This window comes from Rhopalosiphum padi, chromosome 3 (assembly GCF_020882245.1).
Source record: "Rhopalosiphum padi isolate XX-2018 chromosome 3, ASM2088224v1, whole genome shotgun sequence".
NCBI classification, from domain to species: domain Eukaryota; kingdom Metazoa; phylum Arthropoda; class Insecta; order Hemiptera; family Aphididae; genus Rhopalosiphum; species Rhopalosiphum padi.
The window spans coordinates 40,209,609-40,353,787 of NC_083599.1; the positions used below are offsets into that span (position 1 = coordinate 40,209,609).

Consider the following 144,179-nt stretch of genomic DNA (forward strand, 5'->3'; position numbering starts at 1 on the left):
CTGGTAAATATTGGCGTTCGCGTGTAGCATATTGCATAATATACCAGTTTTAATTAAATTAACTATCGAGGAACACATAAAGTTTATTTACGTATTGTGCGCATTTAATATTTTCTAGCCTTCTAAAAGGGTCATTGGCAGTTTGGCACGGTTATTTTAACTATATAGTAGATAACCCGTGATTCCACCGACCACACATGCACCACAGTCCCAAATAAACAATAATATTTGTGCAAACATTAAGAAGACGCCATACCCGCGTGTGTTCAGTGTTGTCTCTGTCTTACTAACGTAGTACATCATAACAAATTTTCGTTCAGCAAAATACATTTTGTGAGGTTAGCTTTAATATTAGAGTAAATATACCTATCATCAAATTTAAAGGTAAGAATATTATCTAGACAATGACATATGATTTTATTGATATATTATCATTTTAAAGTTGTTATATTTTACATAGCTGTAACTTACTTTAAAATAATAATATCATTAAACGCATATGTCATTGTCTAGATAATATTCTTACCTTTAAATTTGGTAATAGGTAAATTTACTCAAATAATAAAGCTAACATCACAAAATGTATTCTGCTGAACGAAAACTTGTTATGATGTACTACGTTAATAAGACAGAGACAACACATATATAGGTATGGCGATGGCGTCCTCTTAATATTTGACGTAATTATTTTTTCATCAATTTCAATCGATACGAATGATGAGATAATAAGACATACTATGCAGCAATTAACTACACCACAATGGGTATATCATCAAAATATCATAAGATTACACTATTAATGGGTTCGTAACTGCGTACCTACATACATTTTACTTCTATGGTATTGGAATATTAAAAATTATCTTATCAGCTTATCATCTATTATTGTAGTCGATTAAAAATATCTACAAACAATGTTTTTAAAATGTCGATTTTAAATTGTGTTTGACCGACGATCGAGTAATTATCACAGTGAACTAAACATTAATGTATGTAACTTAACTTGTGTGATATGAGTAATTACAAAAAAAAGAATACAAATTATTTAGATGTGATAAATATGTATTTTGTTAACACAATAAGTAGTTATGAATGTTCAATTAACTAAACTGATTCTAGTAATTTTACCATACCTATTTGATAATATAGTCTTATAAGACTATAAGTCTATAACTATAGTAACTACATAGGAAGTATACTACTTAATACTTATACATTATAATATAATACTTTTATTTTTCTTGTGGTATCATCTCATAAGGGTGAACCGTTTGTACAATACTTACCCCACATTATAATACTATAGTCTATAATAACATACTAAGTATATAGGTATCAAATTTATCTTATCAATTTATTCACTATAATTAATATAATAAATTTGAATTCAAGTCATTGAATAAGAAAAAATATCAACAAAATACCTAACTAAATTTATGAATATTTGTTTAAATATATATTGTGTTCGAATTTAAAGTTCAAATGTTTATAAAAATTATGATGATATAATTTTTACATTTTTAAGGCTAAACATTAAAATTATTTGCAAATTGTTTCGATTCTGTCAAGTTTTGAAATTTAATTAATTATTGATGAAAATAAATGGTGTCTTTGTATATTTAATATTTTTAAATCGTATTAAGAATAACTTATGTGCGATCTTGTAGGTAAGTTTATAAGATTTAAAACACTAAATATTTATTACAATTTACAACGAAAAAAAATAATTTAATTTAAAATCCCTGCAGTAAATAGGTTAAACTGATTAAATTTAGACTAAATATTTAAAAAAAATGTTTTGAGTACCTATAGGTAAAGTTGGGCATTATTCGAATAAAATTTTATTTAGACGATTATTTAATTAATAATATTTCATTCGAATAAAAAATTAATCGATTTTTCAGTAATTTTATACTCGAAACACAATTAAACTATGATAAAACACACACACACACACATACACACACACATATATTATATATATATAATTTATTTTTTCATCTACAAGAGATATTAATGATAATATTGATAATAGTATAGTCTAATTAAAGCAATAAATTAATAATAACAGTATGTATATTATACAGTGGAATATATTATCATCACACAATTCATATATATATTTATCCCACATATATTTTAATAAAAATAAAATAAAAATATTATTTTTGTTTTTTCGCGGAATAAAGGAATGAACTACGATGGTCGTATTTGTCGGCGATTGAGCTACAAGCGTATTGCGCTTTTTTTTTACGGCAGTGGATCAGTTTTGCTATTAACCGCCATTCGTCGCCACTGATTTTATCGATCTAAGAGCCTCCCTCCCTACCCCTTCCCGAATATTAAAATGCCAACTGATGTGTCGTCATGACGGAGTTGTTGCTGTCGTTGCTAGTCGTACCTATTTAGCGTCCGCTTACGGCGACAATCCTTACTGAGTTTTCGACGGCTAGCACAGTGCACAGCCTCGTAGAAAATGTAGACTCAGAGCTCAAAAGCAATAAGTTCCGTCTGCAAACACATCTTAAGAACCTGACGTGCCTCGGTCGACGTCAAAACATTCGGTCGCCATCTCTTTGATTTGGTGACTGTAGCCGGTACAGTATGGCCGTGCTCCGGATGAGGCGGTTGGCGAACCAAAATCGTAAGTCCACCGCAGTCAATCAGGCACCGTGCGGACCGACGAACCTAGCAGATGCCACGTGGAATATCCGCGGTCCGCGGTTTTTGGTCACAATCTGGCACGCGGGAGGTACTCATCATAGTATAGTATCACACGAGTATAATATGGTGAGACGGCTGCTACCGTGAACCGCTGAATGTTATCGACAGAGTTTGCCAGTCGTCGTTGCTAATCTCGTTATTTACGGCAATGACGTCAGTGTTCGAAGAGGTGGTTGACTTTCAGCGATTCAATTTTGTTGTCCATCGCGGCCTCGCCGTTCCTCCAGATCGACAAGATGTTAGTAGGACGCAATCTACACTCGAAGTGGTGCTGATTTTGATATGCAAGCTGTCGGTGATACTTAAATATTTTTCTTTCGTTTCCCATGCGATGTAAATCTGACAAGTCTGACGCAGTGCCCATCACATAAATCAGTCTTGCCTGTAAACAGATCGAAATAGTCTCCGAGACTCCGACGTAAACATGTCGTTAGATGACGTTTAAGTTGAATGATGGTTTGCGCGCGTGACTATGAGAATTATTATTAGCAGTTTCGTCTTCAATCCTACCTGCAAGTCTCGAAACACACATGACTCATTCTCTGACAGTTTTCGCTCTTTCTTACATGCAACTGGCACTATTAATTTTGACTTGAACATAATATTTATATCTGTCACGGTATACCCACGAATTCATCTCTGTAAACGTCCAAATTGCTCCGTAACCGATTAAACCCACTACCGAAATATGTACTTTGTCGACATTCCCGGAACTATCGCACTGCCTTCTAGTGTCGGTATTTATGTGATCGTGCTCGACTTCAGTGTCCAAGGCCATATGGTGGTTAACTTTGAAGTTGTATGGTTATACTATCTAGTGAACATCCTGTCGTTATTGTACAAAAATATCTTTTAGCTCTTTTTTGATTTTGTTTGTTTGTTTTGTTCAGTTCAACTTCAGATATCTAACAAATGCATTGCAGCTTTTGTCTTCGAAATTATGCAAGCGTCTTCATAAGATATTTATTTACTTGATTTATTATTCGATGGGATTTCTATTGAAAGTATTGTTTAATATTATTTATGTTAACTGGCTAACTGCGGTTTTACGGACGCCGTGCTGTGGCGGCTGGACTGAAAAAGGGTTTAAACATTTTGGATCAACAATTGCATAATTTTCAATGAATCAAATGTTAATAGACTAGTCAAAATTCAAATCTTATCTATTACGAATATGATATATTTAATTTACAATATTCACATACTGTGCTGTAAGTTAATATTCCTATTATGAACGAGTAGGTACCTAATCATTTTTGTAATTTAAGTCTTGAAGCCTTATGGTCTATTTTTAGTTCGTTTAAATTTTTATATTTTATATGACTTATTTATATACAATTTACTATTTAGGCAATTGTTTATTTTATATGTATACCTAACACAATGCGTGTTGCGTAGTATTGGCGTAGTATTGCTACGGCGGCGTTAGTGCTAAATAGGTGCGCACCGGCGCGACGGCCGCGATTTTATTTGAATCCGAACCCACACTATAGGGTCGATGACATGCGCGGGTAGCGGGTTATCCGCTAAGTATAATGACGTTACGGAACGAAACTACTAAATGTACAGCAGTTACGACACTTAGGTCGCGGTTTAATTATTATTAATAGCGTCCAACTGAGGGCAACGATCGTTCTCGATGTCGAAATCGTACACGTAACCGCCGTTGTCAGCAGCGCATTTTCTGAAATATACGAACACCTTTTGCACCTGATCGTCGGACGCGGTCGGCCCGATACCCAGTACGTGGTATCCGGTGTTCGGTTTACCGCGTGCGGCTGTTGCTGCTAGACGACGAGACAAAATCGATTCGAGTGACACACTAACATCGCTTTGCTTCAAATTGTCACCTTCGGTTGGCGGCGCTGGAGACACGTCCAAAGACTTGCTGGTTTGGACCACTGCAGGTTTGCCACCGCCTGGAACGTGAAATGAAATGTGTAAAAATTAATATCACTTAGACACGGTTACATTATAAGTATCCCTGAAAATAGAAATTATGCACTCTTAAGATATCAACTCTACAGGACTTTTTTTTTAGTTGTATTTTGCGTTTTTCCGAAGGTTTAAAATTCGTACAACACAATCAAGGCCTATTTGAATGCTTTTGTTTATACTAAATTCATAAAACTCTGTTGGTCTTTTTATGATACTCGAAAAGTCGAAAAGAAAATATTGCAGTGCTTTATTAAAAATATATATATATTAAGGTACCTTCTCTGATGACATACGTAAGTACCTATATACATTTATTTATTTGCGTTCTTTAGTAGGTACATTAGTAAATATTAGTAAATACGTATGATCAAATCCTATTGTATTAAATATTTTTTTAGGTCAATATTTGATGTTTATTTGTTAGTAAAAATTGTATACGTTATTTGACATGGACGTTGGACATATATATATATTCTATTACATATAATATGTACTACGCCTTGCACTAGATATTATTGAGAAAAATTAGTATTTATTTTTAGTGCGTTTTAATTGTAGTGTCTTCTGTACAACGAATATAGCTTCCCCCGCTCTTCCTACCCAGTGGAGCTTCACATTATCATGCGCAACAAAATACGTATACTTAATAAATTTCAATCATTCCTATGCGGCAATTAGTTTCGGGGTTCGGTAGGAGGCGCATATTATATAATATGATACCATAACTATTGCCTTACGTTTGGTTAGATTAGTATTATTGTGTAGTTAAGAGATAACAGTTTTTCCTAGGTAAATCATAAAACGTGTTGTCGTTGATTAAAATATGTAGTGGACACGTAAATATAAAATAGAAAGAGCACTAGCAGGAATTACCACGTAATATATGTATACGACCGACCTGTGTAATCGTCACCCGGAAGTGAACAATCCAATTTCGCGAGGTACCCATAGAGCTTGCAGGCGACGTCCACGTGCATAAAATAACCGTCAGCGGCTAAACACTTGCAAAACGCTTCGCAACACAACAACATTGTTTCTTTTAGTGACTGAAATAGTGAAATAAATAAATAAATTTAATCAAAATGACACGTCACAATTTGTTTGCCGTATCTACAATATGTAGTTATGACTTATATTATTATGGTTAAATTTGTTTGTCATCCATATTTTTTTCGATTAATATATTTTAATCAATTGGTATAGCGTTTTGCATCATAAACTATATTTTAAAAGCTATTAGTAATAACTAATATCATTATATAATATATATGTATTGTAAATTGTATAAAACAAAAATTTAAAAATTTAAAAAAGTATTATTATAAGCTAAGAAAACAATTCCATAATTATAAAATAAAAAAATAAAAGTTTTTTAATAGTTTATAAAAAAATTGAGTTATATTTCTTTATGTATAAAGTATAAATAAGTATAAGAGATAAGAGGCACATTTTTTTTTCTTTCAATAAATATCAACATTTTGATAGCTTCATTTATGTTTTATAGTTATAGACATTATAGTGTTATACTGTTATACACTACTATACATCAATTGTTATGTCGTTATAAATATATATATATTTTTAATATTATCGTAATTTTTTATTACAGATGGTAAACTGGTAAACATTTAAAACATTCAGATAAAATATATCTACATAGATAATAAATAATAACGTATTAACACTAATAACTAATAAAGATATCGTATATTATTTATAAACAATGAATAATACAGTTTTAAATATTAACGTAATATTTTTTTAATGAATAATTACTTTAATACATACAATTGCTTGAGTTAACGATTATTATGGTTATCTGTTTTATTTATAATTATCGGACATAGTCACAAAGGTTACAATATTTTTAATGTCTCATATTAGATATTTATCGAGTATTTACTTATTGTATTTGCACGGATATGAGAATTAATTAATTATTATTATTATTATTTACTATGACTCAATTGATATTTAATAAATTATATCGATATTCGTAATTTACATTAGTATGTTGTGTTTTCATAAAAATATTAATTATTATAATATTCATATTATTTCTATACCTGTTTGGTATCTAACTTGCGATGATTTTGATAAATATTCAAGATTGTGTATATATTACACTAAAATGATATTAAAAATCCATAAAACAATTTATTAATGATGTCAATATATATTGAAGTTATTAAAAACAAAAAATATGTCTACCTATACATTTTGTTGAGATTTGGTCTTAATTATTTATTATCCATGTAATAAATGTATCTTATATAAATTATTAAAAATATCAATTCATCTTACTTTTGTCCAATGTCCAAAAGTTATACCCAAAAATTCTACCATGTCCACGTGTTCAGCACGAAAATTCCCAATCATATAAATTTGTTCTAATAGATTGAAATCGAGCGATAAGTCCGACCAAACTTCTTCTATTCTTTCTTTAGTGCCTATAGTGGTACCTAACTGAAAGAATTATTATGAACAAATAATTACATTATTGATAGTGTAAGTTGTTAGTGTAAGTTCAATTTAAGGCATATAATTGTCGGATACTTATTACTTACTTGAAAAGCTAATATTCTGAATAGAGTTCGATCTTGTTTTTGTTTAGTGTTAATACTATTTTCTGCACCCGATGAAATGTATTGATTATCTGTGCTTTTGAAATATTCCGCAGACCAACTTACAATGTCTTTAGGCTGAGATCGGATCGCAGCTTTCACATATTTTTTTAATATCTCCGGTAAACTGTCGGGTACGATTATTGAATTCATTTTTTTTTTTTTAATATTTTTATACTGTAATCGAAATTATGTTATGACAATTAATATTTTTGTAGTATAGTGTAAAAATTTAAACTATTTTTTTTTATCCAGAATAGCGTATTATGCCAAACACGACGTGTAACACTCATAGATATATAAATATGAATATCACGTAAACAATGAAGTACGGTTTAAGTCTAGAGATGCATGCAAATTGAACACAAAAGTATAGTTTTATACACGTCTACACGCCATATCGTCGTGTTATGACATTTGTTTCTATGGTTCTAGGACAGAATCGATTTTGTTGGAAGAAAAACCCGAATACTTTGGAAAAGTAAACATCATAATATGTATAATATATAATATGGTATATTGACGATGATAATAGTATGTATTAATATTATGAGAAGTTTAAAAATAGATGCGTTTTATTATTGACGATGAAATCAAGCGTACATGTACACAGCTACACTACAGAAAAAAACCACAATATTACAAATTATATTTTAATTAATTATTATAATACATTATATTATTATTTTTTACTTACTATATTTCTTATACCCATATAACGAGGGAAATAAGTTGGCTACTTATTAGTTCTGTAAGGCCGGTTAAACATTAAAAAATGTATGTGGCACCTAACATAAAATCCTGCGCATACCTATTGGAGGTTGGTACATTTGACACAACTGTATAGTGGTTGTTCGTTAGGTACTTATTTTACTGGATTTTATAAGTAGTAGAAAAAATGCTCCAGTTTTTAACTTTGATGAAGTTTTTGGTAAAAAATTGTAGACATCAACGTATTTTTTACTTTGTGGTGTCAAATGAATCAATTATTCACTGCTGTTTAAAATAATCAGAAAAAATAAGGATTAACAGGAATATGTTTGAATGTTTGATCAAAGTTTAGTTTTTGACAACATTTTGTTTTATTGTTACTTCTCAACTGATATTTTCAAATTTTTTTAGTTTATATTTAATACTTTTCTAACAAAAATTAACAATTATCGAAGATATATAGTTACAATTTTTTTTATAGGCACTTAAATTAAAAATTTTGTTGACAAATCATGAATTATTTTATACACATATAGGCTGACAAATGTTTTGCACTCAGAATCATTTTTTATTGACGGTAGGTGTAATAAAATTTGAATTTAATTATCTAATACTATTTCTTTTTTTATTATTACTGTAATAACTATTGTTATATTTTGTATTATATTAGTAGACAGTGGTGAGGATACTAGGTATAGCCGGTATAGGTACTATCTTAATTACCTATATTATGTAACCGCTGTGGAAACCAGTTGTCTATCTTTATATTTTTTTAGAAAATGTAAATAATTTTTAATAATATAATTCTTATTAACCAGCGAGCAAAAATAATTCATAATCGACTTTAAGAAATTACACTGCGACTGCGCACGTTTAAGATCCATAAAATATTATAATAGTTTCAACAAATAGTGTTCTATACAAAATTAGTTGAGTACAAAATAATATTTTCGAAGAAAAAAATGAATTTATTCTTGTTGTTATAATATTTTGAGGCAACTTATATTTTTTAGTTTCTAAAGCAAAATATTTTTCTAAACATTTTAATATATTATAAAATAAAATTTTGTTTAAGTAGTTATCAGTATAACTTTTATATATTATAAATACCTATTTAAAGTTTAGATGAGTGAACTGGAATGGAACCCACTGTATTGTACTACACAGAAGTAAATTGTATATTTAATTATCTAACTTTAACTAACACTACCATTATTATCAACTGATCTGAATTTTATCATTAAGCCTTGAAAATTAAATATGACATTCATCTAAGTTTTTTATTAAAAATAAAACCATATTAAATTTAATAAGCGATTGATGTTAAAATTATGATTACATTAGATATTCAAATTTCAAACGTAAAATTACGATTTCTTTAAAACAAATTTAGTAAATTTGTTATAATTTTATTTGTATTCACTTCAATTGCAGAAACTTGAAACAGTCCACTATGATTTAAATAATGACTTTATGAATATAAAATACAAATAATTACTATAACCATCATTATAATTTTAAAAACTTTTTATTAGACGTCCTTAAGTAGGTTGTAGGTACATATTACATAAAATTCACCTACAACTAAAAAAGATAGACACAATCTGTAATTTATCCCGTTTACATAGAAAGAATATAAATTTTTATTGAAAAATAATTTAATAATAATTTTATTACCTTATATGGTTATGATATTGATATCTAGACATTGCAGCATATAAACGTAAAAAAAGTTTAAATTGAGAGCAAATATCTTCGTTCTTTGATGTAAAAACTATAAATAATCCAAAAGCAAATATTAAAAACCTTGCACTTAAAATTATGGAATTCGTGATATCATTAATTTTTAATTAATTATGCATTTCAAGTATGTACCTGTATATTTTATAATACTATTTTAACTGCAATGAAATTAAAAAAACGCTTGGACCAATATAAAAAAAATTAGAAATGTTGGTAAGTATAAAAATCTAAATGGTAAAAAAGTAGGCTATAGCTTATAGCATGTTTAAAATGTTTCACAGTAGATGGGTAGAGTAAAGTACATTATTTGTAACGAGTTTACTATGACAATAAAATAAACAATCCGTTTATTTTATATTTTTCATATTATATATTTTTTTGAACGTAAAAAACTTTCATAGCAAGGAATTATATTACAATCGCGTGACTAAACCAGTCATGTTTTTTTCCAGATTCATTTATACAAATCAGGGGTTTACAATTTTTTCAAAATCAATTGGTTTTTATTTTGTGACTACCTATATGATGTCTTGAGATTTAGAATTAAGAATTATAAGAACAACCATACTTAAAAAAATTAAAATATCGTTGTTTGTAAGTTAATAAAACAAAAACTTTTTTTTCAAAGAAAATACATTAAATTTTAATTCTAATAGAAGATTAACATCAACTTTAAAAATAATATAATTTCTTTATAAAAATAATACTTATTGTATTATTTATTATATATATTTATATTATAGACAAACGGCATTTTACTTAACCAATACATTTAAACTTAGATATTCGTGATTTGAACTTAAAGAAAATGTTGGGAAACATTTGTCACGCATACGACATTTAAGACACGATACTCCAATAAATTACTGCATATAATGTCTCGTGCTTAGGTTTACTGTGACATTTTGTTCATCCACCAAAACGGTTCACTAGCTACTATGTACGATAATAAGCAAGTCTTTTCGTTTCTATGCATCGTTAAATATTATGTACGCACATACATCGTATTAATGTAGTATCAGTTAGTACACTCTCAATCAGGTAATTATAATATTATTTAAGGTAGTAAATATCGATGCTATATTTGTTATTATTGAATTTTATTGAGTGAATAAATAAATAAATAAATAAATAAAATAAATATCATCGAGGTACATCATGTTAGAATGGTTGAGATTTAATATATTTTTTTGTATCAAATAATCTATTTATCCAATCATATAGTAAAATATTGCAATCTAAAATCAAATTTTAGAGTAACTCAAAATAATATAATTTTAATAACATTATTAAGGAAGTTTTTGTCAATAATCGTTAAAACCTAATTTTTAGACAAAATGTCTGAAGGAAATGACAATCCACAAGATCCACGACCTGAATTTTTTGGAAACTATATAATAAAAGCTTTGAAAGTTAAGTCCGAAAAATGGTTCAGATTAATGGTGACAGAAGAACAAGGTTCAAAGGTCTACAACTTCTTGGATAATCCAGATTGTATTGTTTTGATTATATTTCAGGTACCGTAATTAAATTATATATTAATAAATTTAATTTTTCATCACGAGCAAGTACTGTTTAAATTTAAATAAAAGACCTAGTTTTTTAGTTATATAATAAATATTCTAGATAATAAATTTTCACATTAGAAAATATACTTATATATAGGTATAATATTATTTATTATTATTATTATTTTTTTATAAGCATTGTGAGACTTAACTAAAGTTTAAGTTTGAGATGTTTTCAAATTTAAATAGCCAAAAAAATATGATTCAAGACTATTATTATTTTTTACTTTTTTAGTTGATATTTTAAAATAAAATATTGTATTTATGTTGAAATTTAAAAAATTTAAATAAGAATTTTATCATATGAAATTTAAAAATTTGCACAGAATACAGCTATCAGATATAAAAGGTGTATTATATTTCGCTTACGTTGTTATAGTCGGTGGTGTATTTAAAATTATGAATTATGATAAATTTAATCGGACAAAGATAATTCAAACCTTCAAATCTTGGTATTATAATAGTGGGTACTAATAGATTAATAATCTATATAATCTATAGACTAATAATGAGTACTTATAGATTAAACTTTATGGTATGGTACATGGGGCTATTTTACATTTGCAAATAATCCACGTGATAAAAATGATGAAAAAATAACAAGTGTTAAATATTATATTATATACCTATACTTAAAAGAAAACATTGTTAAATTTGTTTGAAAATAATTTCACGTCTTAAAAGTACTTAAATAAATAATTGATGAAAACGTATTACGTATAAATTAATTTAATTTTAATCTTTAACATATAAACGATAGATTTCATTATTGTTCCGATAATTTCAGTAATTTTCTTTACACTATATAAGTAATAGCTATAATATAAAATAATAGCAAAACAATAATGAAATCTTATATAGGTCATATACCTACAAGGTGTAACAGATATAACTGACTTTTGGAATAACTTTTGTTCTAATTAATATTTTCAATTTTTTTTTATAATTTAGAGACCCTAGCATTACATGTATAATTTAATTTTTTTATGTTTTTTTTAGTACTGAAAATAAAAAAAATTAAATTTGATTTAAATTTTTTTGTATAAATTTAAAACAGCCAATTTGTGAATCTGATTATAAGAACAATTTTGATAGTAAAAATATAGTAAAAAGATTTATAAGTCAAGTAGTTTATTTTTTAGAATTTTTTTTAATTTTTAATTTTAATATTTTTTAATTAAATTCAATTGGAACGTAATAACTTTTTTTTAAATATGATTTTTGAGAATTTTTTGACATGAGTATATTTTTTAAATTATTTACTCATCATATAATATTAAAAATTGTTGTCATACGTTTAAGTAACAATTTTTTTTTTTTTTTTTTTATCAAGTCTTTCTGTTACACTGTATATAAAAGAATAACAAGCCTTTTTTATTTTCCAATTTTGTGACTAATTTAGGCTTTAAATAGTTTAATCATAATAAAAAATCAATTTATATACAATATACGAATCGATTATTTAACACACGAACGAAGCCGAGTTATTCAGTGAGTTTTTACATATTATTTATATTATTATAAAAATATCTATTGGGTATTTTTCGAGTTTAGCACTCAAAAACCTATTTTTCAATATATGATAAAAGAACTAATTAAAACTGGAACGTCTTATATATTATAAAAAAAATAATAACTGATAAAAAAACACACAAATATTATAAAATACCATTTAGCAACAACATTTTGTTTAATCATAATCTAAAATAGTTTATCCACAATTTATTTGTATTAATTAATTTATAATTTTAAGTTGTCTCGTTTTATTTTTTCTATTTTAATTTACTTGTTGTGTTATATTGACGATTTGACGAGTTGTATTAAGACAATGTATAGATAAAATGAACAGAAAAAAAATACACATAGTTATGAAAACAATAATAGACATATTGTTTACTTCATTCAAAGTATACGATTTAGAATAAATATTCTGTATTTTGATACTTTAAAGTTCAAACATTGAATGCAAATATAAAAGTATTGAATAATAATTTTTGAAACATTTTTAAAACTGAAAATGATGGTCTACCTTGTATTAATATGCAAATGTTTTAATTTTAAATTGTAAATTGTTTAATGTGAAAACTATACATTTTTTTATTTGGTTCATTATTCAAAAAAAGTCTACATTTATTAATAATCGTGGTAACATCTTTTCTATAAAATATTTAATTAAATAATTGTTAAAATGTTTTACTTCCACGATTACCTATAGAGTATAGAATATAAATAAATAGATCCATATTGAATAAATTAATATTTTGTAAGAAAGTATGTGCCTTTTTAATAATTTAAATATAATTTTTTTAAATGTTATATTGTGCTAACTATTATATATACTTATTAGTAATTATATTAAAACTAAATAAATATTTTTAGAATATGGCAGCACAGTTATTTGCAATGGACAGTTTTCCAGTTCCTCTAAAAACTAAAGCGATTTATTTTGTAAAAATTGCCAAGGTTGTTGTACCTAAGGACAATCCAAGTTCAGTTCTTATAATTGGTGATATGGCAAGCAAGCCTATAGAACAATTGGCGACTATTGTGGATGATGTAAGTATAGGTTGCTTTTATCCTTGTTTTTCGCGTTTACATATGCAATTATAAATGTACACATGTAATAATTAAAATAAGTGAAAATTTGTTTTTCAATAAATATAGTTATTAAAGATATCTTAAAATATGATTAAATTAATTTTTCATAATACTATAAGTATATACTGAAGTTAAAAAAAAGGCAATGTTGTAAAATCTTATTGCTCATTCTGTATGTAGTAGAATAAAATAGTGCGAGTAAGGCAGTAAATAAAAAGAGAGAGAGAAGGGGCTATGATATGGGAATATAAATGTATTGGTGAATTGGTAAAGTAATGAAATGACAACAAGTAATAGAGATTAAAGGGGAAATAAGTTTGTGTATGATTGGAAGTTAAATGCAGTTGGTTGTTAAATAATTGAAATCAAATACCCTATCTACATTATTTTATTCTGCTACCATTATATTATTGGGTCGACATGAAGCTACGTATTTAATTTTATATATATATATATTTGTTAAATTTCCACTTACCTTTTCGTCAATGGATGTGTTTAGGTGTCTCGGTGTCGTGATTCGATAAGCATTATTATATACGATCCGATTTACTTTATTAAGATAGATACTGAGTCGTTTGGGCTCGAGTATAACCTATATTGGTATATTAATGCTGCAAGATATTTAGAAAGGGTTGGATAGATATTAAAATTAGGATTTAGGATCATAGGACAATATGTTATTGGATGTCAGGCAGTATAAATAATTATACGAACGTTTTTAAGTTTTAAGTAATAAGGCCAATATACCAATCTAGGTTTATACTTAGAAAACGGGGAACCAACGCAACGTTACGAAATTAATAATAAAAAAGGTCTCAGTACGCGGAATCGAATCTTGTGCTGTTCTCGCGTGTCTTCAGTATTTCTTCGTGTTCTTTTGGCGGTGTTTCTGCTTGGAGCTTGTGTGTCGCATTGGTGAGATTTTTACACAGCGCGCTGCTGTGAGGGCGTTGTGGTTTTTATACGCGTTCGTCGATGATCTTTTTTGAATGTATATGTGCGGCATTTTTGATATAGATAATTTTGTCTGTCCGTAATTATGTGATTGACATTTATATTTTAAATTTAATTGTCGTACTGTTAGTTCCAGTATCTTTGTATAATTTGATTATCGTGGTATTTATTTTAATTCTTTAATTGCGGTTTCATCGCGTTGATATGATTGAATGATAGTATATGGTATTTATATTAGTTTGATCGATTGCTATTTTATCATCTTCGTATAGTTCGTAATTGTAACATTTATTTTAATTCTTTAATTGCGGTTTCATTGCGTTGATATGATTGAATGATAGTATATGGTACTTATATTAGTTTGGTCGATTGCTATTTTATCATCTCCGTATAGTTCGTAATTGTAACATTTATTTTAATTCTTTAATTGCGGTTTCATTGCGTTGATATGATTGAATGATAGTATATGGTACTTATATTAGTTTGATCGATTGCTATTTTATCATCTCCGTATAGTTCGTAGTTGTAACATTTATTTTAATTCGTTTATTGCGTCTGGTTCCACATTATCTAAGTAAGCCTACAATCGGAAATCTGCCTTATATATTTATTGGATTATTATAACTGTAATATTTATATATTACATGTATGTGTTATATAATTAATTGTTTAAAATAAAACATAATAATTGCGGAAGCCTCAACTTTTTCGTAATTCATTACTAACGATTACAATACACCTATATCAAAAGATTTATAAATTTACCAAAAAAGAGATACGATTGCGGATTCATTTTGCATTGCCAAGTTTTCAACTAAATTAAGCTAGAAGCGACATTTCAAAATGTATTAATTATATTTCATAATTACTAATGCATTTCGGTAAACATAAAATAATAATAAATCATAAATGATAAATGTTAATTTGTAAACCAGGTTAATACAATAACTAATAGTAATTAAAATAATATTATATTGACGTTATTCAAACGTATTGAATAATTGAGATGTACTCATATTATCTAATGTATTGTTTTCAAAATATGTTATGCATAATGTGATGTTATTCGACTCAATCAGTAAATTATTTTAGGCCTGTATTTAATAATAAGTAAGTCACGTACACACGCCACTCGTAATATTACACTATTTATAAGACGGTCTTTAATTTTATCATCTCCTATCTCAGCTTTGTTGATCGTTCATGATGTTATTATTGTTCTGTTTACTCGGTTCGTGTCATACGTGGTTCTTATATTTTGTACTCATTACACGGCCACGGAGTATTTATACAACGTCACGAAAGTATAAAAAAAAAAAGCAGTATTGGAGAGCTCTGAGTGTGACGTTCTTCAAACAAAATAATATAATATATTATAATGTATAATACCTATACGTTGCTTACAAACTACGGTTATGGCCTTGTGTGGCGCACGTAGGTTTTGGCCATATACCACGGCTGGTTATTGTTGCAATATTATTGCTGTAGTAGGTACCTATATAGCCATTTATCATAAATGAGCGTATAGCGTATCATTTGAATATTGTTAATATTGATCGATTATTTTTGGTTTAATTTGCTGATCAATATTATAATATAACATGCAGGTTCACGGTAGATTAATTACACTAGGTAGTTTCTTCGATAAATTGAAAAATATTAGGCTGTATCTATAATTAATATTTAATATTATATATAGATTGTAGTATACAACTGTATTTAACTGAACATTTAAATGAATAATATTTTGTGCAATGTATAACTTTGAGTTTTGAGGTGTACATAGTATACCTATAGTATATATAATATATATATAGCATCTGTCACGGAGATTGAATTAAAAAATTAAAGACAGAATAGTAGGTAATTATAAATTATGTTTTTAGACTCAATTTTAACCATAATATAACATTTCTTTTTCAATTTAATTATGTACGTGTAGTTCGTTTAGGTTTCCGAGTTCTAACTATGTTGTATGATATAGAGACAAAGAGTAATTAAGTGATATATATTAATATATTTATATTTAGTTATATTCATGGACTCGTGGTTTATGATTGAAGTAATTATTTAAATGATAACTTTAACTGTTCCTCGTGTTTTTTTATTTCTATAATACTATATTAAATTATGGGAGTGAAAAAAGGTGACGAATCATTTTTAGAAAACAAAACTAAAAATGTAGTATGTATGTATATTTGGTAAAATTATAAAACAATAGTTTGATAACTCTATTCCTAAGTCTTAGCATATATAATATTTTATTGAAACTAATACGATAAAATAAAAATATATGAGCTAAAAGAAGTAATAAACTAACTTACTTATTAAATATAATATTCAGCATGGTTTTATTCACAATAGGTAGAAGAGTTAAATTTTTCATAATCGGGTTAAAATATTCAAATATCGGTCTTTAGTTTTTCTTCGAAAATAATTTTGGTTTTTATTAAATTTTATAATTTTTAAAAATGTTTGGGAGAAGTCTTAAACTGAAATAATTACAAAGTTTTTGTACAGTATAATGAGAGTATCTTAAAGTTTTTAAATAAATATGTATCATATTTTATACTTTTAAAAATAGTATGAACTTGGACTTGAACCATGTCTATATTTTTCTTAAACTTATTACCCAAGAAAAAAATTAAAATTGTTAAGCATTAATAAAAATGTAAATAAAATAAAAATTTTATGTTACAAATATAATTATTTATCTCAGTATCATTTTGACTTAACTACTTAAGTAGAATTTTAAATATTTTAAATACATTTTTATTGTAAAAATTTTATTTTTAACTATTTTATTACTATAATAGTGTAATACATTAATTTTGTAATAGTTACTAATGAAATTTACAGATTTTTGTTCCTTTGCTTGCAAATCCAGAAAATCATAAAAATTGGGCAACTGTAGTTTCATTAGACGTTAAAGAACATGTCCATAGTCTGAAAAGTACTGTATACCAAGTTAAAGGTCAAATAAATGGACAAACTATTTTACCAATGCCAGTTGGCGTGGAACGTTTGGATACTATTGAAAAAATAGTTAAAGAAAGGTAAGGGTGATAAAGACGATACAGTGTACTATATATTGATATTATATTATATATAACTAATAAAATATAATTTGAAATTCTTAGATTAGTTGTTTTAATGAAATAAATAATACCTAACGAGTATATAACATATAATAAAAATGTATCAAATGTATTATGTACATTAAACTAAGTGATCTATTATTTTATGTGTGTTAGTTTTTTCAAAACCCTGCAGTGGCCCAGTGCCTCAGTTTATATTATAATAAGTCATGGATTTTAAATAGTCTGGATTAAAAAAAAAATAGCCAATTATTTTATTGGTGTTATACATTTTAAATAATGTTTATTTTAATCGAAAACGAATCACAAAGTATTTATTTTAAATTAATTTGAACTTCAAAAAATGATTTGTTGTTTTAAATTTTTAAGTCAGTTCAGTTTGACTGTATGGAATTTTTAAACTTTTATAGATATTATTTTTAACCTCGAAATTGTTTTGTAAATTGTGTAATATTTGTCCATACAAATAAAAATAACATTAATCATTTTCGTGTTATTTGTATCGAGCTACCTAACATTACCTAAAATATAAAAACAAAAACATTAATAAAAACAAACATTTTTTAATAATTACTAATAAATTTAGGTTATACTCACGTAATAAGACTATAATGACTATGTAAATTATTACTTGATCAAAAAAATGGGAAAAATGATTTGGCTTTGGTCAATAAGTTTTTATATTTTATAGTGATGGAAAAATAGTCGATCTACACTTTAAATCAGCTGTTGAAGGTGTTATTATAAAATGGGCAACTCAAATAACTGAAGTATTAAGTGCAGATTCTGTATCGGCATTTAAGAGTAATCAACACTTAACGCCTTGGGCTGGTAATATTACAATCAATAAAGTCTACAATCAAATTTAGTTCTATAAATAAATACATAATAAAGGATTAAATTGCGCTTAAAGTATTAACATTTTTTGAATTTTGTTACAGAAGTAGCGTTTTGGAATAATCGAGTACAAAATTTAGAATATATTTTTGAACAGTTGAGAGATCAACGGATAATGAAAATGACTACTATTGTTCAGCTAACCAACAGTGCTTATTATCCGTGTTTGAAGAATATCTACGCAAATGTTATTTCTGGTATTCTTTAATGCATTTTTAATTTGTCCATAACTCTCTGTGTGATTGTTTTTCCCCCGATTATCCAGCGCTGGAAGAGGCTAATGATATCGTTCGCTATTTGAAACCGTTGCAAAAGCATTTTAAATTATTAGAAGAAACTGATTTCGGTGATATAGCCGTATGTTTAAGTCCGCTGATGCATGTCGTTTGCTTAGTGTGGTCCAAATCTCGATTTTACTGTAGTTCCGGCAAGATTATTGTTCTTTTAAAGCAAATATGTAATTTATTGATCACACAGGTTAGCATAAAAGTTTAAATCGGAACATAATAATTTTCCATTACTAATGTTCTTTACCCACAGGCAGTTCGATACTTGGACCCAACATCAATATTTCAAAGTGATATCCATGAAACAAAATTGAGAGTCCGTCATTGTATATTTATTTTTGAAAAGTTTAGGTAACACTGTTTTAATTTTTAAATTCACAATAAAATCAAAAATGATTAATAGTTCAGGATTGTAGCTTTAAAAATAAAACCGAAAAATATAATTTATAATCTAGTGTTTTAGCCTTATATTTTGAGTTTAATAGAAATACACATAGCTTATGACTAAAGTTCGGAACTTCTTGCATTTGCATGTTTTTTTTTGTAATGGTCATAGATTATTCTGGATGAGTTATACATTTGTTTTATGAAATGGCGAAACTAAATACTATAAGTTTAAATTTGCATATTTCGTCATAGTTTAGGAAAATTGTATAATATTTGAGCATATTTGTGCATATTTTGCATTTTTTAAATTTGTATTTGTGTAAAATTGTCGGGAAAAATCATATTTAAAAAACACTAGAAATATTTTTTTAAATAAATTAAGGTCGTTGTCTATCGTATCACATAATATGACTCGTACATCTATTTACGATAGTTTCTTTTTTGTTTAAGAATCAATACCTTTTTATCGACAACATCGACAGATGTATAGTTATGGTAAAACCTAATGGCATCTATATTCTAAATTATACGTCGAAATGAAAAGTAGTATGTGTTCATTCGTTAATCGATAATAAATAATGTAGGTACCTACCTAATTTTTAAATTTTTATTTTTATAATTTTTATATACTTTGTGCGTTTTCAAAAACAAAATAAAAAATTAACTGCATATTTTTAAGCATATTTTGATGATTTTAAGTGCAAATTTCGATAATTTTAAGTGCAACAAGTTCCGAATCATATTACAAATTTAAATTTAATAAACAATTATGGGATAAAACACGCGTAGAACATATTTTTTAAAAGAAGTTATTAAAAAAATAATTAATTAATTGTCATGTATTTTATTTCATGATTTCAAAAAAAAAAAAAAAATAACGAAATATTTACAAAATCGGTACGGCGTCAAAACGATTTGCTATCGTTAATATTTGTGTATAATAACCAATAATCGTGTGTTTATGTTTAATTTATGTAAAATTATGTTTAAGGAATATATTCAACGATTATCGTAAAAACTTACCGTCATATTTCGAAAATGAAGAAACTGCACTTTTGTGGACTTTCCATCCAAACATAATTTTTAGCCGTACAGACTTGTTTATTCGTAGATTACAGATAATTGAAGTATGTTTAATATTTATATATTATCTAACCATTAACCAACTTATTTTACATATGCGAGTAGGTAAATTTCACGTTATCATGGTTGTTTACAAACGTTTATTTTATTCGGTAGTGGTTTTTCGATACGGTTGTTGAATTTACAAAACTGGAAAGGATCGAATTTAGCGGACTTAAAGGTCGATTGCTCAGTGCTCGTATAACTGAAATATATTCAGATTTCAATGAGCAGTTCTCATTGTTTTCCAGCAAAGCATACGATGTTCTTGAACCAGAAGACGAGCGCTTCGAAGTAGATTATGAACAGTTTAAAGAGAGTATCAAGGACTTAGACCATCGCTTAGCATTTACGCTTAGTCAAGCGTTTGAAGATAGTCATAATTTAGACAGTGTTTTCAAGGTTAGTGTTTTTGAAACAAAATGCAATGCACGAAAAATATATAATAGTAATATAGTACTATGCAAATGTCAAATTACACAGCTATTTAGGTTATTATTATGCTAAATTATAACGAGCGTGAAATCCCACTCCCTTCTCATACACACTAGTACACTACCTACACTTTAAACCACGAATTCTAAACTTATTCAAAAACATTAGTAATACATTTGTTTACAGTAAATTATATAAGATTAAATTATATTTATTTATTTGAATTGTGAATATTTAACACTTTAAAATAAATAATATGTTAATATAATAATATAGATATAGTTCAAATATTTTAGTTCAACTAAAACTTGAACTAATTTTATTTTATGACTTAAAATTCAAGATTTAAGTTTTATCAAGTTAACATTTTGTGTAAGTAGGTACCTATTACCTATATATATATATATATATATATAAGTGTACCTACTGAATTGACAAAATTATATTAAAAAAATTATATAATACTGTCAAGGTTTTTGGTATTAAAATTTGAAAGTAATAGTACTGGTGAAACGGAGTTATAGCTTATAATATAGACATAATATTAAGGTACTTCTACGAAAAATTTACCATAGTATAATTATTATTTTTAAACATATTATATGAATATTTGTAAATTATAAGATAAAATAATTATTTTTAATAATATAATATTGATTATGAATTTATGAACATAGATTATTATTTTATAGTTAATTGAAATTGTGGGTGTCGTAATGGATCGGTCTGGCATGAAAGATATGTTTACAAGTAGTTATGGTAAAATTCTGAACATGTTGTCTAACGAAGTTACAATTTGTAAAGTTAGTATAACTATAGACGTACTAAAAAAATTCGATTAAACTTTAATTACTATATATTTATGATTTGTCTATAGAATTTATTTGAGAGCCAATTAATTGCTATAAAAACCCAGGGTTCAGCAAATGTCGATAAGCTTATGCCACCAATAGCGGGTTCCTTGAAATGGTCAAAAACACTTAAAGCTAGAGTTGAGCATCCAATACAATGTTTTAAAAATCTTGATCATCCGTAATATACTATTTTACTTGTATTTTATTCAAATTAATTGTATACATTTTTAGAATCGTACAGTCTAAAAAGGCCCAATCAGTTATAAAAGAGGTAGATGAAATGATTGTTTCATTAAATAAACTTGAAACAGAATTAATAGATAATTGGAAAGTTACTGTACCAAAAAGATGTGAAGAGTTATTAAAGTTACCATTATTTGATCGTAGATCCAAGTGTAATGAGTTACAACTCAACTTTCATCCAGAGGTGAATAAAATATATTTTCTATTATTCGATATTTAACGAGTACCTATCTACACGATAATAATATTAATATTTTTAGTTGGTTGCGATATTGAGAGAAGTTCATTATTTCCGCTCGTATGAATTGAATGATATACCTATTGAAGCATTACAATTTCACGAACGTGAAGATACGTATAGAATATATTGCATTAATCTTAATAACACAAAAGAATGGTATGCTAGTTATTATGTAGTTTAGTTTTTAATATTGTTATTATATATACCAGCTAATAGTAAAACTAATTATACATTAATATTAGTTACAATAAATTGAGGAACAACAGCCGAGAAATTGAGTTTCAGTTGGTTCAAGAAGAGATTCAACAAATCGATGAATTAGTTAAAAAAGGGGAATATTCATTAAATTGGAATTCTGAAGGTATATAACGCTTATCTAAATATATTTATATATAATTATTAATACGTAGAAAAAATATTACTAAAGTATTAGATTATGTAAGCAATTTTTAATCAAATTAAAAATGTTAGGTCTTAACGAGTACATTGGAAGTGTTCAAGACCTTGTATATAAATTATACCGTAGGGTACAAAAGACACAAGAAAATATTAAACGGATGCGGTCGGCAATATGTTCGTGGGCCAGACTGCCGGTATTATGTCGAAAAGATAATAAAAAAGACACTCTATTGGCAATGGACGATCGCGTTGAAAGATTTTCCAAAAGGTACTCATAATATTATTATTGTATTGCTATACAATGGTTAATTTTTAGTATTTTATATACAAATTTGTCATATAACGATACGGTCTCTATTAATAACTATTCGTAAATAGCAATTACATATTATTATACTTGGCAACTCGTCACTATACAGTAGATACTAACTATATACATTTATACCACATAGACGAAAAGAAATTGAAAAAGCTGCTACGGAAATCCATAAACTCCTTAAAGAAAATTGCGTATTATTTGGTATGCAAGACCAAACGAATGTCAAGCAATGGCAAAATTATATGGCTTTCGTAGATTCCATTGTAGCGGACGCTTTGTTGAACGCTATAGGATGCAGGTGAACATTTAATTATATATATATCTATATAAAAAACTATTTATTATTAATAAGATAATTGTTCATTGACGTAAAAATATTGTATTTTCGATCATCTGATATTTTCAGCTTATGTTATATAGCAGAGAATATGATCCCGGGGGTATCGAATGCACCATTATTTGAGGCTTGTCTCGAGTTACACGAACCGGATTTGGTTTTTACGCCCTCGTTAGATTCGAATACCGAAGGTAATTTTTGTTCCATCATTCAAAAGATAATCGAAGAAATAATTGAACTTTCTAAGCTGATGCCACGGATTTGTGACAAAAACAATGATCGTGATTACTTTGTAAGCTAAACATATAAGATTTTGAGTTATAATTTGATTATATTATTATATAAATATTGATATTTAAAAAAAAAATTAAGAAAATGTTTTATTCAAACACTTTAGGAAGAAATGAATTGCAATACTGACATTCGTGATATGAAAGAAGATATTATGAATACAGTAACTCGAGTGATAGGAGAGGTAATTTACTAATTTACATTTATTTTTATAAGTATATTCTTGAAACTACTAATACATTTGGTTTTAGGCAAACGATTATTGTGTAAATTTTGAAAACTATTCATACTTATGGTTGGATGATCGAGAACTTTATATGCAACATTTTTTACGATATGGACATCCACTTTCAATCGAAGAATATGAAAATATGTCACTTGATGATACTTATTCCCCACCTATTGTGAATCCTACAATGGATCAATTTAAGGAACAAGTATAATATATTATTTTTAAACTATAATTAAACATTTTTTTTTCATACCTATTAATTTTAAATCGTATACAAATATTCCTTCGTATTACATATTTCACATTCGTTGTTAGATTGACAATTTTGAAAGTCTTTATTGTGAAATTGAACAGTTAAAATCTGTTCAAGTATTCGATTCATGGTTTCAAGTAGATATGAGACCTTTTAAACAAGCGTTATTAAACACTGTATGCAAATGGAGTCATATGTTTAAACAACATTTAATGGATACTGTTACAAATAGGTAAAACGTGTTATTTATACATCGACAATTTATTAGTATTTTGAATAATTCAGATATTCTTCATTGTACTTTTAGTTGTTATTTATTATTTTGATTTAAAAGTTAAATTTGATTCTTATTATCTAAACATTTTACATTTTTTTTAAGTCTATTTGATTTGGCCAAGTTCATACAAGACGCGGATGGAGGTTTGATGCAACCTGTAATAGAGGGAGATTATGAGGTTCTTGTTAGTGTTATGGGCTATTTGTACAATGTAAAAGAAAGACAATCTACAACAGACGAAATGTTCCAACCCCTCACAGATACAATACAATTGTTGAAATATTATGACATGGAACTATCGGAAGAAGTTAACGTTCTATTACAGGTTTAAGATCAATAAATATTTTACAATTTATACTTAAATAAAAAAAAATAAATTACTATAAGGGTAATAATTTATTTTAGGAGCTTCCTGAACTTTGGAACAACACTTGCAAATTAGCTATTAATATCAAACAACAAGTAGCTCCTCTGCAAGCAATTGAAGTCAATAATATTCGAAACAGAATATCGCATTTTGATAGTAGAATTAACTTTTTTAGAGAAATTTTCAAAAAATCTAACATTTTTAGGTAAAAATAAATTAATTAATAATTACACATTAAAATGATCTACCTATATTATTATTGTTATATTGATAAATGACAATGTATAAGTTATTGTGATAATTAAGTTCATTACGCGATTGACGAAATTCAGTTTCAATTTAATGAAAATGTAGGTACGATTGTCCTTATCCATATTTTGTATTGAATGACGCCAACGCAAAAATAATAGATTTCGAGATGAATATGGCTCAAATACAAGAATCCGCGTCGCTCTTCGAAGTGAACGTTCCGGAATTTAAACTACTTAAACAATGCAGAAAAGAATTAAAATTATTGAAAGTTCGTAAAGTGATTCTAATATAGTCTTGTAATTTGAATATAAAATAAGTATTTTAATGATTGTGGTTAAAAACAATTATTCCAGCAACTTTGGGATTATGTTCATCTAGTTCATTCATGTATAAACGATTGGAAAACTACGCCTTGGCGTAAAGTCGATGTTGAAAACATGGATATAGAATGTAAAAAATTCGCAAAGGAAATTAGAGGTTGGTATTTTGTTATAAATATTAATTACTCTTTATCTGTTCATAATAAATTATAATACATTATAAAAAATACATAGGTACAAAACTATATTATCTTTATTATCGTATATAATTGAAATATATTTGCATTCGTCGTACTGACGTTGTTAGAGAAATCGTGTATTTTATAAGCAATTGTATTAAATATTAACTTGGGCTTATAAAATTGCAAAGTCCATCCATTCATCTACTCGTGATATATTATAGCGTTGGACAAAGAGATGCGATCGTGGGATACCTATACATGTTTAGAAGCTACAGTGAAGAATATGGTAACATCTCTGAGGGCTGTCGGTGAACTGCAAAACCCGGCGATTCGCGAACGTCATTGGAAACAACTCATGAGCTCTACAAAAGTAAGATAAAGTTAATTTTTGTTATTTGAAATCCCTAATTGAACAAATCAATACTAAAACATGTTTACAGACTTTAGCTGATTTACCTGAAGCGTATGATGTGAGTAAACAATCGAAACACGATGTGTCTGTGCGTTGCTTGTTGTAATTGTATTTGTCTTTTGTGTGTGTTGTATGCATTGTGAATCGTCCTATTATTTGCGTATTGCCTTGGAATCACTCATGGGCTAAATAAAAAAAAATATATAAAATTATAATGTAAAAACATTCAAATTATATGTATTTGTAGCATACCTACAACTAAATAATAGTAAAATAATAATAGTAATAAGTAAAATTAAACATTTATTAAATACATTTTATATAATTAACATTTGAGTTATTTAACGTAGGACATTCATGTTTTTTTTTATGATTTTTAAAGTGTATATTTTATAAAAATTATAAACATTTACGGAAAATATACCATTTCAGTATGAGAAATTAAAATAAATAAACAATCGAGCTTAAAATAAATTTTCTAGATAAAATATAGTAAAAGATTTAATTTTTGAAAAAATGTTGTATTTTACTATTTATACAAGTTTTCAAAACACAAAAAATTCCTGAAAAATAAGTGTCTTGCGTTAAAAAAACACATTGTTTATTTGTCTAAATATCATATAAATTTATACCTCTAAAATTAATTTACGTATATTGACACTATTATACTTTAAACGTATATTGTATATATTTTAATTAATAGGGAAAACGTAATTGTAGTTGACAACTTGAAAATGCAAATGGGTAAAATTTAATTAGAAAGAATCTATTTAAATTAAATGATTTAAATTTTAGGTTAAGTTTGTTATGGATCAAGGCACAACCTTAGCTGAGTTATTAGCATTAAACTTGCATGAATGTGAAGACGATGTAAAGACTATAGTTGATAAAGCCGTAAAAGAAATGTCTATGGAAAAAATGTTACGTGAGCTTCAAACAACTTGGGCCGCTATGGAATTTTATCAAGAAACTCATAGCCGTACAGGATGCAGTTTGTTAAGAGCAAGTGAAAAGCTGATTGAAACACTTGAAGAAAACCAAGTGAGCTATTTATTTTAATGTTTACTAAAAAATTTACTTTAAAAACCTCTTGCTTATTTCTGTTTCAAAAAAAAAAAAATGATAAAATAATGTCCTGTACAATCTTCTTTTTTCTAGAAAACTAACTTTTTTAACTGTAAATTATTTAGTTAATTTATTGGAAAATGTTGATGTATACATCGAAATTTAATTGAGTAATTTCTAAGTTATTCAACTTTAATATATAGGTACTAATACTTCAGAAGATGTTGGGTTATATTTATTTTAATATTATTATAGTTATTAGTAAAAATTTCTCGAGCACATATATTAATATTTTAAAGTAATTAAATTATTCTTCCATGGAAATTACGTGATTTATTTAAACCATACTATAGTATTATTGTTAAAAATTAATACGAGGCATACTAACTATAAATACGTTATCTTTTTTTTTTATTTACAACAAATGGAATAATGATAAAATTTATTTCCAATTCTATACTCTTCTATAAATAAAAAACAAGTTTTAATTGAAGTTATGTTGGATATTTCTTCAATGTTGCGAAATAATAGGTCATGGTATAATATTAAGGTGTTAAATTGTTATATAACGACTAACGATAGTCTATAAGGCCATCAAACCGGGATCTTTGGAATTTGGTCTCGTTTATCGCAGTTGTCCTTTTATTTTTTATTAAATGTGCAATCAAAACGTATAACAATATGAGTAATATGATTATTGATTACTGACCCATAATAAGTTACATTGTTATAATAAATTAGTAATTAATGAAAAAAATTAAATAGTCTTATTGCTTAGTGATTTCTTAAGTCATCACTACAGAATATTTTACCGATAATGACTTTTATACTATGTAATATTCCGTGCAGCAGGTGACGTCGGTTTTCACCAATACCTTATCCACCAGTTATAATTTATAGAATTTTAAAGTTTGGGAATTTCCTTACATAAAGATTTAATAATATTTTATTTTTATTTACTATAATGTGTATATAATCCAGTAGTGTAGATATACACTATTCAGTTAAATAATAATTGTATACCTACAACAATACATCATATACTGTTCACTGATCAGTGATCACTATTTAATACTATAATAATAGTTCCGACAAAGTATGATATCAGAGACAGTTTAGATAATATAATATAATATTTTCTACGTATATAAAGAAGCATGGGTATAAAAACCCACTAGGTATATAAAATATATATTATATTATTATATCTCAAAATAAACCATAATAAACAAAAGTGTAAGAATAGTATAAGATAACTAATAATTATTGTTATGATAAAATTCTATTATTTGACTTATTTTGTCAGTGCAATAATATAAATATATAATAACTTGAAAAAAATTGTAGGTATGTAATGATTTAAAAAGTTGCAAGTGTACAATCATTATTCAACTGTATAGTTTGTAGTGTTTGTACCCAGGGTCGGGCAAGATACTAAAAAAAAGTATCATGATGCCATAATTTCATCAAATCCGGGACAGTCGACAGATAGAAAAAATAATAAATTAATTAATAAATAAATATTATTGAATTATATTAGCCATTGGGTATGTGTATGTATAAAGTGACCATATATTTTTTTAATCAAAACGGGACAAAAAAAAAATCATAATTATTTGTTACAAACAAATATTTTTAATTTAATAATATTATTAGCAAATTTCTGTGACACTTATAATGTTTTTAAAGGACAAAAAAATTAAATTAACTTATTACACTTACTAGGTAATTAAATAATAATACAATACTTGTATATTTTTCGTTTGAAGAAATTTGTTTTAACATGCACACACGCACACATAAGAAATAAGAAATAATAAAAACGATATTTTGTTAACGAACATTTATTTTCATTATATTTTTTGTCTACTTTTTGAAAACGGGACATTTTAGCGTCCCGAACATTTCCCAGGGGACAACGGGACAGAGATTCAAAAAACGGGACTGTCCCGTTCAAAACGGGACGTACACCTTATGTATGTATTACAAAAACGACACAATAGGTTATAATGTTATACACTATATTATTATTTTATATTTAGCCTATGGATTTGGCATCATTGATTTATAAATTATTCGTTAACAATAACATTTTGACTCGATTACAATTATTATTTGAAAAAGTTGTCGAAATTAAACAATTTTAATTTTTTGATAAACCCGGGACATATAGGCATCCCGAAGTTTATTTTTGGGACACCGGTACAAAAACCAGCGATAGTCCCGGAAAACCGGGACATATGGCAACCCTGATGATACATGCATTTAGTGTATCTAGATACAAAAGACAAGATACATGATAGTTTATATTTCAATAATTTAATTGTATTAACTATTAAATGTCTATGCACTTAACTATCTATACATAAATACATATAAAGTTATAAATATAAATAATAGAATAAGTCAATAGTTCAATACATATTTTAAATGTACCTACGACTAATACATTACTATTTACTATACCAGAAATAATAAATACACCGAAGGTTAGATTATGTTGTATATAATACACAATAATTTTACAGCATAATCAGACACATTTGGTTCATGAGACAAAATTTTAAAAATTGTCCATTCAATGATGGCGAAATTTTAATATTTTGTTTAGCTAAATTATCTATTAAAAAAATTAATACAATATGAATAAACTTGAACGGCCTTATAATATTATTATTGATTATAGTTGACACAGTCACACAGAAAAATAGAATGATTAAAATGATAAAACAATGCGAATAGTACACTGTTATTTCTTATCTGAACTTTTGATTTTATTTTAAATTGTATTTGGAAAGGCCTACACGCCACACGGCTACACATCCTACACGGTTATACTCATATTATATAGGTAATGGATTCATATTTTATGAGAACGAAAATACCAGTTTAGTGCTTATCTGTATGACTATAGATAATATATACGGATACACGGCCATTTGGGCACCTCAATTTAATTTTATACTTTTAAAATGATCTTACTAGTTATAACATTGTGTGGTAATTTTTTCGTTATCGTTAATTTCGGCTTAATTTCACCTGGATAATTTTTCGTAAAAATATTCAGTTCGGATATCTGTATCGAAATTATTTACAAATTTATAATACAATATTACACACAATAATACACACGTAAAAAAAAATTACTATAATTGTTACATTTATTTTAAGTTTTGAGTGTTTTGTACATCGAATTCCAATTTGTTGGTACTATTCTGTACAAATATTACAAATTAAGAGGCCGTCCCAGTAGAAAAAAATCGACCGAAAAACATGCTTTCGTACTTCCAATAGTACTCAGGCCTCGTTGATCGTAGAAACATGATTTTGGTATCAAAATAATCACGAGAAGTTGTACTAAATATTCTTGGAACAGAATTTTAAAATTTTTTTTCGTTCCAATTTTATATGTGTTTGAAATTTGTAAAATTTTTCTTTTTTTTAAAAAATCATATAAAATCGGCAAATTTAGATATCGAAAATCTGTTCCAAGAATATTTAGTACAACTTCTCGTGATTATTTTGATACCAAAATCATGTTTCTACGATCAACGAGGCCTGAGTACTATTGGAAGTACGAAAGCATGTTTTTGGCAAAAAAATTACGAATTTGCCGTCGTCATGTGCTGCTAAAGCGAATACAGCGGCAGCGTTCTGAAATAGTACTTCTTCCACCACCCCGCTTGCATATGCAGCCGTACCGCACCATAGGTCAAAACTGGTTATTTATCGTAGCCGCGCACTGGTTATAAATAGCCAAGTACGTCAATACGAAAATAATAATTTTGTCAATAAATAATATTATTTTATTTTTCGATGTTATAATTCGTAATTTTATTTACTATCGTATTTTACGCAAAATGGAACTACGACATAATACTATATCGTAAAATTGTCACAAATCAGCTAGAAAACGTACGATTTAAACAATTTTTTTTTCAATTATAGACAATTGTTCTATAAAATTAGCGTATTGACATTCAAGACGAAATTTTTTAAATTTAAATTAGTATAACTGTATAAGTAAAAAAAGGTAGGCAAGTGGGTGTCGATCTGCTTTACAGTAGGTTACAAGTGAGTCACTATATACTTACTGGATTATTGTGTTAAATTTGAATTCAATGATATAATATCATTGTATAAGAAAAACTCGAAGACGGAGAGTCAGCCTTGATATATTATAATATATATTTTTAACTACAAAATAATTTAAAATTTAACAAATTTTTTCAAAATTCAAACTTAAAATGCTTATAAAAAAAATTGTACCCATTTATTTTTAATATTTTTCAAATGCTATTGTAACGATTTATCTACATGAGCCTTGAATTAAATTTTCACGCTTCTTGACCCAACAAATTTAATAACTAATTAATTAATAACTATTGAATAAAAAATTGAAAAAATTGAAAATGTCCGTAAAGAGCTCAGAAAGAGTGAAAATGTTTTGAAAATTTTATCAAGTATAGCAATTGATAAAATAGACATATAGTGTAAAATGTAAATTATTTAAAATATCTAGATACAGTTATTTGTTTTTTTAATTACAACAAAATAAGAAAATCGCTAGGTACATAATAAATCGAGTGAATAAACCAATATTGTAAAAATTTGAACTTTTCAAACACTCATAAAAATTCTAATTTAGTTTCTGGTAGAGGTAATTTTTTTTTTAAATTAGACAAACTTACGAGGAATCTTGTATTAAATTTTTAAATTTTAGATTTAAAAAGAAAAATTTTTATGAATTTTTAACAAAATAATTTGCACATTTTCTTCATTTTTTTGTATTTTATATTTTGTCAAAATTCGAACTTTAAATGCTTATAAAAAAAATGTGATTACTGACTATGTATAAAATGTATTATTAATATTTTTCAATTATTATAATTTATATAAGGCGCCTCGTCCTTAATTTTTAAGTTTTTATTACCCAACAAATAATATTTGATTGACATTCATAGAAAAAAAACTAAAAAAATTGGAAACTTAAAAAGTAAATAGTTAAAAAATAATTTAAGTATTTTAAAAATGTTATCGTGCTTAGAAAATTCTATAATATAAAACAAACAAACAGTTAAAATTCCTTGTATCTACGGTCATTTGTTTTAGAGTTACACCATAAACCAAAATTGATTTTGTGATTTTGTCAAAAATCGATTTTGCGTGAAAATGTCTATTTTTCCCTGCTCTTTAGAAAATTACTAGGAATTTTTAATTTATACCTTCCCAAATGCACCAACTTGTTTTCGTGTATGTCATCACGTTTTAAAGGAGTAGAAATAATGCTTTAATTTTTAACTTCAGCCCCTCTTTGAAATGGAAAATGAATCTAAATGATACTTTGGTGAGTTAAAATTTCCAGTAGTTTCAAAAACGTCAAATAAAAACCTAAAAAAGGAACGGAAAAATGGGAATTTTTAAGCATAATCAATTTTCGAAAATATCGATTTTTTTTGTTTTGCTGTATAACACAAAAAATCATTTTAAATACTTGAAATTTTCACCAAGTCTAAATATTTTGACTTTTTTAAGCTATTTATTGACAATTGAAATTTTCGATGTACCTATGTCTAAGTTTTTTTGTTTGAAATGCCAATAAAAAAAATTTGGCATTTCAAAAAATTTTTTAAATAGATATAATACAAGGTTTATAATAAGTTGCACTTAGCGTAGTAAAAAAAAATTCAAAAATTGTTAGTCATAATTGTTGTTTATAAGCTAAGCATGTAAAGTTCAAATGTTTACTAAATATGTCAAAATCGCGAAAATTTGCAAGATATTTTTAAGTTGAAAATTCATAATGTTTAAGTGATTTATATCTAAAACCCAATACAAGGTTCTCTATAACATTATTTTCTTCAAATCACTGTAAAAAAAAAACTCCAGCGACAATGTAGAAAAAAATGTACGAGCGTATGAAATTAAATATTTTACGAAATTGCGTAAAATAATAACGATATGTCAATATATTACAATTTAAATATAGCTAATAATATAATATAATCCTAGACTGACAAATTATCTCCATCATCATTCAGAATCGATTTCGTATACAATAATGATACCTGTCATTGTATTCAAATTTAACACATCCATTATAGTGACCTACTCTCCATCACTACTATACAGCAGAGCGATACTTGCTTTTCCACCCTTTTTAAATTTAAATACGGAAATTGTCTTACAAATTTTAATTATTTAAAATAGTAAATATGTTAACGGCAAATCAACGTTAATATATTTTCAATATTTTTGTTTTGTTGTTGTTTTTGAATTTCAATAACTCAAGTTAAAATTATTTAGCCCCACCACCATAAAAAACCCCTGGCTACGCCTCTACATTAAAATTTTGATAACTCGATATATTTGTAGTTAGTCCAATTATTTTTTTCCCCGTGAACTTTGAGTTACCGAGAGTACACTGTAATATTGTATTATCATTTTCTATACACCATAAAATTTTCAAAATATTTTAATTTGTTTTGAACTGTTTACGGATATATAGGTACTCTGCAGTTTCCAACTTTTTAGGTTTTTTTTCTATAAATGTCAATAAAATGTTATTTGTTGATTTGTTGTGTAAAAAAGCTTGAAAATTTAATAAAAGGCTTCTAACAGTAGTTGAAAAATATTAATAATACATAGCTACATTTTTTTTATAAGCATTTAAATTCTAATTTACAAAATATAAAATACATAAAATTGAAAAAAATGAGCAAATTATTTTATGTTAGAAATTCTTAAAAATTTTTCTTTTTAAATCTATGATTTGAAAATTTAATCAAGATTCCTCGTAAGTTCGTCTAATTTTTTATAAAAAAAATCTCTATTCGAAATTCAAATTGAATTTTTATGAGTGTTCGAAATCAAATTTTTATGACATTGGATATTCACTCCATCATTTCTCATGTAACGATTTTCTTATTTTATTGAAATTCAAAAACGAATAACTGAAAATACTTGAAAATTTAACTAAATGTTTATATTCTCATTTTCTATACATAATAATATACTTAAAATATTTTGACTCGTTTTGAGCTATTTACGGACAATTTCAAATTTCAATTTTTTTAGTTTTTTTGTTTATAAATGTCAATAAAATTGTATTCGTTGGGTCAAAAATCTTGCAAATGTAATACAAGGCTCCTTATATATATTGTTAGAATATCAGTTAAAAAATATTAAAAATACAGTGTCTATTTTTTTATTAGCATTTAGAGTTCGATTTTTTACAAAAGACGTAAAAATAACGAAAATGTGAAAATTATTTCGAATTAGAAATTCATGAAAATTTAATAAAAGATTCCTCATAAGTTTGTTTAGTTTTATCAAAAACAAAAATCTCTACCGGAAAGTCAAATTACATTTTTATGAGCGTTTGAAGTTGAAATTTTTACATTAGATATATTCACTTGATTTGAAAAACGAATAACCTTAGACACTTAAAATGTAAACCATATGTATATTTATCAATTACTTGATAAAATTTCCAAAACATTTTGACTTGTTTCTAGTTGATTACGAACATTTAAAATTTTAAAATTTTAGATTCTGAGCGGAGCAAGAGTTTAATGTATTGGTTTTACAATGATGTGTTTTTTTTATATACCTATATTTTTTTTTTTTTTGGGAGGTCAAAATTTTAATTTCCCAATATAGTTCTTAAAAGCGCCCAAAAAAACAAAATAAAAATTAAGAAAAAACGAGAATTTTTACGCAAAATCGGTTTTTGACAAAATCGATTTTGGTTTTTGGTGTAAGTCTAAAACAAATGATCGTAAACATATGAAATTTTCACTAAATGTTTATGTTTATACTAGCCTTTTCTATACGTGAAAAAAATTTCAAAAATTTTTGATTTGTTTTGAGTTGTGTACTGATATACTCAGTTACCAACTTTTTAGGTTATTTTCTATAAATGTCAATAACATTTTTGAAATTAATTTTTTTATGATTTTTAAAACAATAAATTCACAGCCCTGATTATAACATTTTTTATACTTATTTTATGTAGGTATTATATGTTTAAAATTAAAATAAGTAAATACACCAATATTTATTAATCAAAACTATTTAAAATGTTGCTAATATTTATTTAGGAGATTAAAATATTATCGTACAAAAATTGTTTCATGTCACTTATAAGTTACAACGTAAAATACGCAACACTATTGCTAAAAAATCTATTTAATTGTAATGAAATTATTATTTCACATGTATTTTAAAAAGTAATTGGGTTAGAAATATAAATCGAGTTCTGGTGTATAATAATTTGTAGGCTTAATTTATTGGTTAATGTTTTTAAGCAAACAGGAGCTTTAATTAAAAAATAGGTTTGCGACTTGCGAGCTAGTAGCGAGCCAGCGCACCGTATAGAATTCACGGGCGACAATTTACGTAACGGCCTGTAATGACGTTTGATGCGAAACGTTCAGCACGACCGTCCGTGAAATAATAATGTACCTCTCCCGCGATTACAACACGCGGACCCCGTCGCGTACACGATGGGCGTGGTTACGGCCTACCGCGACGGCGGCGAGATGGAATTCAACGCCATCTCTTGAGCGTTGTATACGTAACACTTTTACCACGACGGCCTCTTAATGGCAAAATGGTTTTTACAATTTTCAAATCAATATTGTTGCGGATCGATTCGACAAAGTCGGGGAGGGAGGAATTCACGGAACCACATTACTTACATTACAAAACTGCAAACATTAATACATTTTTCAATAATTATACGAATAATACAATGTGTAAATATTATTTAATAGTATATTATTATGGTAATGATTGTTGATAAATAATTGTTTGTGTACATGAAATCGTACAATTGTTATAAACTCATTTACTCATAACAATATAACGATACACTAATATCATTAAAAAATTTCAATTTTGAATTACCAGATCAAACTCATTACCTAATCAATAATCATTATAGGTATTTATTAGTCTGTTATAATTATTATTGTCTTTTGGTAATATGTAAGTCTATACACAATAACAAAAATTTCAAATTATCCATTAAATATAATATTATACAATGTCATAATATAATATATTGAGATATAGACATATAGTTAAATCAATAAAACTTATTATAAGTTGTAAAAATAAAATATACTATCGGATACGTGAAATATTAGTATACTCGTATAATAAATATATTATATGCATATCGCATATGTAATTGATATTTATCGACATTTTATAATGAATATTAATTTGGACTGAAATAGTTGTTATTACATTATTTTAGTTCATTATTTATTGTATATTAAAAATGATTAGCAAATTATTGATTGGTTTCTGTTTACCTATATTATATTCAAAGGTACAATTACAAAATTTAATGACTTCGAAGTTTGTGGCATTTTTCTTGGAAGAAGTTTCTAGTTGGCAACAAAAGTTAAGTATAGCTGATCAAGTAATAAATTCGTGGTTCGAGGTGCAACGAACATGGATGCATTTAGAATCAATATTCATGAGTTCGGATGATATTCGTAAACAATTACCAGAAGATTCAGAGAGATTTTTTCGTATTGATTCTGAATTTAAAGTAAGTTTATCATGTGTTTTTTTTTTTTTTAGATTAATATTGAATTTGAATTAAAACAGTTTTTATTCAAATATTTTCAGGAACTTATGGCAAACATGTCTAAAACACCTAAAGTGATCGAAGCTACAAATAAACCCGGGTTAATAAAACATTTGGATGATCTACACGGCCATTTAACTTTATGTGAAAAAGCTCTGGCAGAATATTTAGAAACAAAACGTTTAGCGTTTCCGAGATTTTATTTTGTGTCCGCCGCTGATCTTTTAGATATCTTGTCTAATGGAAATAATCCAGATTTAGTCGTGAGGTAAATTTATTGAACAAAAAACACTTCATATAACATTCAATCTGTAATCATATCCGATACCAATATGCTTTTTTAAATCATTAAATGGTTATAAATAACCATGGTTAGTTCTTAATAGTTAGGTCGTTTGGTGTATTAATTTGTATTGATAATTATCTAAATAGTTACCTACTAATAATTAGTTTTCAAATGTATTAACTAAGCAATTATACAAGGTATCATGTATCTGATTTTATTACTAAAATAATACATTACACACACACACACACACACACACACACATATATATATAATATAATATATTCCCATTTTGATCGATTTAATTTTTAAATTAATATTTATATTATATACGTTTGATAACATCTAAATTATTTAGTTATATTATATTGTTTTATTAAATAATATTATATACAATTTTCGATTCTAAAATAAAAGTCTAATAAAAGCTTCTACAATTTCGAAATAGTTCAAACAGAAATAATTTATTACTTAAATTATATAATAAATAATATAATTTTTTTTTTAATTTGCTAAAATAAGAAACACGTGTAGTTGTGCATTGGCAGTGTTAATGAATAGAAATATTGTATGTATAACATTCGTTTATATTATAGTGATTAGTGATTAATCGTAATTGGATAGTTACCCATTGATATTAGATAAGTAGGTATTAATATATTATAAAATAAATGACTGGAAGTTTTATCACAATTATTTCATCAATCAATAAAATAATAACGAAACTATTTCAAAATCATTGGGCATAAATGCATAAGTAGTAATAAATATATGAACAAAATATATAATCTGTGTTAATAAAAATAAGTTGTTATTATTGTGGTCAATTATTTATTGTCTATAGTGGCTAGTAAAATATAAAGATTGGGTCGTTGTGATTTTCTGTTTTACATATACGTCTGTGTTCTCAAAATACAATTTAAAAACTTTTTATCGACCAACTTCTCCAAATTCTCCCAACCACTAAATTACAAAAATATAACTATGATAAAATTTAATTATACATCATACTATTTAAAATTTAAATGCCTTTTACAAATTAGGAAAAAATATGTATACCTACTTGCTTTAAAATATATAATTTAATATTTCAGGCATATGATAAAATTATTTGACTCAATAGCATCACTTGAATTTATCGACTCGAAAACAACTGAAAAGAAAGTAGCTGCAGGAATGCACGCCAAGGACGGCGAATATGTAAAATTTAACGAAGACTGTGACTGTAGTGGACCAGTAAGTAATGTTGTAATCATAAATTATGTACCTAGTATAGAAAAAATGTGTTCATTAGAATTTTAGTGTTGATTATTTTAAAATAATGCGTTTTCCTTTCTATAAAACTCATATATATATATATGATATATTTAGACGTAGACAGATCCATGTCAATTGTCAATAGATAGTGGTCAATCAATAACGTGACAATTGATAGTGTCATGAGGTTTTTTTAATTTCAATTTTTCACAAATATATATATATATACAATAGGTTCTCCAAATAAACTATGTCAATACTAATAATAATAATAATAGGTTTTCAGAAATAAACTTTTACAAAGTTGTCAATAATTAAAATGTACACTATAAATTGTCGAGCAATCTTTTGTCTACTATATGTAGTATTGACGGTATTCCTAGAGTAGACATATGATTATTTAGAAGACCATATTATTTCAAATTATTAATTTTTATGTAAATATTATGTAGGTATCGGTTTTTGGAATACTTCTTGAATTTATTTATAGTATTTACCTATACCATTTATTATTTATCTATTGATAATATAAAATATAATTAAGTCATAAGATTTAAGGCATTAAGGAATTATAATCAAAGTATAATTTGTTAGGTATAGCACAGTGGTGTATTTTGTAAGAGTCCTATAGGATACACGCCCATTTATGAATTTATGGCAATGATGAAATATAGTATAAACATTCTTATATTATTCTGAAGTGCTAATATAATCATATTCAACTCTCCAAAAATCAATAATAAATTAATTAGATGAATTACTTGGAATATTAATTATTTAATATTTAAATCTCATTCCGTGTAAAATCTACCTAAACATTAAAAAAAAAAATTTAGAGGTATACATGCGTAACTATTTGTACTATTACTACTATTTTTACACAGGTATATACATAACAATTCATTAAATGTAAATAGATATACACCGCTCCGTATACTTTCCAAAACACGACTACGTATGCATTTTAAATTAACGTATAACTTATAGTCATACTTAAATAAATAAATAAAATATATTATCGATAAAAATAAAAAATATATATATTATTATTTTATACATTTTTTTATATCATTTATTGAAGTTTTTTTTAAAAGTCTGAATCCTATATTTGAAAATACTTAAAAATACTTAAAATACCAGTCTTGTTCTCCTGTGAATACTAGAGACGTTTATATCTAAGAATAGTGTACCTATGTTAGGTATACCATATTTTATTATTATTAGTATTTTCATAATTCGATAGATTGAACTGTACTATAAGTTATACTAACGTGAATATAGGTTCAAATTACCAACTACTAACTAGATTCGATTTACCTAACCAGAAATTACCTTGAAAGTGGATCTAGTTGAAATTATAGAATTTTCACTTATCCAAAAAAAAACACGTTATAGTAAAACTAATATAAACATATATAATGTACTATAACATTGTACATTATCGGTTCGATCAAAATCTAACATGATTTCATACATGAATTATTTCTCAAATAAATAGGTATCATGTTATATAGACTTACGTATATTCACATCGATTCTTTGAAATCATGGCGTGTTTGTTATGAAAAAAAAAAATTTAATATTATATAATAATTACAATATTTTGAATTTTGTGACTTATTATTTTATTATTTATTAACCTGCAGTAGGTTATCTAAATATTTTTGTATCAAGGTTAAAATCAATAAATATTTTAAATTTTGTTGTGTATCTACTATCTATTGCTCATCTAAATTCTAAATACTGTTCATAGTAGGTCACAAAAAATTCATGACTACCACTAAACATTGCTAAAAAAATATTATTTTTATGGGATGATCAGGCATTTTATTTAATTTGTGTGTAATCCGTATCTGCCATCTACTTGATGATGCTAAATTCTATTTACATGAGTATTGATAATAGCAATGACTCTTGCTATTTACACGGTCCTTGGCTACGAGCTGTTGCAATTTGAAATAATACATCGCAGCGACAGGATCAGCCATCTAAATTAATATTAAATTGAGACGAATATTCAGTTAAAATTGTCATAAAACTTAACAATAATACTGTCATCATTATATTTTTTTCTTGTTTAAAGTAAACTATTATACGTACTTTTACAACTTTAAAGTAAAAGTAAAAATACCTACCATTTTCTATCTATATATTTATACGTCAATCGATGGATATAAATACGTAAACAAATAATAATAAAAATAAAAAAAAACTATAGTTCCCAATCTAATATATACTTAATTTATTACGCACGTAAAAAAATGAATAAACATTTTAATATAAATGTGATTATAATATGGTATGACGTCTGTAGTTATTCTGTATACATACTATAAAAAGGTACATATAATAATACGTATAATATAAGATTTAATTAATATACATACACAACTTCATAAATTGCATCAATATACATACATAAAAATGTTGTCTTAATGTTCTTCTTTAATTAATGATTTTCTGTAATGTTTTATTTATTTTTCCGTGGACTTATTTCTAATAAAATTATCTATTTAATTTATTATTGAATTATGAAACTAAAATAATGTCGTATTATATTTTATAATTTTTATATTATGACATTTTAATCTTAAAATAAATAGCTGGTTTTTATTACTCACCTATTTTTAAAGAATTTGATATCATATAATTTTACTTTTTATAAAATATAAATAATTATACTTAAAATTTCAATTCCCTGCCTATTTTGGTTTTGTGATATTTAAAAAAAATGTAATATATTAATATTATATGATGCATTTTTTATGATCCACTTCTATAGTGAGGTACCAACTATAACAAAATCATATTACTTTCAGTCCACAAATATTATATTATAATATTCATATTTTACTGTTCGTGAGATTCAAATTTCGGGCTATGTAAAACCATCCCAAATTTGTACTATACAAGCAATCCAGTCAATCACTCTACTTATAAAAACTTTACATCATGGTAAATGTCGAACTATGCACTACAACGCTTTACTCGAAGTTGTAATTTATAAGTCATACGTATCTACTCGTATTATTAGTATCCTAAATCTTATAAACTATACAATATATTATTCCTATCTATCGACTTTAAAGAACACATTTCGGAAACCTATTAAACTAAAATAATATTATATTATAATCATAATAAGAAAAATAAATAAATGTAAAATGTTAATTGCAGTGTTAGTTAATACTATAGTAGCTAAAAAAAAAGATGTTAATTTTTTATAAATTTAAAAGTTGTGTTGTTTGTATTTACATAAATAACAATTTTGGAATTAAATACTCGTACTATTGGGATTGGGTATTGATTGAATGTATTTTGTAGTACGTGCATAGATAATGTATTCTATATAAATAAATTATATGTCCGTTTAATACATAATTGTACGAGATAAAAACAAAAAAAAAACATTAGGTTCTACCTCTTAAGTTGTACTTATTGCATTTTTATATATTCTTTTAAATTATGAGAATATGTGGATTTACATATCTGCAGTAGGAGGTACCTACATTAAACTTCCCAGAATTTAAAATCTGTCATTCTTTAACTTTTTTTTGTGTTTATGTAAAATATTAAAAATTAATTATGTTCAATACTTGTTTAAAAATTGAAATAATCTAAAAGCTAATAAAAAGAGAACACAGATAATGTTCTTAATTTTGAGTTAATTCACTCTAGTATTAAGCTATAGAAGAAAACTAAACTCTAAAGTTAATGAACCTAAATATTGATATATTAATATATGTTAATAAGATAGAAAAAACACACGTGGGTATGACGTCCTCTTAAAATTATATTGTTAGAATGTATGTGGTTGCCTAAGCATGATATTCAAAATTTAGTGTAGATTTGCCTCGAGATGTTAACCTTCAAATTGATTTCAAGGTAACCGCGTATTCTGGATTCGACGTTAGTCATACATAGGTACCTACCATATTATATTCATCAAAATTGATACGGAAACAGCTACGATTTGTAAAAATATAAATATAACTATGATATGTCTTATTGTTTATACTCAAATAATAATATAATAATGTAGATTGTAGGTACAATTTAAATTCTTTTCCTCGTATTTTTTACAAGACAATTTTTAAATCTGAGGCTTGGTCGTAATATTAATGTTTATTTTATATCGTTACAGTTTTGGTGGCATAACAACTGCAATGTTACCTATACAATAATGTAGATACCTATTCATATTTCATAAATTATGTTGGTTAATAAAATATACCTTATGAGAATAGCTTAGACAATAATTTTAAGTTTCCAAACTTTAGAACACCTTATTTTCCCGTTATATCCGTTCTTTATATATAGTTATACCACTATATATATATGTTTATAATTGTTGATAAAAAGATATTTATTTATTTTCCGTAGTTACTGTACGTCTGTAAAAATAATAATAATAATAATTATTATTATTATAACTATAGTTGTTCGTATTAACATTTAATAAAAGTTATTATTTTATTATTTTACTAGCCAGCATTAAAAATAGGAAACTACAATATGAAGATATCCAAATTCTTATTAAATTATTGTTTATTGTAATATATTAAAATATGTTTAGGAATCGAGAATTTAGCACTTATTTTTGATGTTACTCTTTTTAATTTTTGTTTCTATAAATGTCAACTAACATTTTTTCGCTGTATATAATAATGCTTGAAATACAAATATTTAACACAAGGTTTCCCGTAAGTTTTTTTATTTATATGCGTATAAAAATAATAATATAATAAATATAATTTAAACGAAATTCGTAAAATCTCAAAAATGTGCAAATTATGCTATAATTAGATATGTATAAAAAACATTTTTCTTTTTAAATCTAAGATTTGAAAAATCAATACAGAGGTCCTCAAAATGTTTTCAACTTATAATAAAAAAAAGTATACAGAAAAATTAGATCAAGTTTTTGTGAACGTTTAAAATTCAAATTTTACCCAATTTCAACTAGGTACATTTTCTTAAACAATTTTTGATACTTTGTTATTTAAAAAAAATAAATAACTGTAGATACTTGATATTCTCATCAAATGTTTAAATTATTATTTTCTACAGATGATAAAATGTTTACTTTTCGTGGGCTAATTATTATGTATGAGAAAATTAAAATTTTTAAAATTATAGCTTTTATTCAATTATTGTCGATAAAAAAAAAATTATTTAGATAATAAAGCTAGTAGAGTTAGCTAGCTTTAGTACAAAACTACTTAAATAAGTAGTTTGTATAGTTCATATTGAAACCAAAAAAATCTTAATTTTTATAAGCACTATTTTCTTTTCATATAAATTTGAACGAAATTAAGTATATATTTAACTATATATTATTTAAACTATACAAATAATAATGCTCATTTTTTTATTATAAGTAAAAAAACATTATTCGTGGGAATACACTTTTACGTATATTATGAATTTTATTATATGCATTGATGTTTTCAAAATATGTTGACTAATTTTAAGATAATATTATAGGTAACTACTAACTAATATATCATGCGGAGACTGTTTTACGGTATGATGGTATTGGCTCAAATATAAATAAATCAATTGGTTTCAAAATAAAAATCTATTTACTTCCTAAACATCACAAACTGACATTTCAATTAAAATCCTTAATTTCTATTGAAATATATAATTGTTATATTTAGTTCATGGCCATTTCACATCTTAAAGTATCAAAAAAACCTTTTTTTCTTTAATCAATCAGTTCCAAATAACCAAGTCATAATATTATATGATTTTTTTTATTATTATTAATTCATGTTATATGTATAATGTATTGAATATTATTAAACTATAAGTAGGTAGAACGTTAGATATTTACTTACAAAAAGTAAGTATCTACTGAGTTTTCTCGTATTAGTAGTTAATTTAATAATCAATATAGGTATTTGGATATTTGAAACTTGGATAATACCTAAAAATACAATACAATATTTTTTCAATACCCGTATTTTTTTGAAGGTTATTTTTTATGGTTATGAAGACAAACATGGATTCAGAATTTATTAACTAAAGTAATAACCAGTGAATTTTGTAAAATATAATGTGTAAATGAACCTGAAAATTTATTAAGACAAATAAAAAATAAATAATACATTTATGGGCACTTAAATAGATTCGAGTTCGTCGAAAAAAAAATATATTTTGTATATTAATTATTGAATGTGCTTATGTTTGAATATTTGTAATTTTTCTATGATTTTCATGCTATCTGCAAATACCATTTATAGGATAAACTAAGAAAGATTTGCTTGATGTCTATAGTTAAATAGTGTTTTACTTAATTCGACAGTGAATATGTTGTTTTAAAATATAATTAAAATAATTAAATACATTTATCGTTTTTGTATATTGCATTCTATATCTAATTAAATATTGAAATAAATACCTACAGAAATTCCAACAGAAACCAGAAAATATACATATTACTCAACTCAAAAACGAAGGTCAATCTTTCAATCTTAGAAAAAAATAGGACAAATCGACAATAGATCTCACTTAACAGTTATAATAAATTATTATTTATCAATAATTGTTTTAATGACACTGAGATTTCCAAGGATATAGATTATAGACTATAAAGACACAATCAATTCTGGTTGAAAAAATAATTAAATCTTCCTTTGTGGTCTATCACACTATCAGTCATTTTATCAATGTTAAATTAAAATCAAAAAATCAGTAAGTATACTATTCAAATAAATAATAATTGTTGCCGTAATAATATATTATATAAAGTAATTATGAAATAAGATTATTGGAATGTATATTAAGATAATAAGATATATCTACCTTTATTCTGTTTTTGTTTTACATTAACGAAAGATAATATTTATAATATTTACATTATAATTATTTTTACGTATATAATTGTATAAATGTTTAATATTATAACGCGATAATATAAAAAGGGTGATTAAAAATATAATGCATTATTAAATTGATTTATTATCTTTAATTCATCACATTATTATTTATATATTTTATTGGCGGGAAGGGGAGAGGAAAGTGGTAAGAACGAAAGATTTTTCAGGATTAAGTTGTTATTATTTATTTCTTATGTACTGAATTAATATGGTTTATGGGTTTTTTGTAATATATTATGTTATATCAAATTTTCAAATTTTGTTTGGTGAAGTCATTGTTTCAATGCACTTCAATTTTATTTTAGCGATATATCAATGAATATTTGTGCATAAAAGATAAAACGTTGTATAAATTTCTGTACAAATGATGCATAAACGTTGAACCTATCAAATTTTAAAATTTTGTTAATGGAGGGGATATTGAAAGAAGATATGCATAATAATATTATTTTCTTCATATCGTAGTTTTATTTTAATAGTTGTAGTTATATTTTTATATATTTACGTTTTTATATTGTTTTAAAAATTTGAATAGATATATTTCGAAAAGTTTTAGTGCAGTAAGTTCCATAAAAAGTTAAAACCCTTATTATAAATATTTAAAGTGATCTATAATTAACAAGTAGAACCAGCATTTAAGCGTGTATAACGGTGCCACTCCACTTCGTTTCTCTAACTTTAAATAATAGTTTTCAAAGGATTGATTTCATTAGGTGCGTTATAAGTCTCACCCGATGTAATGAACGCGGTTAGTTTATTTTTAAAATATTAAAATTTTAAATTATACGCCACGGGTATCGTAAATCGAAATAATAGTTTAACTTTAAATTTAAGGTCCTTTGGATACAATTGGTATTCATTCTCCGGTAGGTTAGACTACATAAATAGATAATTATAATTATTATACACGGCACAAGTACTTTATAAACATTATATAACCAGACAATTGTTATGCAACTAATATGATAATAAATAGCTTAATAACCTTTATATTTTAAAATCATGCAGTCACGTCAGTTTATTTAACTAAACTGGCATCACAATATTGTCAAATTTGAAATAAAACATAAACATTAGGTAAACCTAACTATATAGGACTATCGCTATAGAAATAGATAAATATATCTATATATATATAATCTATATTATCTTTTGTAATATACCTATTAATATTGTATGTGCGATGTACAGTAGCCAGTATGTGAAAACGACTAATGTGGAATGGCTATTTTATATTTAAATATTATTTACGCGTGGCTACGCGTGAATCTGTTTTAGGCTTAGTATACGGACGTCATATTCTTTAATTATTGTTCAATCAATATCGTTTCTGTTTCCTTTACAGATAACATTGATACACGCATAAATACGCTCACATATATTTTATATTAAAGCGTGTTCATAGGCACAATAATCGTATACACATTTGATTAATTAAAAACGTTATCTGAGTATATTTAAATGCGGAAATGCATATTAAATATATACTTGTCAACAACAAGTACGATAACCGATAAGTACCTACCTACTGAATATTTATTTTTTTATAATTTAACATAATACATATTATTATTTATGCGTGTTAAATTTAAATTAAAACGAGTTCATTGCGATTTTTGTATAATATGAGTTTCGAAAATAATAACGAAAAGGCTAAACTTTTTTCGCAGTATAATAAAATCGAAAAGGGCGTTAATTTAAGAACTATATTAAACTACCTATATTTAACTTTATTTAAACTTATATTAAACTATAATAAACAATCACGATGATAATATGGTGTAAGTACTATTACAATTATTAGTGTACTACCAAATATGGCAATATTTAATAAGTAATAACTGTGTACAATGTACAAATAAGATTCAGTACTAAATAGGTATATTAATACAACGACGTGGTGCTCACTCCTATTGAATCTACAAAAAATAATCCAAATGTGACTCCTAAGGTTTTTTAGAGTTTAGTTCAGGGCCCAAAATCCTAGAGCTAGCATCCATCAATCCCATAATGGGTATAGTATCAGTACTTATCGGCTACCAAATATTATTAGAATATAAAAATATTTCTTTTATGTGTGATTCGATTTATCATATATTTTGCAATTCACATTCTCGTGCACTGATTTTTATTCTGATGTGTATCCAATTAATACTTTATAGGATTAATCTATATATGAATAGGGACTTGACTTGGAACATAATATAAATAGTTCAAGATATGTTTTTCACATTCAATGAATATTCCTTTATTTATTATAGTATTATTATTCTTGGCAAATTTCTATAAATTATAGTAATATGACAGATTTAATATATGAATATAAATCTAATAATGTATAAATTGTTACTTGAATATTTATAACGTATTAAGTGGATTATGATTTTTATTATGTACATAAATATATTTATATTTAAAATTGATGATTGTGCCATCATCGAATAATGCATGAATACAAATACAATCGTCAATCATTATATTTTCACGATCGATAAATACTATTACAATTAATTACCTAAGCAAGATTGGTTTCATTGTTTTCTAAAAAAAATATTAATTAATCGATTCCGTGAATTTGAAATTTATTTGAATTGCTATAAACCATTTTCTTCTACCGGTTATTTGCTATCAATGAGTGAATGAGGAATTATAAGAAAAGATTATAATAATATATTTTAAAGTCGTATTAAATAATATTTAAATGCAAGTATCTATGAATTACTAACAATTGTATTTTTTATAATTATTGGACATTTCAGCAACAATTGATTAACTGTTTAAAAAAAAGATATTTTAAACAGATGAATAATTAATTTTTTTTGTAATTATTTAGAAATTTTTTTGTTTAACTACGGGTTTGTGACCAGAATGGAACCTATAAAATGCATAGTGTGATCCTATAGCTTTACTCTTTCTTTATAATACGGTACACAACATTACAACCTATAACACTGGTGCCGGCTAAAATATTGGCTTAATATTTAGATTTAAGGATTCTTAAACTATCTTCGATCCTCGTCAAGGTTTATAGACCAAATGTTTAATAGTAAACAGGTATGCCTGCGAACTATAATATTATAAATTTATAACGACGAGTATTCTGTATAGGTATACTATGAATGACTATATTATGTACACGTGACAGGCGCACGTGTCGGTCATCACGTACTCACGTATACGACCGAGAAAAAATATTATTTTCATTTTAACATTGCAACATATCATATCTACACCAGAGTGGCCTCTAACTATTATACTATCTGTACGATTGTAATGATCGTTTTGGCATGGTGACTGTTGGTAAATAACTGTCGCCTGTCGACAAATTTAAAGGTGCACTTCGCACTTGCAATACTTTTTTCGTGGTGTCGTGGTGGAAATATTTACGTGCATGTACAGCCATTCACTATATTTATATTAATAATGATAGTAATAATTCTAAATACATTGTAATACTTACTCAAAAACGACCACCATTTATACAGTTTATTATATGAACCTATGTTAAACATTTTGTCGAAATCCATTTTATAATTTATGTTTAAGTAGAATAAAACTACAAATAACTAGAATATTGCGTGTGTTCTAAATTTTTAACGTTTCTCAAAAACATATAGGTACTTACTACAGCATTTAACATTATAATATATCAAATAATGATATGCATTATGCATTTAAAAATACCAAGATTGATTTCGTAATATTTGTTTCAAAAATGTTATTTTTCACCATCGTGCAGGAATTTGTCAATGTAAATATTATTATCATAATTATCGCGATTAATCATGATTACTAGTCGATGTCCGGCTGCATCCATAGAATACAACACTGCTAGCAGAGTTTGGTTAGGTACATATTACACAATTTTATATTAGATAGTCGTTTGAGAAACATATTTCATTGTCGAAATGTCAAAAATTAAGTTATTAATGTTATTCGTTTCTTTTTTTCAAAGTCCGTCGATTTTCACACGAGTTAATTATGATGTTAACAATGTTAATATACGCGTAAATATAATAAGACGTGACTACCACCGAAGTCTTCGTTTCACGGAAAAGAATTCGAAAACATAATATTATTAATTTATTATATTATACAACAGTTTCTGACATTATATAACCGACGATAACGCCACGAAGACATTATTATTACGAAAACATATTATTTTGAAGTTTTGAACGTCCAGTTGTTGTTTTGTCGATATACGCATGATGCGGCTGGAATATACCTCCGAGTTGATGGGATCCTGTTATCGAGCAACCGACAACGGTCTTTGTCGGAGAAAAAAAAATTCGTCGCCGAGTGCAACAGGTGTGTCCGTCGACGGGCGATCGTGGCGTGTTGACGGCGACGGCAAAAGACGCGACGACTGTTAGCATGCGGTCCTGGTAGTGCAGGACTCTCAAACAATGCCCTCGCCGAGACATTGCGAGCTCCGGCCGTAATCCGTTAGCTCTCGCGCGTACTGATGTCGCTTACAGCCCTGGTAGACTGTCGCGTTTTCGACGTGTTGATTGCCAACTAACGATCAAATTCAATTCGAAATGTTTTTTTTTTTCAAATGCATCTTATTCGAGAATAACAATAGCAAAATACCGATCATTTTCACGTTTTCCGAAAAAAAAAATATATTGATATACCCACCGTTCTGCAATGTTTCCAAATTGCACGAATTGCACTCAAATCACATATTGTATTATTTTTACATACATTTATCATATTAATATTTTTTAATTTATCAAATTGCATTTATGGTTTGTTTTTTAACGATGCAAATTTTCAATAATTGACAAAATGTATAATTTTTAATGCCCAGGCCTGTTGATTCGTACAAAAATCATTATCGTTGATTCAGGGGTATCAATGTATTATGTGTACACTGTAACTAGCAAGATACTATATAAAATATTATTTAAAGATATCAAATCAGATTAGGCTATGAGTAAGTTCAATGTTTAGTAAGTATCTATATTTTATAGTATACAAATAAATAATAATATAATTTAAATTTGTAGGAATACTGACACTTATATTTAATAAATACTTCCTATAATACTAATAATACTACTGTACATACTATAGTAAATTAGTAAACGTAGAGATATGAGAGACATTTTGATAACATTCTACAAAATTGTTTTATACAATAGGAAAATTTATGCAAAATTATTGTATAGGTACTGGCGCATTTATCACATTTTTATTTTATAAATAAATTAAATCATGGAATTTAAAAGTGAGATAATAAAACAACATGAGTTTTATATTTTAATAATTATTTTAAAATGTAATTATTGTATGGTTTATTTTAATATATTTGTTCTTTGTGTTGTAAATATCATGACTTAATGAATTGGGAAGTTTGTTAGTAATAAACTCCCTTATACAATTTTGGTAAGGGATTTTTTTTAAAAAATGTTCTTTAAATATTGTATATTTACACAAATTTATACGACTAGGTATAAATACGTGTTTTTCTTTTTTTCACTTTTTGTACGATTTATTTGTATAATTTTTATATAAATTATTTAGTGTCGATTTAAATGTATTTAATTTGATTGGGAAACACTATAATATAGGTATAAATATATTTTATAATTGATTGGCGATGGGTATATAAAATATAAGTATATTATAGTTAATTATGCGCAGCGAGAGACCAGGAAGTCTAAATGTTTTTACTCATTGACTATTGTGTCGTTATTATAAAGAGAAAAATTTCTAAAAATCTTAAATTTCTTTTTCAATCTTACCGGTTTCTGTATGAATTTATACCTGTTTGGTGGGATATAATTTATTTTTTGTACTCGACGGACTTCAATATGTACTTGTTTTTATAACACACACATGACAATTTGTACTTCCTGGATAATCAGAATTTTTGGCGTTATGTACCTAGTATAGTACCTACTGTGATGTCTATAAAAACATTCTAACAAAGTAACAAGTAACAACTAATTTATATGGTAAATAGTGTTATATACGTAAATACGTAATTTAGATTTGTATTACATTATAAGTTATCATAAGCTCACTGTCGTCAAACTTCAGTTAACGAAAATAATTCTACAGGAATACAATACATTGTACGTTGATTTCGATGTCGTGTTTCAAAGTAATTAATTTGCGTCGTTTTCGACGTTACGCAGTTATCAACCGGCAATACTACCGGGTTTTCTCCTGATATCCTGTTACGCCCACACGCCCAACAAATAGAATACTTTTTATTTTAAATTTCGAAGCACTAGCTTCCAGCACACTTTTATTTATAATAAATGTATAAATGAGACTCTACTTTGGAATTGTCACAGGCAACATTTATCTACGTTTGAATACATTGCATTGTTTATTTATTTACATAAATGTAATTAGTATTTAATCATTATAATATGTTTACACCATACCTTCCGTAAAACATTGTAAATAGTACAATAGATAATATTTAAAAATTAATCTACACATTCGAAAAAACATATTGCGTAAAGTAAAATTCAAAATACATACAAACATTTTAAGTACTCACTAACAATATTTTTTAATTATATTAAAATAATGAAAACCACTTTTTTATGATATTTTATTTGGTACAAATTTGAAATTTAAATACTAATCTATAAAAAATATTGAGTTGTATATTTAAAAAAAAAATTGATACAGTTATATAAGTTACTTAAGAGAAACCTTGTATTAAAAGTACAATCCTTAGTTATAAAAATTGAATATTTTTTAAATTTTTAGCTACAAAATTATTCTGACAAATTTCGTCAAAATTTAAGCTTTAAAAGTACATAAAAAAATATTGTGATAAATTTATAAGTACCAATGATTTCCAAACTAACATAAAGTGTGAAAAAGAAATATATTATAATTTTATTTAACAATATTTTAAGTAAAGATAATTGTTATTTAAACTAAATAATTTTTAGTTATTTTATTTATTTATTTATAGATAAAAGTGTAAGACCAATAATTAAATCCATATCATTTCAATACATTTTTACATTTTTTTTCGTCGAAGAAAGAAATCACCGGTTTTATAAAATTGAAATTATGAGCGAAATATAATGTGGCATTTAGTCTTTTATATTACTTTTGTGTATTGTATACCATAATACTTTTGTTTTTATAATAAAATAATTTAATTCCATAAAACATCAATTTTTCGTGTTCATAGTTAAGATACACAATATAAAATATAAAATCATTTATGTCACTATTAGGTGATTTTTAGACAATATATATCCTATTTTTTTAGACTTAAAAAAAATTACCAATTCATATAATTCCTAGCCATAAATATAATATATGTTTTTTCAGACGTATAGCTAAAATATTTAATAATAGATACTATAATAAACTATCATAAGTCCCTTCACTCATGCCTTTATTGCTATTATTATTATTATTATTATTATTATTAACGACTTGCCGGTCATTGGATTTGACCTATAAAGTGTAGTCTCTGCAGATGTGTACTGCGCAGAGTTATAGTTGAAAAAATATGTTATTTATTTTATCATAATACTGAAGAATATTAATTATTGTTTAGTAAAAATACATCTAGAAATTTTCGTCATCCCGAGATGAGAAATGTTTTCTTTGAATTCTATGTTGACTGTAGTTGAGTAACGTTACTTATTTTAGATTCACACGAAGCCAAGAATCTCTTGGTTTTACAAATATAATATTATTATTTCGTCTCATAAGTAGCACATGGAATAACGCGCATTAGACAAAATATGTTTTCTTTGTACGCCATCAATATTTCAAGTATGATGTGAATGTTTAATGATCCGAGCTCGACTGAATTTTATTTTCTAATGTGAATAAATTGCCTCTGAATTTGAAATAACAATAAAATCACCACCAATTAAACTATTGTTATTTATTTGATTGTAATAAATAATAACTGTCATCTACTGTGTATTATGCAATGTATTATGTTTGTTTTTAATTATTTCAGCTGTGCTTTTTAATTAAATGGATATTTTTTAGTAATAATAGTCGAGCTATAGTCACAAATAATAATTATCCAATTGAAAATAAAAACAACTCTAATACGAGTCGATAAGAACGAACGCTCATTTTTTGTATTTGTTCCATTGATTTGACGAGCTGTTATTGTTTGTAGTTTTAGATATATTTGAATGCAACCAATATAATTATTTAAAAGTGACTAAAACTACTTCAACATTGCCAGCGATTCTGAATTTGCGTTATAACGTGTATTGGTAGATACTTGTATAATGTATATAGAGATAAACACTACCACATCAAACCAATTTAATAAATAGAGAATAATAAAAGTACAAAAAATTGTAAAAATCTGTTGGTTGTAAATCTACTGATTTATACTAACATTACTAACACATCTTTATATATTTAAATAAAATAATGATTGATGGGTGATTATAAATTTAGATTACGAGTGAAATCTATTTCGATATGATATACATGGTATATCATATACGTTTATGTAAAGGTTAGTGGAATTGGCATTAGGAAGAGTAATTCATTCTCATTACTTTGCCAAGACTATTTTCAGTTTCGAAAGTACCTAGTCTATCCGGTCTATCCGAGTGTAAAGACCTTTAGTATAAAAAAATAAGACGATGGCATAAATAATGAAAATTAAAAATCAATTTACCTACAGCTAACTACGTTCTACGTTATAAGCTTTACAAGGAAAATTATTATTTTGTGATCAATTACATAAACACTTATATTAATTGGCGTTATATTTTTGACCGAATTGATTCTATTAGATACTACCTATTAATACCTATATATTATATAAATTTGTATAAGATCAAAAGACAAAAGTGAAAACAGCAGTATAATTTATCAAACAATAATATGAAAAAAAATATTAATAAAAAAAATTTTTTTGCAATGTTTTTCATGCATAATAACTAGTGATGGGTCGAACTCTGATTTTTTAAATCGAACCGAACTTGAACCGAACTTTAAATTATTTTTTCGAACTCGAACCGAACCGAACCTTCATATTTTCTACCGAACCGAACCGAAACGAACCTAGAATCATTTTAAATCGAACTCGAACTCGAACTCAATATTTTTTATCATTATTATTATAAATGATACATAAGGTGCCTGTTACAGTTTATAACTTTCTATCGCCAATAGTCTAATTATTTCTAAAAAATGATTATCAATTTTTATTTTTTTTAAATAAATTTTGAAGAATTGTACAAATATTTGGTCTCTGAACTATCGTGGTCAGTAAGTCAGGTTCGACAAATATTTTCAAGTTCGATTTTCGAACAGTAAAAGATGTTTGATAGTTCGGTTCGAATTTTTTTCGTGCCGAGTTCGAATTTCGAACCGAACCGAACATCAAGGGTTCGGTTCGGTTCGGTTCGAGATTCGAACAGTTCGACCCATCACTAATAATAACGCTTAATTCAACAATTAAAACATTTGGTATAGTATATTGTATACATATATGTAGGTAATTTGCAAGTATAGTGTATAGACGTATAGGAAGTAGGAACTGTAGTATTTTAATATAAACACTGACTATTATTATTGTAGGAATGCATAAATATTAATTATAATTGGTTAGTATAGAACGTAACAAACAATTATTTAGACAACACTTAATAAATTAGAATATTGTATTTTTAATATCAAAAATATTCTATTAACTAACCTACTTAAAACTACTGCACAATTTGTATTGTGTCCCGGCATATAGTGACATTGTATGTAGCCATGTAGGTAGCCTATTAACTTGACAAGTATTATTGAAAATTGAAATATTAACACTTTAGGTATAATATATCATAATACTGTTTAATTTAGTCATATAGATTATATTTTATACGAGTTAATCTTACTCGAAAATCATCAAATGGTTATTTATTATCATTTATTTATATTAATAATTATAATAATATTACATTTTTATTATTATATTATTAACTCGTATCACGAAAAAGTTTATTTATTAATCTATAATACTAACACATTATGTATTTATTATATTATTTTATTTATTTATTGAAATATGAATATTTTAGGTTAATAATACTTAAGGGAAATTGTGTAAAATCGATCGTTACTTTACATAATTCTTATGAAATAATTATATTTTGTATTGGTAACATACATAAATCTAAAATAAAAATAAATATTATTAATTATTATCGGAATCAAAAAAGTTTAAATAAAATAAAATTTTAACAAATGAATTAAAATAATAATTACATTAATGATGATGGTGTTGTGTTTGATAATATTCTTTAATTGCTAATTATGGATATTTAATATTTATTAACTTAAAGGCAAGAAATCAAATGTTTACTATTGTACTGTGCATGTTTTAGTTGTAAATTATAATTTTTTTTACAGGTAGAAAAATGGCTCAACAAGATCCAATCAATGATGCGTGAAACGATTAGGCATAATTTTTTAGAAAGTACTTTGTCTTACGAAGAAAAACCAAGAGAACAGTGGTTGTTCGACTATCCAGCTCAAGTATCGTTGTGTGGTACTCAAATATGGTGGACTACGGAAGTAAACATTGCATTTGCCAGGCTTGAAGAAGGCTATGAAAATGCCTTAAAAGATTATCAAAGAAAACAAGTGATTATATAAAATAAGAACGAATACGTCCCGTGTGTGTATACGTATTTCATTAAGATTTAAGTCATGATGACTCTACATGACAATATTTTGGGTGTGTGTCCAGGAGGCCCCCTGGGTAGCCTAGCTATTACAATACATGGATACAGCACATAGCTCTCATCCGGTCATACATTACTAATTTTTGTATTCTGTCTATGCAATATAGCAGTGTATTCAAAATCCATTGGTACTCAAAAACTCATAACTTATTATAACTGATAAATTATAAATGTACTTTTTTAATTTTTTATTAAAATAAAATTAATTAATATTAGATAGGTATTAACTATAAGATTTAGTAGAGACATATACCAGGGTGATGAGGGGGTCAGGTCCATTTTTTTAAAATTTTATAAATTAGTGTTTTTTGTAGTGCGTTATAAGGAAACAAAAAAAAAATGATTAGAATTTCGGTAAATTTTTATTTTGTCACATCCAAAAGACGGTACATTGTTAAACTAATGAGAAATGAGTACAGAGTAATGATTAATCAGTAACACATATTCATTTCATATAATATATTTATGTTATATTTTAAACATAATATTATAACAAGAATAAAATTGCTAATGATAAATTTCCTACATTATAAAAAGTTGTAAGAAATGAGAATATGTATAACATTCCTATCAGTTCTGAAAAATTAATAAATGAAATAAATAAAAAAAAATTAAATTAAATTTTGTATTTTAATTATTAGTACCTATAATATACCTATGTTTTATTATTTATAATTTTAATCTTTAATGTGCATGTATGCATGTAACTAGATTTAAAATATTTTTTTTCTGACCCCCCTACGCCACCTACCATACAAAAATTATATATGCCACCGAGCACAAAGTATGTTATTTATCATTACATTAGTTCGAAAAAAAATTATAATTTTAATTATAACATCTACTAATAGAAAATTAATTATAATGTATAGAGTATAATATTATAATAAACGACAAATAATAAACCAACTTGAGTTATTGTGTAACAAAATGAGACAAGGAGTATAATAACTATTATTTACATTTACATTTGCATTCATAGATATATTAAAAAATCTAATTATTTTACCATTTGAGTTATGCTCAAAACACATTATTGAAATAATTATCATAATTATTCTAAAAAATGAAAAATAATTATTTTTTATTGAATAATAATACCGTCAATATTGTATGCTTGCAGTATAGATACGTATACATTGCAATTTGCAGTTAAAAAACATATTAAATTCTATATTATTGTAATAATATAGTATAATAATAGTATTATGTACCTACTACCTACCTACATGACTACAATATATTAGTATTAGTATATAAATAATATTTATCGTGAGCTTATTAAAAGTGAATTTGTAAATATAGATTTCACAATTGAATACATTGATATCATTATTATTGGGAGAATTGACCAGACAAGATAGACAAAAAATAATGACAATTTGTACGATTGATGTGCATTCTAGAGACGTCGTAGGTAGATTAATACAATCAAAGATTGAAAACGTACTTGCATTTCAGTGGCAATCACAACTCAGACACAGGCAAGTATATACCTATACGGCTATACGGTAATTAAATGCATGTACGATGTTTTAAAATATTAATCTAAATAAAAAATGCAAATGTTTATACTTCACGTGATAACATAACACTCGAGGGTTTATTACTATAACTTATATAAAAGTTGATTATATTACTGAATAAAGGATTTGCTAAAGAACTGATACTAAATATTATGTATATATAAATTGTATAATTAAACCAATAATATCAAAATCGATATTATATACTAAGAACTTTTTTAACGTCAACTACCCATTATTTCGGTAATTTGTTGTGTTTGTTGAAGAGAATATTATGTTCTTAATCAATAAAATTATTACTTTTATAGTTAAAAGTAACTATTAACTTATAATTGTTTTATGTTAATTGTTAATTGATTTAACGTTATTAATTATTTTTGTGGCAACATGACTGAGCGGTAAATCATGTTTTTTTTTGTTACTATAATAACACTAATAAAGTAATAGTTAATAATAATTAGTAATAAAACCTTTTGGATCGGTAAAAATACTTTAAGCTTTAACTACTATTAAGGGTGATTTCTGGTAGAAAATCTTGGTTAGATCTAATTAGTATTTTGGGATTTCTACTTTTCTAGTACCAGTAAAAATTTTAATATGTCTAAATATAATCTGGAAAAATAATAAAAATACAAATTTAAAGAAATCAAAAATGTTTCTGTAAAAGATTTTGCGAAAGTCGTGATTCCTGTAATTCCAAAATGGCAATCTTTAAAAGATAGAATAATTTTTTTTAAATATTCCTATTAAAATTTTCTAGACGTCATGATATAATTTAAAAAATACTTTGCTCATTTGGGTGCTTTTTATAGATACAGTCAAGCCGAAATAACTGGAATTTATAATTCAACATTTTTTCTTGCCCTTTGAAATCTATTTTTTCTATTTATGAATATTTTCGAGTAGTATAGGTACTTAATTTTAAACAAGGTGACTATAATTTTCGAATAATTTCACCAACTTCCTCACCCGTAATTTTATTATTATAACATTATCAACAACATAAAAATGTATTTCCAACAACGTAAAACATTTTCTCAATATCGCAAACAATGCTCAACAGCGCTTTACAATATACCCTGACAAGGTCCCTAATGTAGTCCTAAAGTAATTAAGAAATAAAAAGAATTCATAGCCGTAATTTTTTTTATAAGTTTTATAATTTTTCTTATGATATTTTTTTTCGTTTTATAATAATCTGAAGTGGATTACTTTTCTAAAGACTATGATTTATAAAATGTTTTAATTACCTACAGATGTTTTTTACTACTATTACTCAAATTATAAATATTTTAAATATTATTGATAAAAATATATTTGTTTCATATTCGATACATTTTATAGGTTAATAATTTTAGAACATTTTTTTTTTGCTACGTATGTAGTATTATGTAATTAAAAATATGTATTGTTATAAAAAATGATCGTATATATATATTACCCTAGCTAATTAAGTATACAACAATTGCAAGAAGTAATGATAGTGGTTTACGATAAAATAATAATTAACCAAAAAGTATAGAAGAATATTATCTAAATGTTTTATAAAACTATGGGTTTTGATGCTTTTAATTTTAGGTGGGACGAAAAGGAAAAAGACTGCTTTGCTAATATCTGTGATGCACAATTTCGATACAGTCATGAATATTTAGGTAACACACCGCGTTTAGTAATCACTCCTTTGACTGACAGATGTTACATAACCCTAACACAAGTAAGCGTCACAATTTTTGACCATTTTGTAACAATTAACAGAATAAAAGAAATCTTTTTCTTTTTTTTTACCTATATTAGTCGTTACATTTGGTAATGGGTGGAGGACCTGCCGGGCCCGCAGGAACGGGAAAAACAGAGACAACTAAAGATCTCGGTCGCGCTCTCGGCGTCATGGTTTACGTGTTCAATTGTTCTGAGCAAATGGATTACAAGGTATATGTTATGTTATAGTGTAACGCGTAATCGATGAACATAACTGTTTCATAACCAAATACATATATTTCAGTCATGTGGCAACATTTATAAAGGATTGGCTCAGACTGGTGCCTGGGGTTGTTTCGACGAATTTAACAGAATATCCGTCGAAGTGTTATCAGTGGTTGCTGTCCAAGTGAAGTCTATTCAGGTATATAATATTAAAATATTATTATGGAGATTTAATATCGGTTAAATACTTTCATTATTTTATTACCTACAGTTATATAATAATATTAATCTTTCGTTACAACAAATTAATATTTCCTTTTAGGATGCGATTCGAGAAAAGGCAACTACGTTTAACTTTATGGGAGAAAAAATTAGTTTGATTTCGTCTGTTGGAATATTTATTACGATGAATCCTGGTTATGCTGGTAGAACAGAGTTACCAGAAAATTTAAAAGCTCTATTTAGGTTAGTGCTCTTGATGAAAAACCTGGATTTTTTTATTAAATAAACAATTTAAATTATTATAGACCGTGCGCTATGGTAGTACCAGATTTTGAACTAATCTGTGAAATTATGTTGGTTGCCGAAGGGTTTCAAGAAGCGAAAATTCTTGCGAGGAAATTTATAACTTTGTATACTCTTTGTAAAGAGCTGCTTTCCAAGCAGGATCATTATGATTGGGGTTTAAGGGCCATCAAATCTGTATTAGTCGTTGCTGGTTCTTTGAAGGTAAACAATTTTTACTTATTCTAATACAAAAGTGTGATTATAATATTATAAAATCATTATAGAGAGGTGATCCAGGACGTATCGAAGAAGAAGTGTTAATGAGAGCTTTAAGGGATTTCAACATACCAAAAATTATTAGCGACGATGTCCCGGTATTTATGGGACTGATAGGGGATTTGTTTCCGTCACTGGATGTGCCTCGTAAAAGAGACCAAGATTTCGAAAAGACCGTCAAACAAGCGGCCGTAGATTTACTGTTGCAACCTGAAGAAAATTTCATACTCAAAGTACTGGCCGTCGTATTTCGTGTAGTTACATAGTGTTAACTTAATAATTACATTATAATAAATAGGTCGTACAATTAGAAGAACTTTTGGAAGTTCGTCATTCCGTATTCGTAGTCGGAAATGCGGGCACTGGTAAAACTGAAGTTTGGAAAACGCTATTTAGGACTTATCAAAATATAAAACGAAAACCGATTTACAACGATTTGAATCCAAAAGCAGTAACTAATGACGAACTATTCGGTGTCATTAATCCTGCTACCCGTGAATGGAAAGACGGTAAATTTAAATGTTTTAGTCTTTTAAAATTATTGCTAAAATACAGCGGGTTTTTTTATATCGTTTAAAGGTTTATTTTCTGTGATAATGAGAGAACAAGCAAACATCCCGAACAGTTTTCCCAAGTGGATTTTATTGGACGGTGATATCGACCCAATGTGGATTGAGTCACTAAACACTGTGATGGATGATAACAAGGTATTTATATAGAATACCTATATACATTTAATACAATTTTGTATATAACAGATTGATTTGTAAACATCTGTGTTGTTTAGGTATTAACGTTAGCAAGTAATGAACGTATTGCCTTAACTCCTTCGATGAGGCTCATTTTTGAAATATCTAACTTGCGGACGGCTACACCAGCCACCGTATCTCGAGCAGGCATTTTGTATTTAAACCCGCAAGACTTGGGATGGAATCCGTAAAAAAAAACAATAATATTTATTTATAAAATCAAAACAATCTCACAGTGAGTATTCACGTAATTTACAGGTATGTGACGAGTTGGATTGAGACTAGAGAGTACGCCGTGGAGAAGAGTAACCTTGTAATCCTGTTTGATAAATACATACCACCGTGTCTGGAAAATATCCGAAACAGGTTTAAAAAAATCATACCAATAACGGAGATGTCACATATACAAATGCTGTGTCATTTGCTTGAGTGTATTTTAGTGCCAGCCAATACTCCGACGGACTGTCCTAAAGAATGGTACGAACTATACTTCACGTTTGTGTGCATATGGTCGTTTGGAGCGGCTATATATCAAGAACAAGTAAGAACGAAAATCAGTAACAGTGATTTTAAATTCATAGTATGGAAAATTTCAAATTTTTAACCCGACGAGTTGACGTAAAAAAAAATTATATTATATACTTACAGTTATACGATTGTAATCAGTAGTTTATTGTTATATTATCACGATGTTTGGGTAACAGTAATTATTTACCACTATGTTAAATATTTTAACGGATATCAGCATTATTACTCTCAAAAAAATGTACGTTAGCAACAAAAAGCACACCACTATATGAAAAAGGGAGTAAAAGGCCAATCGGGCATGTAAGACACCAAATATCTAACCTATCATCAACAGGTGATATTGTGCAGTATGTATTAGGCGCAAGTAAGAAAGTACTAATTCCTACAATTTCTAAAAACTTCATTAAAATACACGGTTGATATAAACCGTAAATATCCTGTATTCATACGTATATATATATATATGTATATATAGCATTATACATGGGCGAATAGGCAAGTTTTGGCCTACCAGGAAATATTTATAAGGGGCTCATAGTAAATATAATGAAAAAAATATATATAGAGGTATTTTTTTTAAATATATTATTTTTAAGCAAACAATCCTTTTTTACTTCTGTTGGAAAATAAATTTCAAAAAATCTATTTAAATATTATATTACAGAATTTATAATGTACAATTGTTTACCTAAGCTTTAAGGTAGTCCAAATAACACTTTATTCTTATGTTTTTTTTTTTAATTTTCGTGCTCACTTATACGAGTATAAACATGTTTCCAATCAATAAACCCATCGGAAAATGGACCGGTTCCATCACCGTAACAGATACAAATAGGTACAACAAAATGAAGCTTTATGTTTGAAACTATAAGATACCCATTTACGATTCTCATCATCATTTCGATTAAAAGCTTTTGTTGGTGCATTAGGAACATTAATCTTCGGTTGAATATGATGGAATGACCAACATTTTGAAAAATTTGTCAGTGTTGGTTTTTTAAAATAGTTTTCACATAATGCTAAAAAAAAATAAGAAACTTAATAACATTTGTTACAGTATTAATTATTATCATTAAGCTATTGTGTATAAAAAATTGTATCACTATTAAGTTCATTCAATTGATTTTCAGCTAATTTAAAATGTGAATCATTACTATCATTTTCTTTGTCTGTGTTTACTGGTTAAAATAGCTAAGAAAATAAAATAGGAAGATTGGATAATGCCATTATACTATATACTTATGAAAAAATCAGGGGATGAAGCTGCTGTAAAGGGATCACCTGTTATCTTTTTTCAAAATATTCTTTATTTTGATAATTTTTGACAACCTGTCGACTACGACAAAGCATAAAATATTAAAATGGTTGTTTTTATTTTTGACACTCAGGTAGTTGATTACAAAGTAGAGTTTTCCAAATGGTGGGTGGCTGAATTCAAAACCATTAAATATCCGTCTCAGGGTACTGTGTTCGATTATTACATTGACACGGAAACCAAGGAGTTCCTACCCTGGACAAACGTCATTCCGAAATTTGAACTGGATTCGGACATGCCCCTGCAGGTTTAATAATGTTTATTGACAGTTTGACGTTTTCATATACTACCACTGTTTTGTTTCACACAGAGCGCTTTGGTCCATACGCCAGAATCGATAAGGACCAGGTTCTTTGTGGATCTTCTCATGGACCACAAACACCCGGTAATGCTAGTCGGGAGTGCGGGTTGCGGAAAAACGGTGTTGATGAACGAGAAACTCGCCAGCCTGTCGGAAAACTATGCAGTGACTAATATACCGTTCAACTACTATACGACATCAGGTAATCGATGTAACGAATAATGATACTGCCATCATGATGATTATGGCTTGTAAATCCTATAGAGTTCGTGTTAAAAAATTGGTGCAGTTATATTTATAATATATTATATATATATATATAATTATAATTTAATTTAGACTTGAAACAATATTTAATGTCACCTACCATTAAATACAATTTGACAAGATTGATAATAATAACATGTAAATGTATAGAAACTTATGAGTCTTGGTTAAGATGAAGTTCAGTATCAAACACCTATATATTTTTATAGTTTTCTTGTGTGTATTAATTTTATTTTGGTCAATTACAGAGATGTTACAAAAAATACTAGAAAAACCTCTAGAGAAAAAAGCTGGCCGAAATTATGGACCACCAGGAAACAAAACACTCATATACTTTTTAGACGATATGAATATGCCCGAAGTAAAATAATTATTAATATCTAATAATAATAAAAATTTATAATATAACCACTGAATAACCAGAAGGGACACTTTTTGAGTTTAACACGGGTGCTTATGGGGCACAGATTTGCTACACCTGTTGGAATATTAGTGTGGCCTGTGGAAAGATATTTCCTATTATTCTATTTTTCTAGTAAGACTGATATTCCAAATATTCGAAAGAACGCGATAACATTTGTTATTGCTTACAAAAATGTATGCTACCGAACTGTCCGAGGCCCTGTAAAATTGGAAAATCAGTGTAATCATACAAAAAGAATTTTACATTTTTGTTATTTTATAGATACACTGATATTCCAACAAATTGAACAGTATTTTTGAGTTCTCAGCCAGTGTTCATTCTGGTTATTCTGTGATATAACTTTAAACAGTTATGAACATGGTAAATATTTACAATTACAGGACTTAATTATTTACTGTATTAATATAATCAACGCTTTTTTACAGAACGTCTATGCATAAAAGAAATGCATAATATGTGACTTGAATAAATGCGGAATACTGTGTTTTTTTATGATTAATAATTGTATATATTTTTAGGTAGATTGCTATGGAACTGTTCAACCACACACTCTGATACGGCAACATTTGGATTACGGGCACTGGTACGACAGAACCAAATTGTCGTTAAAAGATATTCACAACTGTCAATATGTATCCTGCATGAATCCAACAGCGGGAAGTTTTACGATCAACCCTCGGCTACAGCGGCATTTTTGTGTCATCGCTGTGAGGTATAAAAAATCATTCGTTTTCAATAATCTCAGAGATTTTATTTTAATATTTTCTTCACGTAAAAAAATAGTGTATACCTATTATCAATTGTATCTACTATAGTATACTCACAATATAAGCGTGGTGTTTCATAATACCTACCATTTTTTCAGAGATTCATGCAAGATATTAAATAGTTGTAAAAATAAAGAGGTGACTAGATGAACTGCAGAAACCTTCAATAAAAATAACGTATTTATAATGATCGAATAAAATAAAATAAAAAAAACAATAATATATTTAATATTTATAAATGCATCTAAATTTGGAGTTAGACTACAACAATACGAAGTCTTACAGATTGATTGTTTATTTCTATTTTCTATTTTCTATGAATAATGTTTTATGGTTTTTTAATAGACTAAAAATAAAAATAAATTGTCTTATTTAAATTGAATTGTTAAAATATGTATTATTCTTCATTGAGTAAATATACTTGATTTTTATTTAAAAATATATATATATGTTTATTACAAAAACAGTATGTGAGCTATATGACTAAAGCCACACAATAAGTCAATAAACAAACAAATATATAATTTGTGCCAAATTAATAATTATAAAATATATATTATATGTCATGTAGCTATAAATATAATTTACATATGTGTGTATACAAATATTAAAATGTTATATTCTGAAAAATATAAATGGCAAATAAATTGGCAATTATATAAAATAATACGAATAAAAAAAAATTATATCATAATAATATCATGCCAATTATAAAATAAAATTAGAAATCATAACTTAATCAATATTATTAATTTATAATACATTTATGTTGATGATTAAAACTGTGCGTTTGTCACTTTTACAGAATTATATACCTAGTTCTAAATTTATCATCTGTTATGAAATACCCAGGTGTCTGGGATTTTAGCGCTTTTATATACGTAACTATTTATTTAGTTTTTACCTGGTGTTAGTGTTTTATATTATGTCCATCGCTATCCATATAGGGCTTTCTTTCACGCCACTTATAATGGTTGATTAAGTTCAGTGATTGGTTTTGTTTTATTTGTTAGCATTATCTAATATTCTAATTAATATACATATATATTTTTTATTTTTATTAAGTAATTTTAATGATTCTTACCATACAGTTTTCCAGGCTCAGAGTCGTTGACGATGATCTATGCTTCAATTTTAAATCAACATTTTGGAAATTTCGAATATCGAATTCCACAAGTCGCCTCAAAACTTGCCGATAATGTAATAGAAGCTACAATTTGGTTACACAACAAAGTTAATTCGGTGTTTCTGCCTACCGCCACCAAGTTTCATTACATATTCAATCTGAGAGATTTATCAAATGTTTTTCAAGTATTTAAATTTTTTGAATCAAAAACGCATTTTTTTTTTACAAATCACGTAGGTATATATATTTTTAAATATTGTATTTTAGGGTCTGCTTTTCAGTACCGGGGAGTGTCTGAACTGCAGCGCAGATCTAATGCGATTGTGGATGCACGAATGCCAAAGAGTATATTCAGATAAATTAGTCGACGACAAAGATTCAGACGCATTTACTAAAATACAGACTGATGCGTTGAAAAAATTCTTTGACGTAAGTGTTCAGTATAATAATCGTTTAACTTTAAAGTTCAATATTTCAATATGACCATTGTCAGTTTAAAAATACAATATCTGTATTACCTAGACAAATATAAAGACATATTTTTAATTTGTTTTCAATATGTTAAACAACTATTTATAGATGATAATTCATTGATAGTTTGTAACAATCAAACATTTTTTTACTATTATAAATTATAATATATTTAATAGTGTATTGTATATGTTACGACGTAAGTGCCTTAGATTAAAAGTAGGCAACCAAACTTACATAAAACACATCTCTTACAAATTGGGTTGTTAATTCTGAGGCGCAATAGTTGTATTTTGGTCACCTTTTTTTATTGTTCAAAGGTGGTGGTTACTATTTTAACCATAAAAAATTTTGTTTTGTTCAGTTCAAATTACTTTAAATATTTTTTAGACGGTGCAGGTTAGCATATTTACTACCTTATTATCAGTTTATATATGTATTAAACATTTTAATTTCCCTTGTTTTTAATCATTTATTATTATTATTTTAAATTAATTTTGTCACATATTCATATTGCGCTATTAGGAGTTAATTTAAGTCAATTTTCACTCTTCAAAGAGTGGTATTAAAAAATTTATCGAGTTGAATTTATAGAAGAAAAAAATTAAAAACGTTTATAGTTAATAGTTGATTGATTTTTTAACCTATTTTAATTAAGATAATTAAATAGAAACTAACAGTTGAATTAATTATTTTCGTTTAAACGATTAAAAAAAAAAGTCCATAGATAGCTTACAGTAATACATATCAATGAAAAAAAATATTTATCATAATAGTAAAAATAAGTAATAACTTTCTTAGGTCATTTTTATATCATTACGGGGAAAACATTTTTTAACATTCTTAATATTAGAATAACTGCAATCTGTACCTATAATATTAATTGTAAGTTATTTTTATTGAAATTTCTGGCTAATGGGAACAAAAAAAGTACATTTAAGATTTATATTTTTAATTTCCTATTATGTATGTTAAATAATAATTTTATCATATTTATTATAATTCTTATATTTATCTTGTATATAATATTATATCATTAAATGATATAAATACTTTTGACTAAAATCACAATTATTATTTATAGGAAATCGACGAATGTGCAGTTTTTGAAAAACCAAATATTTATTGCCATTTCGCTCAAGGCATTGGTGAACCTAAATATTTATCGGTAAAAAATTGGACTAATCTTACAAAATTACTGGAAGAAGCTTTAAATTTATACAATGATTTGGTTGCCGCCATGAATTTGGTGCTGTTCGAAGACGCCATGATGCACATTTGCAGGTTTGCAGTAATAATTATGATTTATGGTTTGTAGTTTTCGATGTAATTGAATAATTATGTAACGATTTTTACGCAATATTTAGAATAAACCGAATATTGGAATCACCGAGGGGCAGCTGTTTATTGGTAGGGGTTGGAGGTAGCGGAAAACAGTGTTTAGCGCGTTTGGCGGCGTTTATTTCCAGCTTGGAGGTAGCTCAAATACAACTACGCAAAGGCTACGGGCTTTTGGATCTTAAAGTGAGGTTTTAAAGAAAACTTATTATTTATAGTAAACAATAATAATATATTCAAAGGTAAACATTAACTAGTTAATAATTTGAAAATTGAAACTAAGCTTAAAATGTAATTGTTTTATGACATTTAAACTAAGAACTACTTTTATATTCAACTTAATAACTTAGCTAGGTAGTTAAATTATCCATTATAATTACATATCTATTCCAGTTAATATAAAAAATAATACGTTAAGTTAAATCAAGTTTATTCATAGGTATAAGATTTATTATATATTAATATATCTATGTTTGATCAGTTATAATATATCGTATACAATTATTTTGAATAAAAGCGAACAAATAATTATTTCATGATCAAATAATTTAATTGAAACTAGATGTGATACTATAACTTATAATTACCTTAATCATTACGTACAACTGTCAACAGCTAGTGTGTAATAATAAGGAATAGTAGAATTTATTTTTGATAAAATATTTAGTTAGTATTTAAAAAAAAATATAGAAAGTTTCACAGCAATTACTATATGTGTAACTCAAATATAAATAACGACAAAAAAAATTAACGATCTCCTTTTAACTAAGTAAAGCTTATATATATATATATATATTTTTATATTAATTTTATAATATTTGTCAATTATTAATTATGATTTATGTTCTTAACATTAACTTAACTTAAAATTATTTTAGACAAATGTTTTGATTTACTTGTTTACCTTTAAATAAATAACACACAACAAACAATAATCGTCTAATAATAATTATCACCTACCCATAGATGGAATTATCCAGTTTGTACTTGAAGTCGGGTTTGAAAAATGTAGGAATTGTTTTTTTGATGACTGACGCTCAAGTGCCGTCGGAATCGTTTCTAGTTTTGATCAACGACATGCTTTCGACGGGCGAAATTCCAGAACTATTTCCTGACGATGAGGTCGAAAATATTATAGCTGGCGTTCGTAACGAAGTAAGATTTTACATTATCGTATAAAACATTATTGTAAAATAAAATATGAAATGAAATAATAATATGGGTTTTCAAGACGTAAAGTGGTGTAAGGGAAGGACAATTTTCTTCATTTAATGTTAAATTATGACTACGTATATTGAGAGAAAGATACGGTTGTGAAGGTAGTCATGCATTTTTTATATGTTCTGAAAACAAACCAGTCGTTGGATGTAGTAAGCTTAGTAAGGTGATATTGTACTATTATAGTCACACAGCTGGGTGGTTTCCTTACATTTTATATATCAATCAATATCTACTCTTAATATTGCTATTGTCGCCATTGCTTAAATGTAAGTAAATATACTATCTTCTACTAATATATTAATTATGGTGTATGTATGTAGGTATATATTTATATTATATTCATACGAGTATTTAGTGTTATGTGCATTTATACACTTGAGCATGCGATGTCTGTTCATTATTGCTCGTTCAATAATCTCGTGTGTTTATACGTAGTTGTAGCCGTTGTAGGTATTTATGAAGGTATTAATTCAATGCTCGGTATTACTTTACGTTTACGCGTATCTACTTATCTGCTTATTTATTCCTTAATGATAAAAGGACGTGATACATGACTATAGTAAATTATATATCTATATATAATTTATAATAGTGATATGAATTATAAGTTAATTATTAGTATAATTCTATTGCGCCTGATAGCGCATGGCCGTAATTCGTTAACTAGAATATCGTGACGTTTGAAATGTTTGAATCAATAACTTAAAATTTCTTTCGACTGTGAGAAAATTTTAAAAATGCCCTATAAAGCAGTAATAATAATAAAAACCTAGAAATTAAAAAGTGTTGAAATAAATTTTCATTAAATAAGTTAATTTAATACAATATAATTGGAGAAGACATTTTTTATTTCCATGATATGCCCAGACCAGATAAAGTTTTTATACTATAATTGATAAATTATTTTAATTAGTAATTAATTTATATTAATTACAAAAATACTATAAAATAGAATTTAGTTTTAAAATAGTAATAAATTGTAGAAATATTATACTAAAAATAATAATTACACGACTATGGTCTAAAATTATGTCGAGGGCTAAGCCATGATAAGCATCCTTTCCTCAATTTCCACCTTGTTGGTATGCTATATATTTGGATATCGATTAGGTTAAGGGCGCCGGGCAATTGGATACACGTGAAAATTGTTGGAAGTTTTTCATCGACCGAGTTAGACGACAGTTAAAAGTCGTACTGTGTTTCTCGCCAGTGGGTTCGGTGTTACGAGTTCGTTCCAGGAAATTTCCCGCATTGGTTAACTGCACATCTATCAACTGGTTTCATGAGTGGCCCCAACAAGCACTCATGTCTGTGTCCAATCAATTTTTATCGGAACTCGAAGTGCTCCCCGTAAATATACTTTTTTCTTTTCAATAATTTATCATTGCTAATAATTAATATGTGACGTTACTGCCGTCGTGTGTATTTTTTCTAGGAAAATTTTAGAGAATCAGTCGCAAAGTTCATGGGTTACGCGCACACACAGGTCAATATCATATCGCGAATATATTTGCAGAGCGACCGCCGGTACAATTATACTACGCCCAAATCATTTTTGGAACAGATATCACTTTATTCCAAGTTGCTAAGGCGAAAGTCGGCTGAATTAGCTAGCAAAATAGACCGTCTAGAAAATGGGTTGGAAAAACTGAAAAGTACAGCTAATCAAGTTAGTTTACATTATTGACACAACTACATAAAAAAAAGAAAATATTTGTGTTCTCGATTATATTAATATTAAAACTTAGGTAATTCATTCTTCTATACATCTGTATAGTGTATAGTATAGTTAGGTTTTAAGAGCAACAACTTTATCACTAGGAATAATAGTTACGTCACTGTAATGAATGTGTTAAAATAAATACTAAAATTAAAATTTAATGATAAATAATTATATACGAAAACGATTTTGATCAGAGATGGATATTACTAGATGGTAGGTACATTCTATTAAACATTTATTTTACTATTTAAGTACTTAATTTATTTGTTTATATATTATTATAGTAGGTAATACGGTAGATTGAATTAATAATAATGAAGAATAAGGATAGATCATTATTAAACTTCCATTTTTACATACATGTTAAACATTTTCATGCGACATGTATATGGTTAATACTTGATTTGCAAAAAAAATATTTTTATACTGATAAGTATAGGTTTAAAATCATTATTATTTTTTTTTTTTTTTGGCATTAAAAAATCAATTTTATATTGATAAATTTGAAATCAAGTTATGACGAAAAGATATTAACAATATCATTAATTTTCCCATAAAAATTTTGCCAAATGACGTATGATCCACATGAGAATTTCATGGGCTATTGCACTCAACCTGTTAACAACATTTGTATATATATAAACATAAAAAAATTATAAAAATAATATATTCATTGCTCTGAACAGTATTCAAAATATGTGTCAAGTTGCGAAAGTTTTTTTACCTATAAGTTATTCGGATACAATTTATTGTGAATGTAATGCTACATATTTATCTGTATTAAATGTATAAATTATGTATAATTTTGATTTCAGGTAGATAATTTAAAAGAAAAATTAGCAATTCAAGAAGTTGAATTAAAAATTAAAAACGATGCGGCCGACAAACTTATTCAAATAGTTGGTATTGAAACTGAAAAAGTATCAAAAGAGAAAGCATTCGGTATGATTTGAAATTGACTATAATAATAATATTTTTTAAATTCTAATACTTTTATACAACTTTTATAATTATAAAGCCGATGACGAGGAAAAAAAAGTTGGCTCGATAGCAGAAGAAGTAAAGAAAAAACAGCGAGATTGCGAAGAAGACCTTGTTAAGGCTGAACCAGCACTACTTGCTGCTCAAGTTTGTATTTAAAATAAATATTTTTTTAAATATACAACTTATGACTTATGTCTATATGATAAGGTTTTTCAAGAATCAATACATTAATAATTTATTGAAGTGTATAATCCTTATAGACGTGTGGAGATTCCAATTTCTGGTCGAGCCTTAAATAACTAATGATCCAATACTACATAAACATTTTTTTTATTATGATTTTATAAAAATACAATTTACTTATAATTTCAATTGTTAAAAGTGTATAAACATTTATTTTATGCTTATGAAATAACACATTGCACTAAATGAAAAACTTAGTTTAAAATCTAAAAAAAAAAAATAAACAATATTTAAACATAATAAAAATATAAATAAATAATTACAGTGAAATTTGTCTGTTTTACATTGCTGTAAGTGCAGTATTAATGTTTATATTATCAGAAAGTTCTTGTTCGGTGAATAATTTGTATTTATACATTTTTTTTTTTGTGAATTAACATTTATTCAACAATTGTTTTGATTTACAATCATGCGGATGGTTTAACAATAGTATAATAGTTTTTTTAAAGTTTATGCTGTGGTGTGATCGAAAAGTTATAATTTAGTGTTGTCATGTACACGTGTTACCTTACATAATATTATGTCACCCGCCCGATCCTCATGAAACTTATTTAAATCTCGTGGTTATAAACACAGCTTATATAAACACCACTCCTCCGTCTTCCACTATAATATGTACATCCAGTCGATGATTTAAGATTAAAATAAGAATCAAAATAAACATAAAAGGTTTCTAGTGTAGACGTAACCATGAGCCGTATACTTTCCTTTTACAAAACATTTAAAAGTAATTTAGGCGTGCAGGGCTTAGTAATAATTTCTGTATTTAAATAGTATAATATATTATTATCATTGTTTTTATCCAGGAAGCTTTAAATACATTGAACAAATCAAATTTAACAGAATTAAAATCATTTGGATCGCCTCCCGGTGTTGTTACAAATGTAACGGCTGCTGTGATGGTATTATTGGCGCAAAATGGTAAAATACCCAAAGACCGTAGCTGGAAAGCTACTAAAGTACGTGCTATTGAGAATAAATATAAAAATTCAATTGGTATTTAATACTATGATTACAAATATGATATTTTATAATACATATAATATCTATGTAATATCATATATAATAAATTAATTGAATTAAATTATATTACTCCCAAATGTTATTTTAATGTAAAAAATGTCTTTAGCATGACTACGAGTATAACTATTAAAAATTATATTTTAGTAATTAGAAAACTGGTTTTCCATTTAGCTTTACCGTTTAATTTGAATTTAGATTATGATGGCTAAAGTGGACAGTTTCCTAGATTTACTCATAAACTATGACAAAGAGAACATTCATCCTGAAGTAACTAAAGCCATTAAACCATACTTAAAAGATCCAGAGTTTGAACCTGAATTCGTTAGATCAAAGTCCGCCGCAGCTGCTGGTGAATTTCAAAATTCGTGCTGTATAAATCAATATTTAATATTGTATTCGATATTTTAATTGTAGGTCTCTGTGCTTGGGTGATAAACATTATAAAATTTTATGAAGTGTACTGTGATGTGGAACCAAAACGATTAGCCTTAGCTCAAGCCAATACGGAACTCGCTCAGGCCCAAGACAAATTGGCCGTTATAAAGAAAAAAGTCGCCGTAAGTATACAATTTTTTTAAGTGATATAAATATTATAAGAGTATTGAATTGAAATGTACATTTTTTTATAAAGTCATTAGAAGAACAGCTTTCCAAATTAACTGCTGACTTTGAGCAGGCCACATCGGAAAAATTACACTGTCAACAAGAAGCAGACGCGACTAATAAGACAATCGAATTAGCAAACAGACTAATTGGTGGCTTGGGGTCAGAAAACGTTCGTTGGGCCGAAGCTGTAGCTTGGTATATTATTGTTGCGTGTTAAACTGTGTTTGTCACGAATTAATGTTTTTTTCGATTTTAAAGTTTTATGCAGCAAAGTACCACTTTGCCAGGAGACGTTCTGCTTATCACAGCGTTCATATCGTATGTTGGATGCTTTACGAAACATTATAGACAAGAGCTGCTACACAAAATATGGACGCCATTCGTAAAAACCTTAGATGTACGTATAATATGCATTTAAATAAATTAAAGGATTTCGTGAAATAATAAAAAAAAAAATACATACGATATAAACTATTGTTTGGACGTATAATTAAATATTACACATTACATTTACAACGCTTCAACACGTGTCACCAATAATAATACAATTATATTGTATATACTTTTTAATATTGGTTGCATAACACGAATCATAATAGTTCGGACTATAAACTTACCTAATAATTTCTGTAATATGTAGGTGTTAGATATTTTAATAAATCAATTAAATTAGTTTGGATTTAATTAGTAAATTCAATTTAATTTATATTGTAGGTACATCGGAGTTTCATGAAAGCTTTATTTATAATTGTAAAAGCTTTTGTTGCTGTAGTAGAACGCTGTATGCTTTTTATAATTATTATAATTTAGCTACATTCTTGTGACTATAAATTACATTTGTCTTTATTTCGAAAAAAGTGAAATATACGTATCCCAAAATCTTTAAATAACTAGTATAACTAGATAAGTTATCATTAAATAATAAATATATTATATATTTGAACATTATAGAAGTAATAAATTAATTTAGTATAATAATTAATACGAATTATACAAATACATTTTACAAGTTTAAGCAATATACCTACTAAATTGTGAATGGTTCATTTTTTAGTATATTTAAAGTTGTTCTATAAAAATGACTTTCTTTCTCGTGAAAATATTAAATAAACAAATTTACTACGCTTTCTCATAGTTAAGCATTTAAATAGGTATTTGTTTTGTTTATTGTTGTATTAAAGTAAAAAATATGTGAACATAATAACTAGTATTTAATTAGAATACATTAAACTTGTAGCCCGCTGTACCAATAACTGAAGGTTTAGATCCGCTAACTTTACTGACTGATGACACTCAAGTGGCGATTTGGAATAATGAAGGGTTACCCAGTGATCGTATGTCAACAGAAAATGCAACTATATTATCAAATTCTGATCGTTGGCCGTTAATGATCGATCCACAAGTAATATTTATTTTTTATTATTTATCCAATCATATAATATTTTTGTTATTTATTTTGTTATTTGTGTGACTTCAATATGCCATTTTAACTGAAGGTATGTAAATTATTTTCATTTTAGAGGTATAATTATCATATACTATTATTTATTAATATATTTATTGATGAATATGCTTTAAATAAATAAACATTCCTTGCATACGATTAGTGTAATAAATGTAATAGTTATATGCAAAATAAATATATTTATACTCACTATTTATTATAGACTACATTAAATATGTTTGATTTTACATACTTGAATGTATGATCAAAACTTGGTGAAGTGAAAACATATAAAAAAATATATGTAAATATTTTTAAAATTCTAATGCTTTTACATTGGTACCAATAAGTACTACTATTAAAATATAACAGATCCTTTCTGTAATCAATCTTGTTTTATTTATTTATTATTTTTTATACATTGTGTATAAGTATGATAATATATTGTATGCAATTTATATTTTAGTTACAAGGTGTTAAATGGATCAAACAGAAGTACGGAGAAAGTTTAGTTGTGTTGCGTTTAGGGCAGAAAGGTTCAATGGAAGAGTTAGAAAAAAGTATAACAACGGGAAAAATTGTTTTGCTAGAAAATATTGAAGAAAATTTAGATCCTGTTTTAGATCCTTTATTAGGGCGTAACCTTATAAAAAAAGGAAAGTAAGTGGGCGCCATTAGTGTGCAATATCATTTATAATTTGTGAAATATGTTATAGATTTTTTTAAATTATTATTTTATTATTTTTAATTTTATCACGAATAGAGCCATTAAAATGGGAGACAAAGAAGTTGAATACAATCAAGAATTTCGGCTTTTACTCCATACCAAACTAGCTAATCCACATTATAAACCTGAAATGCAAGCTCAAACAACTTTGATTAATTTTACTGTGACGAGAGATGGTTTAGAAGACCAGTTACTTGCTGAAGTTGTAAAAGCCGAAAGACCTGACTTAGAACAACTCAAAGTAATTTATATTTTTACTTAAGCTTTATTAGTTGTCGTCATATAATTTAATCTAAATATTAAATTATTGCAAGGCTGAATTAACTAAACAACAAAATGATTTTAAAATCATGTTGAAAAAATTAGAAGACGATCTGCTCTCACGGTTATCTTCAGCAGGAGGTATGCTATGTACAGTAATTTTGTATAAATAGAAGTTCATTAATAATTAATAAATTACAATGTGTCATACTGTCATTAAAGACTTGTACAGTTATACTTATTTAAAACGTTAGGTACTACTTAAATGGATATTAAATATATTTAAATTACATTACAGCTAATATATTTTATTATTTTTTTAAGAGTTACATATTTTTGGTCTGCCCTTTAAACACTAAATATACTAATGCCTAATGGTATTTAAGTATACGTTAATAATTGTTATTTACTAGTTTTATTGTTTCATCAACCGGAATACAGTTAAATAATTGTGTATTATATGGAAACATGTTTTAAGACAACATATTAAGTGACACGGCATTGGTGGAAAATTTGGAAACAACAAAAAGAACTGCCGCAGAGATACAACAGAAAGTCGCTGAGGCGAAAATCACGTCGGAAAAGATTGACGAAGCCAGAGAACATTATAGACCGGCAGCCGCGAGAGCTAGCCTGTTGTATTTCATACTCAATGAACTGAACACGATTAATCTGGTCTATCAATTCTCGTTAAAGGTAAAAATTCTCATCCGCGTGCTATAGTTTACATATATGTATTTAAATAACATGATATATCGTATCAAAAACTGTAGGCTTTCAGCGTAGTGTTTAACAACGCCATTGAAAAATCAGTACCGGCGGAAAGCGTATCGTTGAGAGTGAACAACTTGATTGACTGTATCACCTACTTCGTATTCGTGTATACTTCCAGAGGGCTATTTGAATGCGATAAACTGATATTCGCATCACAGATGACATTCCAAGTAAACAAGATCGCTAAAATTTAATGCATCATAAATAATAATTAATATAGTATGCACACTACTACCAGGTAAACAAAATAGCTTAACATCCTGTTTATAAAAAAAATACATTTTTAATGGTAACATGAATGTATTATATGATAATTGTTATAATTATATATCCTTAAAAATAGTATCTGACACATCGTTTCAGAAGCGTTTTTCGTTTGTAATGATTTATAATTTAATTAAAATTAAAGACATTCATTACCTACGCAATGGACAACTTTATGAAAAGGTATTTTTAAATCTCTGTTATATACCAGAGCAACTTCCTAGGCTATGTATTGTCCTCGATAATTAAATTATTATTTATGAGATATGGTACACTAGGTATATGCTTATTGTTTATATAGAAAAATAGTTTATATATGGCTATAAATAATTATAATATATACCGTGTTTGTATATATAAGTAGTGTACACTACCTGTATACTATATTCCAATTTTTCTTTTTCCTTATTTAATTTTGAATTATTAGGATTGCCATTGGATTTTTATAGTTTCATATTAAGATATTTAATATTTTTCTCTCTATCTCAAAAGTAATTTCCATTTACGTAACTGCCGGTAATAATAAAATTAATAACACTAACTGTTACTAATTTACAATTATTATTGTTAATTCTATTTATTTGTTGTTACCTATATCCATATGCGTTATAACTTAAAACTTATAGGATTAACAAATGTACACAATTAAATTTAAACATACATAATATTATAATATAGTTTAATAAACAGTCGGTCTACCGTTCGTAGGTGTAAATTAAGTGTTTGCAAAAATTGTTTTGGTAATCTGGCGTATTCGTTATAATTATAATAATAATAATTATGCTTTCGCTGATTCGTTCAATCATGTTTTTCAATGGTTCGTTAATGAAAGTTTCGATATAAACATGAAGTAATCAGTTATTATTCTATTAATAAGTTACATATTTTATAGCTGTATATTGCTATATTACAATAATATTAAATATTAATAATGTCACGATGAAAGTTATTTAATAAAAATAAAAACAAAATATTTTACAGATATTATTAATGAGTGAAGAAATAGCTCCGCAAGAGTTAGATTTTTTTTTGAGATTCCCTACAGCTCAACATATTAGCAGTCCAGTAGAATTTTTATCTAATTCTAGTTGGTCAGGTGTCAGAAGTTTGTCAACGAAAGACGAATTTAGGTATTTTAAAAATATTCAATTAGACCAAATAGTAAAATTTTAATAAAGTTATTAAAATTATTAAAATTGGATATATATTTATATACACATATATTATATTATTTTAGAAATTTAGACCGTGATATCGAGACATCATCAAAAAGGTGGAAAAAATTTGTTGAGTCGGATTGTCCAGAACGTGAAAAGTTCCCCCAAGAGTGGAAAAATAAAGTATCGTTACAAAGATTAATGATGATGAGGGCATTACGACCCGACCGAATGACTTATGCTATGTCGTTAGTATTTCGGTTTTTTTAAAATAGTTTTATACAATATTACTATATGTTTGATTATCAAATTCAAATCTATTAATTTATTTAATCTGATTTTAATTAATTACTAATATTATATTTTTTAAGGGTATTTATTGAAGAAAAACTCGGCACAAAGTACGTAGAAGGTAGAAGTGTGGAATTTGCAAAATCATTTGAAGAAACTAGTCCAACAACACCTATTTTCTTTATACTTTCCCCAGGAGTGAATCCATTAAAAGTAATATAAATAATCCAAATATCACTGATAAAAGTACCTACTATCCAGTATTTAATTATTAGTTTTTTGATTTGGTAAATGTTCACCCAATTAAAAACTCAGAACTTGAATTAAGACATGGTCTTTTTAATGATTATTTGTACATAAACAATATTTAATTTTGACAGTGAATATGTAAAATAGGAATTAATGGTTTTTTAAATAATGTTTTGTTTTTTAAATTATAGTTAAAAGCCAAAATTTGTTAAAACTATTTTTAACAAACCTATTTCGTAAATTTGATTTTGACTACGTATTTAAAAATAAAATTAATCTATAATTTATGTGTCTAAATTTAAAAACTAGTTTTTGTATATATTTTATAAACACTGTTGTCTTCTTGCAATAGAAAAATTCCTAAAAATGATCGCATGTCATTTAATTACATTTAAAATTTTTATCTGATACAGTGTAATAATTAATAAAGTACTGGTAGTATATACGTGTAGTACGAAAATACTATATAATTATATTATACTAATACTTATAATATATTAGTACTATAAGTAGAATTATAGTCTACATTATAAAACAATTTAAAAAATATATATGTTTTACAATATTTTTGGAAAAAATTTAAATTTCTGATAAGTATTGGTGGTATTAATTATATTTATATTTAGATATATTTTGAATAAATTTAAATTCATACTGTTTGTTTTGAAGACCTGAAATCGTTAATATGTAAATAATTATAAATATTACAACCAAGTTTTTAAAAATATTAAATATGGTTATTTAAAACTGAGAATTAAGAACTTAAATAAACCTAAACAATAAATTTTCTCACAAAATTATTTGTTGAAATCAAGTATACAATAAAACGTAATTTATTAAAGTATCATTTATGTATCAAAATATATTGTTTAATATACAAGTATACATTTTTACTATTAAAATGTATCATGTTTCATTATTATATATTATTACATTTATTATAATAAACCATTAGAATAAATTACTTGTTTAGGATGTCGAAGATTTGGGACATAAACTAGGAATTTCAACTGGATTAAACAATTTTCATAATGTATCATTAGGTCAAGGCCAAGAAGTCGTTGCCGAAAATGCAATGGAGATTTCGGCAAAAAATGGTCATTGGGTCGTTCTTCAGGTATATATTATTGAAAACTATTACGATATTATGTTAATAAGTTAAAAAATATTATATTGTTTAAATAATTGTTAAAAAAAAATATAAAAATTCATAAGTTATAGCATATTTTTAATACTAAAATATTACTACTATATAAACTTCCCAGTTTATCACGTCTATAGATTTTATTTTATAAATTTTAAATAATACATTTATACATATATACAATAAATTATAAAAACAATTGTTTTATTAAAATACATTATATTTTGACTTTTCCCATTTAAAAAATAATTTACTATGAGTTTGATTACAATAAATATGTAATACGGCGTTTTGGATAGGCAATTTAGGTACATCATTATAGTGTATTTTTTTTTTTTGATATCCCTCAGGTTGTTTACTCAGATCTACTAAAAAGGATAGAGTGATACTGTATCAAAGTCAACACGTCTTTTACTAATAATAAATAATTTTTAAATTGAATATAGTAAAAAAAAGTGTTCATCGACATGTTACTGTTTTTTTTTCGTTTTTCCCACCAGTATTCATCAATTCAAATTAACCATTAAGCACCATGTTATTTAAATTGTCTGGGTAAGACGAATATTCTATCCAAATATTATGTTATAATATAATATTAAAAATAATTGTATATTATGTAGCTATGTTCAAACTATAGTTATAAATAAAATTGCATATTATGCATACATAATATTTTGATTATTAAATGTATTATATAAAAGACTACAGCTTCAATTCATCTGTAGAACAACAATAAATATATGTTTACTGAATGAAAGTTAGTAATATATTATTAATTCATTGACCATTTTTTTTTTAATTTTAGAATATACATTTAGTAAAGAAATGGCTACCAACGCTCGAAAAAAAAATGGAACTACTCGGAGATACAGCACATCCGAACTATAGACTTTTTTTAAGCGCTGAACCAGCAGCTACGGCATCGGCACACATTATTCCACAAGTATTTAACTTTTATTTTTACCTATTTATAATGCATTTATGTATTGACTTAAATGCACAATATATATTAGTATATTACACATATTTAAACTCAGTAAATTGTTTACACTATTATTATGATATATAATAAAACAAGGATGACCACAACGATGCTCACGAGCCATAAGTGACTCATAAATTAGTCTCATGTGGCTCTTAACATCAATCTTTGAGTAAAATTATCAACTATTTTAATTATTTTATAAACATCACTTAACAATGAGGCTCACTTAGAATTAGCTTTATAAATTTGCGATTCCTAAATATTAAGGTCAGTGGCCACTCTTGCAATAAAATATTATGCTTCATAAAAAATGTTAACTTACCTATAATGACTTTAAATTTAATGAATTCCAAAATCATAAAAAACAATTATTACTAAAAACATACATGGTTTATTGTTAAACATACACAACGGCTTTATTTCGATTTAATGTATACAAAAAATAAATTGTATTAACCTAGATTGTAATAAACGACTAAAATATATTCATGTTTATAAAAAATACATTGTTATAGTTTTGATTATTTTTATTACATATTTTGTATCACAAAATTAGGGAATTTTGGAATCGTGTATTAAAATCACGAACGAACCACCGACAGGTATGCAAGCGAATTTGCACAAAGCGTTGGAGAATTTCAATCAAGAAACATTAGAGATGTCGTCTAAAGAAGCCGAGTTCAAAGCGATTCTGTTTTCACTTTGTTACTTCCATGCTGTAGTCGCTGAACGCAGGAAATTCGGTGCGCAGGGATGGAATAAGATTTATCCGTTTAATGTCGGTACGTATACTTGTACACAAGAAAAAAAATGTAAATATAGTATTAAAGTGGTGATCAGTTGAGGACGATGTCTTTAATGTATGCACAATCATTATCACATCAAATCGTTTCCCGTTTAGGTGATTTAAATATCAGTGTCAGCGTGCTGTTCAACTATTTGGAAGCCAATAATAAAGTTCCGTGGGAAGACTTGCGGTATTTATTTGGCGAAATTATGTACGGTGGCCACATTACGGACGATTGGGATAGAAAATTGTGTATATCATATTTGGAGGAACTGATGCAGTCTGACCTGGTAGATAAGTCATGATATTATGTTATGAACTTAGATGATACAATATGTACATAATACGAGTATTATGTTAATTTAAGAGGAGTGGGTAAAGCATTTTAATTTCATAATATGTGATTATATAATAGTATATTTATTCTATATTTCTTAAAAAAAAAAATAAAAAAAAATAAAAGTGTGTATTGAAGAAGCTGATCATTTTTTTTAAAAATTTTAAGCATTTTGAATGTTTTAAAAAAAGTTACTTCAGAAAAATTTAAACCATATTATATATTATTTTAATTATGTTCTACAATGATCAAGGAAAAGACACTTTCTAATAAAATTAATATGAATTTATTTTGATTTTTAATTGACTGTGTTGTATCTAAAAAAATAAAATAGAATTTTTTTAATTTGAATTTGGTAACCCCTTGAATGGAATACTAATGATTAAGAAAAGTTGTCTATATTCTTCACACAAACGTAAATCTTTGTTTTCAACCACTTCTCTTGTATACACAATTTTTATTTTTTGTACAAGATCTAAAAAAATTGCTGGTATTTATTGTTTATGACCGCCAACGAATCAAATTATCTTATGTGAATACCTTGTACAGGTCGATGGAGATCTTCACCTAGCTCCTGGTTTCCCTGCACCACCAAACACAGACTATCAAGGTTACCACAATTACATTGACGAAGTGTTACCTGCCGAGAACCCAGTGCTTTATGGTTTGCACCCCAACGCTGAAATAGGATTTATGAGCACAACGTCCGAGAATTTATTTCGCACAGTATTCGAAATGCAGCCACGAGAAGCTGGTGCCATAGGGGGTACAAATGTCACAAGAGAAGATAAGGTAAACGGAGGGGGACTTCATGTATACTTTTTGTTTAACATTTCTGAATTAATTGAACATTAATTTATTAACTCACACAAGTCACTAAAAAAGTGTTAATATTTCATTTGATTTTACATTATATTTTAGGTGAAACAAATTGTCGATGAAACGTTAGAAAAATTACCTGAAGAATTTAACATAACTGAGATGATGGGTAAAGTCGAAGAAAGGACACCTTACGTGATTGTAGCTTTTCAAGAGTGCCAACGGATGAATTTTCTAACAAGCGAAATGAAACGGTCTCTTAAAGAACTAGAACTCGGACTTAAGGTATATGAATTACAGCATGTGTATGTTACCGGAAAAGTGTTGAATATAGGTATTATATAATTATTCTAGACATTCTATAGAATCCCTTAAGCTATTTATCAATGTATTACATTTAAATGTTAATCTATATTATGCCTGGATTATTATTAACCTGGAAAATGTGTACAATTCTTTATTCCTAGATTTTTTATGAAACGCAAATACTATGTTAGGTAAAGTGTTAAATAAAAATATGTGTATTATTATTTATTTATTGCACTATATAGTTAATATATAATATTTTGAAGCGCATAAAATATTATTTTTACACACAAACATTTTTTTTTGATTGACATTTTGTCTTGCGTGTGCATTTTATCAAACCTTGTCCAGATTATTCAGTTGCTATTGTGCGTAAAGTAAATGTATTTTCTTGGAGCTTGGTTATTCATTATTAATTTTTTTTGGCATATTGAGAATTGAGACCTTGAATATAAAGATTTTGAAAGATTTTCCTTAGTCCCTAATCGATAATACTTATAATTCATCAACTGTTGTCTGCAAAAATATTTTAATGATTATAAAATAATAAAATATGATTGAATTACTATTAAACTATATCTTTAAAGTTATAAACAATGTTATTTGATAATTTACATCTGTTATTAGACTATAGGATTGATGGAGCTTCTATTAGTGTAGACATATATATATATATATATATATACGGTAGGATGTTACTTCCTCGAATTGTTTATATTAGGGGTCACCAATTAATATTTTTGAAGGGCCACATAAGGAATCTAAAATTTTTTACGGCCCATAAAAATCCTAAGTACATATTTATATTATTTAAAACCAATAATATTTAACAAAAATAATAATTTACAATTATAACACATATAATTTTGTCGTAAAATGTATTATTTATTCTTTGTCTGCGAGCTGGACAAAATAAAATGTTGGCCAGCCGTATGCGGTTTTTGGTGACCCATGGTTTATATTCAAGTGACTTAAGAATTATAAATTTGGTAAGAAGATCTCGGTATACTAATATAAATTTATATTGATCATTGATTTCAAAGGTACACTAAGCTACCTACTATTGTATAGTTGTTTATTAATTATATATTTTCCCTGCTCGAGGTTAGGTAAATCTATCACGTATTTAGTCGTTATATACATTTAATAATTTTTTGTTTATTTTTAGTATTCTATAGAATATCTAGGATTTTTATATAACTACGGATTCAATACATTGCCAGTAACATATATATTGTATACACTGATTAATCGTCAAAATCAATTATATTTTTAGGGTGAATTAACTATTACTTCGGATATGGAAGACTTGGAAAACGCCTTGTTCCTGGATCAGATTCCTTTGGTGTGGACAAATCGGGCTTATCCATCTCTGCTTGGTCTCGGTGCATGGTTTTCCGATCTTTTGCTACGTATTAGAGAGTTAGAAACGTGGACCACTGATTTTGTCGTGAGTATGCTAAAAATTTATATCATATAAATTGTTCGCACAACAATTAAAAAATTCTTATTAGCTTATTGTAATTAAAAAAATAAAATAAAAACGAATAGAAACTTTTTATGTCATATTGAATCTTATGCTTGTAAGATATAAATTACAATGTATATGGTGAGGTGTACTCTGTACAGTATGAAGTGTACCATTTAAAAATACAGAAGTCATTATAATTATTCACGATAAGAAGTGATAAAAGCAAGGGCCGCACAATTATATCTTTTAGAATTGAATATTATGTATTTTATATTTTTCTAAAAAAAAGTTAATTAAGTGTACTTTTCAATATGATTAACGTTGACCAATAAAAATTTCATCATACGTGTTGCTGTACAATTTATTGTATGGCTGATATATACCTTGACTCTATGCTATGTTCCTATAATCTAGTAATTACTATATAGTACAAAGACAAAATAACACATATGTATTGTTCAAGGTCCCTACGTCAGTTTGGCTTTCTGGATTTTTCAATCCACAATCGTTTTTGACGGCGATTATGCAGAGCACAGCGAGGAAACATGAATTACCTCTTGACAAAATGTGTCTCCAGTGTGATGTGACAAAAAAACACAAAGAAGAATTTAGGTAAATGACCCAGGTCAATGGTTATAGTAATAGTTATAAACGACAGATACGCGTATCATTAGTTCAACTTGTATGCTTACCGATAACGATTTTTCAGTGGAGCCGCCAGAGACGGGGCTTACATTCACGGGCTTTTCATGGAAGGCGCCAGATGGGATATAATGCAAGGGGTTATAATGGAATCCAAACTAAAAGAGTTATTCCCTCAAATGCCAGTGATTAATGTCCGAGTAAGTATAAATAAGTTTTAAAATACATTTTTTCGACAATAATTCATAGGCTACTATTCGTTTTTGTGTATGTATATATATTACTAGGTATAGTATTTCTTGATAACGTTCAATAGTATACTATATAATGTATATATATATATATTATATATGTTTTAATTAAACATATTTTTCTTACGTGATTTATTGTACATTTTTATGACTTAAGTTCTACTTGCAGGCGATTACACAGGATAAACAAGATTCACGGAATGTTTATGAGTGTCCAGTGTATAAAACTAGAACGAGGGGGCCGACGTATGTGTGGACATTTAGTCTTAAAAGCAAAGATAAATCATCCAAATGGACATTAGCTGGTGTTGCACTTTTGTTACAGTTATAAGCTATAACAATATCTTTATATATAAATTATAGCCATAGATGTATTTGACATCAAATTTCACAAACATCATAACTACACTTAAATATCATTTTTATTATCAGGATTGGTTAACACCTAATTCTAGTTTATACAAATAAAATTATTTCATGTTTGATTATTTATTTAGGAGTAAATACATAATAAATAGTTAAAAAAAATTCATACTTTACTTATGGTACTAACAAACAACTCAGCCATGTCGAACTGAAGGATTATTTGTTACATCAAACGAATAATGTTAAACTTATAAATCGATAAAATATGTGAATTTAAATCTAAAAAAAGTAGGGATTGAAATTATTATATGCTCTAAAAACTTTTAAAATATAGATTCATTAAAAAAAAAATAGTAATGACTTTATTTTCATATAATATTTTACCTAAATGTATTGATATTTATTTAGTTTTGTTAAAAACGATTCATAATATAAAATAATAAAATGTTACTTAAGAGGACGATATACCCCCATGTGTTGTCTCTGTCTTACTAACATATATCATAGCAAATTTGCATTCAGCAGAACAAATTTTGTGATGTTAGCTTTAATATTAGAGTAAATTTACTTATTATCAAATTTAAAGGTAAAAATATTATCTAGACAACGTTATTGTTTTTATTGATATTATCGTTTTAAAGTGAGTTATGAACATTTTAAAATTTTAATATTTTACATAGCTATAACTTATTTTGAAACGATAATATCAATAAAAGCATAATATGAGTATATGAAATTGTCTGGATAATATTCTTACCTTTAAATTTGATGATTTAATGAAATATCGTATGGAATTTTATAAGTTATAATTAATTTTCATATCTTAGGTATGAATATTAAATATTGTATGTATTTTCAACTTTTTGTGAAAAATTTTGTTAAAATTATATCTTCAATAAATAATTTTTTTTTTTTTAAATTCAATATTAATAAATTTTGAGGACCGTGTACTAAATGTTTAAGCTTATATTTCAGTATACAGATTTTATTAGAATTTAAAAAAAAAACAAAAAATTTCAAATGTGTATAAGTATATTAAAAAGTCAAAAATATGTAAAAAGAATTCATGTTTGTAAAATTCTATTACATAAAAAACTTATTTTGACCAAAGTTAATTTTTCGTAAAAATTCACATTTTTTAGATTTTTTACGTATTTAACTCTTATATCTAATACTACTAATACTTACTCTCTAATCAGGGATTTGTAATTTTTACATTTTATCCCTAACATAGTATTAATTATATTCACTTTGATACCAGAAAATATATTTAAATTGAATTCAGAGTATTTTTTACTGATCCTAAAGTTAGAATCAGATAAGAAAATAAAAAAAGTAGTTCAAATTGAATAAAAAAATATGTTTTCAGAATACTGAATTTTTCTTTGTTGAAAGAATCATGCAGTATATATTGTAATATAATATTTATTATTTATTATTATTATAAATTGTTTTGATTAAAAAATCACTTAAAAATTAATGTAGGAACTGATACAACTTAAATAGTAAAATATGAAACTGTATTTATGTAATAACTTTAATAGATAATATAAGAGCTGACACAAAAAACAATTGGGAAGAATATCAGTGAAGGTATATGTTTTAAAATAAATTATATTCCAGTTTCTAAATCACTATAATGTTGTTTTCTTTACCAAAAGACAATCGTTATACTTTTACAGTTTTACCTTAAGTTACAGAAAATAAAATATGCATACACATATTTATGTTTCATAAAGTTGCTTCATAAATTGCGCAATTCTTGATATGCGTGGGATTTGTTTGTTTGAAAGTTGTCAACACTATGTTTTTTTAACACATATAAGACTAATTATTTTTGTCATCATTTATCACTCCGATTAGAAGGTAATTCGTTTTTATTGAACTTAATTATCATGGAACGATTCAGTAACCATCAGTGTATTTATTGCATTTTCAAAAATTGCGCACTTTATGAAACACCCTATACATATTTAAACATTGAAGAAAAACAATCTAAAATGCCGTTATGAATTTTAAATTAAAATCTTTATATAATAGTATAATAACCCAATTATTTGTTTTTATTAAAAAAAAATTGTTTTTTATATTATTAAGCGTACTGCTAAGTAATTTTATTGATTAAGCAAACAAAACATATTGTAATAGTTGTTGATTACTTATTACATTTTATATAATTTTTATTTATTTTAAAATAGATTATTAATAACTCTACATGTATTTTTAGAATAATTATGTTTATAAGGATACAAATTTCTCTACCAAATGTAGGTACTTGTATTCTAATATATTTTAACAATTTTATAAAATTCGAAAATATTTGAGAATATACATAAAAAAATAACTACCAGTTTTTTTTTAAACTTAGATATTTATTATAATAATAATTACTATTGATATTTAAAAACAATTAATAACTTTTCATTAGGTTGAAAAATTTTGTTTAGAATATTTAAAACAATATCTAGCAAAGAGCTTTCATTCAACGTTTAGAATGAACGATGTTATTAACTTTAATAATTGAATACTTCAGTAATCAGTAGCTACTATACTACCAAGCCAATGACAATTTGCAAGTAAGTAGCTTTAACTAACAAATTCAATAAATTAATCTGTAACTAAAATGTATATACTACACAATTTTTCAGACGTAAACGATTTAAAACTGATGTCTTGAAACTTATAGGCTGGTTACACCGTTTTATCGTGATCGTTATGTTTACATAAGAATATAAACTATAACGTTTCTCATTGTAAGTAATTATTATGTTACATAATTTATAGCTTTAATTACTTATAAATAAATGTAGATATACCCGATCGTTGAAACTTAACATTTTTGGTAAAGTAGGATTAGGTATAAAATTGACCATTTCACAAATTATTAAGAGTTTATAAAACACCAATTGTTTTAATTATAAATCTGTATTTATTTGATTCATTATGATAAAATTAAAAAAAAATAAATTTAAAGAATATATTGAATATGTGGTGATATAAATAATTAATGATGATACGTATATTTAAAAGGTTTAATATTTTGATAATTATGACGGGAATTTTTTTTATCATAAAAAAAACATATGGTATAAATATAAATAAACATTTAAGAAAAACAATCTGCATAAACGTAATAACTAATAAATAAACACTGTAACGTCACCAATATGGGCTTCATCAACGCTTAGTACTGTATAACGAAGCGCTCACATGTATTGGCCTTTAAATAATTTATTTTCGCGCAATGAAGGATAACAATAATAAGAAAATAATTTGAGACAGACAAGTAAAATGTCGTGTATTTATGCTAAATGAATTACTATGTTTAAGTCTAAGTATAATTGTATATTATAATTGTATGTTAAATATGTTGTTTGTTTAAAAAGGCCCACTATATAATTACATCGGTAAAATTTAAAGTTTCATGATAATTATTATCACTGCGAGGGACAACAGATCGTTGCCGGAACTTTAGTTTATTTACCATATCTAATCTATGGATAAAATAATAAGGCCGTGATACATTGAATTCGACGAGATTTCTCGTGTCAGTGACGTGTGCGCAATGAGAACGATGATGTGTGTGCAGTATTTCTGCATCAATAAAAAAAAAATATTGATCCACCGACATGGTTTTTTTTAGAGAGTCCGTTAATCGCCGTGTAAAATGGTTAAATTATTCGGTTCGTCTTTATTTGCGGTCCGTTCGTGTCGCGATACGCAACCATAATAACGGCAGCTGCCGGTCGGTCAGTAAGGTGTTGACATATAGATACACGATTGGAAACCTTTAAGGCGACGTTACGCATAATAATATAGGATATTATATAATATAATAATCATAATAATTGTAATAATAATAATAATAATAATAATAATAATAATAAAAAATAGAGAAAAAACTTCAGTGACTACTTTTACACAAAATAACAATGTTACTGGTGCGAGTACTACTAGTTGTGTTTGGCTTCCGCAAGTCGATTATTCGGAAGACGATATATGTAAAGTGTACCATTTCGTGAGGACGATTGGTCATTGGAGATACGGTTATCGAGTTCGCCATTCCCGTTGCTGTTTTGCGAAGGATCGACGAATGGTACCAAGCTGTCGTCGGTTACCTTGGGACAGCAATTTACGTTGTAACTCCCACATGGTCTCGGGTGGGCGGTGGCCTTGTCATTAACGATCTTGCATATTTGATGGAAGGTGCAAATACCCGTCGAACCGTTGCTCATGAGACACGATTCACCTGTGTATAAAAAAAAATCAAATTCCATACAGCATCAATATTGTTTGTGTATAATATTTTGTAGATCATTTCTGTAGATCCGTGGTTAGGTGTTTAAAGAGTAATTGCAATACAGCAATACTTGCGCACTCGTGTATATAGGGTCTCGCCCTGACATTTTTTAAATTAAAATATATACCCCCGCGACAGTTCATTATGGTTCTCACGAAAGGAAACTTCTGAATAGGTTATTATGTTTTTTTAATCTTGGATAATATACAGTATATCTGTAAAGGAATCAAATAGTACCAATATTATATATAACCATACCATGAATAGATTTTTTTTTTCTTATTAAAATCATCATAACTTACAATAATGGAATTTTTAAAAAAAAATTTTTATATGATTATCTATCTCTTTAAAGCTAAAAGCTTGTGTTAGAGATAGAAAGTAACAGAACTTAACTAAAACTTATGTACATATATATAAAATTAACAACAAAAAATGAGAAACAAGAATATACAAATAACAAACAAATAAAACACAGCAATAGACACTAAAATTAAAATATTTTTAACTTTTTAGATTTTATCTTATAGATCTAACTTATCAGATACTTCACTACAATCGTTTTTTTTTTATCTTATTAATTTTTATTAATTTAACTGAAACCTAATTAGTAGTGGGGGTTGATCGACATATTAGTGAACTAATTCCATTGTGTATTTCTACGCCTAGTTTCTCGTATGTAGTATTTAAACATTATTGGCCTTGTATTTAGTTATTTATTTTACTCTTATTATCTAACTTTTCTACAAAAATAAACTCTTTGAACAGATTTTATCATTTTTTATAGTATCAACAGGAAACTTTCCGAGGACATCTCTTAATGCTCGAATTGTCAATGATGGCCACATACACCAAAAACTTTGCCATTTATCATCTAACTGTCTCAATTATGTAAGTGACCATCATTATAGTCACTGTCAAAAAATAAATGTAACTCTGCCAGAAAAATCAAAGTTTATATATTTTAGAAAGAAATAATAAGAATAACAGTACTCGAATCTCAACACTAGTTATATACTATTATAATGGGCATTTGTCGAGAAACTAATGAGTGTTTTATTGTGTATATGCCTGATTGGTCCAAAAATCATTAACACCATCGATTAAAAAGATGTATGTGTCGGAGTCAATTATATATTTCGTTTGCTGAACATTGTATTACAATATCCAAAACAAGCAAAACGATTCAACAGATAGGTATCATGGTCGAGTTAACTTTTTTTTATTAGTACAACTGTGTGGTGAACCCCATCTTCTGAGCTCATACCTATAACGTATTTTTAAAAATGGGAAACAAACACGGTACCTCTCGAAATTGTCTTGAGCTTATGTGGCAGTCAAAGTTTACGAAAATAATCCTTTGAAACACATTTTATCGAATATTTCGCAATTTTGACCTCTATTGTGATTTCATATTAATATATTTACGTAATTCTAAATTAAACAATATATTTATTTTTATATTTGTTAAGAGGACGTAGTACCCGCATGTGTTGTTTTCGTTTTATACATGTGGGACAAAGCAAATTTACGTTCATCGTTTTAAATATTGTATTGTTAGTTTTGATATTAGAATAAACTGACCTATCATAAAATTTAAAGGTAAGATAATTATCCAGGGCCACACGTAGCCTTTTATTAATATTATTATTTTTAAGTAAGTTATGATCTTTTTAAAACTGTACATTTTAAAATGATCATCACTTACTTAAAAATAATAATATCAATAAAAGGCTACGTGGAGCCCTGGATAATTATCTTAACTTTAAACTTTATAATAGGTTAGTTCACTCTAATATAAAAACTTAACAGCACAATATTGAAAATGGTGAACGAAAATTTGGTATGTCGGCATGTCGCACGTGTGTAAAACTACGGAGACAACACATACGGATTCTACGTCCACTTAACTATCATTTATAATAGTTAAATTAAATTAACGGTATACCGTTTACCAAAGCAGAGTGATAGTAGAGATATACACATACATACACACGCGTGCTCACAATCTTACAATACATCGTCTATATGTGTATAACTTACCGCATAAGTCTTCGCATATTTCTCTGGTCTTTGGCAGATCTTGATTTTCAGTGCAAATGTGTACGCCCTTTGGTGAGTACATTGGTCGGCAAGATTTGAACATTGCGTGGTAGAACCACCCAGATAATTCCCAGTCCAAAATTGGGTACACTGATGTATCGCAATTGTTTATCAATGGGTGGTGGCATCTGGGTCCTTTGAAAAAAAAATACGGAAAAATCGAAATTAGATAATTACGTAATTGTATTTATTATCTGCAACTCCTATTAGGAAGTTAGGTTTGAATTATTGAACCTCGTTTACTGAATGTCGTGATCACTAAAAATCTACTCGTCTTAGGTATATACCTTATACTAGGGGGAGGGGGTCATAAAAATGTACAATACTTTTCTTAATCATTGGAAGAAACAATAAAATTGATTTTCTTATTATTTTTAATTTAAAGACGAATAAAAATCACACAAATTTGAATTTTTCAATAAGTACCTTAATATAGTATTTTAAAATATTATATATCTTTATGTGCCTTTTATAATAGACATTTGAAATGTTCCATTTTTTTTCAACACGGTGCTAAAATATCTAAGTTATTTAAAAATCTAAAATTATTGAATTTTTTCTCTTTGGTTGTTAATACTAGAATTCAAATTAAAAAAATTGGTTATAAGTAAGACGCCGGTTTTTACGCAATAAAAAAGTCAAAATATGTAAATATTTATGTTCTTATTTTTGGCAAAATATGTATTAAAAAACATGAAATATTAGAGAAAAAAAATCACAAATTTACAAAAAAATCGATATTTTGCATTAATTTAATTTAATTTAATCATCTTCGTTGTTGTCTTCTTCGAACCAATTAGATACAACGTAAATTTGAATGTACGGTGGTTAGATCTTAAAATCGATTTGAAGCTACTGAAAAAGTGTTCAACGTAGACCAAGGTTAAATGGGGCATATTTCATACTACATAATATTATGTCAGATGGTGTTGTTTCAATATCATTTGACGTATTTTCGTTTGTATTTTGAAGAATATCTTAAATAATTTAAATTTTTTGTAAATTAACGTTTTTACCAATTACGTAGTTTAATTTATTTTTTATTATAACTCCGGATTCTCCTTGAACTTCATTTAATTTGTTTTCTGCATTTTTCAATATCGTAATAGGCTTTCAAATCAAATGATTTGATGTTTCTATTTTTATAATTACTTTAACCAAGAAACCAACATTTGTGGAAATATATGTTAATGCTAAATGATTTTTTAGGTCGTTATTTTACATAATTTTAGTAGCTTGTGTAATAGCGATTGCAGTATCTGAATCAAGATTTGAAATAACTTCTTTAATATTTTTAAAATGTTTAGAATAGTATTCGACTGCTGCTAACCAGATACCCACCAAGTAATGATTGGCTCAGATGGAAGGCTCAAATTAGGTTATAATTCCTTAAATGTTAATACTCTGCTGAAGGCTTTCACAGTCGTGATTAATGAATTATCTAAGGAAAACTGTAATCTAACTGTTAGATTACAACTGTTTGAAATACATTATTAATAATTAATAATTAAATACTTGAGTATTTAAAATTTATTATTTTAATAATAATTATTATAAAAATTATTTAATTTTCATAAAATCATGAAATTTGTAAATTATTTTGTAGTCAAAAATTTATATTATTTTTAATATTAAAATTTAAGGTTTAAATACTTAATATGTATGTGGTACCATATACGTTTTGTTACAAAAATACTAAAAAAAAGTTGAATTAATTAGATAAATATTTTTTATAAGCGTCTAAAATTTAAATTTTGATGAAATAGGATATTGGGTATTTATGCATATTATAATGATTTCTCATTAAACGATTTTAATTTTTTTATTTTATAATTAAAATGTATCAATTGTTGAAATTTGAAAGATTTTTCAGTAAATTAAATTATCATTTCCTATCTTAATGATATTTTAAAAATATTTGGATTACATTTAAGCTATTTATACCTCTTAGATTGTTTAATTTTTTTTTAACTAGGTATATATAAAAATGTTAAAGTTTGGTAAAAAATCTTGGAAATATAATATAAGCTTGAAAATAATTATAAATTATTGTACACAACAGAAAACAGATTAAATAAAAATCGAAACATTTTATTATAGTGCGACAACAACATAACACGTGTTCAAATGACCTTAAAGTATATCTTTTGTTATACTGAATATGTTTCCATATGTACATATTATACCTACTGATTAAACACTTGGGAATTTAACCATTATACTTTCAACGATTCCAGATATAATATCAAAGCATTAAAATTTATAATACATCCAAGATAAATATTCAATAACATTAATACGATGAAGGTATTTTTTCTGCTGTATTTATAAATATTAAAACATATATAATTAGAATAAAAGCAAATCGAATTATCATAGCTAATACATAGTAATTAATAATTACATGTAAAACAAATTTTAATACTATTAAGTACAGCCATAATTGTTTATAATAATAACATATTATTATAATACAATAATATGAAAGTATCAAAAAAATATATTTATATAAGGAAGAAAATTGAATAATTAAAAAAAATCTGTATTAACTAGTTAACGTATTTTACGATTTAAAAATTGTCATTAGGTATGCTTTACAGACAAGTTTGATTTTAATATACAGTTGCAATTTACAATACAGCACTTGAAAATGACAATCAATTCGAATAACAATCATGTTTTTGAACAAATAGTAACAAATTAGCAACATAGTAGCACGTGATATAAAATAGATAAAAATTAATTTCTAATGTAAATAATGTAATATTAAGTATTAAGTAAATAACCGAGTTTGCATGCTTAAAAATAAAATAAAAATCGTTTAATTTCTTATATCTTATTACTACCGTAAACATGATTACATGAAGACTATGATGGACACACACCTTAGCGGTCATATAAGATAATATTCAATAACATATTATATTAACAGCTTAATGTAGAATATATCAGATTTAAGACAATGATAGGCAATTTTAATAATAATCTTCGAATTTTGTAGAGTATTTAATTTTCACTTCTTACGTATAAAAAATGGTAATTTTTAAAGCATAACGAAAAATTTGAAGGAAACAATTTATTTAAAATATAATTTACTATATGATACATACAAATACAAATTATTATATTCAAAGCGAGACGAGGTTTAATTAAACGTTTACAAGCATGAAGCATAGCTCGTAGTTTTGGTCTGAATTTTTAGGTAAATATGCCTATAAATTATTTTCGATGGATACAAATATTTACAGTAAATAGTAATACACACAAAATAATAATAATAATAATAATATAATGTTTTTTAGATCGATTATTATAAAGACACTGTCACTTAGTCAAACACTCAAGGTGCCTTATAATGTACCTAATACAAATCGGTTTATAAGATACATGGAAAAATAGTGAAACGCATGCAGGCTTCTGACGTTTGTATAAAATTATATAATAAAGGTACAAGGTGATTTAATAAGCATGCTCAGTGCTCACCCTCCTTTTTTCTTTAATAATTATAGGTAATCAAAATCTGATTTTTGTAGTTTTTAAATATATTTCACCACGTTTTCAAAACCTTGAGAATATTTGTACCACTTAAAGGATGTTCTGTGGTGATACAAATTTATATTTTTCAAATAAGAATTAAAACCATTTAATAGATAATTTTTTTGAGCATTTTCTATATCAAATATTGAACGATTTGTTTCCGAGGCATTAAACGTTGTGTATTAATGAATAATGATAATAGTCCATAAAAGGAATAATATTATGGTCATAAACATAACATAAAATATATTACGAAATAATTATTTAGTCAAGCACTTATTACTGGTACAATTTATATTAAATGCTTATATAATTAATATTGTATAAAAAACATTTTAAATCGATTAAAAATCAAATAATATCCTTTTTGACTTATTAAGTTATCTATCTTGTATTGCTAAAACCATTTATTAAAATAAATAACGAACAGTAGTTTTATAAAAAACATATTATTATAACATATTAACATCGTAGGTAATTAATTTTATCATAGACTAGTACTACTTACTATAGTACCTAAATACGACTTCTTAGTTTCATTTTAGTCAATGCAATGACTAAGCTTAGGGACAACTTCACATCTCTATGGTTATAAATTATTTTCGTTAACGAAGTCTCAAAAAATTAATTTATATTACAATATAGTCATTATATTATCGATCAGATAAAAGCTTTACACTCTCTACAGTATTGTGTCTAAATTCAAAATCTTTTACGTGTTATAAGTTTATAACAGAAGTAAATTCTGTATAGGAAACAGGGCAGGTAGTAACTTTGTATTACACAATACTCAGTATTACAGCCATACAAGTGTATAATGTATTGCTTATTAGTTATTATTAATACCTAACAATGTTCTAGAAATCACTGATATCAATAAAAAGAAGGTGATGATAATATAAATTATGCAGTCTTATTAGTTATCGGATACTATACAAAGACTGGGAATTAATAAACTAAACAGTTAAAATTATGTTACACAATAAGTTTTTTTTTTTTAAAGCAACTTTTAATTTCACAAGTTAAAATATGTTTCATATAATATACAGTTAGTAATCACTAATTAATTACTACCTTCATCACACCTATATTCAGTAATTAAGTAGTTAAATATTTTTATTTATACGTTTTTTTGTAAGATTATAATTTAATTTATAAAAAAATATTGAATTTTAAACATTTTATCAAATGTTATGTGGTAATTTTATAAAATGCAAATTAAAGTATCAAATAGAACCATCAATCATAATCATTAATATTTATTACCAAAATATCAAGTATTACCAAGTCAACATTTTGTCATACTTTATATAATCGTAAATATCCTTATAATTTTAAGCAAGCATTAGAGGTAAAATACAATAAATATTATAAATACATAGAATGTATAATAATAATATTATAATTACTATAATAATTGAGTGTGGTCTAATTATGTAATTGTGCTAAATATTTTATATTACTTACTATAAATCTATAATGTTTTCCACCTGTTTATGTGACACCATTAACTTAAAGACTGAACAATTATAACGAAAGTCACCTCACTAGTAATTTATGTAGATTAATTTATTATTTATTAAAGAATAATAAATGGCTTTATTTTAGGTCATATTATTGTTACAGTTGGTTATTTTTGTTTATTTATTTTAAACATATTTAAATTTATTTAGTTAATTAATGACGATTTTAAGACTCTCTAAAAATTAAATATTGAAGAATACTAGTATTTCACAATTTTTAATTCTCTTGTAGTTTTATTATATATTTAATTAATAACATCAATATTCCGTTAAGCTAATATGTTATCACTCAAAAAAAAAAAAAACATTAAAATTATGAATATTTATATATATTATATTATTATATATATTATAATATATTGAAACTAAGAAAAATATACTACACCAGCAAAACAATGATGATTTTGGTATGCTGTACATTAAATGAATGCAGAGGGGCTATTTTTTAAGTTTAAACTATTCGTTTTCTAACAGTTTAGTAAGTACACTAATTATATTGACTTGTATGACACCTATATTATTATAATAGTATGCATTACGTGCCTAAACTTTACGATTACGACAAAAGGATATGCGTATGATCCTTTCTGACCAAAGATTTTCTATTACTATAAAATATTCATAATATCACCGACCAAAGTCGATGATGAAACTTCTAACGATTCACAATACTAACAATAATAAAACACGTTTCTATATTATATTTGCGTCGTGTAAAATGCATTTCATGTTATTACTTATTACGTATTTATACGATATTAACTTAATAACATTTTTACGAATAACATTACTCATAACCATGTACTATAATAATAACAATAGAAATATTAAGTAAGTGGCAATATGATATCGATGACCCATCGAAATGTAATGAGTAATGACGTTATATTATTTATAATACCTCCGTGATATTATTACATTAGTTGTGATTCAAACCTACAAAGTATGAGTTATGGTGACTACTAAATAATATAATAATTAACGTTCGATATTATTCAATTGTTCCATTTTTTTATACTTGATATCGTCCATTAGTGTACATGGATTTTATCAAACTCATTTTTAGAATTACATAATTTATCGATAGTTTCATGGAAAATAAAGATTTATATATTGTACATTTTTGTCTTTTTCTTGTTTTAATGTTACATACAATGGTTTAATATTTTATTTATTGCTGAAATTCAAATATCCATCGCGCGTTATCTAAAAAAAAACCCAAGTGTGTCATAATTTAGATATTTACATTATTAATAAATGTATATTAGTTTTACAAACAGATAGATATTAAAAGGTAACTAAATTGCAATGTATAATTTATTTTATATTTGTCGCGAAAGTAGCTCAGCCATGAAATGTACAGTATAATATTAATATGTTAGATTCTGAGTGGAACGTTGTATTTATTTTACAACGGTGTGTTTTATTTATATTTTTCTGCATATACATAATAAATAGTAGAACAATTGCTTCGATCTTCAACTTTGAGAATGGTCACTGATAGAAAATTGAATATAATTGGTACTTAAGAAGTGAACATTAAAAATTCTCAGTATTTTTTAAAATAGATAATCAAAATGAATAAAAACTTAAGATTTTTTCGCAAAATCAGTTTTAGCGAAAATTGAAACACTATTTTTGGGTGTAACTTAAACTTGTTAACATTTTCAAAGTGTTATGACGCTTTTTGAGCTTAATATAGTAATTTGTCAATATTCGATTTTAATTAGTTTTTTACACCGATAACAACATTTTTATAGAGCAAGATAAGACTTTCCGGATTCAATAGCTTCAATGAATCATGATGAAAATCAAAGTAAAATCCGTGGAGCTCAGTCTCCTATATTATGTCATTGAGTAACAGAAATGGATAGTGTTAAGTTGAATTCCATTGATAAATTATTGAGTACGAAAAAATGATTCTGAGCGGAGACTATCATTTTTTTATTTGTAACAAGTTATTTGCCTTGGTATTTTTCAGATTTGGGTTCATGCTTTGGGTTTCATACACCAAAATACAAATTGATTTTAATGCTTATCATAATATGATATTACCGATATTCTGAATATATTTAGCTTAAAATAGATATAGGATTTTAGGTGAGAGTTAAATTTATTACTGATAGCCAATAAGTTAATTTTCACAATATTAACTACATAATATCTACATCATGGTGTATACAAAATAATGAAAATTGCTCTCGCTTTTTATACCCTAATATTCAGTTTTTTCTCCTTTTTCTAGTGGTGTATATGAATAAGAGTAAAACACAACTCTCACACAATAGAATAATAAACTATGTGAGAGTAAAATGTAATGCTTATAGCCCATAACAGCAACCACAGTGTGTATTTTATTTAACTCTCAAACCAATGCAGATGGTTTTTAAAGTTTTTATCAAACGAAATTTCAAGGAAAGGTGAGTGTTGAATAAGACGGTCAACTTGGTAAGGATATTTTATCTTGTATTAATATTTTGTTATAAGTTATTTTTTTTCTATTAGTAATAGTTAGGAACTTAATACAGTTTGTCAAAACAAACTCCATACAATAAATAGAAATTACTACCTAACTGTTAAATTATAAGTCAATACTGAAGTATCACATAGAATAGTATGAATAGTTTAATATTAAATATTATATTAAAAATATTGTATTGTGTATAGAAAAGGATAATTTAAGAAATAGAAGAATATTTTAAGTTTCTATAATTAATATTTTTTAAACTAAAACAAAATAATAAAACTCCCAGATTTTCAGGTACCCAATCCCAGTAACTAAATAATAAAAATATATTATCTGATTCGTCAAATTCGCTGTTTTTAATTGAATTGTAGTATTTGAGAATAATTGTATAAAATAATAGCTAAAAAAAGCTAGATTCAATTTTCTATCAGGACCACTCTCAATATTGAAAATTGAAACATATTTTAGACTACTTAATATGTATACACTACAGATACACAAAAAAAAACGTAAATATTATTGTAAAATCAATACATTCATTGTTTTGTTAAAAATTTAAAACTAATACTCACCATCTCTTACCATAAACACACTTGCACACCACTAAATGTCAGTTCGTTAAACTTTTAATCTGCACTCTTATTCGTATTTATAAATTATTATTATGATAAATCCATTAAATATACATTTTTTTTTATATTCTTGGTACAGCACCAACAAGGTAACAACTTAGGTTATTATAGCTTATACATAAAAAAAATTAAAATTAAACGTTAGGTATTACATATGAATATGAATATTGGTTTTCGAAGATTACATTTTAATATTTTATAATATTCATACTTAAATATTATTAATTATAATAACTCAGGAAAAATAAAAATAAACTAGTAAGCAAATGAGTTATTATTTAATTTTCATGGTCAAAACTCATAACTAATTAACTATTAGTGTATCAGTTTGGGTATCCGGTATACGTTGTACGACAATTAGAACGGGTTCCATATAAAATACATTGTAATATATTATCATATGTGTGTTTATTGAGTAAATATATAAATAATACTATAATAGTAAATAGCAATTATAAATATTACGATTATACCAGAAGCTTGGTAAACCGGAAAACGAACTACGTCATATTTTGTAAAATGTATCGTATTGCAGGTTTACTTTGTGAGCTTCTCGAGTTATTTGCAAAATGTATGGAGTACTTCAATAGTTTTCACTTTTTCAGTGACTATTTTTCGTTTATAGGTAAGTATAGGTATAATAAAACCATCAATTGTGATAAAAATAAAAATTTTGCCTATATATTTAAGTACTATAAGTAGATACAATTTATCGGGAATCTTGTATTAATTTAATTCTGGCTTTTTGACCTATCATATACAAATTGTTATCAATATTTTTAAATACAAAACGTAACGTAATAGAAAAAAATGCGAAAAAGCTAATACATGTTGAGCATTATAATATCACGTGTAGAAAATTCTAATACAAATATAAAAAATTCAAGTCTATAGTTATGAATTACAACACTTAAACAAAATTGATTTTGTCAATAAATATTTTTGCGTTAATATTTTCATGTTTTTTTCAAAATAGTCATTGGAATTTTTAATCTTTACACCCAAATTAAAACTAGATCCTATTTTCCACAAGAAACGACTCACAATATTTTAGATCAATTAATTATTTCTGATATACAAAGTTTTTTAAAGAAAAATACAATTTTAAAAACATATACATTCATCTCAAAATTAAATATAGATGAGGAAATTAAAAGTTAACCATATTTTGAGGATAACGACAAAACCGTTTTTTAAACATAATGCATTAAAATGTTATAGCTGTTAAAAAATGAATTAGGTACGTTAAATCATTAAACAATAAATAAATATGTACTAAATTAAAAAAAAATTGAGAACTAGGTAATATTCTCTAAAATATAATCATTTTTATTTTAATAATAAGTGTTTATCTCAAAAATAACAATATAATCAGTAACAGTCAATTTACGTCAAAATATCTTAATCAAAGCCTGGACCTGTAAAATATTTTGAACATTTTGATTTTTTGTAAAACTTCGACAAAATCGCGTAGTTTAATAGACAATTGTCATAATTATTTCTGTTGTTAATATACAACACATGAAATCGTGAAAGATATTTGTATAGATTGTAATTGCATATACACTTCTGATATTATAATCCGTTAAAGTACTAAAATTCATAAAAAAAACTCGTTATTTTTAGGTACAGTAGATACCTATTTATATGAAGTTATCGGTTGACTATGTGTAATAGTGTTTTACTATTACTTTTATTATTACCTATCATTATTTAATTTTGTAATTACTCACTGCAAAAACGACCTCGGAACTTAGCTATGAAAAGGAAAAATGCTGGTTTAAATTAGATTATCCATTACAAACGTTACTTCGACAAGGTTTTCGCCAAGTATAGGTACTATCAAACCGCGTAACCGGGATATCGATTTTCCTAGGCGGAATTATAAAAAAAACACCGCGACGTCGCGATTCACCGTCAAGGTGTTAGGTATTTTTTTCTAAGTTTAACATATCATCGATATTCCATAATAGTGTACTCGAAAGTGCGTAATATAAACTCGCTCGACAGAAAAACAAAGACAGTATTTGATTTTCGTATAGAAAATTAACAGTTAGTACTTTATGTACGGTACCTTTATCGTTCGAGACCACTTTTATCGCGTTGGCGCCCGATTGCTTTCCTTGACCGACGGTACGCGGATGATTGGTGGCTTGGACGGCACCGATCACCAGTACGACGACGATCGTCATTAGCCCGCGGACGTCAGCCATAGTGACGTACATGGTTTTGTCTTTACTGTGCTGTGTAGGGTGGAACGGCCTTTCCGGCGACGATTGTGACAAGTAGAGGAACACGACGAGTGAGACGAGCGGCCGAAAGATTTCACGTGACTGACTGTGACAGTTACAGACGGCGAGTGGCTATCGCTCTTATAGCCGACGAACGGTTGCGTGCGTGCGAGTGTGTGCGTGCGTATGTGTTGCGCGGACGAAGACGACGTGCAGCAAGTCGGGAGTAGGGAATCGAATACGTTTCACTGAAATCTTATCGTTCGGCCTTTGGCCGGTCAGATAAAATCAGTGGCTGTGATGATCGCAACACGATCAAAATAACAATAATAACAAATATTGTAATAAAAAATAATAAATTATCATATTATTATACTTCTCACGCGGTTGTAATAGGTATTATATTATATTATTTTATTATACACCGCGTTGGTCGTTGTTACTTGTTCCGATAAACGATACGACGACGATGACGACGACGTCGACGGCATAATAATAATCATCTACCGCCACCTACTCGATCACCTTACTACTTCTCCTCCTACCTTGTCCCGGCCGCTTGTGGATTAATGCGCGTGTTTGTTTTACTTAACTACACATAATTTTGTTTGGTTTGATTTGATTTGATTTTACGTTTATCGCGCTTACGAGCACAACGCCGAGTCCGCCGCGCGGTCCCGAGGTTCCTGTACTCGACGACGCGTTCGAAGGTGAAAACCATAATAGTAATAATAATAACAATGCAAATATAATATAATGATCGACACGTCTCGTTCTCGATAGAATCGAATTAAACGCGTGTATGACCCAGACAGAAATCGGTAAAATATGATATACGTAAAAAAAAACGATTAGGGTATAAATAAAACAAAAAAAGGAATGTGTGAATTACAATGATTTTCGTACATTATATTTTTGATCCTTAAACATTATTGTTTATTTTTATTTTTTGTTAATAAATATATGAAATCTGTAAAAGTTTATTTTATAATAACAATGTGCGCTGAAATACAATGGAACGAGTTACACGAGGAAAAAATTAACCCAGTGATTATGCTTTATATTTAATTTTTAAATGTATTATAAATATATTTAATTTTAAAGATAAATTCAGGGAAAGACAACATCTTATTTTATGTTCCTGGCAAAATTCCCATACACTGAGTTAGAGTCAAACGCAGAAATTCAAGGATATGGGTGATTTTCCAGGACCTCTATTTTATTTAAAAAATAAAATATAAGTGATCTTTATGCATAAATCATTATCATTTAAAATACTATCATATTATTTATGCTTAATGTATTATGGTCGCCTTTGATAATATGGCGTTTTAATAATCTCATCATTATTAATAGTTTATTTTTTCTATGCTATGATGACAATACTTAAACTGCAGTACACGCCTGTTAATGTGTCATTGTAAACCAAGCGCAAAGTTTACAACTTATATTAGAACATAATAAATAATATGTATAATTTTGGTAGTAGGCGGTCATGAAAATGACATTCTATATTTGTTTATGAGATGACGGCTTCCGGTCGTGTGGCAGTCAACGTGTCAATTGGTTCTTTTTGACTTGGAAAATGTATTTGTAATTTTCAAACATTTGAGTAAATTACCTGAACAAGTAAAAATACATTCAGTGTAGTCTTTTACTTGGCGTATTTTTCCTTGTCGTGTTTTCCCTATAATATACTCGACCTAGACACAGGTAGCGCACATAACATAATTGTTATTTTATTTACAACATGCATAGTACATACATATTATATATATATATATAATTGTACAATCAAATACCATCGGAATACCGCCGCCGCCGGATGTACCTAATATATAATTTGTTCGGTATTCGTTGTTAGTTTTACACAATTTATACCGGTGGTTGTCGGCGGAGTATCATAAATTATGTAATAACACAGAAATAGATTAGGTTATACCTATGCACTTCACATCGCACTTGTTTTCAAATACACAAACACATTTGTCGTGCCATGTCCTATGTATAGTTAATTACAATAGTATACTACAGGTAGGTACATAAACTGCAGAATATATTCTTATTTATTATTGTTACCGTCGCGTCCCATCACCTCATCGTAGGTATAATAACTAACACTATGTATATATTATTATGTTAATAATAATGGTTTACTAATAATTATACTTATTATTAAAAAGTTGTACATTTTTGATAAGGACCTCTCGGATTCTCATCGCGTTGTGTGTGTTTGGCTAGAACACCACGATCGTCAATAATAAATTACAATAAAGATAAATAAGCGCAAACAGACGAATAGTTTTCGAATACCTATACCTATAATATAGGTAGTTATATAGTCGGTGAAAAACCGGTGGCGTTCGAAAGGTCATACACATTACACATATTATAAAATTATATTCGTAGTTTTAAGTAGCGTCGCTTTATCGGTGCGTGGTGTATTAACATTACTGTTATTACACCTATTACTATTATTATTGTTATTATTATTGCCATTTCCTACATCGAAAATGGCCTTGGGAAATAACTACTAAAAGGAAAAAAATGCGGGTTGAAATTAGATTATCCATCGTGAATGCTATTCCGACAAGGTTTTTCGCCAAAAACTGTATGTCTCTTGTCACATAGAAATGAGAAGGGGACCTGTCCTTTACAACTGGTAACAACTACATATATATATATATATATATATAATATACACACCCACCGAATATTATGATGTTATTATTGCAAAACTCGATAATTATTATTACCTGTTTATTGAAAATTTTAATAATTTTATCATATGCAGGGTTTTATGGAAACCATTATAATGATTATTGATTAAGTAACGACTATAGTAATATTAATACTTAATAGTTATTATAGTTTAACGTTTAAATATTAGTTTTATATGTAACCACCAGTTATATGAAACTTTTTTTTGAATTTTCAGTATACATTTACCTATATTTTAATGTTCAATACTGAAATATTATTTAAATTATCAAATTACTTGTTTATTGATTAATACATTGCACTTCTATATTTGAGTGATTTGTGTATATTTTTTGTATTTTTGGAATAATAGCAGTTATAAAATGAATGTTTTTTTAAAAAGTGACAAGTACTTGTATACAACATATATACTCAAAGGTATATAACTTACTATAGTTGACTTCTCTCATAAGTCATAATAATTATGTTTATGTGCTATTTTTTATGTATTCCGTAACTATCTCATATACTTATCGTGTAAAAGAAATATAGATCGTACATTTTTCTTGATTATTTTAAAATTAAGTAAAAAACAAAAACATTTATTTTAGATTATATTCAAAATAGTTTAGTAACTTCCTTATTTAAAATGAATAGTGTACAATCTTTTATTTTTTGTTTTGCTTAATTCGTGATATTTCGTTGAAAGATTAACTAATAATATAATTTTCTTAATCTAAATAAATTATAATATAATATTTGTATACTAAAATAAATTAATAATTATAGTCTATTTATGTTATACACCCAAGGTTAGGTTAAGATTTATCAAAAATTATAAATATTATAATATAATATACAGAAATACACAATACACTTACCATTAGTTACATACAATATAATATCTATATAGGTACACTATACTTATTTATTTGCGATCTACGACCTTATTAAAAATTATAAGCTTTGAAAAATGAGACACAATTTTCGCTACCACACCAAAATCAAATATTTGTTCAGATAAATTGTACAGTATATATAAAACAAATAATATTTTTTTATCTGTTTCCTTTTATATCTCTCTTTCACTCTATTTTCCTGTATCCATCAGAGATAGATACATCCCCTCTTCTTACATCACGCATCGTCGTACGTAATATTTCTGAAAACGTTTAAAGTTGAAATGATAGTTAATAGCAATATGTATAATGTATAATGTATATAGTTACATAATATTATAAAGCGTTGGGCTATATTACCTAGTCTTTATCTATAATGTATGACTTATAGGTACGTACACGCTTTCAATTATAGTAATTGCATATTTGTCCTCATAATATCCATTTTAATAAGCTATTATATTATAATGTAGGTATAACTGACAATTATTTAATTGTATACATATAGGCAATTGTTAATTAAACAATTACCACCGTTTTTATTTCACAATAGTAATTCAAAAGCAGTTATTATACGCTCATTAGATCATTGCGGCATAGTTACCGTTAATACGAATTTTGAAATGCCCATCATATACCTACTCTTATTAAATATAAATCGTATACCTGTAAGATCGCATTGAGTTTATAAATCGCACTTAATATAAATTAAAATCATCTCTTCTGAGTTTAGTGACGAACTACAGAATTATCGCTTTGAAAGTGATATTTTAATAGTATATTGTATTATAGATGTTTAGGTATATATCGGCTAATATAATGGCTATATATCGAGTATTGCAGTGACCAGTGAGACAAATACATAATGACAATGAATGTTTCAATATACTTCTCAGTAAATCGTATTATACCTATAGGTACGTAATATCTAAACATCGTTTACCATCCTGTTTCAAAGAATATTTGATATAATTATATTAACTCAGCAAACAAACAACATCTACTGATATTGTATAACATAATGTAATAAATTACATTACATAATTTAAGTACCTATATAATACTATAATCGACGGTGACATACTCGGATTAACGTAAAAAACGTAGCAAAAAGCCCCTTGATCACTTAATATAGATAGGTACTTATGTTTTTGAAATATTATTCGATTATGTCATTAATATAATTTAAATAATACCTATTATAGATGTTTAATTAACATTTTAAAATTTGCAGGTTTTCGATGTCCACTCATACATATTTTATATCTACGACAATGCTGACAATTAATAAGATTGTCGAACAGCCGTTAAAATTAAGAATTCAACCGTTCATGGGTAAGATTGGTGAAGATATTTTTTCAAAAATTTTAATATAATATAAAATTAATGTTAAATTACATTACTAATACAATTTTTTTCAGACTGTTCCACCAGCAATACTTTGGTAAAATTGTATTAAATTGTGCATATTTATATATCTTGATATCCAATACCTATAGGTATATATAAATATTGGTCATACATTATTTTTCTCCTAATTTCATTAAAAATTGTCGTTATAAAACTTGATATTTTTAATTTTAACTAAATATTATTATTTTTAAAATAAAAAAATCGAATGTAAGAATAAGTGGTTCATTGGACTTAATAATCAAATATTGTTTGTCATATATTAACGTTTTTTATATTGCTATTTAAAAATTTTAAAAATACATACGCACAATATAATATTAACATTTGAAGTTGAAATTTTGACGTGATTAGATTAACATTTTTATTATTTTTATTGTTTTTCAAAAATATAATTTGTGGGCAATTAAAAAGTATACGTATATTGTTATATTTTATATATACAATGACATTTCAAAAATATTTAGATTAAATTTAAACTAGGTATTTTATATTTTTGTTTTGGTAATTTTATATATTATATTTGTTCTAATTCCAAGTCAATATTTATATTAATTTTAAACATGCTATTTTTGGTTAAAGAAACTTATTAAAGTAAAAATATATTTAAGTATCTTCAACCAAAGAATAAGTTAGAGATTAATTTTTAATTTAAAAAAAAATAATCATGCATTACTGCTCTTTGTTCGCAAATTTGAAACGAATATTTAGGATCCTTAATTACTATTACCACAATTTACAAATCAAAGAAAAAGTGTATCATAATTATTTTAATTCAATTCACGTATGTCCCGTGTACCACAATCTCATCAAAAATAAATAAAATAAGTCATTAATGTTAAAGGTATTTGTCGTGACTCCTGTATAAATATGATGAAGCTCTGTGCAGCTATAGGGTTCTTCTTATTTTATTTTTAAACTCAAAAAAATTATAACGTTAAAAATATTTTATTGTTCTATTCAAAAATTGCACAATAGCATTAACGCGAGGATTGTGTATTTGTGTATCACGAAAATACGCAGTAGTGAATAGTCGTGATATAGTAATATTGGTTTAATCATTTAATAGTTTTAATTTAGTTATACAATATTGATTTTATACATATTATATTCGTTATACTATATTTTTTTATTTATTCTTTATTTAATTGCCAGAAATGCAGTAGGTATGTTCGATTTGTATTGTTCACGTGTGTCACATTCCATTATTTTTTATGTAAATATATATTGTCATCGGAAATTCACCGCTTATATCGGCCAACACCTAACAATACGTTGCACTTCGCCTACGCATAAATGTATAATACGAGAAATGAATGCGTTTTTTTAAATCAAGATAAGACATTTGGTAGTAGTCAAAAATGGCCAATGGGCCCACTATTATATACATTATGTATGAAGTGTGGGCATATCTACGCTGTTGTATATTTTTTAATTTAGTATCGTAATTTCGACGAATGACAAGGAAACGAAAATCAGTCTCCTTGAAAACGCATGTTTATAACAACGTACAACTGAAATCGTTTTGGCACATGTCTTGAATTAACTATTACTAGTCGCGACTCGTGAAATACGGAAACGGCTCAAGAAGTCAAGAGTAAAGGCTAAGTATACACATACTATATATTGTGAATTTGCCACAAAATACCTATATGGATATAATATACCTATATTATCTATATGGATAATTATATTAAAATGCTGTGTTTGTTTTAAATAAAACTAAATAGTGTTACCGATTTTACTTTATTCAACCATTTTTTTTTGGATACTATGATGATTTGATACTTATTTGAAACAGCTGTTAATAATTATTGGTCTTTGATATTTAATGGTATAATCGTGACATAATAACTTTTATTTCCCATAGCATGGTTTATTATAAAAAACAAGTTAATAATTATATTTATTATAGATACGATCATTTACTCGATGATAAGGTACATTTAAAATTTACTATACCGAAAACATCGCATTTGAAAATACAAAACCTAACCTAATGTATCATTGTGAGTATAATATATAATAATATAAGTATACATTTTGTGTTCCCGTGAATATATAATATAACAAAATAATGAATATCGTTATTGATTGTTTAAATATGTACCTAGTATTTTCCAAATTTTAAGTTAATATGTCTATAAAAATAAATTATTTAGATTTGTTGATTTAAATATGATCTACTTATGAGGATATTTTTTATTAAATTGTTAAGTCTTAATTATAAAAAATAACATATTTTAGATATTTTAAAATTTAAAAGGATTTGTTCAGTTTTGCGATGATGAGGAATTTTGTCAACATTTTAACTTAAAATAATTCTTAAAAAAAAAAATTATTCTATATATTTTTAATAGTTTTACATATCTGTTAGAATAGTTTTTGCGGATCTCGTATAGAATTTTCAAACGTTTTTATTTATCGAATAATTTTTAACAACATCTATACATAAAAAAAAAGGTGGGCAAGTGGATATCGCTCTGCTGTATAGTAGAGGTGGAGAGTAGGTCACTATAATAGATGCGTTACATTTGAATGCAATGACAGGTATCATTGTATATAAGAAAAACGATTCTGAACGGAGATGGTTTGTCAGTCTAGACTCTAGGTCCTAGACTCTAGAATAATTAGTTGGATATATTATATTATTACCTATATTTAAAATGTAATATATCGTTATTTTACTCGATTTCGTAAAAAAATACATTTTATTCAGTTCAAGCTACTATTCAGCTTAGACAAAGTTGAATTAATATTCACAGATGAAGCTTTAAGAGCGATTGCCTCATAAACCACAGAAAAAAAAACCAGGTGCTCGAAGATTACAGCAATTGTGGTAATATCGTACTCTAAATTCTAATTTTCTATAAACATTTTGGCACTAAAATAATTACCCACTCAAATTGTAACATTTACTAACAAAATACAATAAGTAATTTAATTTATTAATTATTTTTATGAATTATAATAGCTCAGTAAAAATATTACTGTGTCGTTGACTTTAAAAATATGCTTACATAGTCACATACTACAATTTTACTAAACTACTGTACTTAATAAACTGTTTGTAAAACTAATCAATAATAATTTACATAGCAAATTGCTTAAAATTTTTAAAGTAATCAATTTTGTTGGACCCGATGTTTGAAATTCCTGGATCTGATGTAGTAAGTGTACATGCTACTGAAGATGCAGTCAATGGTAAAATAAATTCACATTGTATAAGAGTCCGTCCAATTGGCGAATGAGAAGCCAAAATTGATACGAGAACTAAAGTTAAACAAATTAACACGGTTTTGAAAATATTTAATACTGTCAAAAATAAATAAAGATTGTTAAATAAATTTTGTTTCTTGTCTTTAAATTTATTTAATATTTAGAATTAAACATTATGTACATTTCATTATAAGAGTAAAGGTACATCGTACATAGATTATCGTTTATGTATTATTTGTGATACTATATGATATATAAAAATAAGTCTTCTTCCTCTATCTAAGGCAATGTAGAGATATCTTTATAGGGCCCTATACTCTATCTTCGTTCTTCTTATATAATAAAACGTGAAAAATAGTTTGTGTACTATGAAAAGAATGCGCTGCGATCGCATAGAAAAAAAGCTCTATGTCATATAGAGTAATTATTACTCTATGGTCTATGTGCGTTCGATTATATTGATTATTATTATTTATTATTATTATTACTGACGTGATTTTTCGAATATTTTCCACTTTTCACAGAATTTTAAGACTTTTCCATTGTTTTTCCAACCCGTCCTTTTCGTATTCGTGTAATATGCGTCTTTTGAAAGCCGTGCCTAGGTATACAGTGTTTTTCGCAGTTTGCGTTCGTAGCGACAACGGTCCCAACAAAAACAAATAACTTAAATGTAATCATAATTATAAATTATACTGTAATAAATATAAATTTGAAATAATTGGTATATATTGTATTTTTAAAATAATATTAAAACAAAAAAGTACAAACCACATCCTGTAGGACCCAACAATATGATGTTAGTCTTTTCTAATAGAGTATCTTCAAATGATGAAGTAATTTTATTTTCTTCTTGGCTGTTTTTTTTTGTACTATTCATTTGTGGCATTCCAAATAATTATTATATGATTGTTAGAAAAATGCTCTAAGATGAAATTGTTAATCAATAATTGGTTTTATGTTATTTAAACAATTTTTAAATAAAGTATATGATACGAGTATACAAAAATAAACCTTTAATTAAATTTTATATTAAAAAAAAAAAAGAAAGAGAATTATATAAAATGATCAAAAATAATTTTAGTAATACTGTACAACCTCTTTATAATGGCACCCGTAAGACAGAAATTTTCTTCCTGTGGAAAATAACAATTAATAGACCTATATAACCTATATCTCAAATATTTTAGTCAAGTCTTTCTATAACAAAACCTTTATAAGAGAAAAATTAATTGATTCAGAATAATTCTGACATAGAGTTTTTACTGTATAAAACTTAAATGACTTTGTACCTAATAATCGTATACATATTTTTAAATATATATATATAGGTAAAGTAATTTTAATACTTTTATATTCATACATATCATTCATATTCAATTACTTTTTGAATTTTGTAAATTATCTAATAACCATTGATCAATTAAATCATTCTTTTGTGGTGCTGTAATATTATGAATAACACGTTTACAATGGTTGTGAACTGCCACAGCTAACACTTTCTTAGCTAGCTCTTGGCCAATTATTATATATATTTATTAAGCCTTGCAAAAATCCGTATTGAACAAAATATTTAAAGTATAATATGTATTAAATATTAATCAATTTATGAATGAACCAAACACAATTTATTATTATATTAGTAGGTATTTATCTAATTAAAAACATCTATATTTCAAAATACTTATTTTTTTAAATTATTATTATCGTATATCTGAAACTTGAAATGTACACATTTAAATAACTCATCAATTATCATTACATTTATCTCTATTAAAACACTATTAAGACAACTTTAACATAATAAAAATATTTGCCAAATTATGAGTTAGATTTTGAAATGAGTTTATTTTGGGAATTATTGAATACATAAAATCAAAACTTTATACACAACCTCAACCAAAAAAAAAAATTTTCTTTATTTTTAATTTTAAATGATTACAATAATGTCAAACACTATAATATTATCTTAATAAATACTAAAATATTACTAATAAATATGTTACAATATTGTTGTAATAAATATTAATTTTTGAAATAACTACTAAATTCTTTTGGAATTGGTGTTAGTTCAAATTTATTTTGTTTTTCTGTTACATCTTTTAAATTATTTTTTTTGGCAGATATCACTTTGAATATATGATCACATCGTTGACATCTCAAAATCGATTAGAAGCTATAATAGGACAACAATATAAAATAAATTTTGTATACTATAATTTAAAAAAAAATAGCAATTTATTACTTAAAAAAAACTTTAAATTGGCTGTTTGACACTTTGGACAATGTATTCCTGTACAGGTCGTATCATCACTCTTGCGTCCTGTCCTGGAATTTTCTGTCGAAGTCTGGAAATTACGTTGGTGAACAGCAGGCCCGCTGAAAGCTATCGGCGACCTGGGCAACTGCCTAATTTATTAATAAAAGATAAACAATTTATAAGTGTTCAGACTGATAATGAACTATCTAATTATATGGAAATATAAAATGTTCAGATATTTACATGTCACAAGTTGTGGTGTACTGATTCAGACGATTCTTCGGTTGTGCCCTAGGTGTAATATTTGGTACGTCGGTGGACATAATATATCGGCGGAATGAATAGTTCACGGTCGGCAATAACACGTTCTGTGTTAATCTAATAAATGAACAATTCCTAAAATATCGTATTTTTATCAAAAACATTTCATTCTACAATTTCACGATTGTATATTTTCTCTGTAAAGATTTAAGGTACCTACCACAATTAAAGATTAATCAATGATCGGTGACATTATTATTACATTATTATTTTCTTCGTGATAATTTATTTTACGGTTAAATAATTTCTAAGTTTTACCATATTTTAACATAACAATTATCTAAAACATTGTATTTTCATTGAAAATATCAAAGGTATCTCCGCAATATAAGATATACAATAAACAAGTTGGATATCGACCAATTTAAACAATTCCAAATGTCCTAAATAAATAGTTGGTCCAACTAATGAACACCACTATACTATAATATACTCTGTTTCATAAGAGAAAGTACACAAGTCGCGCATCCATCTGCCGCCGTCAATAGGATTTCTTCCACTCTTTAGTCTTTACCGCCTAGCTAGCCACAGGTAGGTACGTGACGACAGCACCCGCACATTTGCAAATTAACCCGAATCTGCGTCAACCATTGTTATATCATTTGTACAGGTTTGTAACCCCAACAATTTCATTTGTACACCCCCCCCCTGAATCCCAGAAAATCAAATTTCAAATTGTGGGTGCCAGCGTCACGTTACACCAGCACCCGCTTTTTCAAATATTTGACTTACCGACCCCGAATCTGCGTCAACCATTGTTATATCATTTGTACAGGTTTGTAACCCCAACAATTTCATTTAAGATTTAAGAGTGTAGATGTTGGATTTATATACATATATATGCTAGAATGTTAAAAGGACCTTTGCTTAATCTTATAAAACAATTATAGTTTGGATAATCTATAAAATGTATACGAAATTCATCGAAAACCCGCTATAAAAAAAAAAACTATATTCTATGCATTATCGGGGTGAAATAATTAGTTTTGACTTCAAATATTATTATTTTAAAATTAGTATGTAAAATTGTTAGTTTGATAAAATTATAATAAATAAAATATAAAAGAGAAAAAAATGTAAATGATTTAAGATTTAGATCTGAAATACAATGAATAAAATCATTATTTTTGTAATATAAAAGTTATAATTCTCTAAGGTCCCCCTAATCTTTTTTTTTTAAATACTTAACTAAAATAAATAACACGCAGTAAATAATTGTTAAGAATATTATAATTTATAGGTTTAATAATATATCACAAATTAAATTATTAATTTAAGTTTAATAATATAACTAGTTTAGATATAAAAATAATGTAATGTTTACTGAAATATCGTAGGTATTTGGTTAGTATCACTTTCCTACCACGCCATATAAAAAGTGTGTCACCTTACCGCTTTGGGTGACAGTCTTATATAATTAATAAACAGTAACAAAACTTCCAACTATTGGTAGATAATAATAATAATATTAATAAATTGTTTACAGCTAATAGTAGTAAACTCAATAGTGTAATAGTTACACGTAAAAAAATAAGACAGTTTTATAAAGATCCTTAAATTATACACATTTTGTCACTTCACCGATTTTTATCTTTATAGTAAAAATTGTAAAATTATTAAAACAACAAAAAAAAAAATGCAGATTTTTACAATTTATGATTAATTACATATTATAACGATGTTGTAAATATATCAGGGATTGAACATTTAGTAGCCTAATTATGACTAATTTTTAATACAATTGAATGTTTATATATTTATCTGTAAGTAATCATGTCTTTCTTTAAAATAGCCGCACTATGTTAGCTATTTCAACTCCTAAAAAACGATTATCTACATTATTACATCAATTCCTATAATAATAGCATTGAATGAATTCACAAGATGACGAATAGCTTTATTTTCAGTAATTCTGGAGTCTCTATAGTCTCTACTTTCCATAGAAAACATGAATGATATTGAAATATGTTATTATATCGTGAATCTTCATTCGTAATAGTCAAATTTAAATATTAATATTTTAGATTCTGAGAGGAGCGATGAATGTATTCGTTTCACAATGATCTATTTTTTTTTTATGTCTATTGGCTATTTGTATAGGAACAAAATCTTCTATCTTTAACTTCAATAATTAAGGTTTCTGTTAACAAATTAAGATTAAAATTTCAATAAAACCATTTTGATTTTTTTTTATATCAGAAGACTTGCACTTTGTAGGCACCGATAAATATTGGCGGGTAATGGCCAATCGGCATTAATTCAGAGCTCTGAAGGCCAGAGCGCCGTTGCGAACTTGTGTTGTGGCATTTTAACCCACCTAGCGCCCCACACTTTGTGGGCTTGTGGAAGGCGGCCGTCCGGTCTACCAAACGGTTATTGGTTCGAGTGATGATAGGTACACATGTGTTTACGTATGAAGAGTTCACCACTGTGTTAAACCGCATAGAAGCCGTATTGAAGCCTACTGACACCTGCCTCCACCGATCCGCATGACCTCTGAGTGCCTGACGTTGGGGCATTTTTGAATTGGCCATCCGTTGCTCGTGGTACCGCGGCGGGTCAGGTCCCGAGGAGGCTCGCGCCCTTTCCGAAAGATGGAAATTAATGGACCAATGCCATCGCGCATTTTGGCACCGTTTTGATCATCAGAGTACTTGACCACCCTTCAAAATAGATCTAGGTGGACTGAAGGTGTTCCCAACCTTAATGTGAATGAGATGGTGGTCGTGATCGATAGTCAAAGTCCTCCGTTGTTGTGATGCCTTGGCCGCGTGATTGAGTTGTTGCACGGTGCCGATAATGCTGCGTACTAGTTGATTCCCGGGTACCTGTTTACTTACACAGTTACTGTTGAGTTGATTCTCGAGTCATTAAGATGTATGTACGAATTGATTCTCGGGTCATTATATGTTTTTTTTCAATATTTAGTCAAATATTCAGTCTATTAGTGTAATCCAAGAGACACCATGAGGAGGTTGGCCGATAAGTTTCTCAAAAATGTTGTTCTTTTTAGTTTTTTTATATTTTGAAAATCATTTAGTTTTTATTTATCAATTATATATTGTATTCTATTATAATATATTATTTATTAAAAAAAATACTAGTTAGGTAAAAACATTGTTTTTTAAAACTGGTATCTGGTAATGAGATAACCAGTATACCAAGACATCGCTTCTCTCAAAAAACTTTGTTTTTCTCAGGTTTTCATGGATTTTCTAGTCCCATTTCTCCTGTATATATGTTTTCGACTGCACTTCTAACAGCTCAATCTATTGATATCAGAGTGTGGCATCATTCGAATAAAATTTTATTTAGATGATTATCTAGATAATATTTTATTCGAATAAAAATGTATTTGAATAATTTGGTTTCGGTTTATTCGAATAATATTTATTTTTAATTATTCGAATAATTTAAAAAAAATCATTCGAATAATTATCTAGATAATATTTTGCCCAACTCTGATTGATATACAACAATAGGGAATCAACTCGCACATGCCTCTTAATGAATAATGACCCAAGAATCAACTCGTACATACCTATTATTCACCCGAGAATCCACTAATAAATACATAAAGTAGGTCTTAGGAATCAACTCTCTATTATTACGGCCGATGGACACGTCACGTCCGAGTGGGCGATCGGGTTTTAACGCGCACCGGTACAGTCACGCGTCCTTTGGGTAAGCCGGTACAATTACCAACCAAATGTAAAGACTTAATTTCACCTCAGCACTGTTCTCTACGTCGGGGTCCCTGCCTCGCCTGAGGCGTTCAACACGCCGCCCCACTATCTCGCTAATTGTTTGTAAAGTGTACATAATTTTTTATGTATGAGGATGGTGGGCGGTTGTTTGGGTTTGCACAATAATTGTATTATGTTTGTTTTTTTGTATATATATACATTTTGCTATATCATGTTAAACTGTTATTATTAATTTTTTTATTAGGACGAATCTATATGTTTGTTGAGTTATTTATTTATTTTTATTGTCTCTTTGTACACAATTATTATTTTATAATAATGTTTTTATTATTCCCAATTATTTATTAGAACTAAATTGTCGCATTGAGTAAAACAAAAATTGTGAGACACTGACACGATGTGTTAGATTTTGAGCCCAATTGCAATCAGCTCGATTTCACATAATATCAAAGACATTCGTTTCCGGTTTTCGAGTCAGTTCCTATGTTCTTATAGCATTAATAAGAGAGGTAGTAGCCCAAATTCTCGTTTTTTTTTTCAAAGAATGAAAATTTTTCAATATTTCTAATGTAATATTATACATTTATTAAAAGTTAACAAAATGATGAATAATTTTAAAACACGAAATTTTTTTTTGAAAATGAATAAAACAGTGCAATATATAGGTATTTTGTGTATTTGAAATTCTAAAATATCGTATATTGTATTTGTTTTTGAATAAAAAACTTAAAAGTAACAATATACATTTGGAACATATTTATTATAAAGCAGAAGTGAGTTATTTTTGGTTTATTTTATTATTATTTTATATTTTTAAGATATAGCACTTATTTATAAGACACATCAATGAACATCGTTTATGGGGTTGAATCGTTTGGAATGTTTGAATCATTATTGTATTTTGATTTGCACCATTTTGATATATCCAAATAATATTTATTCTCCTCAATAAATGGGCCTATTAAATTTTGATCAATAATTATTTGGTTTAAAATTATTATTTTATTAAGTTAAATTCATAGCATAATTTTTTAATATTTAAATATTTAAATATATATTTTTGTATTAATAAAAGCCAATAAAAGTGTCGTGAAAATAAATAATAGCTACAAGTAAAAAATAATAATATATACTGAAATTAATAGAAAAAAACCATAATATTCAGGAGGAATAAAAATAAACTATGAAGGAATTATAGAAATCACTCAAATCAATACAAACAGTGTTTTATAGATGGACTATTACAGAATAATTAATCTTGAATAGGTGAACTATAAGCAATAAGCATATTTAAAGCTTGTATAGATAATGAATAAAATAATACTTTAACTAGAATTATGAACATAGATATAAGTATCAATATAATTTAGTACTTACGATAATCTGAAAATGTTAAAAATAATTTAAATACAATTATTGCCTATAGGCAATTGAAGCAAAATTTTTTTTTACAAAATAACACATATTTTAAAAGAAGAACACACATTTTAGGTTTTTTTGTTGTAATTCAAAACTGTTATTTTTAAATACTTGAAACTTGGAAAATATGGTACACAACGACACTCAAAATATTTGGATTTTTATAAGGTATTGCTTATTTATTTAATTTTTTTAGCGGAAAACTGAAACCACCATTTATAGTATGAAATTAAGCTATTCATACCATTCTACGTAAAATTAATATTGACTCCTATCAAAACAAAATCACAAATAATAGGTTTTCAGTGACACAACTATGAAATAATCATATTATTATATAAATAGTGGTTTTGACAACTGAGCTATAAGCATTAGATTTTAAATATGTTTCTTTATTGTTATAAATCATGTATTTACACACTTGTGTTACGGACTCATAAAGTTTATCGAGTTTACATTAGGGACTTATTACTTATATTAGCTTTATTAATTTCTAATGTCATCTTTATGAAGTAAAATTTTAAAAACAATAAAATCATCTTTGAGGGTCATCTTTGGTAAAAAATTGGATCGTGTTTGTACTTTGATAGGGTCAAAACACTATTGCCAATACTTTTAAAAATAATTATGGAAAACCAAACAAAAACAATTTCAGAAAACAGAAACATTTACGCAAAATGTGTTTTGACAAAAACGATATAATTTTTTTTTCATTATTTATATATTAATTGAACGACTATACCACGTTTATATGCAGCAGCCGGCAGTTAATGTGCATTAGGGAGCGAGTTTATATGCACCTAAAATATAAAGATTGTGTTGAATAAAATTAAAAGTTAATGCAAATGTTTTTTAGTCCCTGCTGTATACTTTGGATTCCATGACCAAAATAATTATAAATTTACATTTTAAAATTCCCGCTAGACCATTAATTCTCATTAAAGCGTTTACATGCATTTCTTAATCTCCGCGGAGTAAGAGTTAATTCGATTTGGCGAATTGTATTAAATAATAAATGTGCATTATTTTAATACGAATTAAAAATGCGTTTATATGCACCCAACTCTCGGACTAACTCAATGCGCATTGACATTAACTGCTACATACGTATAAACGTAGTATACATCAATGTTTTATCAATTGGAAGGAGTAGATTGTGTCTAGCGTAATACTATCTTCTCCTTGTTTAAGAAGATAGTTTTTATATGTAAGGACGTCACTCCTAATGGGATGGGCTTAGCTACGGGAATACGAATAGAATTTTTTTTCTCTGTGTTGAACTTCGAACCGATGAACGCGTTCGTTGTAGCCAGCTGTGGGTCTATTGCATAACACTATTATCACTCTTTATTAAATATATGTTATTATTTTGTATTTTTCACAATAATAAATACTCACTATTATGATGAAATTTTGATAAAATGTGTATGTTATAATACCAGTATTGTTTTACTTTATCTAAAATTGAAAATTGTACAAATCAAAGTATATTGATAGGCACTTTTATGACTGAACTATACTAAATGTGTTTCTAAATTTATTTTTGGGGTTAATGTTGTCTATTATTTTATTATGTAGGTACTATTAAGTAGAGGTTATAAGGTGGTACTAATACATTTGATATTTAATTATTATTTGTGAAATTCACTACATACATTTGTGTTTATAATGAAAATCTTGTAGGTCAGTGTAAATTTAATACAATATAACTAATGATGCTAAATGTGATTCATTATTTAACTTTCAGAATGATTTCCGTTTGACATATTAATTTATAGGCCCTACGCCGCTACTTTAGAGAACGGAAAAAGAGAAAATGTCTAGTTTTTAAAATCATTATCTATATTGATCTGTTTATATTGTTAAAGGTAACTAAAAAATAATTTCAAGAAAGTGCTAAATCTATTATGTGGTTCTCTGTCTTAAAAATGATTCATTCTACATTCTGATGAATAATTTATTGACTAAATTACTACATGTATTAACCTTAAGTTAAGAAATTCCTCAATAGGTACTGTTAGAATGTAGATAATTCAAGTTTATGGTATTTAATTTAATTTAGAATAGTATAATACCAAATTAACAAGCATAATATGAATGTCAAATAGGTATGATAGATGCGATTCTTTATTTATGTTTGTAGGCTTAAAGACAAAATAAACGTACTAGCAATTATGATATATTTGGGTTATGAGTTGACATAATTTTTATAGAAATGAAAAGTATTAATTTAAAAAAATAAATCACAAGTGGTGTAGACACAAATGTAAGATGCAGCAATACACTAGGCTGGGCATTAACGAGTTAAAAAGTTAAAGTTAAGTTACTTTTAAGTTTTAACTAATTTACTTAACGAGTTACTTTTATTTTCATAAGTAACTTCTAACTTTACGAGAAAACCCATAATGATTTGAATATAACAACTATTAAGCAATAAATTCGTTACATCATCAACAATAATTATTTGTTCATAACGTTTATTTGTATTGTTTCCTGTGACCTTTCATGTAATTAATTTTACACGTAAAAATGAAAACAAACTTATTTTTTTAAGGTGAGTTAATTTTTTTCAAATTAACTTTTAAGGAGTTAAATAAATAAAAAAAGTAACTTTTAACTTTAAACTTAACTTACATTTTTCTGTATTAACTTAACTTAACGAGTTAAAATAGTTGCCCAGCCTTGGCAATACATTGCTCAACCACTGTGAAAGATGTTACATAATGCAGAAGTTTTAATTTTACATAAAATGATAGATAGAGAATATAGTGATCAAGGATATGGAAGTAACAACGTTTTTTCTGTAGTGAATCAGGAAGATTTCGATAGTATTCTTAAACTAAAAAAATGGTATTTTCAAATATAAACTATTATAAAATTATTAAATACAATATTAATAATTATAAATGTCTTTAAATAAATTAAGAATCATAATTACAATTTTTAATCATAAAATCTAGAAAATAATGTTAAAATTAAATTACCTTTCATTATTTTTATGATGTTATAGTATTCTAGATCTAGAACAACGGTAAAAATATTTAATAAAATGTGACAGTATATGATAATGAACAATAAAAGTTAATTTTTCTAATTTAACGTATCGTCATAATTAAAGACCGGATTTTTGAGCAGCTAACATCTAAACAACGTGCAATTTAAATGCTGAAATGTACAAAACCGTGTAAAAACAAATTGTTATTACGCATCAATTAAATATTTATATACATATATTAGGAATTATATAATATCACATTTTTTATCATAGGAACTTTTATTTTTAATGCAATTTGTTTTTTAAAATATTATTATTTATAGGTTGGTATTAACTATTAAGTATTCTATAAAAATATAAAATTTAAACTGATCTACAATATTCGATTAAAATGTATAATAATGTTACATATCTAATTTTTATGTCTAAAATTATGTCTTCTATCACTGAATAATATGTGGTTTAATTATGAAAACACATGTTCTAAATCAATATTTATTATCGGGAATTATTGGTTTGTAGCAGCCTATTTATCTTCTTTTAAACCTACATCATTTCCGTTATATAGTTTTAAAATATTGTATCCGAGATTTTTTTTTTTATCAAATACTGATTTATATTTTAATAGAGTATTTGTCCTTTTTCATTCTCAATTCTCTTATGTACATCTCTTACTGTTTCAACTACATCTATTTGATGTTTTAAGTTAGAATTTTTTTTTTCAAAATTTGTTATTGAATTGGCCAGTGGGGATAATTATAATTTTAGATATAAAAGTCCTATACTTTATAATATGGTAGTAAAATGTAGCAATGATAAAGTAACATCAATTACAAAATAATATCTATTAATAATAATAAATGTTATAATAGATCATAGAACAATAATATTATTAGTACATTTTTATAAACCAAATACCTGAAATTTACAATTTTGTGCAAAATAAAATTTTTTTAAATTAATATATATACATCTTTTTTTTTGGATTTGTAGCTTAATTCTATAGGGTTCAGAGCATGCCATAAAATTGCACGGAAATCCGGTCTTTAGTCATGATACTATAATGGTATAATATTTACTATCTAAAAGAATTTTAGGAATAAAAAATATTTGCTTTGTATAATAAATTTACTTTTTTTAGCTGTTAGGTAAAACAGAATAAGAAAGTGTTAATTACTATCAATATATATTTATTTTTTTGATGAATATCTAAGTCACGTAATTCTTGGGATTGTATAATTATATTAAGCCTATGTATTTATTTTTTTATTAAAAAACCTTCAGTTCATTGAGAATTTATGAATGCATGTGTTCAATTTAAATTATAATTTATATATTTACTTTATTTATGTACCCTTTAATCTAATTTTTTAATACATAACAATAATTTTAAGCTCAGATGCTTTAAAATATAAAAACTGTCTTTGTAATTCAATAGGTATTGCCGTATTGTACAAATACAGATTTACAAGTTTATTATTCCTTCAGGTATATTGCAAGATTGTATATATTTAAAACATCAATTTTGATTCCATAATTTTTTTTATATAGACGTTTGAAAAGCAATTTTTACAAAATTAGATATTTAAATGAAGAATAAAAATTGTTGTCATTTTGTTGTAATTTAAAACTATTAGTTTTGGGTGCTTGAATTGGTGGTACTGGATTGTAAAAATTGTACTAAAAAAACCAAAGCAATGTAGAGTAGAAAGTACACCTATCAAAAAAAAATCACAAATAATAGGTTTTCAGTGGCACGAATAATTATATGCACAGTGTTTGAACACTTCAGCTATAACCATTAGGTTTAATTGACTTACTGAAAATTAGTTAACTACTAATGAAGATATTTTTTTTTTATAAGTAGGTAACTAAATACTTTAAAAATAAGAACACTTTAAAAGAAAAATGAAGTAAGGTATCCAGCATTAATATAATCTATAATTAATCATGGATTTTCTATGGGGGAAGTACGTATGGAACAACTATGAACTTAACGAAATAAAATATTAAAAAATGATTGTAAAAAGGATTCATGATACCACATAAATTAAATATTAATGATACAAATTTAGGTACTACAAGATACTACCTAGTATCTAATAGTAAAAAAAAATATTTCACAAAGCTTCTGTATTTAAGATAAACAAAAATAAGCACATATCCTTTTAAAATTGATTGTGTATTAAAGTATAAAAATTCATAAATAATTATTATATTTTATGAATGACTATAATTCATTTTTTTTAAACTTTAAAATCTTGAAAAATAGTATAAAAATATAATTACTTTTTGTTGCTTTCATGACTTTGAGGTAATCTTTAACAAAAAAAAATAGATACGATATTCAATGTACTGGTAGAAACTTAAAACTATGATAGGTATATTTTTATTTTTAATCCAGCCTTGATCATTGTATTCATTATGTATAAATGTATTTTCATTGATACATTTTCGTATTCTGTATATTAATTTATATCATTATTATTATTTATTGAATTCTTGTCTTCCATATTTGTCATACTGTACTATAAGTTCGTTTTCTTTCTTAACAGGAATACTTAAACGGTTTACTTGTTATATTATTATATTATAGTTTATTTATCATTTTGTCAAAATGTAACTCTAGCTACTCCATCGTCCATTACATTGTATAATTTAAAGGAGTAAATTTAATTTATTTTATTAGATATATCTGTCATATGTGTGTATATTGTGTATATTAAATAAAATATTTATAATCAAAAAAATACTATTTATTCTAATTTTAAAAAAAAAATGGGTACCTATATTATTCATTTATTACCTTTTGCACAATATTCCCTCGCCTCTACAAAATACAATTAAAAATAGTGAATTATAATAATATCAATCTAAGATATATCATGTATTAAAAAAATCGTAAGTTAATTGAGTAGTTGTGAAAATATTTGTACAATACGGTTATTATAATTCAATATTTTTCTAAATTATTATATTATATTGTATTATAAAACGTACACATTTTTAATAATTCACTAAAGCTCAGATGCTTGTTATACATTTTTGGTGTGTGAAATTTAAAAATTTCATTTAGCTCAATGAACAATAGAAAACGAAAGATTTACAAGCTTATTATCTCTTTATGCGCATTTAAGAAAATAATTCAAACATCGAGCATTATGCTTCCCTTAAAATTACTTCATATAGTCAATTAATTATTATTAAAATTTAACACATCACTTATTTATTTATGTTTACCAGCTAAATTTTAGGGTATAATCTAAATATATTATACGACGAGTGACTTCTATGAGGTTTTCTGGTTTTCAACATGATTTTTACATTAATCTTATCATACAAAGTACATCAATATTAAGTACCTTAAAATTATAGTAATTATCATATCAACCTAACTAACCTAAACTAGATTCTATGTTGAGATAATGAATGTGTTAATTTTACAAATATGTGTGTTTTTATTTTATTTTGGCTGCACACATTTTAAAGTAGAAAATAGCTTTAATCAACAACTTTGAGGTTGATTTCTAGTAGATAATTTATTATAGTAGACATTTTAGGAAATAAAAACGAAAAATTGTCAGAAGTTTTAAAAATTATCAGAGGGATAAAAAATAGAAAATAGCTTTATTACACCAAACATAGAATTGACAAAATCAACGTTATTATATTTTGTGACCATTATGGAACTTACACTTGTAATTGTCACCAATTATTTATAATAGAATTTAATTGTTATTACTTAGATTTTAAAATATTTTGTTACCTATATATTAAATTATATTTGAAATGAATTACTTTTTTTGATTGTACATTATTTACTGTCAATTTGAATACTGCACACAATTAGGTATACGTATATCGAAAGAAGTTAATCGCAAAAATACAAAGTTTTCATTCTGGGGTAAAGCCCCTAACGCTTGTAAAAATATTGAATAAACAAATTTGGTAGATTTAAATATTTACCAAAAGCCTAACAGTGACGTGTCGAATTTGGCCTTTTTGACAAAATAGCTTTTAGATTAAAATGGGTGGGTGCAGTGGCGTAGCCAGGATTTTTTTAGGGGGTGGGGGGGTTAGTAATAAAATAAAATAAATCTACAATCGTGTTAAATAATAAAATAATTAAATGATAATGATTATTATCACCAGTGCAGTCGATAACGTGAATACGGCATAACAGAATACATTTCGCCACGAATAAATGATTGTATTCCTATATTATAAACATTATATTTTTGATAAAAATTTTTGCCGGAGGGGGGAGGGTTCACTCGGTGGGTAGTTAGGTGTGTACCAAGCGACAGATTTAGTATAATAATACGTTTTTAGTAATAATATTTTTATTATTAAATAAAAAAAGAAATGTAGATTCAAGCTCTGGGTGCATGGATGGTCAAATGGTAGTTTTCTTCAAGTCTGACATTTGTTCAGCGCTCTACTCAAGTCTACTGCTGATTAACTTAATCACGTGAATATAGTTCCAAGTACAGTAGTATATCGGTACGATTACGTGGGTATATGCCGTATACATGTCAGCAGATTTTTGATTTTTGACTATATGTCAATGTAAAATATTATTTTACGGGTATACGCTCTTAAAATAACTAGATTATTATCGGCTAATACGAGTAACGATACACGTACAATATATGCATAGTACATTGATATTTAACGTTAACGGCCTTTAATTGTATAGTAATACATTAGAAGTTAATAGTTATAAACATAATACCTATAAGGGATAAAGTTAATTTTTTCTAGTACAAAGACTAGCGAAAAATTTTTTTTTGGGTTGAATATACATATCTCATAAATACGTTTACCTATAAATATATTTACCAATACACCACTACCCAAGTGTTACTATTTCTTAAAATACCAACGCTCGAGTTTAGTGCAGAAATATAAATGTTAAGATGACAGGGAACCACGATAATTTATTAATGAAAGTCAAAGATAAAATACGTATGCCATACGCCCATACTAATTTTCTCTCTTATTACTGGTATCCTCACAAGGGTTTTCACCACTCCTTCAATTAATCACCATCATTGTCACAGTGAGAAAATTATAAATTCATGCATAGCCAATGTATTATATCTTTAAATGCTGAATTAAAATTTTATTTTTTTAAACTTTAAAATCTACAAAAATTATATAAAATTTAAATTACTTGGTAATTCGTTTAAGATGTCAAAGTATTCTATAACATTTAAAATAATTACATAATTAAGAGTGTAACTAGAAAATAAAATTGAATTGTTTTAATCTAGCCCAAGTAATCATAGGTACTACTTTAATATAACTATTTTTATATTAGGTATATAACATAGTTTCAGAAGAAATACTTGTACTTAACGTAATTGTATAATTTACCATTCGGATCGTTTTTAACCTGTGTAACTATAAAACAAAATATAATACTGTGAATAACAATTTTTTTTTTTTAATTGTTATTCTTATTTTTGATGAATATCTAATATATAAAAATTTTGTGTCACAATATTGAAAATGTTTGTTACTAAACTCCTCCGAAACGGCTGGACTGAATTTCATGAAATTTTGTGTGTATATTAAGTAGGTATCAGAGAGTAATGTTAACTATTTTTCATACCCCTAGGTGTGAAGGGTGGCTCACCACGAAGGTTGAAATCAGTAATAATAATAATAATAATAATAATAACGCGTTGCCACGGCTACTAGAATATTTTTATTATGTGTGTATTTTATCAGCGTGTAGATATGAATTGTTCTGAGGCGTAAGACACCGACTAGCTCAATTATATTACTTCTTTATTATGTTTAAAAGCTGTGCGGTTATTCAATCGATTATTCGAATAATAGATTATTTTTAACAAATGATATATAATTGGTTAATCGATTGAAAAAATGCAACTCTAGACAAGACAGTTATGTGAAATTGATTTGTCAGAGATATCATCTATACACCAAATCAGAAATCCAAAAACAGTTTTTATCCTTACGCTAAATGTTAGTATTGTTAGCATCATAGGCAACTAAACTTAACTCGAGTGCATTTTGTACGGCCGTAACCGTTTCGCGTTTCGTTTGGGCGAATTGACCTAGAATATGGTCTATTTGGGCGAATAAATATATACCGTTTGGGCGAGAATGTATTCAGCTAAAAATACCGTTTGAGCGAGGAATATTCAATTAAAAATACCGTTTGGGCGGTATGAAAATCCGTTTAATATACACTCAACAATTAATTAAACAAAATCCTACAAAATATAAATAATTAATAAAGTCCTATTTAAAAAAAATATTGATATAGATATTAATAATATTATATAGGTAGATAATAATCTACAGTCAAAAAGTTATAAATAAAATTATATGTAATATAATTAGTACATTTTAAAGTAATCTATTGGATTTGTATGAAAATGCTCATAAATCATTATAATATACATTCGACAATTAATTATTTAAATTTTCGATAATAGTGATTAGCAATAATATCATCCGTATCTGTCACCAGGTTTTTACCTCGCATATCGGTAAAAATAATTTCACTTCCAAATGGTACAAATGATAGTCGTCCAAACGATTATTATTTTTTTGGTCAAAAATATTACCTTCGCCAAAACGACCACCGCCTTTTTGGACGGGTGATGAAGTGCACGGGGACAGCTAGAATTATATATGTTTATTGGCTCTTATGAGAATCATTGGAATTTATTAGGAAATATAGTACAATCGTACTAAACTAAATTATTCCGAGAATATAAAAAAAACCTTTACCTAATATTTTATGTTATTATGAATACATATTTATTTATCTTGAACTTTGTAATTATCTTCTTGTCTATATTATATTATAATATATTATCCCTACTACATAATAAATTCAATTTTTCATATATTGTGTAAAAAAATATGATAATTATAATAAACATAAATATTTCTTTCCTTTAAATGGTGAATTAATATAAATACGATTCATGATATCTATCTGATTATACGACCTACCCATATCATTATTTGAATTACTATTTTGCCGTTTGAAATAATATAAAATCTCATGTAATCATGTATTTAATAAACTCATAAGTTAAATCTATACATGAAATATGGTTCCATGGACATTTTTTGTATTGTTACGTGTGTAATATATTAATACATTAAATAAAGTTAGATATAAAATATAGTTTCTTACGTAGATCCAATGACATAAGCATATTTTTGTATTTATCATGATCTAATAAATACATAATAACAGAATTAGGAAATATATACGCTTATATGGTTATAATAAATTAAATATGTTTTACTTTGAATGTTAGTTTATAATACGAGTATACATTTTTATTACTATTTACAAATAATATTTTATTGTAAAATCATTTTATTCAGTATTGGTGTTAGATATTTTCTTTTTTTTATATCAAATTCTCATGATGTGGTTTTTTCATTGGTGTTATTTAATTTTTACATAGATATTCAATAGAGGCTTCTTCGAATATGTATATGTATTATATGGATGCGACATATACATATATATTTCTTCTAAACGCCATGATAATTTCAGAATATATCGAAAACAGTTTTTCCAGCATAAAGTGAATCAAAAATTGGTCTAAAATCGAATATCTACAACTACAGTTCAGTGGTGTATATTATTTAAAGTATTTATGAATATATTAAAAAAAACTTAAAATCGATTTATTATTTTATATACGTGCAATATTAAAACAGGAAAAATATTTTCAGAAATAATACATAAAGAACCCATATTATGATATTTGTATGTTAATGTGTATTACTTTTTGCTGTTATAGACTATATTAGTGTTTATATTTATGTATTTTTTTTTCACAAAGAATTAAATACCAAAAATGTAAATACTTATATAAAAATAAAAAAAAGTCGTTCAATCAAATATACAATTAAAACATTTTTAAGTAATAGAAGAAAAAGATTAATTGGTATAATTAGTGTTGGTCGTCAAGTCATAAAATAACATTGTAATAGCCCAATAAATTTAGATCGGATTGGACCTATACGTATTATGTAAAAGGTAGGACCAAGAAAATATCTTTTTTGGACTATACATTTTATTTTATTCAAAGTTAAAATATTAAAAGAAATTTGATAAGAGATTTCCAATACTTTGAACCTCAATGGCCTCCGGTGTCACAAGTTTATTCGATAATAAAAAAAATATATCTTCTAATAATTATAACAAAAATTATAATCATAATTTGATACTTAATTTATACAGTTTGTTAATTCATTAAATATTAAATACTTCTATAGTATTCTCGCTAGAGTGTACATCTCTAACATTTCGTTAATTTAATACAATTATATTAATTTTAACTATCAAGTATAGAATACCAGAATAAACCCAATATATTGTAGTACCTAGATATATATTATATTATATTATATATTATAATACTATGATAATTGAAAAATAATATTAAATAGAATAATAGGAAATCTATGAATAGAACTTTTATATTAAAAACGTTTATATGACAACAATATCTGAAATTAAATTTACTTAGTGAAGAAGAATGTTAATATCTAATAACTGTCTGATGCCGTTCTTGGTTAGTGGTTATAACTATGTTATTGAGTGAAATAAGATATTTAAATTGTATACAATTAAAACTTTTATCGTATAAAAAAATATACTTACCATTATATATATTAAATATCTCATCTGTAAACAAAAAAGTAAATTATATTTTGTGATTTAACATTGACAAAAAAACAATTCATACTATTAATAGGAAAAACATTTAAAATTGTATTCAATATTATATATTTTTACCACATTTAAATATATGTTTTTTGAACTTATAAACAATAATACGTTTAAACTGTTATAGTTCTTTATTAGTTTATATCCGACAATATCTAAGGATTTTTAAATATTGTGATTACTATTCCAATCTTTACCTAACATTCAATTATTCTGATGAACGATACTTTGTCTTCATGTTTGCTGAGAATGTTCGTAGTGTTAAAAATGATAATTATTTATTTTATCAAGCCACTAGGCAACTATACGTTTAATCACTACATTTTTCAGTCGATACTATTTCAAGTAAGATAAAAAAAATTAAATAAATTATCCTTATGTCTGTTTTATATTTTACCATTTTTCTTATCTTCGTGATTTAATTTCCTATTGTTTATGGTTAATTGTTTTGTTCCTAATATGCGTAAAGTGTTAGTTATGGTTATCCGATTATTATTAGTATACAAAACTAATCCATATAGGCTAATGAGTGGAAATAGGTATTATTGATTGGTTAAGTTTATAGATGGATCTTTGAACGTTGTTTAGTGAATCTACAAATGTATTCTTATTGATCGTTTTTGTAGGTTATTTAAACGCTTCTTATGAAATTTAATTTTACTATTCTGTAATTAACTACCATAACTGTCATGATTTGCAATCATTTACGAGTAACTTGTAGAAAGTAGTTTTGTAGTAATATGTTGAGTTTTTTATTTAATCTCATCGAGTATTTTCTGTGGTAGTTGATTTCGGGATTTTTTTGTTTTATAATTTTTTGAAAGTGATCGCACACTTGATTACCCGTATCTACTTGTTCAATATAGATATTATATTTTTTTCGAGATTATTGGTTGTATGTCAGGAAATTACTTAGTTGTATAATTAAGTTTTATTTTAAATTAAATTTTTAATTTAGTTTACGTTTTATAAAATATTTAGCAAGTGTAGTAATAATGCATAATGCAAATTTCTATCTATGAAACTGGACCCTTTTCATGGAAAATTTCTAGCTATGGTCTTGTTTTCATGAGAAACTAATGTATATAAACTATATGACAATCAGTTTAATTTGTAGATAACTCCAATAAAAATCTTAGGAACAGTTTGAGTTTTAGGCAGCTATATTGTAAAATTTAATAAATATTTGTAAAAAAATAAAATAATAAACAGAATTAAAAAATATTTGGACATTATAACATATTCTTTATGTAACTATCATTTGTTTTCAGCTATTACGATTAACCGTTGTACTATGTATTTTTGGACGTATGCGAGGTTACGACCGACATCCAAATCGGGCTACCTATTTTTGCAACTAAATGATAAATTAGATCTTATTACTAACTATCTTTCACATTTAAAGGCTAAAATATATTAAATGAAACATCGGTATTCTTACCTATACACTCTAAAAGCAACAAATAACAATTGTAAATTAAACAAATATTTTCGGAAATGTATTTACTATTTAATATTATAATATAATATTGGGTAATCTTATTACTCGTATAATTTAGTTTTTTATAAACTAAAAAGTGGAATTTTGATTTCTGAATATTGGTATTTATTATAATTAGATATCTCTAGGTTCCTGCTTTAACCTTAAACCTGTGAAGAACTTGACGTAGTTCTCCGATACATATGGAGTTTATTTTTATAATTCAAAAACAAAATACCTAAAGTTTAAAAAGAGAATACGAGTGTCTAGTTAGTAGTCATTATATTAAAATTTAAAGATGCTTCAAACAAAATATTTACAATTCTGTAGTTGTTTAATTGAAAATGTTATCCATGACGTAAAATCAAATTGTTTACATTTTCCCCATTGCTCTGTTATAAGGCAGGTTAAAAAAAATGTTGTGAAATTGGAACTTATTATATAAATTGGATCTAGATAATATATTTAATTTTTTGGGTTATTGTGATGATTTAATAGTACCTATTACATTATGATATAATATATCGTATTATGTAGTAGGCATTACTGAGGGCCAGTTGTACCATCTCCGATTAAAGTTAATCACAGTTTAATCGGCCGAATTAGCCCGGTTAAAATATCTGTTATCAGTGATTAAGCCTAATCGGAGTTTAATCGGAGACGGTACAACTGGCCCTTAAAGTTTTATGTAGCTATTTGTTGATAATAATAATGTCAGAGGTAGTTTTGTGCCCAAAAAAATTTAGTTTATTCTTAAATGTTTATCAAACAATATTCTGTTAATTAAACATAGTATAATATAAATTAATTATAATAGTATACAACTATAATGAGCTTTGTTGCCGCGATCGGCTCTTGTCTTGAAATGTTTGATTAAAAATAAAACAAAACAAGGGTGCCTTCACGACTGTGAGTAGGCAACCTCACGTGTTGCGCTACTCACACAATAATTGGCCTGTTTGATACAATACAAAATATAATAATAAAATAGGAAACAATGTATATGGTTATTACCCATCAAAAAATAACCAGTATAAATAATATAATATTGTTGACTTATGCCAGTTCAACAAGAGTATACCAACGTAAAAATATAATTGGCCTATGCTGGTTCACTAATATGACAGTAAAAAAAATATATTTAGTCTAAGCTGGCTCTACGACAATGTATAAATAATATATAATGCGGCTCGTCAGCCGATTATCTGGGAACTGGTGTCTGTTGGCGGCTTCAAACCATAACGCTACCGTCTCGGGATGCCCACACTTGTACAATATAAGGAATACAATATCAAATAAAATGTGTGACAATCCCGAGAACGTACGACCAACGGGCCACCAGTTCAGACGATTAACTCAATACACAACGAACTACAACACAAACGACTAATTCACGTGGTTCTGCAAGTATGTCTTATCGGCCGCCCTGAATTGGGGAATAATATTAGCAATTTTATAAAAGAATAATGACAATACTTACAGAAACCAATACATATATACAGAACGTTGAAACAATGAAAACACTTGAATGATGAAAATATAATGCTTCAATGCGAAATATTAAAATAAATTGAATAAGACCACTGGCTGGGACAATGACCGTGCAGCTCGAACGGAGGAAAAAGAAAACTAAGAGACAGAGACACCCGTGCGCGCCGGCTTTTACAACCTTTTCAGCCAAGTTCAATCTCCACAGTGTCAACGCACACCAAATTGCAATAAACATGAACTTAGGCGACACTGTGAGAATGACTTGACTGAACTGGACACTAAATATTGAAACTTAAAGAAAACACGGACACATAATTGAACATTTTGAACGAAAACGGAAACACAACGGTCATTATTAGGCGACTAACATAGTACCACACCGCACAGCTGGCGGGCACGACACTAAGCCACCTGAAAATGATAACATACAACAAGATACGAAGTGGCGCAAAATTCAAAATACACATACGGCGCGAACAAGCTTACTATAGATATCTGTGAATGTATAGTTTTTATTCATTGATTAGTATTATAATTTACAAATTAAACATAATTACAATAAAACAACAGTTATTGATATAGACAGGTTAATTTGCATAAAAAATAAAATAGACTCATTAATTTATAAAATTTTTATATTACACACAATTATCTACTGTTTATAATTGCTAAATATCGAATAATACTGACGTCAGACATCGTGGGAAATTTGACAAAGAAAGCGTTTTAAAACTCCATCAAATCAGATCGTAAAGGGAAAATTCCAATTTGACTTCAATAGCTATAACCAATGTAATCAAATGGGAAATATAATACAATTATTCATTGATACAGAAATTTTAATCATATACTTCATAAGGGCGGACCCGCCTATTTTGGAACAGTATATATCCAGCGCACTATCAATTAGAGTTCGCCCACGTGTAATGATTTTAATGTAAAAATAAGTTTCTTAATACTCTTCCTCATATATCTTTAAAACAGACATCTTGTTCTTTGCACAATTAATATGGTTTTGTGTTAGCCATAAGATGTAATAAATATGATAATAAAAAACAAATTTATGAAACTTACTCTGAGTATCACTTTGAAAACAGGCTATATAAATGTAATTGAATATTAAACAATTATTAATTATCACAAGTCTACACATTTTGTAAAATGGTTAATTTTAAAGACAACCATTTAATTATTTTATTGATAAATATTTTATGTAAGGAATATTTAACAATTTAATAAAATAAACTAGTTAGTTTATTAGGTACGTAATGTAGGCTATTATAATATAAATATAATATATTATATAAAAATTATAGCCCATAGAAATATTTCAATAATAAAAATAAATTTGTCAAATTGGAAAATCATGTTTCATCACATAACAAATTAATAATCACCCTATCTAAAATTCTTCAAAATTAAAATTGACGTATACAAGTTTTTTGAAAAATTTAATTTATATAAATGTATTATAAATTATAATAATACCCAAACAAGGAACGTGTTGTATAACTGCAAATTTATAAATTAAAATATTTAATTTGTGAACATAATGTTATAGTTTGTGATAAATACTCATAAAGATTAATATTCATAAAAAATAAAATCTTTTCGATAAATTATATATTGTTAAAATTCATACTATACACTAAACAGTATAAACTCAAAACGAAAAAATATGTTATCATAAAACTTGATTTCATAAGTTTTTTGGTTTATCTTGTATTTAATTGATGGTAAAGTTTGCATATATAAACATTAGATAGGAACCATTTTTAATATAAAAATAGATAAGGTACTACCTGTAGATTTATATACGCCATATGCGCCCATTCCACATACAACTTTGTCGTTGTGATTCATAAAATGGGTTATTTATACCTTGTGGTAGGTACTTAATTTAAGTAGATTAGTAGATTATAGTACTTTAATAATAATTGTCTGAATAATATGGTTTAAATTTTATAATTTTGTCAACATTTTGGGTTTAAAAAAAATTAGTCAATATGACAATAACTAACATTCAATCCAGAATTTCTTAATTGAACAACACTTAATTAATTCACACTAATTTTTATTTACTGTAGTCAAAATTCATCTCACATAAAATAGTATAAATAATATTCAAATTGAAAAATAAAATTGAAAGGGTGGGCAAGTGGGTATCGCACTGCTGTATAGTAGAGATGGAGACTAGGTCACTATTATTGATGTGTTAAATTTGAATGCAATGACTGGTATCATTCTATACGAAAAAAGATTTTGAACGGACATGATTATTTCAGACTAGCTATAATTAGTAGGATATAATATTATTATATTATTACCTATATTTAAATAATGTAATATATCGTTAATTTACGCCGTATCGTAAAAAATTATATTTCATACGCTCATAAAATGTTTTCTTTATTGACGTTAGAATTTTTTTTACAGTTATTTGAAGGAAAACTTATGGATAACATTGTATTGGGTTTTATAACCATAGGTATAAATCACAATAAAAAAACATTATTATTAGCCTTAATTTTTTTTATAGGTGAGTAAGATTTTTTTTTTGTATAATTATTATTTTATAAGTATTTCATACAATACAATACTTAAAATGGGATTTTTTTATGATTCAACTAGATATTTTATCTGAATTGATTGAGTTTAGTTAAATATGATGAAAGTTTTGAATACATATATTTTGTTTAATATTCTCAACACCTTGTTTCAACTACTGTTTAAACATGTTTTATAGATAAAATATTAAACACATTAAACTCATAAAGTAGATAGACTTATAAATTGTTTTTCTCCCACTAATAATTGTAAAATTATTTTAAATTCTTAAAAAGTTTTAAATAAATATTTTAATTTTTTTTTAACGGTTATTTTATTTAAACAATCTATACAATGTTTAGTAAATAAGCATAATAGATGGTTAGAAAGAGAAAAACAAAATAAAACAGAAGGGCTTGAGTAAAGAATTCGCCCACTGGCGACACTCCGGCTTTCTTTTTTTTATGAATTAGTTAAGGAGTAGGTCGCGGCACCATTTCTTCTTTAATCTTTTTAGGGGGTTTCCAGACATTAGGTTGGAAAGATTTTTTCCATGAATGTTTGGATGATCGTGAAGTGAATTGTAGTAGCGTTTGTAGGATTTAGAGGCGGTTTTTAATACTGTTAGTAGTTTTAAGTCAGTGTGTAGGGTATGGTTCAAGACATAGAAAGGCGCGTTTGTAATTAGACGTAGAGTTTTATTTTGGACAACTTGAATTTTTTTAATGTTTTATTTTTTTGCTGAACCCCAAATTTGGATGCCGTACGTCCAAATAGGTTTTAGTAGGCTTTTGTACAGCAATAGTTTGGTACTAACTGAAAGTTTGGATTTAGAGTGTAAGAAGTGGTTAAGGGAACGAAGGCGAGAGTTTAGCTTAATTTTGATGGTGTGAGTATGGTGATTCCACGTTGGTCTTTTGTCAAAGTTAACACCGAGGTATTTTGTTGTAAGTGAGGTGGGAATTTGGATGTTGTTGAAAGTGATTTGGGGACATAGGCCTTGTTTGCTCTCCATAGTGATACATCTTGTGATGTTAGGGACGATAAATAGTTGAAGAACGATTCGTTTCTGTGATTTGTGAGTAGTCTTTTTAGGTGTGCGGAGGAGTGTTCATACGTCTTTTATCCGAAGGATATTTAGTAGTTTGCCAAACTGCTTTTGCACAACGTTTCTGATTGATCAGATAGCGTATGTGGGCAATAAGATTTAAAGAGAGTGGAGGTATGGGTTTGGTATGCGGAGTTGAGTTTTTTGAGACTGATTGTATTGAATTGGTTAAGTTAGATATGGCGATTTCGATATCAGTGGGTTTTTATTTTTATGTTTAGGCTGGTCTCATTTGTGAGTAGATTTTGAAATTTATTCCAGTCTGTGTTATTGTTTGTGAGTGATGGATTATCCTTTATAATTGGAGGTGAAGAATCAATAGTGAGTACAGCTGAGTGGTCCGAATACAATGAGTTGAAGTTTTTAATGTGATGAAAGAGGTTGTTAGGAACTTAAGATATGAAGATATCAAGGATGTCGGGACGTTTTCTTGGGGATGTAGGCCAATATGTTGGATCAGGTGGAGAGTGAATTGTTCAGAGTTGATGGTACGGAAGAGAGTATTACCTCGTGGATTACTGGTACGGCAGCCCCAGTGAGGGTGTTTAGCGTTAATATCTCCGCCAACGATGAATTTGTGGCCTAGATGTTTGAAAAAAAGTTTAAATTGGTCTGTTGTGATGTTATGTTTAGGTGAACAATACGCGACGGCTATCGTGAGACGGACGTGATTTAGGTCTTGTATATAGTCTTTGTTGTATTTGGGTAGAGGATAGAATAGAAGATGTGTACGGATTAGAATTGTGGATCCGGCGTGTGTGGTATCATCCGGGTGGTTCGAAGTTATTAGTTGGTAGCTGGGTATATTTATCCTAGCTCGGTCTGTGAGGTGGCATTCCGATATGAGAGCTATGTCGATTCTTTTTTCGTGTAGTGTAGCTGTTAGTTCGTTTACATGGTTTAGAATGCCGTTGCAATTCCATAGGAGAACAATGAGTGAGTTGCTGATAATATTATTTATCATTATTGTTTTTAATTAGTTGTGTGATGACAATCGTAAGAAAGGATAATAGTGGGTTTAATATTGATTTAAATTCAGCAATAAAGTTATTAAGAGCTGATGTGATATCTGGTGATTGGTCAGAGGTAGTTGGGGGATTTAGTTTAGTTCCTAAAGTGATATGAGCGTAGGGAGTTTTGGATTGGTCATGAGTTGGGAGGGAGGCCGGAGAGGTCACCAGTGGGTTAGTTTGGTGAGTAGATGGGATTAAAATGTAATTTAAGATACGATTTTCGCCTTACTCGTTATCCCTGAAATTATAAGCCAATTTATTATTTTGTTATGATATTATTAGTTATTATTTTATTAAACTTATTCAATATTATATTATATTGGAAAATATTAGAATTGTTCATACTATTACTCACTTCGATATTCACAAAACTCCGTTGGACTCATTAGTTTTTCTGTAAATAAGTAAAAAAAAAAAAATGGTATTCTATTTGATTACCTTTTGAACTAGTTCAATTTTAAACAATACCTACCATAAAATTATAAAATTTCTGAACCGAATATTGTTAATTGTTTATTTAGATAATTATACAATTAGAATTTACTTTCAATACATTATTGTTCGATAATAAAAATTCTTCTTAAATCTTTTTTTAAAAATTTAAAATTAAAGATATTCTTAAGTTTCAAAAATAAATAATCTATTAATCTTAAATAATAGAATAAATGATTTGCGTGTTTTATTAACTTCAAAAGCAATTTTCATAACATTAGAAATGAGTGTGTGTTCTATATTTTTATGCCATGATATTATCACCCTTATTAAATTTTTTTTTTTTTATTAGAAATAAACAATATACAAATAATTTACAATAACTTTATGTGATAAGAGAAGACAGGACAGAAATTGATTAAGAAGCCACCCACTAACGGCACTTAGCATGAATTATTTATATATTTTTTTTTTGTATTTTTGTGTTTTTTTTTAATTGTTGATGGTTGGAAATGTATATATAATATATACAATATATATGTATATTTTACGTTGGTAATTGTAGAAGGTCACGACACCACTTCCTTTTTAGCCTGCACCTTGGATTTCCTGAGAGAATTAGAGAGGAGAGGTTTTTAATAAGAGGATTTTGGTGGAATATAAGTCGCTTGCGGAAGCGCAAGTAAAAGAATTGAGCTTCTTTATTGATGATTTTCATGTGAAAATCGTTATGTTATGTCAGGTTTGAGACGTACGGTGGTGCATTGGAGAGTTGATGAAGAGCTAGGTTTTGGAATACATGGATTTTATTGTTATTGGATTTTTTGGCTGAGCCCAAAAGGTGTATGCCATAAGTCCAAATAGGTTTAAGGAGGGTTTTGTAAATTAGCCTTATTAAAAATAACAGCATAATTCTGTTAGTACCTATTTACTTTGTTTCTTCTTTGATACATATTGTTATTATTACCTATATTGTTTTTATTTATTCTTCTGTTTAATTTGACGTCAATTTAGATATTAAATTATTTTATAATTTCTTATTGTTGCACTTATGTGAATTCCTTAGATCTATGTCCATAACTAGGTATAAATAAATAATTAATCAACCATTTTTATATTATTCTAAGCGGAACGATGAATATATCGATTGTACAATGGTACGCTTTGATTTCCCAAAATGGTGGTGGTTTTGGATACGTAATTTGATTTAGTTTTTTCTTTAAAAAGATCAAATGAAACCGATTTTATTATTTATTTTATGAAATTCGAAAACGAAAAGCAGTAAATATTTATATTTGTAACCAAATATTTATATTAGAATTTTCTATTACGTATTTTATATTATTATGAATTTTACTAAATACAATACATTTTTTATTGATTTTAAAATATTCTCTATTTATAAGTTCTATGTATTTATTTTTACTGATTTACTGTATATAGAGAAATATATTATTAAATTTTGGGTTATTTAAGTTAGGTAATATAATAATATGATAATGCATATATTTATTATTATATTATATAATAGTAATAGTATAATGAATAATATATTTTCGAAAAAAATGATATCATCCTACTACAATTTCTAAAAATAAAATAATTGACTTTAATAGCTATATTATATCAAATAAACATATTACTTAGTGATTAAGGCTGATAAATAGCTTCCGCTCAGAATCGTAGTATTTCGTATACAATAATATATTATTGTGAAATAATTAACTTTAACTACTCAATGGCTGGTGTACAGCAGCCTGGTGCCTACTTTCTCGTCTTTTTAATTTAAAAAAACCATTACATTAAAGAATTATTATACTTACCATGACATTTTAATTTTCGGTTATCATGGAAAAACTCAATAATCATTTCGTCTACAAAGTATAATATTTCATTGTTATTTTCATTATGATGAGATTTATATACCTTATCATCGAATTTCATGCATATCTATATTGTATATTATATTATATTAATTTTGGCCGTACAAATTTTTTTTTTTCATAATATTTTAATATAAGATGTTTATGAAACTAATAAATTAAATGTATTGTTTATTATAAGTAAGAAAGTTAGTTTTTAAAATGTAAATTATAATAATATTTTAAAAATATATACAAATATAATATTAAAATCAATCAATTTTAATTACAAATGTGATCGTTTATAAAGGTGAGCCATCATAGTACTCGTAAGTCAACATTGTAAGTCTAGAGTTTAGACCAATTCCATTTTCTTGTAGTCCATTTGTAATCATATGTAACCACAGTTTAAAAATTTTTAACCTAACAGTATTTCTGAAGAGTTAAATTTTAAATTCGGGTGCTATAACGACGCGTCGTCTGGGAGTTTTCCGAGTGCATGCCGAAATTAACCTTATTCAATGTCCCAAGTGCGTCCCAAGAAAAAAAAAAATTTTGACATAGTTCGTCTCAGTTCAGATACCCAATTATTATCAAAGTTAAATGAAATGTAATTTGCCCACTATTTCTAGTGCTTCACATTCATTTCTGTAAAAATAAAGCACCTTTAAATTATTATAGAGTATAGACTATAGACTATAGTTGTAGATTTGAATGGGTATGGACCAATTGCGCTTGAAACAAAGTTTTCTAATTACGCTCGTATTCAAAATTCAAATTTGCCTACTTTCAGATATGAAAATATTGTTGTTCGATCGAATTCCATCAACATCAACATAAACAATCTAAACACTAAAATGCTTGAAAATTAAAATCTTATCTTTATCTATCATTTGATTACTGGTTAAAGTGACTGGTTATAATATATTTTATAACAGTATCTATAATTTTATGAAACTTAACATCTATTGCGCTTAAAACATTTTACAAAACCTAAGGAAAATGCATTAGTTAGTTATAATTAATAATTATATAATAAATGTACACACTCACCGATTTTTTGGCGAATGTGGGGTGAATGAATCATTTTTTTCTTCAAATTAAATAAGTTACTTGACTTGTGTAATAATAATAACGTTTCATAAAATTACAGATACTGTTATAAAATATATTATAACCGGTCACTTTAACCAGTAATCAAATGATAGATAAAGATAAGATTTTAATTTTCAAGCATTTTAGTGTTTAGATTGTTTATGTTGATGTTGATGGAATTCGATCGAACAACAATATTTTCATATCTGAAAGTAGGCAAATTTGAATTTTGAATACGAGCGTAATTAGAAAACTTTGTTTCAAGCGCAATTGGTCCATACCCGCATATTTTAGTATTTATATATAACTGCTGCTCATTTACTAGGTAAAATATTAAATCGCCTCATTCATTATAGTATATTTTCATTTATCAAACTCAATTAGTCTTACCTAACCGTTTCTTAACCTCTTTCTTTGTATAATTTGTAATAATAAATGTAAAAATAAAAAAAAATTCAGTCCTATTTGTCTGTGATACTTTTTATTTGATTTTTATTCTGTTTTACTTATCAAGTTATGGTGTTTTAAAATTATTTTATTTTGTATAAATTAATAGTTCAGTATTTATACTTTGTTTTCGAAAGGGTATTTGATTGTTTAAAAGTAAACACAATTATTGTTGAATTGAGGAATAAAATACAACGGAGGAACAACATGGATTAATAAGTAATATAACGGTTTCAAAATGCAATAGGTTCACTTTTTCTTTTTTATTTTATTTCAACTGCACATAAATATTTTTTTCTAGTAAAATGTGTCATAGTAAATTGTATTTCAGCTGAACTATTATTTCTTAAATTTTTAAAAACAGTAATTACGCTTCCAACAATCCAAAAAATTGCTTCCCTAAATTATTGAACGTATGAAAACAAACAGCAAAAATCTGGTATTCTGATGCTTTGACTTAAGGTTCTTTAACGATCAAATATTATATAACATCAACATATAATAGGCTGAATTTATAAGGGTATAAAGTGCAATTTTATTGTAACATATTGTAAACCAAACAATATAAATAAATATAAAAACTTACTTTTTTCTTCTGTATTATAAACAAAATGTGTTGTTAGGTAATTTTTAAAATCCTGATAATCATCTGGAATAATCAAATTGTCATGAGAATCATCCACATTCGCAAAACACCGAAAAATGTATATAAAATAAAGATAAATTCTATAACATAACATTTATCATAATTATTTTATAGGAGCTTTATATCAAGTTGCATCCACACATGATAGTTTGGTACTTCATAAAAATTACATATAAATTATTTTAAAATATTATAATAATATTTATGGTGTCAAATCAACTGTAAAATTTTCAATTTTCTTAAAAATGTATTTACATTTATAATAGCATTAAAAAATTCCATAAAAATGACGTATTTTAAATAATTTTAAATCATAGATTATTACTTGAAATTACTTACCAAATCGCATTGAAATAAGCAAGTTTAGAAATGCAATTTTATCTACCGAAATGATAAATCATACATTTATTATTGTTACTATACATAACATAGGACTTATTAGTCTAAAACATAAATGTTGTAATGATTGGTTAATTAAATAAAATCATTCTAAAATTATTTTATCTATTTTATTCGGAAAATAAAAAAAAGAGTGTTCAGATTTTGGACTAACAAAATTAATAAAAAAATAAGAATATACTTTTACTCACTCGAAAATCCAAACGACATCAAATTTTCTATTGTACATTATGTTTAAAGAAGCGATTTATTAAAATTATAGTGCAATAAATAATAATCTAAAAGTTAGTTACATATAAGTGTATTTAAAAAGAAAAAGGTGTCAAATTGGTTAACCTATATCTGATATGCAGTGGAAGCCGACTGCAACTCATCACGGAGTAATCAAGTCAAGTAAGCAAAAAACGATTCTGAGCAGAGACGTTCTGTCAACCTAAAATCTATATTACTAAGTAGAAATAATGAAATATACTATCATATTATATTTAAATGCCTACCATAGTAATTAATTTTATGGTATTAGTAAAACTGTATGTTGAAATAAATGATGAAAAAATAACAATTAAAAGAATCGTTTAAGCATTATAAAAGCTAAATGATGCTTTATCATGTTTATGTTATTTTAGAAGTTAAATATAGTATTTATTAAATAAAATCTCTTACTATTGCAATCTGAAAAAAAAAAAATAATGATTTAATTTATTAAATAAAATAACATTAAAAATCAATGAATTCTATTAAACGAAGATTATTACACATATATTTTATACTCACCTATTAATATTAATATAAGGTTGATTATAAATTATAATTATTGTGCTTATAAATATCGATGTTTTTTATGAGAATAATTTATACCAAACGCTTATTATTAAAAAAAAAGACTAAACAATAATAATTACGATATACTTTTTACATATTATAAGAAACGGTTACCGGTATTTTTCCCGAATCAAAATTCCCGAATGGACTTTTTCCCGAATGGTATTTTATCCGAAAATCCGAAAACCCGAAACCTTTTTTCCCGAACGCCTTTTTCCCGAATCGAAATTCCCGAATGAACTTTTTCCCGAATGGTGTTTTATAAAAATAATTTAAAAAAAAGTATAATAACATAATAAATGCTGTTGCGTTATCGTTAAATATTTTAAAATCGACAAATTATATGCATATAAAAATAAAAATTATTTAAAAAAAACTAAAAAGTATAATAACATAATAAATGCTGTTATCGTTAAAAACAAAATTACAAAACAATATTATGTGCGATTGCCCTCAGAAATTGTAACGGCTGGTATGTATTAAATTCAGCAGTAATGGACATTATTCGCTTTTGAAAATCCCGCCATTTTCTTTTTGGTAGTGCTCTAACTCTGCTTCACACTCTTCTTGGTTGGGAACATGGGCGTGATCGTCCAACGTTGATTCTCGTACAAAATAATTTTTATTTTCAAAAATATTGAACGCAGTAATAACTCTTGCTTTGCACTCTTTTTTACGTAACTTTTGACATTCCCAGTATGTTTTACCGTTGACTGGTAATTTAGAACGCACATAAATAAAACCTCCACAAATTAATTTTGTTTCACTCAAAATTTTAATTTCAGCCATGGTGATAGATTAAAATAAAATTAAAATGATTTTGCTAAGTATATAATCTTATATTATTTACAATAAAATGCACTGGAAAGTATAACGACGGTCGATAGCACTCGAATAACGCGGCTTTACGATTA

The 144,179-nt window shown here is 26.4% G+C and overlaps 3 protein-coding genes across 3 annotated transcripts; 1 reads left to right on the top strand and 2 right to left on the bottom strand.

Annotated features, from left to right (window-relative positions):
• Positions 1-1,974: 1,974 nt before the first annotated feature.
• LOC132927416 (ropporin-1-like) lies at positions 1,975-7,696 on the bottom strand. The gene is made up of 4 exons (XM_060991937.1): positions 7,230-7,696; positions 6,967-7,128; positions 5,561-5,708; positions 1,975-4,643 (listed from the first exon to the last, which is right to left on the bottom strand). Exons 1-4 carry the CDS (start codon positions 7,437-7,439, stop codon positions 4,318-4,320), a joined length of 846 nt encoding a protein of 281 aa, XP_060847920.1. The 5' UTR covers positions 7,440-7,696; the 3' UTR covers positions 1,975-4,317.
• A 2,798-nt stretch (positions 7,697-10,494) lies between these two features.
• On the top strand, positions 10,495-86,120 carry LOC132926979 (dynein beta chain, ciliary). Its single transcript, XM_060991419.1, has 80 exons — positions 10,495-10,781; positions 11,073-11,257; positions 13,688-13,864; positions 17,720-17,916; positions 18,650-18,789; positions 18,900-19,052; positions 19,121-19,332; positions 19,396-19,493; positions 20,521-20,656; positions 20,769-21,053; positions 21,779-21,889; positions 21,964-22,118; positions 22,172-22,367; positions 22,444-22,580; positions 22,667-22,785; positions 22,896-23,091; positions 23,276-23,440; positions 23,549-23,771; positions 23,877-23,954; positions 24,022-24,207; positions 24,318-24,487; positions 24,635-24,857; positions 24,938-25,104; positions 25,254-25,419; positions 25,505-25,628; positions 25,875-26,023; positions 26,094-26,123; positions 26,861-27,106; positions 36,471-36,695; positions 36,776-37,002; positions 38,115-38,256; positions 55,536-55,769; positions 57,176-57,354; positions 58,975-59,110; positions 59,191-59,325; positions 59,399-59,518; positions 59,642-59,784; positions 59,847-60,048; positions 60,111-60,335; positions 60,401-60,611; positions 60,682-60,809; positions 60,890-61,038; positions 61,110-61,392; positions 62,768-62,941; positions 63,005-63,197; positions 63,511-63,623; positions 64,205-64,398; positions 65,545-65,764; positions 65,847-66,008; positions 67,135-67,334; positions 67,418-67,574; positions 68,355-68,543; positions 69,720-69,959; positions 70,045-70,278; positions 71,148-71,274; positions 71,351-71,460; positions 72,366-72,518; positions 72,778-72,931; positions 72,997-73,139; positions 73,214-73,383; positions 73,447-73,585; positions 74,426-74,590; positions 75,099-75,292; positions 75,396-75,600; positions 75,674-75,761; positions 76,099-76,316; positions 76,394-76,564; positions 77,640-77,788; positions 77,896-78,063; positions 78,187-78,319; positions 79,329-79,472; positions 80,305-80,442; positions 81,041-81,266; positions 81,386-81,561; positions 82,158-82,400; positions 82,530-82,712; positions 84,010-84,183; positions 84,668-84,816; positions 84,914-85,046; positions 85,267-86,120. The coding sequence occupies exons 2-80, from the start codon at positions 11,078-11,080 to the stop codon at positions 85,426-85,428; spliced, it is 13,449 nt and encodes a 4,482-aa protein (XP_060847402.1). The 5' UTR covers positions 10,495-10,781; positions 11,073-11,077; the 3' UTR covers positions 85,429-86,120.
• A 2,249-nt stretch (positions 86,121-88,369) lies between these two features.
• On the bottom strand, positions 88,370-102,466 carry LOC132924469 (uncharacterized). The gene is made up of 3 exons (XM_060988809.1): positions 102,100-102,466; positions 91,807-92,001; positions 88,370-89,712 (listed from the first exon to the last, which is right to left on the bottom strand). Exons 1-3 carry the CDS (start codon positions 102,248-102,250, stop codon positions 89,417-89,419), a joined length of 642 nt encoding a protein of 213 aa, XP_060844792.1. The 5' UTR covers positions 102,251-102,466; the 3' UTR covers positions 88,370-89,416.
• Between the last annotated feature and the right edge of the window lie 41,713 nt (positions 102,467-144,179).

What these genes read in the sequence shown, in the direction of transcription:
- LOC132927416 (XM_060991937.1), bottom strand. Translation starts at nt 7,439, where the DNA reads ATGAATTCAATAATCGTACCCGACAGTTTACCGGAGATATTAAAAAAA. An exon ending in TCAGAATATTAGCTTTTCAA is followed by an intron (nt 7,129 to 7,229) that starts GTAAGTAATAAG and finishes TAATTCTTTCAG; the next exon opens with TTAGGTACCACTATAGGCAC. An exon ending in CTTTTGGACATTGGACAAAA is followed by an intron (nt 5,709 to 6,966) that starts GTAAGATGAATT and finishes TCACTATTTCAG; the next exon opens with TCACTAAAAGAAACAATGTT.
- LOC132926979 (XM_060991419.1), top strand. Translation starts at nt 11,078, where the DNA reads ATGTCTGAAGGAAATGACAATCCACAAGATCCACGACCTGAATTTTTT. An exon ending in TCTATCAATTCTCGTTAAAG is followed by an intron (nt 76,317 to 76,393) that starts GTAAAAATTCTC and finishes CAAAAACTGTAG; the next exon opens with GCTTTCAGCGTAGTGTTTAA. An exon ending in TGCCAGTGATTAATGTCCGA is followed by an intron (nt 85,047 to 85,266) that starts GTAAGTATAAAT and finishes TTCTACTTGCAG; the next exon opens with GCGATTACACAGGATAAACA.
- LOC132924469 (XM_060988809.1), bottom strand. Translation starts at nt 102,250, where the DNA reads ATGTACGTCACTATGGCTGACGTCCGCGGGCTAATGACGATCGTCGTC. An exon ending in AGTGGTCTCGAACGATAAAG is followed by an intron (nt 92,002 to 102,099) that starts GTACCGTACATA and finishes TTTTTTTCAAAG; the next exon opens with GACCCAGATGCCACCACCCA. An exon ending in AATATGCGAAGACTTATGCG is followed by an intron (nt 89,713 to 91,806) that starts GTAAGTTATACA and finishes TTTTATACACAG; the next exon opens with GTGAATCGTGTCTCATGAGC.